A 144179-nucleotide genomic window follows, 5' to 3' on the forward strand; every position below is an offset into this window, starting at 1 on the left:
CTCGGTATGATCCGAGGTCAAACACAGGGATTGGTTTAGGTTATTGCGGTACGTTTATGATACATGCGACCAGGTTTTCAATCTTTAAAAGTGTGTTTGTACAAGTATATAAATTGCAATAAAATAAAGGAAAGCAGTAAAGATGCGCTAAAAACATAAAAAGATAGTAAACCTAAACTAGATGATACAAGATACAGACTACATGTACAAGATGCTGGGATTAAGGTTGGCTGTGAAAGTTATGTAAAGACATGGGCTGGGGTGACAAGTCTTATAAACAGAATAGAAAGAGAAAGACAAATAATATAAACAACACAAGTTCTTAATTGGATCGAAGGTACAAATACTGTTCCACTCTTCTCTTGGCGTACACCTCTCAGAGACTAACGTAATGAACGCAAGGTTGCTTCCATGTCTGGAAGTACTACTCGCTTTAGTTAACGCATTCTTCTGACCTTCTCTCGATAGATCAGAATGACACCTTCACTTCTGCTTTCACAGGTGAAGATGCTGTCTAGCATGCTTTAGCTAAACGTATTTTATATCTTTAATACATATTAAGTTCTTAGTGATTCATATTGCTCATCAGAGGATTAAGAAGATATCATGGAGAAAGTGATAGGTGGGTGAACGAAAATGGACAGAAAATGGTAAATGGAATTTATCGAAACATTTAATATTTCTACTAAGCGTTTGATACATGGTGTGTGAATGAAGAGATAAAGAAAACATGAACTACATAATGAAAGAGAGATAGAACGAATACAAATAGTGCCAATGTCTTGACATAGATTCAATGGAGATCTGCTTGCCGGACAGGATGGATTTGATGGTAGGAAGAGCTTCCCTCTCAGGCTTGCTCTACCGATAGTAGGGATCTTTGCACAGAGCTTTTGATCGGGTGTTTAGTAGGTTGGATCTGAGATTCACCTCTCGGCCTTATCTCATCTTCTTCCTGGATTTCTTCTCTTAAGCACTCAACTCAGCATTCTCTCTACAATCTAGCAGCACTTAGCCTCGTATCAAGTAGCATATTTTTCTCTGAAATCAATGAGGTATTTATAGATGCAGATCTTTGACTCCGGCCTTGTGGTCCCCACTCATGGTTATGGTAATTTCGAAGATGGAGGGATATTATTCCTTCTGTTATGAAATCTGACCGTCAATTCTGCACAACCGTTAGTTGTACACGTGTTTCAATCCTCCACTCTTGTGTTGCTCAGTTGCATCTTTCGATCATAGGTTCGCATGCGGTGTTTGTTTTTATTACTGCATGCGGTTGAAACACAGCTCTCGGATCGATTGTCGCATTACGCCGCCATTGCGGTATTCGTCTCTTCATTGTTGATTGACGGGCGCAATGTGACAGAGATGCGTTGATTAGTCTCTTGTGAGCCTTGAGTGCAAGTAGTGACTTGGTCTCCTACAAAATAGAGTAAAGTTTGGCTTATCTTCCATCTTTTTGGTGTTAGTGGGTGTAATCGCAAACATTTATAATTATTGCCATATTAGGCTAATTTTCATAAAATTAGCGCATAATTACTAACTTTTGGCCGCAATATCTAGATAAGGTGGCATAAATAACTTGTATTTTTACAAGTTATCACCTGGATATTAGATTTAGGCGCCGCTAATCATGTTTGCACTTTTCTACAAGAAATTAGTTCTTGGATAGAACTTTCTAAACAGGAAATAACTTTCAAGGTGGGAATGGGTGAAGTCATTTTAGCTCATGCAGTGGGAGATGTCAAGTTATTTTTTGGAGAGTCTTTTATCTTACTTAGGAATGTGTATTATGTACCTAAGATGAAAAGAAATTTAATCTCCATTTCCTATCTGCTAGAAAATATGTACAAAATATCTTTTGAATCTAATGAAGTGTTTGTTTTTTCAAGAGGTGTTCATATTTGTTCTGCAAGACTCGCAAATAACTTGTACATATTAAAACCAACTGAAGCAAAGGTCATTCTAAATATAGAGATGTTTAAAACGGCTGAGACTTAAAATAAAAAATGGAAAATTTCTCCTAACGCCTATCTTTGGCACCTCAAACTTGAATTAATCTCAATAGGATTGAGAGATTAAAAAAACAGTCATCTAAATCAGTTAGAAGATAGTTCTTTACCTCCATGTGAATCATGTCCTGAGGAAAAAATGACAAAAAGATTTTTTTCTGACAATGGTTTTCGTGCCAAAGAGCCTCTCAAACTCCAATGAGTGTAAAATCATGAGGAGGCTATCAATATTTTGTTAGTTTTATTGATGATTACTCGAGATATGGCTACATTTACTTAATCAGTCACAAGTTTGAAACTCTTGAAAAGTTCAAAGAATTTAAGACCGAGATAGAAATTTTTTTAAGTAAAATAATTAAAACCCTTCAATTTGATCGAGGTGGCGAGTATATGGATTTAAAGTTCCAGAACTATCTAGTAGATCATAGAATTCAATCCCAGCTCACAACACCTGAAACACCACAACAAAACAGTGTTGTAGAAAGGAGAAATCGAACCTTGTTAGACATGGTCTGATCAATGATGAGTTATGCTCACTTACCTCAATCCTTTTGGGGGTATGTATTACAGAAGAAATTTGGGCTTTAATGTTGGTTTTAAACCGACATTAAAGATAGTGTTATTAAAGCCCTTTAATGTCGGTTTTAAACTGACATTAAAGGGCCTCAATAACACAACCTTCAATGTCGGTTGCAACCGACATTAAAGACATCCAGTGAAATTTCCGACCAACATTAAAGGTCTTTAATGTCGGTTGCAACAGACATTAAAGACCTTCAGTGAAATTTCCAACCGACATTAAAGCCTCTATTTTTTTTTTTAATTATTAACCGACATTGAAGTCCGAATCTGTCTATTTTTTTTTAAAATTCCGTTGCTGAATCCATTTTTTTGGTCAAAAAGTATAACATGACACATCATCGTTGAACGTTGTGGCTATGACATAATATTCATGTATGGATTTTAAATCTATTACATTTAATCCACAAATTCTGCTATAAAATTATAATTTAAAAGGCTATACAATAATTCGGGCCTTGAAAACACAAATTACAAGTAATACAAATATTATGATTTTACAAACATTATGAGATTACTGTCTCTCTCCACTTGGTAAGTATGGATCCTTTCATAATTCTTCTCGAACCAACCCCCTAGCTTCAGCAGTGTCTAGTTATAGGCATCTTTGTCTGACCACTGTTGTTCAAAGGATCACAAACAAAAAAAGTTTAAGACAAAGGATTGAAAGTGAAAATGTGATAAGAATTCATATTCAACTAACCGTGTTTATTGGGAATGTGCATAAATGGTACATTCAAGGCAAAATTCTTGTAGTGAATGTGTTAGATCTAAAGTTCCCCAAGAAAAAGCATAAAGAGGTTGCGATACCAAATATTTACTCTTTTGTTGCATCTGCAAAACAAGAAAACTCTAAAGTTGAATAAATGAGAGAATCTTCTTTTTCAAGATCTTGAAGAAGAGAAGCTTGGCTACCTAGATATGAGATATGAAGACAGTGGAAAATTTTCGGCAGCATAACGATGGTACCACAACAAAACAAAAAATTTACCTTGAACCTGTTCAAAGAAACACACTCCCAAAAATGTTTCACAACCACTTGTTCTCAACAGAACTATTAGAATTCCCAAAAAATGAATATTCAAGAACACATACATCAATAAGCAAATTTAGCTCATAATATACTTTAAACCTCAAAAGTTGTCACAAAGACTACCATAGTGTATGAATAACCCACAAACTACCATAGTGCGACCTACAAACTCAAGCACCTTGAATAAAATCTAAATTACAAATAAATAGTACCCATGAGTCATAAACGGGTGTTACATTCTAATCCAATATGGTTCAAAGAGAAATAAGCACATTATAACTTCTCAAACATGAATTTTCATATCATTAGAGTCACTTGAAAACACTTAGAAACTGTGCTTAAAACTGCAAGCATTCAAAAATGTACTTACCAGGAACAATTTTCACCTGAATCACCTGCTATTGCAAGAGATTCATTTCCTCCCCACCCCTTCCAAACACCTAAAAAATACACAAACAAAAAAGGTTTTAGATAAAGGATTGAAATGAAAATGTTATCAGAATTCATATTCAACTAACTGTGTTTATTGGGAATGTGCATAAGGGATACTCACTTGACGCTTTTAAACAGGAGAGAGTAGCAACTTTAGATATAAAAACAAGTCCAATACTCAAGACAAGCTAAAGGATACTCACTTGACGCTTGTAAACAGGCTCAGGCTTCAAATGTCTAGCATCATTCCAGAAAACCTCAGTATCGGAACTAGATCGGTTAACAAACTGATCCCATGCTTTTTCATGAGTTAGCCATTGTTGAAGATTCTCCTGAAATGTTCAGAAGTAAATAGCAATTAGCATCATACTTCCACGACAACATAATTTGTGATTATTGAAACTTTTAGAGCAAAAGAAGAGAGGTCCACATAATAATTTATGATTCATAATCAAATAGGCAAAGGAGACAAAAGACAAGGTGTTCTCTTGTCATTATTATGTATTAAAAACCATTTCCCTCCTTCGATCCCTTCAAACCTCCTTTTCTTCCTTCCTCATCTTCTCGAACAAAGAAGTTGCAACAAAATGCTTAATAACTTACTTAACCCACCCATATAGAAACTTATAAATCTAAACATTAATTATATATACAACAAGACAGCTGCTTGCTCCTGCTTCATTACAATAAAAATTTTGGGTCTTAAATATTCCGAAACGACCTCATGGCTTCTCTTTCTTCGCCTTCTTTGTTGCTTTTTTCCCTTTTCTTTTTTGCCTTAAATGTACTATGAGACATACTTCCCTCTCCGATACATTAATGCTGCATTATCGTAAACCTAAATTTGTGGTTCGTTTCTTCTCTTTTCATTGCTTTGCTTGCAAACAGAGGAAAATATTTGGTCAACAAATTATATTGATTATGAAAGTTGGTCTCTCATTATTGCATTCAATCTGATGTAAATATTATCAAAGATGCTCAAGAATATTAAGGGAAATATAAACATTCTTTTCAAGGAGGGAAGAAAAAGAAATGTCAACAAAATTTGTTTCTATACCCTGTAAAGGAAAAAATAGAAAATCGATTTTCGACATTTACATTTCCGAGTCAGCATTCAAGAAATTATGCGACAAACAATGAAGTCAGAATTCTAATATCTTGTGACCAGAGTGCATATCACAGAGTTGGCAATTCTGTTTCTATATCTTTTTACCCCTATTCTTTTTCTTTGTTTTATTTATATTTTTTATTGGGGGCTTTGACATGGGAATAATGTGAACACATAAACCTTATCTTATCCTAACACAAGTATGGACCAATAGGTTATCTTCAAGACCCATACTAATAAGATGAGATGATATATTTACTAAAGAACCAAGAAGAAGAACCAAGGAAGAGAAAATTCAAAGAACAAGGAATCACCTGCGAGTATATGAAGGTTCCAAGAACTGCAATGGCAGCTCCAAGAGCATTGACTGGCTGCACAGGTGTGCGGAAGATGATGATGGAAGAAACTGTGACTGATATACGTTTCATGGTGTTTCCAATGCTAAACGTCAAGGGAGAAATCTCATCCAAGGACATGTAAGACACCTGATTATAGAGATGGTAGAATATACTTTGCGCTACAACCCACCTATATTTTTTCCCATATAGTTACAAAATTACGTTAACAGCAAACAATCGATACAATAAGCATTATTTTAGGCTCAAATCAGCAACACAAGATTCAATCATATGACAAACATCATGCAACTTGCTTAATTATAAATTTGAATAACAAGAAAATAATATTCCTATTTCAAGCTCATTCTACAAATCCATGTTACTACTTCAGAAGTAGCCAAAAAGATTACCAAGTTTATTATGAGATTTCGCATAATTTTTTTTTTGTCCTGAAACTAGAAGTGGTATTTGGTTTAATCTAGTTAGGTGTTTAAACAACCATTTCTAGAAATTATTGTTTGAACCGTCAGGATGCTCCCCCGCATGAAATTGATAGAAGGACGCTTTCTATTTTAGTTCACAAGTATGAAAATGAAAATCCCATAAGCAAGACATTCCCAATATTAATCAGGATGGTTTTACTTTAATAAAGTACAGTGCTCAATAATATCATGTTAATATATTGCTTTAATCAGACAGAAGAATCATCAAACGAGCAATCAAATATGGAGAAAACATGAATAAAGTGGATCAATCATTAGCTGATAACTTCCCAATCGATGCCAAGAAACGAATATGTTAATAAAATTACCAAACAAAATGATGTCCAATTTGAGAAACTGCCGTTTGCCATCCAGCAGCCCACAATTGTGGTCCTTTCACAGCAAATGCAAATGGCGTCAAATGTAACAGAGATAAAATCGATAAACATGCATAGTAGTTCATCTCGCTAACAGATTTTCCCTTCATGCCCCTCTTCGAAAATATGTTGCGGAATACAAATGCCAAGTTTGATATCATGGCACCCATGAAACCTGAAGCAATAAAACCATAGGAGAGCAATTATATTAGAATTGATATAAGAACACCGTAGAGGGACAACATTTGTTCCAACACAAGCCAATGTCAGCAAAACATAAAACAACATACAAGTATTAAAATATTCCAGTAATGTCTCAACTTGAAGTTTAGAGAGACAGAGCAGACTAAAGATAAGGAATGTAAACTACTTGTACATTAGTGAATGGTTAGCATGATACACAATAATCTTGAAAAGAACAACAATCGGCGAGGGCCAGATGCAGGATGCTGCACCGAGAGGGTCGGCTAATACTTCGGCAGCTGAGAGTGCAGCGTGCGGCGGCAGTCAATGAGATGGTGTTGAGCAGGAACGACAAGCGGCGAGGCGAGGTGCAGTGGCTGGTAATGGGAGGGAGGAAGGGGGGGGGGGGGATTGAAGTGGGAAATGAAAAAAATGGGAGGAATGGGTTTTTTTTTTAAAATAAAAAGAAAAGCGGTTCTTTAATGTCGGTTTAAAATCGACATTAAAGATCCTCTTTTTTAAAAAAAAAAATAAAAAAAAACCGACATTATACATCCGGTTTCATTTTTTCCAGCCGACATTAAAGCCCAAAATTCTTGTAGTGATTTATTCTAAACGTTGTTTCTTCAAAAAGTGTTTCAGAAACACCGTATGAATTATAGAAAGGACGAAAAACTAGTTTATGTCATTTTCATATTCGGGGTTGTCCAGCACACGTGTTGGTATAAAATCCTAAGAAACTGGAAACACGTTAGAAATTATCCCTCTTTGTAGGATACCCTAAAGAAACAAAAGAAGGGTTATTCTATGATCCCCAAGAAGACAAAGTATATGTATCGACAAACACTACATTCTTGGAAGAAAATCATATTAAAAACCATCTACCTTGCTGTAAACTAATATTGCAAGAAATGACCAAAGATGCTATAGAATCATCAACAAGAATTATTGATCAAGCTGGGCCATCAATAATTGTTGTTGTCCCGTCACGTCCATCTCAAGAGTTGAGTATGCCTCATCATAGTGGGAGGTTTATTCAACAACCTGAACACTATATGGGTTTAACAGAAACTCAAAACATCATACATGATTATGGCTTAGAGGATCCATTAACCTTTAAAAAGGCAATTGAAAATGTTGAAAGGGAATAGTGGATAAAAGCCATGGACGTTGAAATGGAGTCTATGTACTTCAACTCTGTCTGGGAACTTGTAGATCAACCACATAGGGTTAAACCTATAGGTTGCAAATGGATCTACAAGAGAAAACAAGACCAAACTGGCAAGGTGCAAACCTATAAAGCAAGACTCATGGAAAAAGGTTTTACCTAAAGAGAAAGGGTTGATTATGAAGAAACTTTTTCTTTAGTTGCCATGATAAAATAAATTAGAATACTTCTATCCATTGCCACATATTATGACTATGAAATATGGCAAACGGATGTCAAGATAGCTTTTCTGAACGACCATCTTGATGAAAGTACTTTTGTGTCTCAACCAACAGGGTTCATCAAACAAGGATAGGAACAAAAAGTCTGTAAGCTTAAACGATCCATATATGGGCTAAAACAAGCTTCGAGATCTTGAAATATAAGATTTGATACTGTAATCAAATCTTATGGCTTTGAACAGAATGTTGACGAACCTTGTGTATATAAGAAGATAGTCAACAAAAATGTAGCATTCTTAGTTCTTTATGTTAGTGATATCTTGCTCATTGGGAATGAGACAATCTTCCTTGCTGACGTAAAGAGATGGTTAGTAACACAATTACAAATGAAAGATTTGGGTGATGCTCAATATGTTATAGGAATATAGATCTTTTGGAATCGAAAGAATGGAACCCTAGCACTATCTCAGGGATTTTATATTGACAAGATGTTGTCAAGATATAATATGCAAAATTCCAAAAGAGGTATGTTATCTTTTAGACATGGAATTCATTTGTCAAAGGAACAGTGTCCTAAGACGCCTCAAGATGTTGAGGAAATGACAAGAATTTCATACGCATCTGCAGTTGGGAGTTTGATGTACGCAATGTTATGTACATGCCCTGACATATGCTTTGTAGTTAGAATCGTCAGCAGGTTCCAATCCAATCCAGGACACAGTCATTGGACTACTGTAAGAAACATCCTCAAGTATCTAAGGGGAACGGTTGGCTATATGCTTGTGTATGGACGTAAGGATTTGATCCTTACCAGATACACTGATTCTGATTTCCAGACTGACATGGATCCAAGGAAATCTACTTCAGGATCAGTTTTCACTCTCAATGGAGGAGTTATAGTTTGGAGAAGCATTAAGCAAAGTGTTATTGCTGACTCCACAATGGAAGCAGGCTACGTAGCCGCATGTGAAGCCGCTAAAGAAGCAGTATGGCTACGTAAATTCTTGGCTGACTTGCAGATAAAAGCCATGAACGTTGAAATGGAGTCTATGTACTTCAACTCTATCTGGGAACTTGTAGATCAACCACATAGGGTTAAACCTATAGGTTGCAAATGGATATACAAGAGAAAACAAGACCAAACTGGCAAGGTGCAAACCTATAAAGTCAGACTCATGACAAAAGGTTTTACCCAAAGAGAAGGGGTTGATTATGAAGAAACTTTTTCTTTAGTTGCCATGATAAAATAAATTAGAATACTTCTATCCATTGCCACATATTATGACTATGAAATATGGCAAACGGATATCAAGATAGCTTTTCTGAATGACCACTTGATGAAAGTATTTTTGTGTCTCAACCAGCAGGGTTCATCAAACAAGGATAGGAATAAAAAGTCTGTAAGCTTAAACGATCCATATATGGGTTAAAACAAGCTTCAATATATTGAAATATAAGATTTGATACTGTAATCAAATCTTATGGCTTTGAACAGAATGTTGACGAACCTTATGTATACAAGAAGATAGTCAACAAAATTGTAGCATTCTTAGTTCTTTATGTTGGTGATATCTTGCTTATTGAGAATGAGACAATCTTCCTTGCTGACGTAAAGAGATGGTTAGCAACACAATTACAAATGAAAGATTTGGGTGATGCTCAATATGTTATAGGAATATGGATCTTTCGGAATCGAAAAAATGGAACCCTAGCACTATCTCAGGCATTTTATATTGACAAGATGTTGTCAAGATATAATATGCAAAATTCCAAAAGAGGTATGTTATCTTTTAGACATGGAATTCATTCGTCAAAGGAACAGTGTCCTAAGACGCCTCAAGATGTTAGGAAATGACAAGAATTCCATACGCATCTGCAGTTGGGAGTTTGATGTACGCAATGTAATGTACATGCCCTAACATATGCTTTGCAGTTGGAATCGTCAGCAGGTTCCAATCCAATCCAGGACACAGTCATTGGACTACTGTAAAAAACATCCTCAAGTATCTAAGGGGAACGGTTGGCTATATGCTTGTGTATGGACATAAGGATTTGATCCTTACCAGATATACTGATTCTGATTTCCAGACTGACATGGATCCAAGGAAATCTACTTCAGGATCAGTTTTCACTCTCAATGGAGGAGCTATAGTTTGTAGAAGAATTAAGCAAAGTTGTATTGCTTACTCCACAATGGAAGCACAATACGTAGCCGCATGTGAAGCCGCTAAAGAAGCAGTATGGCTACGTAAATTCTTGTCTAACTTGTAGATAAAAGCCATGGACGTTGAAATGGAGTCTATATACTTCAACTCTGTCTGTGAACTTGTAGATCAACCACATAGTGTTAAACCTATAGGTTGCAAATGGATCTACAAGAGAAAACAAGACCAAATTTGAAAAGGTGCAAACCTATAAAGTCAGACTCATGGCAAAAGGTTTTACCCAAAGAGAAGGGGTTGATTATGAAGAAACTTTTTCTTTAGTTGTCATGATAAAATAAATTAGAATACTTCTATCCATTGCCACATATTATGACTATGAAATATGGCAAATGGATGTCAAGACAGCTTTTCTGAACGTCCATCTTGATGAAAGTATTTTTATGTCTCAACCAGCAGGGTTCATCAAATAAGGACAGGAACAGAAAGTCTGTAAGCTTAAACGATCCATATATGGGTTAAAACAAGCTTCAATATCTTGAAATATAAGATTTGATACTGTAATCAAATCTTATGGCTTTGAATAGAATGTTGACGAACCTTATGTATACAAGAAGATAATCAACAAAACTGTAGCATTCTTAGTTCTTTATGTTGGTGATATCTTGCTCATTGGGAATGAGACAATCTTCCTTGCTGACGTAAAGAGATGGTTAGCAACACAATTACAAATGAAAGATTTGGGTGATGCTCAATATGTTATAGGAATATAGATCTTTTGGAATCGAAAGAATGGAACCCTAGCACTATCTCAGGCATTTTATATTGACAAGATGTTGTCAAGATATAATATGCAAAATTCCAAAAGAGGTATGTTATCTTTTAGACATGGAATTCATTTGTCAAAGGAACAGTGTCCTAAGACGCCTCAAGATGTTGAGGAAATGACAAGAATTCCATACGTATCTACAGTTGGGAGTTTGATGTACGCAATGTTATGTACACGCCCTGACATATGCTTTGCAGTTGGAATCGTCAGCAGGTTCCAATCCAATCCAGGACACAGTCATTGGACTGCTGTAAAAAACATCCTCAAGTATCTAAGAAGAATGGTTGACTATATGCTTATGTATGTGCGTAAGGATTTGATCCTTACCAGATACACTGATTCTGATTTCCAGACTGACATGGATCCAAGGAAATCTACTTCAGGATCAGTTTTCACTCTCAATGGAGGAGCTATAGTTTGGAGAAGCATTAAGCAAAGTTGTATTGCTGACTCCACAATGGAAGCAGAATACGTAGCCGCATGTGAAGCCACTAAAGAAGCAGTATGGCTACATAAATTCTTGGCTGACTTGGAAGTAGTTCCAGATATACAGCTACCTATCACACTGTATTGTGACAATAGTGGTGTTGTTGCCAACTCGAAAGAACCAAGGAGTCACAAATGTGGAAAACATATTGAGAGGAGTACCATCTCATCAGAGAGATAATACACCGAGGAGATGTGATCGTCACGAAGATAGCCTTTGAAGACAACCTTGTTGATCCATTTATGAAAGCCCTTTTGGCTAAAGTGTTCGAGGGCCACCTGGTTGGACTAGGACTCCGAGCAACATAATCTAGGGCAAGTGGGAGAATATCTATGGCGTTATAGAATGGCCTAGTTTATTATATTTTCCCTTTATGTTTCTCAACATTGTTATGTATATATTTGTTCTAACTGAAGTTTTAGTCCAAGTGGGAGATTGTTGGGAATATCTTAGAACTCGTAGTTCATAAATTTTGTGTTAAACATTCTATTTATCATTAAAATATTATTGAGTGTCTTATTCAATAAACTTGTTGATTTTGCATTCTATTATGAAAATCCAATAACATATCCATGACAATAATATGAATACTTTAACTTTATGTGGTGACATAAACATGATCAAGTTAATAGTATATAGCCTAAATGGTCCATAAATATATGGATGAAATTGGGTATCTCATCTTGGTAACACTATTGGATGCAACCCATTATATAGGAAATACAAATGATGTGATCCAAAGATCATTCATGTAGAGACATGTGAGTGGGTGCATCCTATGTAGGGAGTTTGTATATAGACTAGACCACGAAATAGTCACTTTTCTCTATAACGACCATTTACTGTTAAAACTGACTATTTCATACTTAAGCAACCTAGGATATATAACTCGATCTTAATCCTAAGCTAGCTATGACCTATTGTTTATTCGGGATTATCCTTTGATCGCATGGGTTGCATGGGTGAGAGTAGTCCAACAGCACTGCTCAATAAGCCTTCCATTTTAGGGATAAGACTGGATGGATAGTTAGGGACATAGCTTTGCAAGATGGAATTCACTCCTACCCATTTTTAGGGTTAGCAGATAGGTTGTTCTCTTAAGTGCTGATTCTAGGTCCTTAACAATCAGAGCCTCGCCTTCTCATGATAGAGAAGGACATGATTCATAAGTGGTATTATGAATCGAATTGTTCATTAAAGGGTCAGTGGGAACTTAAGGAATGATATGTATTTACAGAGGTAAAACAGTAATTTTGACCCAGCTGTAATTACGAATGATCTGTGAAGGATCAACTGATTATCGTTTATATGGAAAGAAATATATCTATAGTGAGGAGAATGCAACTATCGAGCTATAGTGGTGTGTTTTGATAGTTAATGAATAGTAATTAATTCGATTAAAGAGTTTTTAACGAATGATTACATATCGTTGGAGCTCATGATATATAGGTCTATTAGGTCCCTCTACTAGCTCATTAAATGGGAATAACAAATTGAGTATTGATGAATGAAATTAGGGTCTTCGATTGATTGTATATGATACAATTATGAACGTTTAATTTTAATTGAAATTAAACGAAAATGGAAAATCAATTAATATTAAAATTATGATTTAAATATAAAATTGATTTATTGGTGATATTGATATTTTATTAATTTAATATTTAGATATTAAATTAATATTTTTTAATTAAAAATTTTAAATAAAAATCAATTAAAAATTGTTTTATCTAATTAATTATTTTTAATTAATTTTATAAAACTATTTTAAAAAATAAAAATAAAATAATAATGATTTTTTAAATCCTTTTTAGTTAGTGGATTTTTCCAATTTTTGGAAAAAAATCCACTAACCATATGTTGGGGTTGATGCCCTAAAGTCTCGTGTCCTGTAGTTTGTAAACAGTTTGTACGAACGCTTGTGCTGTTAATATAAGATATTTACTTCACATCTTGTATTTTTTGCTCAGTTACTTATTTTATTTGCTTTACCACAAACTAATAAACATAAAATTCCTGGTTATCTGTATGTGACTCAAGTATGTATGTGGTGACATACAAGTGGATCATGTCTTAAGTGATAACTAAAACGGTCTATAGTATATGGATATAGGAGGGAAACCTTATCTTGGTAACGCTATGGATGCGGCCCGCTTTGTGGAATGGTCACAAGTGTTGTGACTTGTCACAGATGGTCTGATCTTGATAATTCATATTGGGGATATGCGAGCGGGAGCGTCCTATACAAAGAGTTTATATAAGACCTGACCACGAAGTGTTAACATCTCGTTATATAACACCGTTCATGACAGAGACTTCACTTCACTAGGATGACCATAAGTAACATGACCCAACCTTGAGTGAGTTGGGAACTCCTGCCATTGAGGGCGGTTCTTTGATTTGTGTGGGTGCAAGTGGCCAGGTCGCCGATTCAAACCTACCATTTTGGGGATTTGTCTGATTTGAGAGCTGGAAACTCAGCTACACAAGATGGAATTCACTCCTTACTCGAGGCAGGGGTAAGTAGATAGATAGCTCCCTTAAGGGTTGATTCTGGGGCTTAAACGATGTGGCACCACACATCTTCTCTTGGCCGAGAGGTGTTCACACATAGTTGGACTATATTATATTGTTCATTAGAGAAATCAGTGGTACTTAAGGAGTGAGATGTAACTACAGGGGCAAAACGATAATTTGACCCAGCTGTACTTACGAGCATTTGTGAAGGGTCATCGTACTCATGATTGGTTATATCCGATGGACACAGAAATATATCTATGGTAAAAAGAGTTCAACTGTTGGTCTTTAGTGAAATGTCTGACAGTTAACGAATGGTGGATCTCGTGGCTAAAGAGTTAAGTCAGCTATTTACGGACCGTTGGAGTTCGAGCCACAGGTCCATTAGGTCCCCTGGGTAGTTGGGATAAAGTCGAGAACCAGTGTTTGGGTTAATTTGAAATGTTCAAATTGACAAGAGGAAGTTCGATTATATATGATATAATTGGGCTGGTTAATTATATATGATATAATTAGCTAAATGTATGAGATACATTGTTTTGGAGGAAATTAATATAAATATGATTTATATCAAGTAGAGGAAAAATACTATAGTAGATATTTGATATCAAACTATAGGAAAAAATATAATATGATTATATTTATTAATTAATTAGTTGATTAATTATATGATAAATAATCCAAAAATTCACGTTTGGACGTGGGTTAGTGGGAATGAGTCGGTTATTGTAACTGATGAAATAAAAATGAAATTGTTTCATTTTTTGAATGTTTTTCGTCAATTGTTCAAAAGAAATCGTGAAAGCGGGTTGGTAGTATTGTAAACAATCGCTTAAAGAATCGAGAGCCTATATGATAGTTGCCTCGCACATAAATGATCGCACACTAGTTTCTACATGATCGCATAGCTTCTCTAAACGATCGTATAGTATGCCGATTTTGCTAAACAATCGTGTACCATTTCCCAAACGATCGTTCAGTAAAATCTACACGATCGTGTAGCTTCTCCTAAACGATAAGCATTCTGCTACGCGATAGCATCTTTTTCCCTCCCACTTGCTTATCGCCTACACGTTTCGGGTTTCCTCCTTCCTGTACCAAATTCACCAAAGACCACGCTTTGGGTTCTCACTCCGAGAATACCCGGGGCTCTTTTCTGGCTGTGTCATCACCACGGAATTCGTGTTCACGGTTGTTCGTGTTGCTGCAGTAGACGCTTTCACTGGGCATTGGTAAATCGCATGGAGGTTTTCCGCTGCTTTGAGTGTTGAAGTTTGAAGAACGTCTTCAATTGGTATGACACTCTTTCCCTTGTTATTTTGTTGTTCATATCATGCTGATAATTAGTGTTTGTTTGCATAATTGTATGTTTTGAATGTATAATGTGTATTTCGGTCACAATGAGATCGAAGCGATCCGAACGTGCTCATGGAACTCTTCGGTAAGAGAACCTTCAATTGGTATTAGAGTCAGGTTCTTATACTTTAATTTCATCTGTTGCAATGAAATGACATATACATTCATGGTGGGTGCATTTCTACACTGTTTAATGGTTAAACTTGTTGTGGATGTGCATATTTATGGTTGTTTTCGGGATGATTAGCCTCAGTTTGATTTAAATCCTTTTACATTTGCGGTTGTTTGTAAAGGCCCTTACGTTTTTTGGGCATTAATAATCGTTATTGAGTCTGTATTCAAAGTTTGTTTGAAGTTTTGAGTCGTTCGTCGAAGAAGATCTGGGCAAGCGTTGCAGTTCTTCGAAGAAGAAGGCGATCTAGGGTTGATCGCATCGTGCAGAAGATGTGGTACGTGATCGCTGTTGATCGCATCCTAAATTCATGGAGTACGCGATCGCTGTTGAACGCATCGGTTAAACGATGGGGTATGCGATCAAGAGTTGGTAGCATTGGGTTGACGATCGATATGCGATCGCTGAGTATCACGTCGTGTAGATGATGAGATGCTCACGGATCGTTTAATGCATGCGCTAGAAGATTGTTTAGGTCAAAAAGCTTCATCGCTTAGTAACTAACTAAACGATCGCTTAGTAATGCACGGTAAATCGTTTACCGGTCATCGCGCTAAACCATCAGGCTTCGCAGCCTCGTCGTCATCTACGCGAACGTTTACTTATGCTCTTATCGTCTAGTGCACGCTGAACGATCGTCTACCTGCGGCGTTTGCTACACGATGAAGACCTTCTCGTGGTTCAAGACCCGGTTCACCTGTGAACCAGTTTGCTCAATGAAAAATGTAATGGATAGGTTTTTTCATTCCGGTTTTTGTAAAGGCTCATCCCGGTCTATTAATCCTTTATTTATTACATGCAGTGTATGTTTTTATATGTCATATGGTATGCACATATAGTAAATCCCACCTTAGGTTATGCAATGGTCATGCATCATCTCTTTATTGTAATTGTTATAATTTATAGAAGCATGATTTAATTATGTAAGAGCATGCTCATGCATCATATAATATAAGAGTTATATTTATGCATGCATAAAAAGCATTGACATGCATCATCTTTATATTATAATTATTATAGTATAAGGGTGAATGATAGCATATTTGCTTGGTTGTTACATGTTATATAAAAGTTATATATAGTAATGATCGGACATTGCATGAAGCATAACACATAGGTTACTTTATAAATGTTATAAATGCCTAATTGTGCGCAATGGTTTTAGTTGTTTCTTTTTAAAAGTTAAAGAGAAATTAGAACTAAAAGAAATAAGAAAGACATGCACGCTCACTTAGGTTTAATTCATGGTTTTAAAATGTTTAAAACTTGAATCACATAGACCTAAGATCACGGTTCTAATACGATTAGTAACCTTAAGGCTTTAATCTTTTAATCAGTTTAATAGGATTAAATTGGCTAATAAAAGGTTAAAGTGTAGCAAATCTATCTATAAGGGACCTTTTGTCTAAGGCGGGTTCTATCTAGGCTGGGGTATTTAAGTTGACGGAAACGTAACACCCCTACCTGGGAACTTACCTGGAAAGGTGAATTAGATAGATTTGATGCATGCATGCAAGTTAAGGATAGTCCATTAAAGTGTTTAAATGTGACTACTTGAACTTGTTCATATTTCATAGACAAACGTTGTTTATGAGTAGAGTTTAAAAAGACGACTTGGACTAAAATCAGTAGCTGGATTGTCTAGGTTAATGAATCCCTAGGTAGAACATTTAGTGGGAGGTACTTGAGGCATAGGATGCTTCACTTAAATCTTTCACGTTTCTCCTAAATAGTCCACACTGTGAGATCTACCCTCGGCCTTGCGACACCTTTGGTGTGTCCCCCTAACGGATGGTGTTTGGGTAGGTCAATATCAAGATGGATGGAGAAGGTGTTTATATTAAGTGGGAGCGGGAAGTGCGACAGCATATCCCTCGGTCTCCCTCGTTAGGTTGAATAACGTTACTGTGCATCGCCTCGAGGCACCCTGGGAGTGTCCCCCTAAAGGATGGCAGTTTTGTGTGTTTCTTTATTTGATCTCCTATAAGAGGATAAGGTAACTTAGTCTCTTGTCCTAATTTGCTTCTTCCCTATGATGGGCTCATTAGGGCGGGACTCTGGCACAGAAAGCGAGGGTTACACTTATGCAAAATAGTTAAAGGTTAACAATTCTGGACCGAAAAATGGTGGCTGTTAGGTTCAGTTCCAAGAGTTTGTTCTGCCTAATGGTTGAGAATCTCATCCCAGCAAAGGGGCAACGGATCACCCGTTCTGCCTCACTGGGGCATCATTGTAAAATAGAAGTCTATAACTTAGGGTACTTGAAACTATTTTGCAAAATTGATTGGTTTAAAAGTGGTTTAGCAAAAATCTAATAAAGTTTTGTTCGTATTTTCAACAACATTTTCAAAATGGCAACAACCTCGTTAGCATTGTTAAGCGCCGAAAAACTTACTGGCGATAATTTCACAACATGGAAACACATGATCACGACGATCCTGATCATCGAGGATCTCATGTTCACTCTCACAGAGGCTTGTCCTCCTATTCCAGCTCCGAATGCCACTTGAAATGTTCAGCATACGAGCAATGGACAAGGGCGAATGAGAAGGCTTGAGCCTAGATCTTGGCAAGTTTTTTTGAAGTCTTGGCCGAGAAATATGAGCCTATGGTCTCAGTGCATGAGACCATGGAGTCCTTGTGGGAGATGTTTGAACAATCGTCTGAATAACTTATGAATGAGGCTCTTAAATACATATTTAACTCCAAAATGGAAGAAGGCACCTTTGTTCGTGAACATGTGCTTAACATGACTATCCACTTTAATGTGGCAGAGTTGAATGGGTCTACCATCGATGAGGGCAGCCAGGTTAGCATAATCCTACATTCTTTGCTGGAGAGCTTCCTACACGTTGTTAACAATGTGATTCTTAACAAAGTGCAATATAACCTTACAACTCTCCTCAATGAGTTGCAGACATACCAATCTTTACTGAAAAGTAAGAAGAGGCAGGAGGGTGAGGTAAATGTTGCTTCATTCTCCAGGATGTTCCATAGAGGTTCGACCTCAGGAACGAAGTCTACACATTCTGCTTCTAACTCTGCAAAGGGGAAGGAGAAGAAGGGTGGTAAGGGAAAAGGGAAGGCACCTGCTAACCCACCGTCTGTCACCCCAAGGAGGCATCCACAAGTTGCTAAGGGAAAATGTTTTCACTACAACTAAGATGGACACTGGAAGAGAAACTGTCCTTGGTATCTGAAAGAGAAAAAAGCAACCAAGGTCGATAAAGGTAAATGTGATTTACTTGTGTTTGAAACTTGTTTAGTGAAGAATGATGATTCTGCCTGGATAATTGATTCGGGCACCACTAACCATGTTTGTTCTTCTTTTCAGGGGATTAGATCTTGGCGATAGCTAGAGGCTGGTGAGATGACGATGTGAGTAGGCATCTGGCATGTCGTCTCAGTTGTGGCAGTGGGAGGACTCCAGTTAGCTTTACAGAATAGATTTCTTGTATTACATGATGTATATATTGTTCCCGAACTAAAGAGGAGCCTTATTTTTGTAAAGTGTTTATTGCAATGTAAATATACTATCTCATTTAATATGGATAAAGCGTTTATTCATAAAGATGGTGTTTTTATTTGCACAACAAATCTAGAATCGAATTTATATGTGCTAAGGCCGTTAGCCATTAATTCCCTCCATAATACTAAATTGTTCAGAACTGCTGTAACTCAATCAAAACGTCGACGAATTTCTCCAAAAGAAAATGTCCAACTTTGGCATCTTCATTTAAGGCACATCAATCTCAATAGGATTGAGAGATTGGTGAATAATGGACTTCTAAGTGAATTAGAAGAAAATTATTTACCAATGTGCGAATCTTGCCTTAAGGGTAAGATGACTAAACGACCTTTTATTGGAAAAGGTTATAGAGCCAAGGAGCCTCTTGAGTTAGTACATTCTGACCTTTGTGGTCCTATGAATGTGCGAGTCCGAGGTGGCTATGAGTATTTTATCAGTTTTATGATGATTACTCAAGGTACGGGTATGTTTATCTTATGCAACAGAAGTCTAAATCTTTTGAAAAGTTCAAAGAGTTCAAGGTTAAAATTGAAAACACATTAGATAGACGGATTAAAACACTTTGATCGGATCGAGGTGGAGAGTTTTTGGACTCAGTATTCCAAGACTATTTGATAGAACATGGAATCGTTTCCTAACTCTCTGCATCAGGTACACCTTAGCAGAATGGTGTAGCGGAGAGGAGAAATAGGACCTTGTTAGACATGGTTCGCTCGATGATGAGTTACGCTTCCTTACCAGACTTGTTTTGGGGTTTTGTAGTGGAGACTGCGATATACATACTCAACTATGTTCCCTTCAAGAGTGTTACAAGAACACCTCTAGAGTTGTGGAACGGACGTAAAGCTAGTTTACGCCACTTCTGCATTTGGGGTCGAGGTTATGCCTCTTTGTAGGCTACCCCAAAGGTACACGAAGGGGTTATTTTATGATCCGACGGAAAATAGGGTGTTTGTTTCAACAAACGCTACTTTCATGGAAGAGGATCATATAAGGGAGAATAGTCCATGAAGCAAAGTCGTGTTGCGTGAGCATTTCAATGAAACTACTGAAACTTCAACAAGAGTTGTTGAAGAGCCTGCTACATCAACAAGGGTTGTTGATGGGAGTTCATCCCATAGGTTGGTTCCACCTCAAAAGTTGAGGGAACCTTGACGTAGTGGGAGGGTTGCAAACCCATCCGTTCGCTATCTGGGTTTCACATAAATCCTTGCTATGGTAACAGATGACGACATTAAGGATTCGTTGTCTTATAAGAAGGCAATGGAGGATGTTGACTGGGATGAATGGGTCAAGGCCATGGATCTCGAGATGGAGTCGATGTACTTCAACTCAGTATGGGATCTTGTAGATCAGCCTGATGGGGTTCGACCTATAGGTTGTAAATGGATCTACAAGCACAAACGGGGTGCTAATGAGAAGGTACAAACCTTCAAGGCTTGACTTGTGGCAAAGGGTTATACCCAGGTAGAGGGAGTCGACTATGAGGAGACTTTCTCGCCTGTTGCCATGTTAAAGTCGATCCGCATCCTCCTGTCCATTATAGCTTATTATAATTATGAGATCTGAAAAATGGACATCAATACGGCATTTCTGAATAGCAATCTTGAGGAGACCATTTATATGGTGCAACTCGAGGGATTCATACCCTAAGGTCAAGAGAAAAAGGTTTGCAAACTGAATCGGTCCACTTATGGACTGAAATATGCGTCTTGATCTGGGAACATACGGTTTGATATTGCGATCAAGTCATATGGCTTTGACCAAAACGTTGATGAACCTTGTGTCTATAAAAAGATCATCAAAGCTTCAGTAGTCTTCTTAGTGTTGTACGTAGACGATATCCTACTCATTGAGAATGATGTAGGTCTACTGACTACAGTTAAGAACTGGCTAGCGACCCAATTCCAAATGAAAGATTTGGGACAGACTCAGTTTGTTCTAGGTATACAGATCTTTTGGGATCGTAAGAACAAAGTGCTAGCACTATCGCATGCATCGTACATTGACAAGATGTTGCTCAAGTACTCGATGCAGGACTCTAGGAGGGGCCTACTGCTGTTCAGGCATGGAGTCACTTTGTCTAAGGACATTGTCCTAAGACACCTCAAGAGGTTGAGGAGATGAGATGGATTAGTCTAACCCAGGCCATTTTAATGTTGCTGACCCATTTACGAAGGCTCTCATGGCTATAGTCTTTTAGAGTCACCTACGGAGCATGGGTCTACAGGATCGCCCGTGGCTGGACTAGGGAAAGTGGGAGATTTTATTATACTGGGCTTTTATGCCCTAGTTTATTGTTTTGTACTATCTTTTTGTACACCCCACTTTGCTTTAGGACAAGTGGGAGATTGTTGGGGTTGATGCCCTAAAGTCTCGTGTCCTGTAGTTTGTAAATAGTTTGTACAAACGTTTGTGTTGTTAATATATGATATTTACTTCACATCTTGTATTTTTTGTTTAGTTACTTGTTTTATTTGCTTTACCACGAACCAATAAATATAAAATCCCTGGTTATCTGTATGTGACTCAAGCATGTATGTGGTGACATACAAGTGGATCATGTCTTGAGTGATAACCAAAATGGTCTATAGTATATGGATATAGGAAGGAAACCTTATATTGGTAACGTTACGGATGCGGCTCGCTTTGTGGAATGGTGACAAGTGTTGTGACTTATCAGATGGTCTGATCCTGATCATTCGTGTTGGGGACATGCGAGCGGGGCGTCCTATACAAAGAGTTTGTATAAGACCTGACCATGAAATGTTAACGTCTCATTATATAACACCATTCATGACAGAGACTTCACTTCACTAGGATGACCACAGGTAACATGACCTCAATCCTGAGTGAGTTGAGAACTCCTGCCATTGAGGGCGATCCTTTGATTTGTATAGGTGTGAATGGCCAGGTCACCGATTCAAACCTACCATTTTGGGGATTCGTCTGATTTGAGAGCTGGGAACTCAACTACACAAGATGGAATTCACTACTTCCCCGAGGCAGGGGTAAGTAGATAGATAGCTCCCTTAAGGACTGATTCTGGGGCTTGAATGATGTGGTACCACACACCTTCTCTTGGCCCGAGAGATGTTCACACATAGTTGGACTATGTTGTATTGTTCATTAGAGGAATCAGTGGTACTTAAGGAGTGAGATGTAACTACAGGGGCAAAACGGTAATTTTGCCCAGCTTTACTTACGAGCATCTGTGAAGGGTCATCATACTCATAATTGGTTATATCCGATGGACACAGAAATATATTTGTGGTAAGAGTTTAGTTGTTGGTCTTTAGTGGAATGCCTGACAGTTAACGAATGGTATCTCGTGGCTAAAGAGTTTAGTCAGCTATTCACGGACCGTTAGAGCTTCAAGCCACAGGTTCATTAGGTCCCCTGGGTAGTTGGGATAAAGTACCAGTGGGTTAATTTGAAATGTTCAAATTGACAAGAGGAAGTTCGATTATATATGATATAATTGGTATGGTTAATTATACATGATATAATTGGCTAAATGTATGAGATACATTACTTTGGAGAAAATTAAATATAAATATGATTTGTGTCAAGTAGAGGAGAAAATACTATAGTAGATATGTGATATCAAACTACAGGATAAAAATATAATATGATTATATTTATTAATTAATTAGTTGATTAATTATATGATAATTAATCCAAAAATTCACGTTTGGACATGGGTTAGTGGGAATGAGTTGGTTATTGTAACCGATGAAATAAAAATGAAATAGTTTCATTTTTTGAATGTTTTTCATCAATCGTCCAAAAGAAATCGTGAGAGCACGTTGGTAGTATTGTAAACGATCGCTTAAAGAATCGAGAGCCTATATAATAGTTTCCTCGCACCTAAACGATTGCACACTAGTTTCTACACGATCGCATAGCTTCTCTAAACGATCGTATAGTGTGCCGATTTTGCTAAACGATCATGTACCATTTCTTAAACGATCGTTCAGTGAAATCTACACGATCGTGTAGCTTTTCCTAAACGATAAGCATTCTGCTATGCGATAGCATCTTTTTCCCTCCCACTTGCTTATCGCCTACACGATTCGTGTTTCCTTCTTCCTCTACCAAATTTACCAAAGACCACGCTTTGGGTTCTCACTCCGAGAATACCCAGGGCTCTTTTCTGGTGGTGTCGTCCCCACGGCGTTCGTGTTCGTGGTTGTTCGTGTTGTTGCAGTCAACACTTCTGCTAGACGTTGGTAGATCACGTGGAGGTTTTCCGCTTCTTTGAGTGTTGAAGTTTGAAGAACTATTAAGTTTTTTATGATTCTCTTGTAGACATAAGGGTCAGCAACATTATGATTAAAGCCATTAGATTTGATTGTAGTATTAAATCTTATATTCCAAGATCGAGATGCTTGTTTCAGCCCATACATGGATCGTTTAGGCTTAGAAACCTTTTTTTCTCAACTTTGTTCAATGAATCCCTCTGGTTGAGTCATGTAGATGATCTCTTCAATATTACCATTCAAAAAGACAGTCTTGACATCCATTTTCCTTATCTCATAGTCAAAATATGTGGTTATAGACAAGAGAATTCGAAAAAACTTTAACATGACAACAGGTTAGAAAGTTTCTTCATAGTCCATTCCCTCCACTTGGGTATAACCCTTTGCCAATAGTCTAGCTTTAAAGGTCTGTACCTTTCCATCTACACCCCTTTTTCCTCTTGTAAATTCACTTACAACCTATAGATTTTACCCCATCATGTTGATCTGCAAGCTCTTAGGTAGAATTGGAGTACATAGACTTCATTTCTTGATTCATGGCTGTAATCCATTCATCATCGTCAACATCTTCCATTGCCTTATTGTAAGATAATGGATCCTTAACACGATCATCAGATATAATGTTTTAGGCTTTTGTTAAACACATGTAACGAACAAGTGGGTTCACAACCCTCCCACTACATCAAGGCAATCTTAATTTTTGAGACGGATTAGCTTGGCTGGATGAACTAACATCAACAACTTTTGTTGATGTAATCTCTTCAACAACCCTTGTTGATATACTAACCTCTTCAACAACTCTTGTTGAAGTCTCAGTATTATCATCAAAAATCATTTTTAAAATAATTTTGCTTCGTGGTTTGTGGTCCCTTATATGGTCTTCCTATAACAAAGTAGTGTTTGTCGATACAAACACTTTATTTTCTTTTGAATCAAGAAAATATCTAGAGAAACATGCGAAGGCCCTGAGCAAAAACGTGGAAATTGTCCCAATTTCAATTTTACACATAATCACACAAATTTTACAGATCATGAATCATGCAATAAACTAAATTTATAACATGCTAATAAAATTAAAGAAAAAGGAAAATTAGGGTTTAAGAAACCCTTACCTTTGAAGAACAAATTTCTTCACATATTTTATTTTCTCCAAAAATGATCATGTATTGCCACGAACTCGAAATCCTAATAGCCGCCACCAATTGGAACCTCTTGTATTCTCCATTCGGATGAGAATCACGGAGAGAGTTGTGGACTTCTTTGATTTTTTGAAGAAGGGAAAAAGAAATTGAGAGGAATAGTGAGAGTTTTTCTTGGGAATTTTTACAGGCCGATCAAAGAGATTGAATCTTCTGTAAAAAAATCTTCTGTGAAGAAGAAGAAGACCCCGAATAACTATCCACACTTCACGTTCTCTCAGATAGAATTAAGGGGAAGGAAGTTATTTTCCCCTCTTTAATATAAAATAAATTTAAATTAAAAAAATTTAATTTTAAATAAATATATATTATATATATATAATAACTAATTTATTATATATATATATATAACTATATGTTATATCATATATAACACATAACCTATAGTTTTTAAATTGTATCAAATACAATATACCCTATAGTTTTAGTTATCTCATTAATGCATGGTATTTAATATAAATTCCATTTATACTAAATTTGATTATATGAATCTAATTCACATAATTAATATTTGAATCATATTCAAATATATATTTCCTCCCAAATAAACTTTATATTATAATGTATCAAATACATCAGGATAATTATATTATATATAATTAAGTAAAATTAATTATATCACATATAATTAATTCTCTTAATTAATTTGAACAATTCAAATAAATCCAAAATTGATTATCAGAAATCCCTGTTGGGCTACAGAGGGGATCTCATGGACCTATAGCTTGAAGCTCGAGTGGTACTTGAATAATTAATTAAACTCATTAAATTATTCAACATCCATTAACTGATGAGCACTCCACTGAAGACTGATAGATGCACTCTTCACACTACATATATATTTTTGTGTCCGTTGGATATAACCAGTCAATAGTGTAATGACCTTTCACAAATTTCTTCTAAGTACAGCTAGACCAAAATTATCTTTTTGCCAATATAGTTACATCTAATTCCTCAAGTATCACCAATCCCAAACCCCTCCGGGCCAGGAGAGAGTGTGGCACCACATTGTTCAAGCCTCGAAATCAGCCCTTAAGGGAGCAATCTATCTACTTACCCCAACGTTAAGGAAGGAGTGAATTCCATCTTGTCTAGCTGTTTTCCCAGCTCCCCAATTAGACAAATTCCCAAAATAGTAGGCTTATTGAGTCAGCAATCTGGTCACTCTCACCCATACAAATCAAAGAACTGTCTTCATAGGCAAGAGTTCACAACTCACTCAAGATTCAGGTCATGTCACCTATGGTCATCCTGGTGAAATGTAAGTCTCCATTATGAACGACGTCATATAATGAAACTAGTCATTCGTGGTCCAGTCTTATATAACTTTTTTGTGTAGAATACCCTCACTCACATGTCACCACATGAACAATCAGGATCAAATCATTTGTAGCACTTTACAACAATTATAACATCTACAAAGCGGGTCGTATTCGTAGTGTCACCAGGATAAGGTATCCAGCCTTATCCATCTACTATAGACCATTTAGGTTTTCACTTAAACGTGATCTACTTGTATGTCTCTACATATATGTTTAAGCTACAGATGATAACCTTGGATGTTAGTTTATTGGTTTGTGGGTTTAATGCTACTAAATGTGTAATAAAACATCTTATATTTTATTAAATAAATAAAATATTTGTACAATACAATTACATACTACAAAACCCTATAAGAGGACATCAATCCCAACAATATCCACCTCTCGTTTCCTTGGGTTAGCCCACAAATAGGCATACTTTCGAATGAGGTTCCAACTTTTTGGGATTTTTCACAAGCACATGAGTTGAACATCCCCAAATCCTGAAGTGGCGAAAACTACCTTTATGACCTTTCTACAACTCCAAAGGTGTTTCAGAAACACTCTTGGATGGAACATTGTTCAAAATGTAAACAGTAGTCTCCATTGCAAATCCCCAAAACAAAGTCAGAAAGTTGAACATGGCTCACCATGTCCAACAGGGTTCTATTTCTCCTTTCTGATATATCATTTTCTAAGGTGTACCAGAAGTTGAGAGTTGGGACGTCATTTCTTGTTCTATCATATAATTCTAGAATCTTAAGTCCATATACTCTCCACCATGATCAGATCGTAGTGTTTTATCTTTTTACCTAACAAGTTTTCAACCTTAGTCATATATTCCTTGAACTTTTCAAGTGCTTCAGACTTGTGTTGCATTAGGTAAAGATACCCGTATCTTGAATAATCATCTACGAAAGAGATGAAATATTCATACCCTCCTCTTTCTTTTACATTCATTGGACCATAAAGATCTAAATGTATAAGCTCTAAGTTCTCTTTGGCTTTATAACCTTTTCCAGTAAAAGGTCATTTTGTCATCTTTCCTTCAAGGCATGACTCACATTAAGGTAAAAAGTTTTCTTCTAAACCATTTAAAAGTCCACTTTTCACCAATCTCTTCATCATATTGAGATTAATGTGACCTAATCTTAGTTACCAAAGGTGGGCATTTTTCTTTAGTAGAGATCGTTGGTCTCTTAACAATTGTTGACGTTATGAATATTTCAGTATTTAGGATAACTATTGTAACTAACGATCTTAGTACATATAAGTTACTTTCTTTTGAAACAAATCCTATCTCCATTCTGTTTCTAAAATAAACACTTTACTTCCAGAGAAGGAGAGAGAATAATTTTGCTCAATCAACCAAGAAACAAAGATTAAATTTCTTTTCATATTAGAAACTACATATATATCATCTAATAACATATATTGCTTCTTGTCCATGAGTAACTTAAGCCTGTCTATGGCAATAGCTGGAACGCTTTAGGGATACTGACTCGAAGAGTCATCTCTCCAGCTTCCAATTATTTTCAGGAATTAAATCCCTGGTGGGAAGAACACACGTGATTAGTAGCCCATGAATTAACTATCCGGTCAGAATCATTATTCTCTACTAAGCACGACTCCAGGACAAGTAAATCAGATGTACTGTCATTGGATCTCTTCTTATGCTGGAAAGTAGTAGGATCAGCTTGAACTCCTTTATTATGAATTTCAAGTTTTTCTTCCGAGGTCAAACTTCTTTGATAAACTTCGCTAGAGTTAGCAACTTTTGCCTCTTCTATTAGTCCCTTGACATTCAATATGGACCAAAGTTCAAATAAAGAGCTGACATTACTGGTTTCGTCTATATCAACCCCATTCTACTTGAATTGTGAGGACTTTCACTCAAACAATTCTCGCATGGCATAATCTAAAGTGCAGTGACCATTCCATGAAATCTCTCGGCCAATACATCAGACATGCTTGCCAAAATGTGAACTCGTGCCTTAAGATTGGCCTTCGTCCATTTTTTGTATGCATCACAAATACTTTGTGATGCATTAAGGGTTGGGTCTGAAGGACATTCCCCAGTCAAGACGAAATTAAGGTCGTTTACCACGAACATAGTTTGAATTTATTCTTTCCAAGTTGAGTAATTTAATTCAGTCAACATTTTAGCTTTAAGAAGGTTCATTGAAGCGCTAGACATATTTGCTGATACAAAGCCAATTATTCATTTTTAGATACTTATGAAAAAATTCATTTTAGTCCAAGCAATTTTAGCAAAACATTAATAATGAATCCAATCATTATTCCATTTTGCAATGATTCTTCAATGGTTTAGGACAAAAGCCACTGAAGAGTGGTCAGTCATACCTCCATTGGATTGAGATACTTCTCAACCAATCATCACACCAGAATAAATCTTATTTCTATGATGATTAGTCACCATTGGTTTGGTCAAGAGATTATTAACTTGCTTAACGATTTCTTATAAGTGTGACCCTTCATTTTAGACCGTAGAATTTCGTCCCAATAAGCCAACTGAAGGGAAAAACCGATAGAGCAAAAACTAAAGTGATCCTATCTAGAAATCATTTCTAGAGTTCGCCCTGATATTGATTTATTGCACAAACCATCCGAAGGGGACCACTCCCACGGTGCTACAAGGTCATGCAAGAAGGTCTCACGATGCAAAGGAAACTATAGGACATGTTGACACATATCCTTCTCCCACTTAATATAAACACACTCTCCATTCACTTTGATACTGACCCATGCAAACACCATCCGAAGGGGATACTCCCAGAGTGCCACGAGGCCAAGCATGAGTCTCACGATGTGAATTTTCAGGGAGAACGTGAGTGGAAACTTTCACATATCGTATATATCTTTTTCCTCCCACTTAGTATTTTTAAATTTTAAGGTTTCATACTTAGGTAAATTCGGTTAATTTAGTTTATCTAAGTCCTTGTTAAATTTGCTCAAGATAACACTTATATTGAATAGCTTAACAACATGCAATTTTATTCATTAAACTCTTTAATAAAATTAATCACCTATTGCATGCTTATAAAATATTTTCCCAATTCACCTTCCAGGTTGGTTTCCAGGTAGAGGTGTTATGTTTCTATCAACTTCAAAAACTCAGCCTAGACAGAATGTTCTTTAGACAAAGGTCCCTTATGGGCAATCATTTTATAAATTTAATCTTTTAAACGAAGTTTTTTTTTTTTTTTTATCCTGACGAATTAAAAGATTAACCTATTTCTAATCTCATTATAAACGCATTTAACATAAATTTAGGTGAATTAATTTCAAACATTTAAAATTAATTTGGACCTATGTTTACATGCAACTCTTGATTATAGATTTTAATTTTAATTTCATTATCCTTATGACCATTATAAAGTAATGAAAAAAAAATAAAATCTATAAATTTGTATTTTTTATATTTATGAAATATAACGCTTATATTAATCTAAGTAATGGCATTCTCAATGCAAATTCCTTTTCCATTGTAAAATATAACTTTTATATTGAACAATCATTAAGCCTCATTAACCATCATGCCATCATACATTATAACAATTATAATATTACATGATGCATGAACATGCTTAATAGACCATACATTTAAATAATATAACATTTATATTAATATGCATAAGCATGCTAATTTAATCATGTATAAAAAAAATATAACATTTATTTTTAGATATAATGCATGAACATGTTTATTTTAAGGTGAGATTTTAAATCTAAATGATATCCATTATGCACCATTCATAACTAATTTAAATCATACATCTCATGCATAATTAAATTAATCAACAATTAATTGGACCGATTTTTGGCACTCTAAAATTAATTAAATTAATATAACTAATTTATATTAATCTAATTAATTAAAAAACACAAAAAACAAAGGAAAAAAAAAACCTTAGTAAGATGTTAACCCATAACCTTAAGCTTCCAAGCAAAGGCTACAACAAACAAGCCAACCAACAACTTAATACCATTTAGAGGTGCTATTTATATATATGCTAATTGCAGCGCTTGCAGTAGTACATCGGTCTCGAGCGAATGAAGCATCGTGCCTTCCACCTCACATCGTAGTGTTGCAACTCTGCTGCGCAAAATGCCCTAGTTTTGTGCATTTTCTGCTCCGAATTTTCCCTAAACACCTTCGTTTCCTCGATCTCATCAGCAAAGCTTGCTCTTTCAATTGACACTTATTGACTCGAAGCAAGAAATTAAATGGCCAAAAACACCGGGTCCTTACATTTTAATCAAATTAAAATGCAAAATCTAAGTGCCAAAAACCATAAACATCCAATATTGCAAACTGATTCTCAAACATCAAAATGCAAAACAAAAACCCCAACTCTATGCTAGATTTTGTTTCAAAAACAAAACCAAAGAACGAAAATGAAAAAATATGGCTTTAATATTAATTGAAGGGATTGAATCCCAAGCGAAAGCGTGTGAACGCCTTGCATTTCGTTTTTCGGTATAAATGAAACAAAATCAGCACAGAAGTAGAACCAAACAGGGGATAAACATTAAGTAAACTAACATGCTATTTGAAGAGTAAAAAGAAAGAAGCATATCACATACCTTCGTCGAATCCCAGTCTCTTCACGATTTTCTCGCCAGGAATGATTCTCCAACGAACAATAGATACCACCATAAGTGAGACCTCATTATTCTCTAGGAACCAAGGAAAGAAGAGTGGTTTTTCACATCTTGGTTGAGGAAGAAGAATAGAAAATATGGCCAAGAGAAATTTTAGAAGAGATTAATTTGGAGGCTAGGGTTTCATTTCACCAAAATGAATTCACTTTCCCTAATTTGGGCATAATGATGAATTTATATGGAGACTTTCTCCATAGCTTTCCAAAAATACCCTTAGGGCTAATTTAATAAAATAACTATTATTTAATTAATTAGTCCATTAATTAAATAACTATATTAAATCAAATTTAATATATATTTAATCAATTAATAAACATTATATGTTTATTTGCCTTTACCTCTCAAAATTAATTAATTAATTCTTTAACAACCTAATTCATAAGAATTCTATATTTGAATCCTATTCAAATATTTTTCTCTTAATTATAGATCAGATCTATAATTAACCATATCATATTAATCTCATTAATATGTTATTCCATCAATTAATTTGAACAATTCAAATCATTTTTATTTTCGTTTAGTGAGCTAACAAGGGGACCTTATGGACCTACAGATTAGAAGCTCTAATAATATGAGATTAATTAATTAAACTTTTTAATTAAATTAATCAATGTTTATGAACTATCGAGCACTCCACTAAAGACTAATAGTTGCACTCTTCGCACTGTAAATATATCTTTGTGTCTATAAATATAACCAATTAACAGTGAGTCAACCCTTTACAAATCACTCGTAACTACAATTGGGTCAACTTATCGTTTTATCCCTATAGTTACATCTAACTCCTTAAGTACCATTGATCCTTTTAATGAACAAACAGTTTATAGTCCAACTATAAACTAACACCCCTCGGGCCAGTGAGAGGTTGAGGTTTTAATGTTCAAGACCCAGCTATTCAGTGAGAAATTTATCTACTTCCTTTAAAGACGGGAAGAAGTGAATTCCATCTTGTGTAGCTGTGTTACCGACTTCTCACTCAGACAACTCTCCAAAATAGTAAGTTTGTTAAGTCGACTAATTTGGCCACTTTCACCCATACAAATCAAAGGAACACCCTCATATATAAGAGTTCACAACTCACTCAAGATTGAGGTTAAGTCACATATGGTCATCCTATTGAAATGTAAGTCTCTTTTAGCAACAGTGTTATAAAGAGAGACTATTCTTTTCTTGGTCCGGTCTCATATAAACTCTTTGTACAGAATACCCCCGCTCGCATGTGTACACATGAATGACCAGGATTAGATAATTTGTAGCACTTTACAACAATTGTAACATCTATAAAGCGGGTCGTATTCATAATGTCACAAGGATAAGGTACCCAATCTTATCTATATACTACTGACCATTTAGGTTATCTTTTAAATATGATCCATCTATATGTCTCCACATACATGTATAAGTTTCATAAAATAACATTTGATCTTAGTTTATTGGATTGAATTAATGCAGTCTAAACGTTAATAAAATACTTGTTATTTTATTAGATATGTAATTTATTTTTACAAACCACAAGATACATGAGATTTAGACATAAACTCCAACATTATTTGCTACTGTTAGAGGAGATGTTGATTCTAACGTGTCTGATTTTGAGTTGAACGGAAATGAAGGTGTTGACATGAATGAAGAAAATGTTTTAAATACTGTGGTTGAGAAATATTATGTCAGCTTCTTCAATACTTGGTGTTACAGCTTCGCAAAATGTTTCTGTTAATCTGGTTTTTGTTAGTACTAAGCTTTATGAAATGGCTCAACCTATTGAGGAGAGTGTTAAGACTCTGCCTGAGGTATCTAATATGCCTGACCAAGGAATTATGGTTGAAGATCCTTTGGTTATTGTGAATGATGATAATTTGAAGAATACTGATATGTCTAATGTTGTATATGAATCTACTGATCTGAATGCTGAGAGAGCCCTCAGTTTTGTCCAAGATCTGATCCTGATAATGATATTCATCTGTCTGAACTAACTTGTAAGAAAAATGTGAATGTTAAAAGTGTTGATGCATCCTCTGTCAGAGACTGATTAGTATGAATCCGAGGATGACCCTGATTCACTATAAAACTGCAAATTTAAGTGTTTATGTGATGATGGCAAGTCTATTCCAGATCATGTTACTAGAGCCTCAGTTAAGTCCAAAGGAAAGAAAACTGGTCCTTTTAGACTTACTACCTCGAATGTTTCATCTGTTCATTAGATGATATTTCTTTTCATAATGAGACAGGGGCTAATCTTTTGAAATTTGTGGTTAAGAGGAAAATTGTGATGAAAATAAATTGTCAAATAGAACTCAAGACTGTTTCGACTTTATGAAATTGATTCTTCAAGCTCAATTTGACAGAACTGTGCTAAATTTGGGACCATTCTATCTTTAAATCGTGAGAGAATTTATTGTCAATCTTTCTAAAAAAATTTGACAATCCTAATAATCTTGATTTTCAGAAAATTTCATGTGCGAAGGCATCCATTCACCTTTACTATCGATTTCATTAATAAATATCTCAATGGAACTGTTCTTGCTGATGTTTCTGAAAAGCGACCATCACTGAGAGAGTTGGCATTTGAATTAACCGGTGGGGAAAGGTCTGATGTTGTGAATGCCTTGCATCTCGCAATTTGATTTTTACATAAACAAAGTATACTAAAATAGAATATAAATATGTAATATAGCATGCTTTAGGAAAAATAATTAGAACCATTCTTACCTCTGTAGATTCCCAAGCTTCACAGACAATCCTCTTTATATTCAAACGAACCATTCCTCCAATGATCTTGATTATGAACAATTTCTTGAATAATCTTGAACAATACCACGAGAGTAACCTCGTTATTATCTAGGATTCCAATAGTGGGATAGGTGGTATCCAACTATTGGGAGAGGGAGAGGAGAAAAAGGTTTTGGAGAGTGGAGAGGATGCTCTTTGTGGCTTAGAAAAAAATTTGTACAATAAAACTTGTGTGTTGTGTGTCCAAAAGGGGAAGTCTTTTTATATAGAGAAGGATCAAACCCTTTTTCTAATCCTTTTCCTATTTCTCTTTTCCACAATTAATGAATTAAATAAACTTATTTAATTAATTAGCCCGATTAATTAAATAACATTTATTTAATTAATTAGCACAATTAAATAACACTTATTTAATTTAATTTTCACATTAATTAAATAACTATTTATACATTAAATTAGATTTAATGTGTATATATATATATTTAATTATCATAAACATCATATGTATATGTGTAATACCTATCTATTAATTAATTCTTTATAAATCTAATTCTCTTGAATTAATTAATTGAATCTGATTCAAATATTACTTTCCAATTTAATTTGAATTATAGACCATATCCATTAATCAATTATATATTAATCATATTAATATATGGTTTCCTCAAATTAATTTGAACAATTCAAATCATCCCTCTTAAATATCCTCTAATGAGTTAACAAGGGGACCTGGTGGACCTATAGATAAAAAACTCCAACAATATGAGATTAATTGGCTAAACTGATTAACCAAGTTAATCATTATTCGTTAACTATGGATACACTCCATTAAAGATCCATAGTTGCACTCTTCTCACTACAGATATATTTCTGTTTCCACAACAGATTATATCACGCCTCTCCACGGGCTCAGGAGCATCAATAATAGTAAGTTAGTCCTTCACGAGTGTTCGTAACTTCAATTAGGTTAAATTATCGTTTTACCCTTGGGTTACCTTTGACTCCTCAAGTATCAGTACTCCTCTAAAGAACAACTTGTTTATGGTCCAACCAATAAACAGAAACCCCTCTCGGGCCAATGAGAGGGTAGGATCATTTGTTCAAGTTCCAGAGACACCACTTAAGGGAACACTCATCTACTTACCCTGAAGATGGGAAGAAGTGAATTCCATATTGTATTATTATGTTCCTAGCTCCCTACTCGGTCTTGTCCTAAAAATGGTAGGCATATTGGGTCAACGAACTAGCCACCCTCACCCATACAAATCAAAGGAAAATTCCTCGTGAAAAGGAGTTCATAATATACTTAGGATTAAGACTAAGTTGCCTAGGTCATCCTATTGAAATAGGAACCTCACTAGTTAACGGTGTTACATCTAGTGGTTACTATTTCTGAAGGAAATCACAAACAGAGATTTCCATGAGCAGCGGAAGTGGATCGTTCCAAATTCCATTCAGATTGAACACAAACAATTACAGTCTAAAACAGAAGCTAACAGATATGCATCAATAAAAATGATAGCATGCTACAATACGATTCAAGGGATAGAGTATGCATACATTTGAAGAACCATTCTTCAAGTATCCATTTGAAGTCCAATGCATCCAAAAACAGCACATAAACACAACGAACAGACTGCGACCAACAACATGAACAACTTGATGCTCCTCGAACCCAATCAAGTCCAACTCAATTCACGAACTGAGTAAGAACACCACCACAAGTGTTACCTTGGTATTCTCGATGTGAGAATCTAGAAGTTGTGGGCTCTGTATGATCTTGGCTTGAGGAAGAGATGAGGTATGCGATCGAGTAAGTGGGAGATAAGAACATGTCTATCGTATAGATGATGTACTCGGTCATTTAGTCACTGAAGCCTATCGCATAGACTATACGACTCGATTGTGTAACAACAATCAGCTGAGTAACTACTGTACTCTCAATGGCTATCGCTTAGTAAAAAAAAATATCACTTGATAGCCTATTCGGTGAGAATTATCCGAATGGATCAACTACTAATTTTTGGAAAACAATTTTCCTTTTATCTCACGATTACCATAAAACTACCAATAACTTTCCACTCAAATGGTTATTAGAGAAAAAGAAATAATTATCATATAATTAACATATTATAAATAAATATGATAACCAACTTATCATACTATATTTATAACCTATAGTTTTAATATTTCATCATATGAAACATATAAACCATAGTTCTTTTTCTATTTTATGGTACTTAATATAAATCATATTTATATTAATTCCTTCAATTAATATATCTCATACATCACCACAATTATATCACATATAATTGAATTTCCTCTTGTTAGTTTAAACATTTCAAATCAACCCAAAATCTTATTCTCAACTTGAACCCATTGAGCTACCAAGGGGACCTTATGAACATGTAGCTTGAAGCTCCAACGGTACGTGAATAATTGACTAAATTATTTAGTCACGAGATCCACCATTTGTTAACTGTCGAGCATTCCACTAAAGACCGACAACTGCATTCTCTCACCACAGATATATTTCTGTGTCCATATAACCAATCAATAGTGCGATAACCCTTAACAAATCGCTCGTAAGTACAACTAGGCCAATTTACCATTTTGCCTCTATAGTTACATCTAACTCCTTAAGTACCAATGATTCCTCTAATGAACAAATAAGTCATAGTCCTACTATGATTGAGTTCTCTCTTCCAAAGAGACGGTGTGGCCACTATGTTCAAGACCTAGAATCAACCATTAAGGGAGCAATTTATCTATTTACTCCTGCTTTGAGGAAGGAGTGAATTCCATCTTGTGTAACTAAGTTCCCAACTCCCCGATTAGACAAATCCCTAAAAAGGTAGGCTTGTTGAGTTGACAATCTGGCCACTCTCACCTATACTAATCAAACGACTGCCCTCATAGGCAGGAGTTCCCAAAACACTCAGGATTAAGGTCATGTCACTTATGGTCGTTTTAGTGAAATGTAAGTCTAAATTATCAACAACGTTATATAAAGAGACTAATCATCTTGTGGTTCGGTCTTATACAAACTCTTTGTATAGGACACCTCCGCTAGCATGTCTAATACATGAATGGTCTGGATCAGATCATTTGTAGCACTTTACAACACTTGTAAATATCTACAAAGTGGGCTGTATCTGTAGTGTCACCAAGATAAGGTATCCCTCCTTTATCCTTATACTACAGACCATTTAAGTTATTACTTAAGGCATGATCCACTTATATGTCTCATATACATGCTTATAAATAAGCCTAAGTGTCATGCTCCATGCATTGTTCATTCATTACTACTGGTATATAACACTTATATAACAAAGCAATGAACCAAGCATACATGCATTCATACACCCTTATACTATAACTCTTATAATATAAAGATGATGCATGAATATGCTTAATGTATGCATAAATATAACTCTTATATTTCCTGATGCATAAGCATGCTTTCTTGTAATTTCATCATGCCATTTACTATATTATCACACTTATAATATATGATGCATGAATAAAATGCATAACCTAAGGTGGGTTTTAAATCTATATCTCATACACTATGGCATATAAACAAACATACATCTTATGTACGTTAAGAAAAAGTTGATGAACCGGGATAATTAGCCTCAAATTCTCAAAAAACAAAGCTAACTATTACAAAGAGCAATGAGTCACCGGTTCAAAGAGGTGAATCGGGCCTTGAACCGTCGGAGCGAAGCTCGCTCTCCTTCATCATATAAAAAATCCTTGTGATTGTTTAGCAATGCTGTATAAGCATAAATGATTGTGTACCTTTTACTATGCGATGAAGCATAAAGGCAACGCGATCATGCAGCACGCAATGTGCAACGTAAGCCTTAAACGATCAAGTAAACGACAACGATGTGATGAAGCATAATCGTCTAAACGATCGCTGAGCAAGCGTAAGGTATCGTATACTGGGTGATCGTGTAGTCAGTGACTATGCGATGAAGCATGCTGAACCACGCGATCGTTTGGTACGCGTGCCTTTTATTAAACGATAAGTGTCAAAACTCTATGCAATCGTCTCAAGCGTCCACGCGATCGAACAACCAACGCTACACGATAGAGTAAACTCTTTACCTGATCGTTTAACGATCATTTAGTAAATACTACACGATCAGGCAGAAATTTTCTACATGATCGTTTAGCCAAATCTCAACAATCGTTTAGCCTAGGCTACACGATACAACCAACCTTTGGTCTTCTTCCTCGATGAGAACTGCATCTCCATGCTTCGAAAATTCATTATGAATGACTCAAACAACTTCAAAAACTTTGAATACAGACTCGATTAGTTGTTAATGATGCCCAAAAACGAAGGGGCCCTTACAAATTAACACTTTATAAACTTAAAGAAGGCTTTAAACAGAGGCAATCATCCCGTAAACATCCATCAACACATCCACAAACACATTTAACTCTTAAACGCATTGCAAAACAAACTTAAAACCCACCATAACTGTAAAAGAAATTCAATATAGCAATGAAATTTGGAATATCAAAACAAATTGGCTCTGATACCAATTGAAGAAAATCTAAAACGGGAATTTCCATGAGCAGCGGAGGTGGATCATTCCAAATTCCATTCAGATTGAACACAAACAATTACAGTCTAAAACGAAAACTAACAGATTATGCATAAATGAAAATTACATCATGTTACAATACGATTCAAGGGATAAAGTGTGCATACCTTTGAAGAACCATTCTTCAAGTATCCCTCGATCGAAGTCCAATGCATCAAAACATAGCACATGAACACAACGAAAAGACTGCGACCAACAACATGAACAACATGATGATCCTTGAACCTAATTGAGTCCAACTCGATTCATGAACTGAGAAGAACACCATCACAAGTGTTATCTTGGTATTCTCGGTGTAAGAATCCAAGAGTTGTTGGCTCTGTATGATCTTGGCTTGAGAAAGAGAGGAAGTATACGATTGAGTAGATGATCAAGTAAGTGGGAGATAAGAACACTGTCTATCGCATAGACGATTTACTTGATCATTTAGTAAATGAAGTCTATCGCGTAGACTTTGCTACTCAATCGTGTAACAACGATTAGTTGAAGCTCCAACCATACGTGAATAACTGACTAAACTCTTTAGTCACAAGATCCACCATCCGTTAACTTCCGGGCACTCCACTAAAGACCGACAACTATAATCTCTCACTACAGATATATTTCTGTGTCCATATAACCAATCAACAGTGCGATAACCCTTCACAAATCACTCATAAGTATAGCTGGGCCAAATACCATTTTGTCTCTATAGTTATATTTAACTCCTTAAGTACCACTGATTCCTCTAATGAATAATAAGTCATAGTTCTACTATGACTGAGTCCTCTCTTCCAAAGAGAGGGTGTAGCCACTATGTTCAAGACCCGGAATCAGCCCTTAAAGGAGAAATTTATCTACTTACCTCTACTTCGGGGAAGAAGTGAATTCCGTCTTGTGTAATTGAGTTCCCAGCTCCCTAATCAGACAAATCCTAAAAAGGTAGGCTTGTTGAGTTGGAAATCTGTCCACTCTAATCCATACTAATCAAAGGACTACCATCATAGACAGAAGTTCTCAAAACACTCAAGATTACGGTCATGTCACCTATAGTCATTTTAGTAAAATGTAAGTCTCAATTATCAATGGCATTATATAAAGAGACTAATCATCTTGTGGTCCGGTATTATACAAACTCTTTGCATAGGACACCCCCACTCACATGTCTCCACATGAATGGCCAGGATCAGACCATTGTAGCACTTTACAACACTTGTAAATATCTACAAAGCAGGTCGTATCTTTAGTGTCACCAGGATAAGGTATCCCTCCTTTATCCTTATACTACAGACCATTTAGGTTATTACTTAAGGCATGATACACTTATATGTCTCACATGCATGCTTAAGTTTACATGAAATAACCACGAATCATAGTTTATTGGATATGAGTAAATGCAAATAAAATAACATTTATTTTATTAATAATAATGTGTACAAATTGTTTACAAACTACGAGACTCTGAGAGAATCAGGATACCAATCCCAAAAATTTCGCGGTCTAGTCTTATGTAAGCTCATTCCATAGGATACCTTCACTCACATGTTAACTACACGAACACGTTGGATCATTGTGTTTATATCAAATACAAAGCGATCGTATCCATAGTGTTACCAGGATAAGGTACCCAGTCTTATCCCTATACTATAGACCATTCAGATTATATCTTGAACATTGATCCCTATATGTCTCCACATATAGTTTAAGACTCATAAGGCGATCGTATCCATAGTGTTACCAGGATAAGGTACCCAGTCTTATTCCTATACTATAGACCATTCAGATTATATCTTGAACATTGATCCCTATATGTCTCCACATATAGTTTAAGACTCATAAGGCAACCTTGTAAGATGAAAATAGACAAACAACACAAACAATAACATTTATTGAATTAACATCTACAACTCTTTATTGATGATGATCAATTAATAACGTTTACTATCTACGAGATTTGGAGCATAAAATCCAATAGTATTTTATTTGACATTTAATAGCATTAACCTACATAACCTATTATCTTCTATAACTTAAACATGCATGTGGAGACATATAGACGGATCATGTTTAAGAGATAACCAAAATGGTTAGTAGTAGATGGATACGGTTGGGTACCTTATCCTAGTTGAAGGAACTCTTATTCAAGAGTACCTACGAGTAGAAGCAGATATTTCCAATTCATTGTGACAGAATTACCGCATATACATTTAAACATACTTTCATAATGCTAAAGAGATCAAGAAATCATACCAGATGAAGATTTCTTCTTCACAGCGAGTCTGAAGCCCAACCATCTACCTCAAACAATCACCACTCAGACATAAGGAAACGGAGAAGACAACACCACTCAGAGCCCTCAGTATTCTTGGAGTGAGAATCTAAAGTGTGAGCTTTGTTCGGATTTGGTAGAGGGAAGGAGGAAGAGAGACCGTACACAACGATAAAAAAACTGGGAGAAGAGGTCGTCTATCGCATAGATAAGATGCTTGATCGTTTAGGTGAAGTATAGGATTGTGTAGGAAAAGTAAGCGATCGTCTAAATGATTGTGTAGGAAAAGGTAAACGATCGTGTAGGAAAAGGGTGAGCAATCGTCCGAACGATCGCGTAGGAAAAACTAAGTGATCGTCTATACGATCATTTAGTAAATACTAGGAGCTAAATCATCGCTTAGGAAAAAGGTAAACGATCGTTTAGATAATAGCGTGCGACAGTGTAATCGATATGCGATCGCTTAGCAATATCGTATATGTAAGCGATTGTGCAGTCACTATCGTATAGGCACTGATTTTAAACGATGACACTATCTTTTCACAATGCCTGCAGATTAATATCATATATTAATTATAATATCTTCCTCTACTAGATATAAATCATATTTATATCCAATTTCCTCCAAATTAATGTATTTCATACATAAAGTTAATTATATCATATTTAATTAACTCGTTCAATTATATCATATATAATCGAACTCCCTTTTGTTAATTTGAACATTTCAAAATGACCCAAAAACTGATTTTCAACTTGTATCCAAGCTACCAAGGGGACCTTATGAACTTATGGCTCAAAGCTCCAACGATGCGTGAACAACTGACTAAACTATTTAGTCACGATATCCACCATCCGTTAACTGCCATACATTCAATTAAAGACCAACAGTTGAAATCTTTTAGTCATAGATATATTTCTATGTCCATCGGATATAACCAATCATCAGTACGATGACCCTTCACAGATGCTCATAATTAAAGTAGGCCAATTTACCGTTTTGTCTCTGTAATTACATCTTCCTCCTTAAGTACCACTGATCCCTCTAATGAATAATACAACATAGTCCTACTATGTGTGAATATCTCTCAGGCCATGAGAAGGTGTGTGGCACTACATCGTTCAAGCCCGGGGATCAGCCCCTAAGAGAGCAATCTATCTACTTACCCCTACTTTGAGGAAGGAGTGAACTCCATCTTGTGAAGCTAAGTTCTCAGCTCCTAAATCAAATGAATCCCCAAAATGGTCAGTTTGAGTCGACGTTCTGGCCACTCGCACCCATGCAAAGCAAAGGACCACCCTCAATGGCAGAAGTTCCCAACTCACTCAGGATTGAGGTCATGTTACCTATTGTCATCCTAGTGAAGTGAAGTCTCAGTCATGAACGGTGATACATGACAAGACATTAACACTTCAAGGTCAAGTCTTATACAAACTCTTTGTATAGGACACCCTTGCTCACATGTCCACTACACGAATGATCAGGATCAGACCATCTGTGACAAGTCACAACATTTGTAACAATTCCACAAAGTGGGCTGCATCTGTAGTGTTACCAAGATAAGGTTTCCCTCCTATATCCATATATTACAGACTATTTTTGTTGTCACTTAAGACATGATCCACTTGTATGTCACTACATACATGCTTAAGTTACATAAAGACAACCAAGGATATTAAGTTTATTGGTTTGTGGTAAAATAAAAAAAATCTAAATGTGCAAAGTCAAGTAGTGAAGTAAATATCATTTATATTATACATCACAAATGTTCGTACAAAGTTGTTTACAAACTATAGGAAACAAGACTTTAGGACACAAACCCCAACACTAGTAACACTATGAATACAACTCGTTTTGTATTTGTTACAATTGTTGTAAAGTGCTATAAATGATCTGATCTGATCATTCATGTGGAGAAATGTGAACGGGGGTATTGTATATAAAGATTTTGTATAAGACTGAACCACGAAATGAATGGTCTCGCTATATAATAACGTTGATAGAAGAGACTTAATTTTCACTAAGATGACCATAAGTAACTTGACTTGAATCTTGAGTTGTGAACTCCTGCCTATGAAGGCGATCCTTTGATTTTTGTGGGTGAGAGTGGCTAGTATCGTCGACTCAATATGCCTTCCATTTTGGGGATTCGTCTAATTTGGGGAGCTAGAAACGCAACATCACAAGATGGAATTCGCTCAATAACTAAACTGATTCATAACTAAACTGGCTAGAAACGCAACACCATTGATTAGTTATATCCAATCGACATAGAAATATATCTGTAGTGCGAAAAGTGCAGTTGTCGATCTTTAGTGGAGTGACCGACAGTTAATGAAAGTTGTTTAATTTAATTAAAGAGTTTAGTTAATTAATCAAGTACCATTGGAGCTTCAATCTATCGGTTCATAAGGTCCCCTCAATAACTAAACTGGAATTAATGAGAATCAAATTAATTTTGGATTAATTGGAATTGTTCAAATTAATTGAGAGAGTTAATTATATATGATATAATTAATATAATGCATTTGGTTCATTATAATATAAAGTTTTATTTGAGAGGAGTAAATATTTGAATATGATTCGAATATTAATTATATGAATATGATTCATATAAATACTATAGGTTAAATTTAATATGAATTTGACTCATGTTAAATACTATAGGTTAAATGAGATAATATCATAACTGCTCCTCTACACCCCCCCCCCCCCCCCCCCCCCCCCCCTTCTCTCATTCAAAAGATGTGCAAGTGGGGTTGGTTGAGATTAGTTCAATTTTCTTCCTCCCCCTTGCTTCTCACGTAGAAGACACACAGAGATTCATCCCCTATCGTTTTCTTTGAAAAGCTTTTCCTTTCAAAATAGTTTCTTCATCTTCCTCTGCCAAAATTAACACGAAACCTACTCGTCTCGTGGATTCTCACCCTATAGAGAATACCAAGGTAATCTCATGTGGCAATGTCCGACCAATTGGATTTTTGGTAGTGCTGCATTTTGGGTGTTCATAATCTAAGGAGAGTGCGAAGATTTTGTGATTAGAGAGGAATCTAAGAAGATATGGTCTTCAAGTGTTAGTAATTTCAAACCCCTGATTTCCTCTTGGTTTTTTCTATAAAGCATACTGTCATTTAGAATGTATATTAATTGTTTCCATCCTCTGAATTTATTGCTTCTGTAAGAATAAAAAATTGGGATATGATCCACGTCCACTGTGGTGTTCACTCATCCTTCAAGGTCATCTTGGCCTAAGAAGGGTCAGTTATCCGCTGCCACTCTGAGTACTAAATATGATATGCTTCATAGGATTGGGATCTTCAATTGGCATCCTTCCTCTGACAAATAAGGTTTTTTTTTTTTTTTTTTTTTTTTTTTTTTTTTTTGTTTCTCTTGCTACATTGTTATATCAAAATGGGACTAGAACTTTTTTCAACCATGGAGATTTTGTACTTAATCAGATCAAACATCAAATCGGATATCAAACCTTGAAATTAGCTATCTGCTATCTGCGTTTAATTTGTGGAATTTTTCTTGCTTAAAAACCAGACTTGATTACTGCTAGGGAACTTATTGGTCTTGCTCTGACTCTCTTTTCAATTGATCTCAAACTTCTACAAAATTATCATGTCCCAAATCTAGTTGCTCCTTCCTTGCTACCTATGTTGATAGTTCAGTCAGGCTTTGATTGAATCTCTTTTTGGAAGTCGAGTTTTGCATCATCTTTCAAATGAATCGAAAGATATTAATACTCAGATCCAGATGCTTTAGGAGCAAAGAGCGACTGTAGACGAGATGTTATAGACGATGCATGTAACATTGGCCAAGTCTGTTAGGGCGTCTTTCTTTCAACCACAAGACTAATTTTTTTTTTTGTAGTGATGGTTTTGTGTTGGAGATCTGGTGTTGTGTTGAAGATCTGGAGGAAAGCTCTGCTTGTTTGAGCTTGTTTTGTGGTTCTTGGTTTTAGATGAATTCGGTGTCGGTTATTTGATGTTTTTGGTTCTGTATTTGGCTGGCTAAGTGACTTTGTTTCTTTTACTTCAGTTGTACAAACTTGTGTATCTTCACTTATTACTAATATTGTCCCGACTTTGTTTTTGACATTCATTATTTTGATCATTGATTGTTTCATATTCCGCCTTTAAAAAAAAAATCAGCCAAAGGGGGAGTTTATTAGAGATTTTCTTATTATCTCTAGATTTTTTCTAAGGTAGCTTCTGACGGTTTTTGCAGTTGTCACAAATGATGTCCTAAACATCTACCTCAGACATGTCTAATTACTACAATTTTTTTTTTAATTTTCCTAATATAGAATTTATATGTAGAATATTTTTATTTTCTAATTTTGAAAATCTCTACAAAAATATATTGGTCGATATTTTTCTTTTTATGGTGCATCTTATCTTTTTACAAAAAAGGGAAATATTTTCTGGACATTCTTTCCTTAGTTGACCACGATCTTTTTAAGGTGAATTTTGATCTTCTTGGAGGATTGTCGCATTTGTTAATTATCAGAAGAAGTGTAATTCTTTGTGATCAAATAGTGCATCATTGTGATTTGTCCTGGTAACCAATTTGTTCTTGACGGTCATTTTCTGCATCGTGGGTTTTGTCGATCTTTGCTCACTTTATTCTGTTGTGCGTATCCTTTTGGATAAGTCATTCAAAGAACTTGAAGATACTACTTGTCTAAGGGGGAGCCTAAGGCATCACTGAAGAGAAGGGATTCTTTGTCTTAGAGGGAGCCTAAGACTTCATACTCGAAAGGATTTCTCCATTTTAGGGAGAACCTAAGATTCATTAGTAAAGGGAGTTCATTGAGTTGCAAGGAAGATAATCATGTGAAGAGGAGTCTCAAAAGCTGTCAGAAGCTGAAGTGTTCAAAACTAATATTATCATACTTAGGGGGAGCATATGTGACTTGTGAGTTGGGCTCTATATGAGTTACTGTAGTAGTTGGAGTATTACAGATAAGTACTACATTGTAATTATTTAACTCTTTAATATTAGTGGATTATATTTCTTGGACACACTGTTTCCCAAATGTAGATGATTTATCATCGAACTGGGTTACCAATCATTGTTTGCTTTTACTTGTTTTATTGTTGTTGGTATTTTGTTGTTACAGTACTTGCCAGTATTTCCTATTTGACATTCGTATTTCAAGTGAGAAGTCATCTTATCATGTTTTTTCAATATAGGTTGAATTGTGCACTTCAAATAAAAAAGCTCACTTCGTATTGAATTTTTCTAAGTAAAACTTTGTGATTGGAATAAAAAATCAAAGATAGGTGAATTCACACAATATTCTCGTTTTTATTCTTATTTTTAAATTAATATTTAAAAACTGCATGATTAAGAGTTAACAATAATGTGAAAGTATTAGGGGATATTTGGAAGTGATTTTAATGGTTAAAATTGCTTATCATATTACAAACCATTTTATGATTCAATATTAGTATTGATAGTAGGAAAATAGTTTTAAAAGTGTAAGATCAAATATTTGATTGTTTTGAACCTAACCAAAATGAATTAAAAGCATTCATTTCTAAATATACCATACACTACAAGCTTTCAACTACACATAAGTGGAGGTTGAAAATATAGCTTATCAGACTCAAAAGTATTAACAAATATAGTACAATATAAAGGATGTATATAGATATAATAAAATTTAGATTTAGTACTTAAAGGTTATTAGTGGACTCTATTGTTGATAGGATAGAGTCTATAGTCTAACAATGATGGAGTCTATTGCCAAAAAAAGCTTAGCTCAATTGACATTAATATGTGTTGAGAATCAAGTGATCTGTGGTTCAAATTCTCCCATCTCATTTGTACTAAAAAACGATAGAGTCTATCATTATAGTTTTTATAATATTAGCAATTCATTAAAAATGCCGCTATTACACTAACCTCAAAGTGCTACCCATTACAAGGTAATATTTCCACTTATTAACGTAGGAAATTTGGGCTTTTGACCATCCAATTTGTAGCCCAATTGACCAAATCAAGCCCAATTAAACTCCAGAGTAAGTTTGGGCTTTTACCTTAGGCCCACTGTCTCACCGACGGTGCTTCCTCTTGGCCGCCTCCCGCTCCGCTGTCATACAGTTACAGTCGTTAATCGTTTGAAACAGAGAGTGGCATAATTATTATTTACATGTAAATGGAAGGGTGAATATGTCATTTAGGGTTCAAACCCTAGTCTCCGCGAGCTCTCTGACTATATACCGAAGCTTCATTTCTGCATGAAATCGCATTCCGCGAGGCACCCCACTTGGTGATCTCTCACCATTTCTGTCTCTTTCACCCTCGGCGGCCTTTACAGGTTGGAGTTTTCTTTCTTTGATTTCATGCATCATCTCACTCTCTCTCTGTACGAACTGAGAATATTCAAGTTAATTGGAAATAATTTTAGTTCATTTTTGCTCATTTACTCATTATGCGGCGATCTACGTTGTTTTTAATGGGGATCATAGCGTAATTCTACTATCATGGTTGTGTTCGTCATGCTCTGTCTCTGCGTCTACTGACAATTTGTTGGAGGCACACCGGTATTTTGTTTCTTAATGGTGATCAGTGTTATTACTAGCTTCTGGAAGATAACCATCATGGGATGGTCTAATGGTAAATAGGGACATGATCTTGATAAAGGATTAAGAGATCATATGTTCAATCTATGTTGGCCACCTACCTAGGATTAAAATCACATAGGTTTTCTTGACACCCAAATGATGTACGGTCAGGCGGATTGTTCTACGAGGTTAGTTGAGATGCATGTGAGCTGGTCCGACACTCACAAATAACATAAAAATAAAAATAAATAAAGACAAAAAAGCTTCAGGAAGATTTCTGAAAAGTGAAATTTCTGTTTTTCTTAATCTTGTAGAGAGATTGAGAATATGTTGTGTTCTTACACTTATGCTTCTTGGTATATTCCTTGCAATAATATTCTCTGCTAGTGATGTGGTTGATGCCAAGTGGGAATCTCAAAGGTCGAAACCTTAACATTGTGGTTGTAGTTATCATATTTTGAAGTCAAGGGAGAAAGATATCCACAAAAGATTCCATCTCAAGCATTAGGTTGTAGCAAAGATATTATACTGAAGGAAGCCACAGATAGTGAACTTCTTCCTTTTATCTTGGTGCAAGGGTGATCATTTGGGTGTTCACTTAATTTATAGGTGCTTTTCATCTACTATCCAGAGCTCTTATTTTGGTGTTGTATATGGTAGGTGGGCCAAATGTTATATTTGGTTAGTTAATCGATTCTCCTCTTGGAGGAGAAAGATTATTGGTGTTAGTGTGGACGATTTGGAGGGCCAGAAAGTCTTCAAGAACGGGAATTGGTATAAGTATGGTTAGCTTCCATTTGTACTCTTAGAATTTGACATATCTTAATTAACACTTTGCATTGGCACGCCACATGCTGGTATGTTGGAGAGGCCTTACATTTTAAATTTTGTATGATTTGTTTACCTTAGTTTAGCAGTCCAGTACAATGTTACTTATGTTTTAATTAATAATTATGTTTTTTTTTTCTGACAGTAAGGAACAAATGTTCTTTAGAATTCATGATTTATAATAAAATTTATGCTGCTTCTATTCAAGTCCTTTATTTATTGGTCTGCAGTTTGCACTCGGTGTATGACTGGAATATAAGGCTTTAACTAACTCAAACTGATCTTGCGTTTAGGAGATGTTTATAGATGAGGGAAAATATTCTTGGTAGATGCATGCCTTCTGCTCTTATAACAATGTTTTCAGTTGAAAGGACCATGCCGGAGTAACCTACTTTCTACTATATTAGATAAAGAATGTAATTAATGCTTATGCCAAAGTTGCCTATACCCTTAGATTTTCAGTTGAAAGGACAATGCCAAAGTCTAGGTAGTTATGCTTTCTATGCTTAAAACTTGGTTTTATCTTGCAATTATTCTTATTAAAGAAAAACTTGGCCATGTTTATCTTGCACCTGTATAGGTCCTCATCTGAGTCCCTACAATGGCAGATTCATCACACCATTCATCGGTGTTTCAGAAGATATGTGGCCATTCTCACCTTACTTCTAGGCTTTCCCCTGGCCTTCACTCCACACGTTATACTACAACAGGAGTATACGCTAATGGAGTTTTGGAGAATCCCTTAAAGACAGCTTATCATGGGACTGGCTTGGCTGGAGTTTCGCCCACTTCTCCTTTTCTTGTACAAGCTCCTTCAGAGAAAGGTGCAGCCGGCTTTGCTGTGGATTTTCTTATGGGAGGAGTATCTGCTGCTGTTTCTAAAACAGCTGCTGCTCCAATTGAGCGTGTCAAACTGCTAATCCAGAATCAGGATGAGATGCTTAAGACTGGTAGGCTGTCTGAGCCATACAAAGGAATTACTGACTGCTTTGCCCGTACAATTAAAGATGAAGGAGTCATTTCTCTATGGAGAGGAAACACTGCAAATGTTATCAGATATTTCCCCACACAAGTCTGTTTCCTTTGCTCAATATTTAAAATTTTGTTAAAAATTATTATTATTATTATTTGTTTTTGCACTTGGAATTCGCTTCTGTTTTTTCACCCCTTATTTACCATTAGAATAATCAAGCTAAATATTTAAAAATTGCTGGTGCACTAGGCTTTGAATTTTGCCTTCAAGGATCACTTCAAGAGGCTGTTCAACTTCAAGAAAGACAGAGACGGTTACTGGAAATGGTTTGCTGGGAATTTGGCCTCTGGTGGTGCTGCTGGTGCTTCGTCTCTTTTTTTTGTTTATTCCCTTGATTATGCTAGAACTCGTCTGGCCAATGATGCTAAGGCTGCTAAAAAGGGTGGTGAGAGGCAGTTTAATGGTCTTGTTGATGTTTACAAGAAAACCCTTAAATCTGATGGCATTGCTGGGCTGTATCGTGGATTTAACATCTCTTGTGTTGGAATTATTGTGTATCGTGGTCTTTACTTTGGAATGTATGATTCAATGAAGCCCGTGGTTTTGGTTGGCGATTTGCAGGTCAGTAGTTCTATTTGTTTGGTTTGATTTCATTAGTGATTTTTAAATACGTCATACTTAAATACAATTGTATACTGCCTGATTAAAACAAAGATCAAAATTTTGTTCTCTTGAGACCTGGCTTGGATAAGGGGCTACAAGATCTGGATGCATCATCCTCTATGTGTATTAACTAGAGTTTTTGTTCAATGTTTGCAGGATAGTTTCTTTGCCAGTTTCTTGCTTGGATGGTGTATCACAATAGGAGCTGGTTTGGCTTCTTACCCAATCGACACTGTCCGAAGAAGAATGATGATGACCTCAGGCGAAGCAGTCAAGTACAATAGCTCCTTGGACGCATTCAAACAGATCGTTAAGAATGAGGGTACTAAATCTCTTTTCAAGGGTGCTGGGGCAAACATTCTGCGTGCCGTTGCTGGTGCTGGTGTGTTGGCTGGGTATGATAAGCTTCAGCTTCTTGTTCTTGGCAAGAAATATGGTTCCGGTGGTGGCGGTTAAAAGAGCTTCTGAAACTGCAAGGATGAGTGAAGATTGTGTAGTTTCTCTTAAGTTGAATAATCTGTTATGAATGAATGTTTCCTTCAGCATCTGGATAGTTTGTCACTAGGAACCATAGCTGTCAAAAGCATCACTGGAGTCCTGAGTGTTTGTTGTTTGTGCTTGAGCTTGAAGATGGAATTTTGGTCTTCTGAGAATTCTTAACACAGTGATTGCCTTTTGCTAACGTCTGCCGTGTGCAGAAATGTTTGTATTCCAAGCTTTGCTCATTTGTTTCGCATATCGTGGACTCTGTTCTTAGCAGAATGTAGGTCTCGGATACTGTTTGGTATAAACTCTTATAATATCATTGACGTTTGCTTTCATTGAGCTGCCAAACCTGAAACCAAACCATTGAAGAGCTTCAATTTTAACAATGAAGCTTTGCAGTCAATCCCATTCTTAATATTGAATGTAGTTCTCTCTCATGCATTTTCGTCATGAGTCTTTGAGAATTATAGTTAGGCTTTTGAGTTTCTTATTGTAAAATGTATAATCTCTTACTATAACACACAAGTTGGGACATAGAAATTATTATTTTCTTTCAATGAAGTAAGCATCATTAGTCAACTAACTTGATACTTAAGAAACACTAACATTTTCCATTCTGACATCAATTGTTTTTGCACTTACACATAACAAGGACTTGTAAATACAGAACAATTTAATTCCAAAGATTCATTTGGATCAAACAAAGGAGAGCCTTAAACATAGTTATCCCTTAAGTTCCAAGAAACCTCTTTTAAAGAGTGTAAAGCTGTCTCTCTCGAATTCCACTTCAAACAAACTGCGAAAACAACTGTGAGGAGCAAAGTCTTTATCATGCTCAAATAATCTCTTCAATGAAAACTTCACCTCATCAAACCCAATCTTCTTTCTCTGCTATCAAATTTCAATACATTTATTCAAAGAATGTAGTTACAAGCCAATCGTAACGGTTAACCGTCGCTATAACAACATATGTCATTGTGAAAAAAAAGAAAAAAAAAACTTTCTTCTTCCATTATCATCCCATGAAGAAATTAAGTTTCTTATTGGACTTAAAAAACATGATTAAGCATTAGACTGAACATTTACCTCCATAATGTAGCTGTTATATAAACCAATAACCTAACTAATCACTCTCATAGACCCAAAACACAATGGCTCCACTTTCATTTTCATTCTTGTTCTTAGTACTTCTTCAAATATCTTTTTTGTTTAATAGTCTGATTGCCAAACACAGCGATGACCACCACCACCACCACGATGTCCGGTCACCAGGTCCGAACCCGAGACTCCATCAAGCATTCCTTGCTCTCCAAGCATGGAAAAAAGTCATTTACTCAGACCCAAAAAACCACACCACCAATTGGGTGGGGCCATCAGTTTGCAACTACTTTGGAGTGTACTGTGCTCCATCTCTTGATGATCCCAAAATCCAAGTGGTCGCCGGAATTGACTTAAACCACGGCGACATCGCCGGATTCCTCCCTAACGAATTGGGCCTTTTAACAGACCTTGCTCTGCTGCATCTCAACAGCAACCGATTCTGTGGCATTTTGCCACAATCTTTAGCCAATTTATCTCTTCTCTTTGAATTGGATTTAAGCAACAACAGATTCGTTGGCCCTTTTCCTTCTGTTGTTCTTCTCCTTCCAAAATTAACATATCTTGATCTTCGATTCAACGAATTTGAAGGCTCAATTCCCTCTGAACTCTTCAACAAAACCCTCGACGCCATTTTTATCAACAGCAATCGTTTCACTAACATTATCCCACGAAACATCGGTGGAAAATCAGCCTCTGTGATTGTCTTTGCTAATAACAATTTAAAGGGTTGTCTTCCACCCACAATTGCTAGTTTTGCAAATAGTTTAGAAGAGCTTTTGTTGATCAACACTAGTTTATCAGGCTGTTTGCCACAAGAAATTGGGTTTTTGTATAAATTGAAGGTTTTGGATGTGAGTTTTAACAAACTAATTGGTCCTTTGCCTTATAGTTTAGCAGGGCTAGCTCAATTAGAGCAATTGAATTTAGCCCACAACTTGTTTAGTGGGAATTTGTTTGAAGGTCTCTGTAGCCTTCCGAATTTGGAGAATGTGACAGTTTCTTACAATTACTTTTGTGAAGAAGAAGGGATTTGCCGGAATTTGACGACGGAAGGTATTGCTTTTGATGATCGACGGAATTGTTTGCCGGAGAAGCCATTGCAGAGGAGTAAAAAGGAGTGTAGTGCGGTGGTTGAACGTCCTGTTGACTGTTTTGAGCATCCGTGCGGCGGCGGTGGCGGCGAAGGTTATGGTTCTAGTATTGCGGCGGTTCCGGCATCGACGCCTATTTCTTCACCTTCTTCCGTTGTTGCCCCTTCCCACTTGTGATTTGGTGCTATTATAGATAGGATTGAGAAGTTGCTTTTGAGGGGTAATAAGGTCCATTTGATTGGGTTAGAAAAATGTGTGAGTTTGTGAATATGCTTTGGTGTGAGAATTTCTTGTATTAGTTGTGAAAGTTTTATTTGTTTTCTTTGTTCCAATATATCCACATGGGCCATATATGAAACTATTAGCTTGATTCAAAAGTGGGACATAGTCTTTTAGGTAGAAAAAGATCTTAAGTCATATATAGGGGGTAAGGATTTGAAATCTTTTGGATAGATTTTGAATTCATATCTTAGCAATATTTTAAGAGTAATGGTAAGCAATAACATCAAGTTTTTCATCTTTCACAAATAACACTATTTTTGGATGATTGTTTTAATGACTCATCTCAGAGTTATGTCAATCGAGATTGAAATGGAGACCAAAATAAAATTTTCAAGTGTGACATATTCAACTAGGATAAGGATGATATTATGGAAGAGAAGCTTTTGGTTTATGTATTGTATATGATACAATATTAAAGCTATAGGTTATAAATATCCATAAATTAGTTATTGTATTTATTTATAATTTATTAATTATATGATAATTAAATTTTTTTTTTCAATAACTGACTTTAGTGGGTGGTTATACAATTATTATGGCAAAGTGGAATAAAGATGAAAAAGTGGTTTTTCAAATCATTTTACGAAACGTTTCAGATAATTGACTATCGAGTGACTACATGATAGAATCAAGTTTATTATATGATAGTACTCTCTTCTAAACGACCGAGTATCGAGTCTATGCGATAGGCTTCTATTTGCTACACGACTGTGTCATCGCATACTCGATCGTCTACGAAACGTCTCAGATAATTTCTTTTTCTCAATAACTGACCTTAGTGGGTGGTTATACAGTTATTATGGCAAAGTGGAATAAAGATGAAAAAATGGTTTTTCAAATCATTCTATGAAACGTCTTAGATAATTGACTATCGAGTGACTACATGATAGGATCGAGTTTATTATACGATAGTACTCTTTTCTAAACGATCGAGTATCGAGACTATGTGATAGGCTTCCATCTGCTACACGACTATGTCATCGCATACTCGATCGTCTCCTCCTTCATTCTAACTCTTCCCTCAATCCAAAATAAGCCAAAGCCCACAACTCCTAAATTCTCACATCGAGAATACCAAGGTAATCTTGTGGCTGTGTTCGACTATTTGAGAATCAAGTTGATAATCGTTGCTGGTGTTCGAGGAAGATCGAGTTCGAGTTGATCGTTGCGTTCGAGTTTGATTGAGGGGCATACTTGAAGAAACGTTCTTCAAAGGTATTGTTTTCTTGATCCTTTGTATTTAATTCAAAGCATGATGTAATTTATGATTGAATGCATAATTTATTTAGTATGACTGTGAATGTATGAGTTCTTTCACAATGGAGTTTGGGACGATCTGCTTCTGCTCAAAGGTTCTCTATATTTAGAGTTTCTTCAATTAGTATCGGAGTCGGATTGTTATGATTTCCAAATTCCATTGTTGTATTGAACTCCATTTACAGTCTTGTACGTTTTAAGTATTCTGCAATGTGTTTAAGAGTTAAGTATATTTGTGGATGTGGTTAATGGATGTTTACGGGATAATTGCCTCTGTTTAAAGCTTTTTTTTACTTTTACAAAAGTTAATTTGTAAGGGTCCTTGCATTTTTGGGCATAATTAAATTACAATCGAGTCATTCGTTTTTTTTTTTTTTTGTTTGTTTGAATCATTTGTGATGAAGCTTTAGACGCAAGGAGTTATTGTTCAATTCGAGAATGTGTTTCTTCGCATTGTGTTTGATTTTGATTGTTTCATTTTTTATAAGAGTTATAATTAATGAAATTTGAATTAAAACCAATAACCAAAAGTTGCATGCAAACTTAGGTAAAATCATGTTTCAAAAAGGTTTAAAATTTTAATTGAGATAGACCTAAGTTCATGGTTCTAATGAGATTAGAAACCTAAGTCTAATATTTTAAATTGGTTTAATAGGATTAAATTTATTTGAATAAAAGATTAAATTTGTAATAAATCTATCTATAAGGGACTTTTTGTCTAAGACGGGTTCTGGCTAGGCTGGGGTATTTAAGCTGACGAAAACGGAACACCCCTACCTGGGAACCTATATGGAAAAGTGAATTAGATAGATTTGCTACAAGCAGGCAACAGTTGATTAGAGTTCGTTAAAGTGTTTAATGAATTATGATCAAAAGTTGTTTAACTTTCTAAAGTAAGAGTTACTTTTGGGTAAACTTAAACAGTCACTTAGTTAAAATAATTAGCCGTATTTTTTCTAAGTAGACTAAACCTTAGGTTCATAAAATACTCAGTGGGAGGAAAAGATATATATGATATGTCAATTCCACCCACGTTTCTCCCTTAATGTTCACACCGTGAGATTCATGCTTGGCCTCGTGGCACCCTGGGAGCGTCTCCTTTCAGATGGTGTTTGCATGTGTCAATATCAAGGTGAACGGAGAAAGTATTTATAGTAAGTGGGAAAAGGATGTGTGTCAATAAATCTTGCGGTCTCCTTCATTAGTTTGCACTATGAGATCTTCTTACATAGCCTCGTGGCACCCTGGGAGCATCCCCCTTTGAATGGTTTGTGCAATTGGTCAATATCAAAGCAAACTCCAGAAATAGATAGGGTCGCTTTAGTTTTTGCCCCAATCGGAGTTTTTCCCTTCGGATTGGATGCTTGGGGCGAAACTCTAGGATCTAAAATGGAGGGTCACACTTATGAAAAATTGTTAAACAAGTTAATGATTTCTTGACCAAATCAATGATGGCTAGTCGTTATAGGAACAAGAGTTGTTTTGGTGTAATGATTGGTTGGGAGTGTCTCAATTCAGAGGATGGATAAATTGACTACTCTTTGGTGGCTTTTTTCCTAAACCACTGAAGCGTCATTGCAAATCTAGATGTGTTATGGGGTTCATTTAGATTTTGCTAAACCAGATTGGATTTTGTTTTAAAAGAGTATTTATTAAAATCTAACATAGATCAATATGTTTGTTTCTTCAACAATATGTCAATGCTTGATTTTTCATTAGTTGCCTTTTCTAATTTGACCGATTTCATATGTTGTAAAGAGTCTATTGAAACATATTTTGTGAAAATCGATCTCGAGTTTGTCATGGTTGAGGAGTGTTCTCAAGTCCCAAACCCTGATGCACTACGAAATGTTCGTAATGCATATGAAGTATGGATGAAGGCTAATTCGATGGCCCGACTTCACATTTTGGCAAGCATTCCTGATGCATTGGCCAAGAGGGTTGAGAACATGGTCATTGTAAGTGAGATCATGGACTCGTTGCAAGAAATGTTTGAACATAAGTTCTCACTTTTTTAGCAAAAAGGGATTGATGACAAAGAAACAAGTCGTATCAGTTCCCAAGTTAATTTCCAATCCTTCTTGAATGTCAAGGGACTAAAAGAGAAAGCAATTGTTGCTGACTCTGATGAAATTCATCGACAAGAATTGTTCTCTGAAATGGAACTTGGAGTTTATATAGGTTCTATACTGATCCCACTACTCTCTAGAAGAGGAAGAAGTCTAAAGATGATAAATGTGATTTATTTGTCTTGGAGACGTGTTTGGTAGAGAATGATGATTCTGTCTAGATACCTGATTCAGGTGCTACTAACCACATATGTTCTTCCCATCAAGGATTTAGTTCCTGAAAAAAGTTGGAAGCTGGAGAGATGACTCTTCGAGTCAGTACTGGTGAGGTTGTTTCAGCTGTTGCTGTAGGCAGACTTAAGTTATTTTTGGACAAGAAACATTATCTGTTATTAGATAATGTTTATGTAGTTCCTCATATCAATAGAAACTTAATTTCAGTTTCTTGTCTGACTGAACAAGGTTATTCCATCTCCTTTTCTGAGAATAAAGTATTTATTTTTAAGAATGATATGGAGATTGGTTTTGGTTCAATGGAAAATAACTTGTATGTACTAAAGCTGTTAGTCATAAAAGCCTTACTTAATACTGAAATGTTCAAAACAGCAACAACTGCAAAAAGACCAAGAGTTTCTCCTAAGGAAAACACCCATCTTTGGCATCTAAGATTAGGTCACATCAATCTCAATAGGATTGAGAAGTTGGTGAAATGTGGAATTCTAAATGGTTTAGAAGAAAACTCTTTGCTAGTATGTGAATCTTGTCTTAAAGATAAAATGACCAAACGACCTTTTACTGGAAAAGGTTAGAGAGCCAAGGAAACCTTGGAGCTTATACATTCAGACATCTGTGGTCCGATGAGTATAAGAGCTCGAGGTAGATATAAATATTTCATCTCTTTCATAGACAAGATAAGGGTATCTATACCTAATGCAACATAAGTCCGACGCTTTTGAAAAGTTCAAGGAGTATAAGACTGAAGTTGAAAACTTGTTAGGTAAAAAGATAAAAATACTACGATCTGATCGTGGTGGAGAGTATATGGACTTAGAATTCCAAAACTATATGATAGAATATGGAATCAAGTCTCAACTCTCAATCCCAGGTACACCTTAGCAAAATGGTGTATCAGAAAGGAGAAACAAAACCCTGTTGGACATGGTTTGGTCTATGATGAGTTATGCTCATCTTCGAGACTCGTTTTGGGGATTTGTAGGGGAGACTACAGTTTATATTTTGAACAATATTTCCTCAAAGAGTGTTTCTGAAACACCTTTTGAGTTATGGAGAGGCCGTAAAGGTAGTTTACACCACTTCAGAATTTGAGGATGTTTAGCCCACATGCTTGTGACTAACCCTAAAAAGTTGGAACCTCGTTCGAAAGTTTGCCTATTTGTAGGCTACCCCAAAGAAATGAGGGATGGATATTTCTATGATCCAAGTGAGAACAAGGTGTTTGTATCAATAAATGCTATCTTTTTGGAAGAAGACCACATATAGATCATAAACCAAGAAGTAAGCTTGTTTTAAATGAGATTTCTAATGAGACTACTGAGAGTTCAACAAGACTTGTTGAACAAGCTGATAGATCAACAAGAGTTGTTGATGTTGGTTCATCTAGTCAACCATCTCAAGAGTTGAGACTGCCTTGACGTAGTGGGAGGGTTGTGAATCCACCTGAACACTACATGGGTTTAATTGAAGCCTAAAACATCATATCTGATGATGGAGTTGAGGATCCGTTGTCTTATAAGCAAGCAATGAAGGATGTTGACAAAGATGAGTGGATTAAAGCCATGAATCAGGAAATAGAGTTTATGTACCTCAATTTCGTCTGGGAACCAGCCTGATGGGGTAAAACCTATAGGTTGTAAGTGGATCTACAAGAGGAAAAGAGGTGTGGATGGAAAGGTACAGATCTTTAAGGCTAGACTTGTGGTAAAGGGTTATACCTAGGTCGAGGGAGTGGACTATGAGGAAACTTTCTCACCTGTTGTTATGTTAAAGTCTATCAGGATTCTCCTGTCCATAGCCACATTTTCTGATAATGAGATATGGCAAATGGATGTCAAGACTTCCTTTTTGAATGGTAATCTTGAGAAGACCATCTACGTGGCTCAACCAGAAATGTTCATTGTTCCAGATCAAGAGAAAAATGTTTGGAAGCTGAATAGGTCCATTTCTGGACTGAAACAAGCATCTAGATCTTAGAACATTCGGTTTGTTAGTGCAATCAAGTCATAGGCTTTGATCAAAATGTTGATGAGTCTTGTGTTTACAAGAAAATCATTAACAACACAATAACTTTTCTTGTGTTGTATGTGGATGATATCCTACTCATTGGGAATGATGTAGGCTTTCTGACTGACACTAAGAAATGGCTAACTGCCCAATTCCAAATGGAAGATTTGGGAGAGATGAAATTTTTTCTAGGGATTCAAATCATAAGGGATCATAAGAATAAAAGGTTGGCCTTGTCTTAGACATCGTACATTGATAAGATGTTGATCAAGTACTCGATACAGAATTCCAAGATGGGTTTATTACCTTTCAGTTATGGAATTGTTTTGTCTAAGGAACAGTGCCCTAAGAAACCTCAAGAGGTTGAAAAAATGAGACAGATTCCCTATGCATCGGCTGTTGGTAGCCTTTTGTATGCAATGTTATGTACTAGACCTGACATTTGATATGAAGTAGGGATTGTCAATTGATATCAGTCCAATCTAGGATTAGATCACTGGACAACGGTCAAAACGATCCTCGAGTATCTTCAGAGAACGAGGGACTATATGCTCGTGTATGAAGATAAGAATTTGATCCTTACAGGATACACAGACTTTGACTTTCAGACTGATAGAGATTCTTGAAAATCGACATCAGGGTCAGTGTTCACTCTGAATGTAGGAGCTATAGTTTGGTGAAGCATCAAGCAGGGATGCACCGCAGACTCCACTATGGAAGCCAAATACGTAGCGTGAAGCTGCTAAAGAGGCTGTTTGGCTTAGGAAGTTCCTTACCGATTTGGAAGTTGTTTCAAATATGTCTTTGTCAATTACATTCTACTGTGATAACAACGGGGCTGTGGAAAATTCTAAAGAATCTTGGAGTCATGGAAGAGGCAAGCACATCGAACAAAAATATCATTTGATCAGGGAGATTGTGTATAGCGGTGATGTGATTGTCATGAAGATCACGTTAGAGCACAACGTTGCTGATCCGTTTATAAAGGCTTTCATGGCTAAAGTGTTTGAGGGTCAACTGTAGAGTCTGGGTCTACGGGACATGTAGCACCTTGTCTAGGACAAGTGGGAGATGATACTGGGGTATAGAGTATGCCCTTTGTATATTGTACTATTTTTGTATTATACATTAGTCTTTCGAGGCATTGGGACAAGTGAGAGATTTTTGGGATTGATGTCCTAATTCTCCTGGTGGTCTCTAGTTTGTAAACACTTTGTAAACATATTGTTATTAATAAAATAAGTGTTATTTTATAAGCATTTAGTCAACCCAATAAACTAAGATCCGAGATTATCTTATGTAACTTAAGCATGTATGTGGAGACATAAGTAATAACTTAAATGGTCTGTAGTATAAGAATAACGTAGGGATACCTTATCTTAGTGACACTATGGATACAACCTGCTTTATAGATGTTACAAGTGTTGTAAAGTGCTACAAATGGTCTGATCCTGACTATTCATGTGGAGACATGCGAGCGGGAGTATTCTATACAAAGAGTTTGTATAAGACCGAACTATGAAATGATTAGTCTCTTTATATAACACCGTTGATAATTGAGACATACATTTACTAGGATAACCATAGGTAACATGACCCCAATCTTGAGTGAGTTGGAAACTCCTGCTCATGAAGGCGGTCTTTTGATTTGAATGAGTGAGAGTGGCCAGATTGAAAACTCAACAAGCTTACTATTTTGGAGATTCGTTTGATTGGGGAGTTGGGAACTCAGCTACACAAGACGGAATTCACTCCTTCCCCGAAGTAGGGGTTAGTAGATAAATTTCTCCCTTAAAGGTTGATTCTGAGTCTTGGACATAGTGGTCACACCCTCTCTTGGGAAAAGAGGACTTAGTCATAGTAAGACTATGACTTATTAATCATTAAAGAAATCAGTGGTACTTAAGGAGTTAGATGTAACTATAGGGGCAAAATGATAAATTGACCTAGTTGTACTTACGAGTGATTTGTGAAGAGTCATCGCACTGTTGATTGGTTATATCCAATAAACACAGAAATATATCTGTAGTGCAAAGAGTGCAACTGTCAGTCTTTAGTGAAGTGACCAACAATTAACGGATGGTGGATCTTGTGATAAAGAGTTTAGTCAGTTATTCATGTACTGTTGGAGCTTCAAGCTACAGGTTCATAAGGTCCCCTTGGTAGCTCGATGGGTTCAAGTTCAGAATATGATTTTGGTTAATTTGAAGTGTTCAAATTAACAAATGGTAATTCGATTATATATGATATGATTGGTATGGTGTATGATTGTTGGGATTAGTGTCCTAATTCTCTCGGAGTCTTGTTGAATGTAATGATACACATTGTTTGATAAATAAAATAAGTGTTATTTCATTCTGGCATTTACTCATATCCAATAAACAAAGCTTCTTGGTTATCTTATGTGAACTTAAGCATGTATATGTGATATACAAGTGGATCATGCCCTAAGTGATAACCTAAATAGATTTGTAGTATAAGAATTAAGGTGAGATATTGATCCTGGTGACACTACGGATATGTCCCACTTTGTAGAGGTTTACAAATGTTGCAAACTACTACAGATAGTAGATCCTGACCATTCATGTGGAGACGTGCGGGCGAGGGTGTCCTATACAAAGAGTTTGTATAAGACCGGACCATAAAAGATTCTGTATCTAACGTCGTTGATACTAGAGACTTACATCTCACCTAAACGACCATGGTGATACGATCTCAATCCTATGTGTTTTAAGAACTCCTGCCTTTGAGGGTAGTCCTTTAATTAGTATGAGTAAGAGTGGCCAGATTGCCAACTTAACATGCCTACCTTTTTGGGGACTTGTCTGATCTAGGAGCTAGGAACTCAATCCGCAAGATGGAATTCACTCCTTTCCCGAAGTAGGGATAAGTAGAGAGATTTCTCCCTTAAGGGCTGATTCCAGGGCTTGAACATAGTTGTTACAACTTCTCTTTGGAAGAGAGGACTAAGTCAGTGGTACTTAAGGAGTTAAATGTAACTACAGGGGTATAACCGTTATTGGCTCAGATGTACTTACGAGCGATCTGTGAAGGGTTGTCGCACTTCTGATTGGTTAAGATGGACACATAATATATCTGTGGTAAGGAAAGTTCAGCTGTCGGTCTTTAGTAGAGTGCCTGACAATTAACGGATGGTGGATCCCATGACTAAAGAGTTTAGTCAGTTATTCATGTACCGTTGGAGCTTCGAGCTACAGATCCATAAGATCCCCTTGGTAGCTCAACGGATTCAGTTAAGGATCAGTTCTTGATGTTGATTTGAAATGTTTAAATTGACAAGAGGTAATTAGATTATATATGATATGATTGGTATGGTGTATGAGATACATCTAGTAGAAGATTAATGTAAATGAGATTTACATTAAGTACCATGGAATAGAAAAGGAGATATGTTTTATATGTTTAATGATATAAAATATTAAAACTATAGGTTATAAATATAGTATGATAAGTTGGTTATCATTTATATTTATAATAATATTAATTATTGGATAATTAATTCTTTTTCTCTAGTAACCAATTGAGTGGGAGGTTATTGGTGGTTCATGGTAACCGTGAGAGAAAAGGAAAATTGTTTTCCTAATTTTAGTCATGTTGAAAATTTGATTTTGAGATTTTCTCTCTCGGAAAAGAATCTCACATAAGTTTTCAAGTAAATGGGATTTACTAAACGACAACTTGACTAAGGTAAATGATCGTGTAGTGTTTTGTAGGCGACATACACATAGCTAAGCGATGAGCCAAACGATCGCTTAGCTTTTGCTAGATGACCACTTAGTTTTTGCTAAATGATTGAGCATCGACCTATATGATAGGTTCAGTCTTCTCCCACTTGCTCAATCGTTTAAACGATTGTTGATTTCTCCGTCTTGTGCCTCAAACCAAGTTCACACAGAGACCACCCTCTGGATTTTCACACCGATAATATCAAGGTAGCCTTCTTGGTGGTGTCATACTCAACTCGATGCCGTCGAGGTTATGTGGAGGTTGTTCGTGTTGTTGGGGTGTTCGTGACTAAGACGACCGCTGAGTTCGAGTGCGTAGTGTTCGTGTTGTTCTAGCATTCGAGGTTGCTGTGTTCGAGCGCTTGTGATCAAGAAGTATGGGAATAGTCTACAAATGTGTGTAGAGTTTCTTCTTGATCATTTATAGTTTCATGCTGTAATTTTTGTATTGATTATATAACCGTATATGTCTATGTTTGACTGTAATTGTAAAGTTCATATATGATTATAATTTGGAATGATCTTTCCGCTGCTCATGGAAATCCTCGTGATTGATTTCCTTCAATGAGATACATCTAGTGGAAGATTAATGTAAATGAGATTTACATTAAGCACCATGGAATAGAAAAAGAGCTATGGTTTGTATGTTTTATGAGATGAAATATTAAAACTATAGGTTATAAATATATTATGGTAAGTTAGTTATCATTTTTATTTATAATAATATTAATTATTAGATAATTATCTTTTTTTCTCTAATAACCAATTGAGTAGGAGGTTATTGGTGATTTCATGGTATCCATGAGATAAAAGGAAAAATGTTTTCCTAATTTTAGTAAGAAAAAGATTTGCAAAATTGTTTTTTTTAGATTTCCAATCTCGAAAATTACTCACGGAGAAGTTGTCAAGCAAATGAGATTTACTAAGCGACAGCTTGGAGTTAGCTAAACGATCGTGCAATGTTCTTAGGTGATAGGCACTCAGCTAAGCGATGAGCTAAATGATCACATAGCTTTTGCTAGATGATCGCATAGCTTTTCTTAAACGATTGGGCATCGATGTATACGATAGGTTCTTCCATCTCCCACCTGCTCAATCATTTACATGATTGTGGTTTCTTCGTTTTTCTGCCTTAAACCAAGTCTACACAGAGCTCACCCTCTGGATTCTCACACTGAGAATACCAAGGTAACCTTCTTGGTGATTTCATACTCAACTCGACATTATTGAGGTTTTATAGAGGTCGTTTGTAGAGTTTGGGGTGTTCGTAACCTTGGCGATTGCTTAGTTCGAGTGTGCGGTGTTTGTGTAGTACAGTGGTCGTGTTGGATGAGCGTTCGTGTGTTGCTGTGATCGAGCGTTCGTGATTAAGGAACTTGAACATGAGTCTACAAAAGTGTGTTGCTCTTGTCCTTAATCTTTTGTATAACATGCTGTAATTTCTGTATTTCCCATAACCGTATGTTTTCGTTTGTGATTGTAATTGTAATATTCATATACGATTGAAATTTGGAAAGATCATTCCGCTGATTATGAAAATCCTCATGCCCAATTTTCTTCAGTGGAGACATGCGAGCGGGGTGTCCTATACAAAGGAGTTTGTATAAGATTGGACCATGAAGTGTTTAGTCTTGTTATATAACGCCGTTCATGACAGAGATTTCACTTCATTAGGATGACCATAGGTAACATGACCTTAATCCTGAGTGAGTTGGGAACTCCTGCTTTTGAGAGCGGTTCTTTGATTTGCATAGGTGCGAGTGGCTAGATTGCTGACTCAAACCTACCACTTTGGGGATTCGTCTGATTGGGAAGCTGGGAACTCAGCTACACAAGATGAAATTCACTCCTTCCCCGAAGCAGGGATAAGTAGATAGATTGCTCCCTTAAGGGCTGATTTCGAGGCTTGAACGATGTGGCATCATACACCTTCTCATGGCCCAAGATGTGTCCACTCATAGTAGGACTCTGAGATATTGTTCATTAGAGGGATCAGTGGTACTTAAGAAGTTAGATGTAACTACAGAGGTAAAATGGTAAATTGGCCCAGCTGTACTTTCAAGCATCTATGAAGGGCTATCGTACTGTTGGTTGGTTATATCTGATGGACACATAAATATACATGTGGTGAAAAGAGTGCAGCTGTTGATCTTTAGTGGAATGGTCGACAGTTAACGAATGATGGATCTCATGGCTAAAGAGTTTAGTCAGCTATTCACGTATCGTTGGAGCTTCAAGCTACAGGTCCATAAGGTCCCCTTGGTAGCTCAATAGATTCAAGTTGAGAATCAGTTCTTGGGTCAGTTTGAAGTGTTCAAATTGACAAGAGGGAGTTTGATTATATATGATATGATTAAACTGGTTCAGTTATATATGATATAATTGACATGATATATGAGATACATTAATTGGAGGAAAATGATATAAATATGATTTACATCAAGTAAAGGAGAAAATGACTATGGTTTAAATGTTTCATATGATGTGATATTAAAACTATAGGTTTTAAATATAATACGATAAGTTAGTTATTATATTTATTTCTAATTAAAACAATTATGGGATAATTGTTGGTGGTTTTCTCCATAACCAAGCGTGAAAGTGAGAGGTTGCATGCAACTTTCATAACTGAAAGGATAAAATGAAAAATGTTTTCATTTTACAAAAAGAATCGGATAATCGTATCTTGGTTGTACACTGCCTATCATTTAGCTCATGAGAGCCTACACGATAGTTCAAAGTGTTTCCTAAACGATCGTGTACACGCACATCTACCTAAACGATCGTATAGCTTTTATTAAACGATCACGTGCTTAAGCGAGATTCACTAAACGATCGTTTAAATGATCATACCTGATTACCTAAACGATCGTGCACCTTTTCTAAACGATTAAACATCAGTCTATATGATAGACACAAACCTCTCCACTTGGCCAAAAACTTGATGCATTATTTTATGAGTTGAAATTATTAAATGAAATGTGGTGATGGAAATGTGTTGAGCAACAAGTTTTCTCAGCAAAATCCAAATATAAATTCCACTGAGTTTCCTGGTAAGTCTAGGGTCGAACTCAGGGACTAGAGAAAACGGTATGCGGTGATAATTTTCGAGAAGACTTTGCGGTAACCAATAAATCAAATAGTTTTTTTTGGGGTGTTGTTTGCGGTATAAAAGAAATGTATGCGATGGAGTTATGAAAAGAGTTGATAATATGGAAGATGCGATGAATATGCGGGGAACGGGTTGAGAAGTTCAGCTAACACTTCCTAGGATGTATTCATGTTATGCGATCATGCAACACACATACAATAGCAAATCATCTCTCAACGCAAATGCTACGGCTTCTAGTACTAGAACGCATGTGATATATGCATGAGTCTATAGGACCTACACATAAGCTTTTATCCTTATTTATGCGATGACAACATGACACACACACAAATAAGGCGACCACATAATATCATAACCTATCTCTAGGGTGCATGCGATGCATATTGGCAAACAGAGCTTATCTCTAAATCCCTATCTCTCGCTGATGTAGATCTAATCTTGCTCTCTCAAGTCTAGATTCTAACCTAGCTCTCTCAAGTCTTAGGTTCTTTCTTTAGACTCTCTCTCAAGTAGCTCTAAAGGGGTGTTGGGCGTAGTATAAGACAAGATAATCACATGCGATGAAGATCCTAAGTCATGTTAGCTTATTTCTTCTCAACCCATTCGATAAAGTTAGCTATTCATGCATGCTTTTAAGAGAGTGAACAGATGTAGAATAACAAGTTCCACTTTATAGATATAGAGTTGAAATACAAAATAACAATGCAAGATGAGAATAAAGAGTCTGGCAGCAATCTCTTGCTTTCTAAGGCTTTTACATTGACTTTTCTACTCTGTTCAAAAGATGGTCTCACTCTCGCGAGAGTCGGCCCTCTCTCTGCTTTCCACACCTCTGGGTTCTCTTTCGAGCTGACCAGAGCGATCTTCCGGTGTCACTTCTCTTTTCTTGCTCCACCTTCTAAATAAAAAGGAAAACTATGAACAAAGTTGTTTCTTTTTTAGGAAAAATTCTCTAACTGTCTGAACTCCTTCACTAAAGGTTGCCTTCGGTATTTATATAGCTTTGGAGTGAAAGGCTGTTTCTTTCTTATGATTGCACTGATGGGATAGCATTAATTCTCTGTCTGATGCACCGAATATTTGTCACTGAAAAGTTGAGTGTACTTACTACAGTAGTTCGTTAGCGGCTTGTCAACTTTATTCGGAATTGACTGTCATCAGCTTTCTGTCCCATCGTGATTTATTATGCTTTTCACCCAGATGTACCCACCAAGTTGCGGTGACTCTTTGCAGCAATCCTTTTTTAGCAGATATTTACGAGCACAAATCACCACAAAGCCTTGTGGTAACGCTGCGCTCGACCGTTGCTTTCTTGTGATCGTATTTTACGCCTTTCATCAACGCATATTCCGCACCAAAAATACAAAAGTTAACTGTTTTTATGTGATGAATGCATGCGACCAAAATGTTATAAACTTAATGCTTTTTGGACGCAATCTTATATATTTTATCAACGCAAACCTGCATTGTTTAATAACTTAGCACTGTAATAACGTGCATTTCTGCCCGTTATCACACCCCAAATTTAAACAATGCTTGTCCTCAAGTATAAGCTAAAGATTTCCTTTAGAAAGTCGACCACAATCTTTTTTCCTAGATTTCTCAAGGATACTCTATTCAAATCCTATACACCAAAATTTCCTTAATTCTTATTCAGGTCTCGTCTTAAAATATTTCTAAGACCTAGGGACTGCAAGTTTAACCTTCAAAAAGACTTTATTAGATTCCATGACATCGCATGATTTATTTCAAAAAACTTTTTCACTAGGGTATTAAATGATTTTTATCCTTGCATATTTTTTACATTCTTATTTTTCTCTGACCTTGCGCTGATCCAAGTGCCTCGCCTTCGTTTTGGCTTGCCCCCACGTGTGTCATGCAGACATCTAACTATGAGTAAGGCGTTCTTTCTCAAACTAAACTCATAGCTACTCGGCAGCGAAGTTGCGGTCATTTATTTATGCGTTGATCATGATTCCTACCTTCGTTTCGGCTTGCCCTCACGTGTGTCATACGAACATCCAACTATGAGTAGGATCCGATTGCAAAGTTATGATGATTTTTTTTATAGAGTTAAAAAATAGCAAGGTCGAAAATAAATACCTCACCCCCAAATTTAAAATGCAGCAATGTCCTCATTGCCAAAAGATTGAAAAATGTCATGCGATGTTCTTAGGAAGTCTGGTAAAGGGTCAGTTTGAAAGAAAACTAGCAGACCACTAACTTTTAGAAATATTTCATGAAGTGACTGTCCTAAATTAAGTTGCCTCTAGTGTACATGAAAAAAATAGAAGCATGTGTTTCATCATTGAAATCATAATTGGCAAAGAGAAAGCATGCGGTGACTTACTAAATTTATCAATGTTAAATGATTGTGGTAACGAAAGAGGATGTGGTGATAAAATTTTCAAAATTAAAATACGATGCGATAGTGCAGAATTTGGAATAAAGTCAAGGAAGAATACAACCCCCAAATTTGCGTTGTCGCCCGCATTGTTTGTTGACGCATCCTGCTTTGCGGCGATCTACCTCCTTTAGACTGCAGTGATGGAATAAGGTAGTTGCATCTTCGTGTAGCGCCTCCGCAATCGTTCACCTTGATCATTGCATGAAAAACATTGAGAGAGTCAAATAATATTAAAAAAAAATAGAGTTAACAAAATGAGTTGACAAAATCTTTCACCGCAATCGTTCAGCACGATCACATTTTTTTTATAGAGTAGCAAAGAAGTAAATATGCGATAACAAATAATAACAAGGTGATGAAAGTTCATGAAGCATTGATGTAGAGAAATGATATTCAAAAGGATTACATCCCTGATGAGGTACTCAGGGACTGCTTATTTTGCGGTACAAGCTAGACTTTTTTATGTCCACGACGACTTTTTCTTCTTTTCTTTATCCTTTGGAATCTTGACTGCCTTAATCCGGAGCTTTTCCCCGTTAATGTTCATCACAATCTCCCCCTTGTATACATCAATTTGAGTGCGACTGGTCGAGAGGAATGGTCGTCCCAATATGATGGACGCATCTTCGTCCGCTTTATAATCCAAAATGATGAAGTCTGTCGGCAAGATGAATTTATCAATTGAGATTGCGACATCTTTCAAATCTCTTTCAGGATGTATTCGGGATCTGTCCACAAGTAGGAGAGTCTCCGTCGTGGGCGTGAGGTTGCCCATATTCAATCGTTTGAAGATTGATAATAGCATTACGTTTATACTTTCTCCAAGATCGCATGGTGCTTGGCCACTGTAGACCCTTCTAATGGACCATGGTATCATGAAGATTCTTGGGTCGCACATTTTTTGTAGGATCATAGCATTTTGTGTTACTGCCACTGTCGTGATCTTTTCTTAATCATTTTGTTTCCCTTTCACTCTTTGTGAAACTGGTGGTAGCTAGACTTCTTCTGCCTCATGTTCTAAAGGCTTAAGGGTGGATGCAACTTTGGGGTTCATCTTCTCGGGCTTTTTTGAATTATAAGTCAATGGGTCCTTGGTTGTTACCGCATTCAAGTTGGTCGTGATGGGTTACTCCCCTACTTCCACAGTTATTTTGTCACGTAGCAAGGAGACTGCTAAGCATTGTTTCTTCCCTGTACCCTCAGCATTGCGCGGAAGCTCAGTTGAGCTCGGCAAAGCTCATTGCGGTCTATTTTTTAGCTCGCCTGCAATTTGTCCCAACTAAATTTCGAGATTTTGGATGAACGTTGCTTGATTCTGAAGCAATGATTCATTCTTCTCAATGTACTGCTTCAACAAACTCTCTAAGGACGAAGATTGTGGTGTCTGCGAGCTGTTGGCTTGGTTATGCGTTGGATCGTTGGTTCGTGGGAAAAATCTGGGTGGCTCTTCTTTTTGCGCCACTAGTTTAAAGTTTTGTTGCTGATTTTTCCACGTAAAATTTGGGTGGTTTCTCCACCCGGGGTTGTATGTATCAGAATAGGGATTATTCTTTATGAAGCACATTGACTGCGGATTTCTTGGGCATTCTTCCATCGGATGAGTGTCTCCACAGATGACATAACTTGCGGTCGTTTGAGCAATTACATTGACCTGCCCTTTTTTCGCTCCCGTGCTATTAATTGCGATGCCTTGTATCAAACTCATCTTCATAGTCATTTGATTCTAAAGGGATGCGATGGCCTCGTTGTTCACGTCATTATCTTTAATTCTTAATCTTTGATCACTTTCTCACTAATCCTCATGATTTTTGGAAATGCGATCAAGTATATTTTTGGCCTCCTCATATGTTTTGTCAAGCAGACCACCAGCTGCTGCCACATTGGCAGCGATCTGCGAAGCAGGGTTTAGTCCTTGATAAAAAAACCTCCATCCGCAAGCAGTTTGGTAAGCCGTTATATGGACAGTCTCTTACCAGCCTCTTAAACCTCGCCCAAGCATCGCTGAGTGATTCGTCAGTTTCTTATTCAAAATTCGTTATTAATTTCCTTCTCCTGGCATTTTCAATAAATGGGAAATATTTCTTCATAAACTTCTTTAGTACTTGTTTCCAGGAAGTGATCTACCCCGGTTCTAGAGAATACGCCCATTTTCGTGCCTGATCACACAAAGAAAATGGGAACAAAGTTAGTCGAACTTCTTCGGTAAAGATAATCGGGAACACAAAAGTGTTGCAGATTTCTATAAAGCTCCGGAGGTGGGCGTGCGGATCCTCGCCACGCCTTCCTCCGAACTGTTCTGCAGTCTCGATCATCTGCAGCATCACCGGTTTCATTTCGAATCGGGATCCATGAAGAACAGGCCTCATGATTCTTGGAGAGAAATCGTAGAGGTTTGGCGATGCATAGTCCCAAATGGGCCTATTGTGATCGTTTGTCAGTAGGATTAGATTCGCTATGACATTGTTTTTGTTTGGTACTCCGTTTCCAGGCTGTTCCGCCATATCGTCTTTATTTGATTGTTATTGTTGGTGGCTATCTCTTAGTTTTCGTTGGAACGTCCTCTCAATCTCTGGATTGTAATTCGCCAGAGATTGAGAGCTGCAAAGAAATCAGAAAAATTACCGTTAGCACACTGAATTACTGAAGTCCCCGGCAACGACGCCAAAAACTTGATGCGTTATTTTATGAGGTGAAATTATGAAATGAAATGCGGTGATGGAAATGCGTTGAGCAATAAGTTTTCTTAGTAGAATCCAAGTATAAATTCCACTGAGTTTCCTGGTAAGTCCAGGTCGAACTCAAGGACTAGGGAAAACGGTATGTAGTGATAATATTTAAAAGACTTTGTAGTAACTGATGCGTTATTTTATGAAGTGAAATTATGGATGATATGCGATGGTGAAATTGCATTGAACACTCAAGTTTCCTTAGTAGAATCCAAGTGTAAATTCCACTGAGTTTCCTAGTAAGTCCAGGGTCGAACTCAGGGACTTGTGAAAACAAGTTGCGGTGGTAATTTTTATGAAATTGTGGTAACCAAATAAATCAATAGTTATTGAGGTTGTTATTTGCGGTGATGAAAAGTAAATAAATGCGGCGGATTTGAGAAAAATTCGGATTGCGTGATAGATGCACTGAGTATACGGATGAATGGGTTGAGAAGGTCTTTAGCTAGCGTTACCTGGGAATGCATCAAACTATGCGATTATGCTACAACCATGCACAACAAGTCATTTTCCAATGCAAATGCGATGCTTCTAAGTCTAGGACGCATGTGTTGAATGCAAAAGTGTCCATAGAGCTTATTCCTAAGTCTCTACTCTTGTCCTATGCGATGATGCAAGATGCATAAAGGAAAGGTGACCGCACACAATCATATCCTATCTCTAGGATACATGCGATGTGTTAATAGCAAATAGTTCTTATTCTTAAGCTCCTATCTCTTGATTATGCATTCTAATCTGACTCTCCCGAGCCTAGAATCTAACCTGGCTTTCCCAAGCATAGATCCTGTCCATAGACTACCCTCCCAAGTATCTCTAATGGACGAATGAAGCATACATAATACAAGATAATCGCATAGAATGAAGATTTCAAGTTGTGCAAGCTAAATGCTTCTCAACCAATTCAACAGATTTAGCTACTTATGCATAAATAACAGAGAGTGAATAGATATAGAGAAGGAAATTCCATTTTTTATAAATGAGTTTGAGTACAAAATAACAATGGAAGATAAAGGTAGAGAACCTGGTAGCAATTCCTTGCTGATAGAGGATTTTACACTGTCATTCTCTATTCGGTTCCAAAGATATTCCTACTTCCGTAGGCGTCGGCCTTCTCCCTGTTCTGGTAGCTTCCGAAATTCTCCCAAGCTTATAGGAACGATCCGTCGTACAACCTTCTTCTCTCGCGTCACCGTAAAATGAAAGAAAACCTAAGAACAAGGCTAAACTATGAACAGAATGGTGAACTCGTAAAGACTGCTGAATTGATTAACCCCTTTTCTGAAGGATACCTCTGGTATTTATAGAACTTCCAGGGTGAAAGACGGCTTCTCTCTCATGATTACGCAGACGGGACGACTTTAATTCCTGACTGATGTGCCGATTATTTGTCACCAAAAAGCTGAATGTACTTGTTCGTTAGCGGCTGTCAACTTAATTTAGATTCGACTATCATCAACTTTCTGTCCCATCGTGATTAATTATACCTTTCACCCAGATGTGCCCACCAAGTTGCGCTGACCAAGTTGCGGCAATCCTTCTTGGGCAAATGTTTGCGAGCACAATCACCGAAAATCCTTGCAATAATGCTGCGCTCGACTAATGATTTCCTATGATCGCAATTTTCACCTTGCGTCAATGCATATTCTGCATAAAAACACAAAAATCAACTGTTCCTATGTGATGAACGCATGTGGCGGCAATATAATAAACTTAATGGTTTTTGGACATAATCTAACACATTTTATCAATGCAAGCCAGCATTTTTAAGAGCTTAGCACTATGATAACGTGCATTTTTGCCCGTTATCAGTAACCAATAAATCAAATAGTTATTTTTGAGGTGTTGTTTGCGGTATAAAAGAAATGTATACGACGGAGTTTGATAACGGGCAGAAATGCACGTTATCATAGTGCTAAGTTCTTAAACAATATTGGCTTGCGTTGATAGAACATGTTAAATTGTGTCCATTAAGCATCAATTTCATAATATTGCGGTCGCATGCATTCATCGCATTAGAATAGTTGATTTTTGTATTTTTTGTGCAGAATATGCAATGACGCAAGGCGGAAATTGCGATCATAGGAAATCACTGATCGAGCATAGGATTACTACAAGGCTTTGCGGTGATCGTGTTCGCAAATATTCGTCCAAGAAGGATTTTCGCAACTTGGTTAGTGCAACATGGTGGGCGCATCTGTGAAAGGCTAATTAATCACGATGGGACAAATAGCTGATGACAGTCGAATCTGAATTAAGTTGACAGCCAATAACGATGACAAGTACATTCAGCTTTTCGGTGACAAATATTCGGCACATCAGTCAAGAATTAAAGCAGTCCCATCTGTGCAATCATGAGAGAGAAGCCGCCGTTCACCATAGATGTTCTATAAATACTAAGGGCATCCTTCAGAAAAAGGGTTCACCATTCCACCAGTTCAGAAGTTTGTTCATAGTCTAGCCTTGAACTTAGATTTTCTTTTATTTTAAGGCAGACGCGAGAGAGAAGGTTGTGCTGGCAGATCGTTCCGGTAAGCTTAGGAGAGCGCCGAAAGCTTCAAGGACAGAGAGAGGGTCGACATATGCGGAAGCAGGAACATCTTTGGAATCGAATAGAGATTGATAGTGTAAAAGCCTCGGTTAGCAAGGAATTACTACCAGGCTTTCTACCTTTATCTTCCATTGTTATTTTGTACTTAAACTCATTTATAAAAATGAAATTTCCTTCTCTATATCTGTTCACTCTCTTTTATTTACGCATGAGTAGCTAAATCAATTGAATGGGTTGAGAAGCATTTAGCTAGGACAACTAGGGAATCTTCATTTTATGCGATTATCTTGTATTATGTATGCTTCATTCATCTGTTAAAGATACTCGGGAGTGTAGTCTAAGGACAGGATCTAGGCTTGGGAAGGTCAGGTTAGAATCTAGGCCCGGGAGAGTCAGATTAGAATGCATAATCAAGAGATTGGAGCTTAGGAATAAGCACTATTTGTTATCAACGCATCGCATGCATCCTAGAGATAGGATATTATTGTATGCGGTCACCTTGCCTTTATGTATTTTGCATCATCGCATAGGAAAAGAGTAGAGACTTAGGGATAATCTCTATGGACACTTTTGCATTCAACATATGCGTCCTAGATTTGAGAGCATCATAATTGCATTGGGAAATGACTTGTTGTGCATGGTTGTAGCATGATCGCATAGTTTGACGTATTCCCAAGTAATGCTAGCTAAAGATCTTCTCAAATCATTCATCCGCATACTTAGTGCATCTATCACAAAACTATCTTTTCACAAATCCACCGCATTAGTTTATTTTTCATTAACGCAATCAACAACAAACCCACAATTAATTGAGTTACCAGTCACCGCAAAGTCTTCATAAAAATTACCATTGCAATCTATTTTCACAAGTCCCTGAGTTCGACCCTAGACTTACCAGGAAACTCAGTGGAGTTTACACTTGGATTCCGCTGAGGAAACTTGAGTGCACAACGTAATTTCACCATCGCATATCATCCATAATTTCACTTCATATTACCAAGCATCAGAGTTACGAAAAGAGTTGATAATACGAAAGATGCGATGAATATGCAGGGAACGGGTTGAGAAGGGATTTAGCTAACAATTCCTAGGATGTGTTCATGTTATGCGATCATGCAACACACATACAATAGCAAATCATCTCTCAACACAAATGCTACGGCTTCTAGTACTAGAACGGATGCGATATATGCGATGAGTCTATAGAACCTACACATAATCTTCGATTCTTATTTATGCGATGACAACATGACACACACACAAATAAGGCGACCACATAATTTCATAACCTATCTCTAGGGTGCATGCGATGCATATTGGCAAACAGAGCTTATCTCTAAATCCCTATCTCTCGCTTATGCAGATCTAATCTTGTTCTCTCGAGTCTAGATTCTAACCTAGCTCTCTCAAGTCTTAGGTTTTTTCTTTAGACTCTCTCTCAAGTAGCTCTAAAGGGGTGTTGGGCGTAGTATAAGACAAGATAATCATATGCGATGAAGATCCTAGGTCATGTTAGCTTAATTCTTCTCAACCCATTCGATAAAGTTAGCTACTCATGCGTGCTTTTAAGAGAGTGAATAGATGTAGAATAGCAAATTCCACTTAATAGATATAGAGTTGAAATACAAAATAACAATGCAAGATGAGAATAAAGAGCCCGGTAGCAATCTCTTGCTTCCCAAGGCTTTTACACTGTCTTTTATACTCTATTCAAAAGATAGTCTCGCTCTCGCGAGAGTCGGCCCTCTCTCTGCTTTCCACGCCTCTGGGTTCTCTCTTGAGCTGACTAGAGCGATCTTCCGGTGTCACTTCTCTTCTCTTGCTCGCCTTCTAAAGAAAATGAAAAACTATAACCAAGGCTGTTTCTTTCTAAGGAAAAATTCTCTAACTGTCTGAACTCCTTCACTGAAGGTTGCCTTCGGTATTTATAGAGCTTCAGGGTGAAAGGTTGCTTCTATCTTATGATTACACTGATGGGATGACATTAATTCTCTGTCTGATGCGCCGAATATTTGTCACCGAAAAGCTTAGTGTACTTACTACAATAGTTCATTAGCGGCTTGTCAACTTAATTCGGAATTGACCGTCATCAGCTTTCTGTCCCATCGTGATTTATTATGCTTTTCACCCAGATGCGCCCATTAAGTTGTGGTGGCTCTTTGCGGTAATCCTTCTTGAGTAGATATTTGCAAGCACAAATCACCGCAAAGCCTTGCGATAACGCTACACTCGACCGTTGCTTTCTTGTGATCGCATTTTACACTTTTCGTCAACGCATATTCTGCACCAAAAATACAAAAGTTAACTGTTTTTTTGCGATGAACGCATGTGACCGCAATGTTATAAACTTAATGCTTTTTGGACGCAATCTTATATATTTTATCAATGCAAACCTGCATTGTTTAATAACTTAGCACTGTAATAACGTGCATTTATGCTCGTTATCACTTAGTCGTTGAAGACGATCGTAGTTTCCTCCTTCCCTCTACAAATCCAAGAGAGCCCACACCTCCTAAATTCTTACTCCGAGAAAGGTGCTGGTCTAAGCGAGAATGAGAGACAAATAGAAGAAAAGTTCTTCAAAGGTGAGTCTCTTGTTCCTTTGTATTTAATTTTTGAAAGCATGCCGTAATTTATTCTGAAATGAATAATGTGTATGTATGTTTGTGAATGCTTGTATTTTTGTCACAATGAATTTGGAATGATCTTACTTCCACTTATAGGTTCTCTTTGATAAGAGTTCCTTCACACACCTCAATAGAATGGGCTTGCTGAAAGGTTAAACAGAACCATAATGGAAAGAGTAAGGTATTTGCTATCTGATGCTATCCTAGGTGAAATTTTTTGGGCAGAAACTGCAGCCTACACTGTTTACACCTTAAATAGGTGCCCACACACATCTCTAGAGTTACTTACCCCAGAGGAGAAGTGGTCTAACCATCCTCTTAGTCTTGACAACCTTAAAGTATTTGGATGTGTGGGGTTTGTACACCAAAATAAGGGAAATTTAAAGGCCATAGCTATTAACTGCATGTTTGTAGGCTTTACTGAGGCAGTCAAAGGATTTAAGATGTGCATCTAGTAGAGAAAAATTTCATAATTAGTAGAGACATTACTTTCAGAGAAGAGGAGATGTTTATGCAAAAAGAAAAAAAGGCTTGAGGATGAAGCTGAGATCTCCACCATAGGAATTAAGGTGAAGATAACCACTGAGTAACCTAAAAAACCTAATCTACCTAAGGACTTAAAAAATGTAGAGGAAAAAGCAGGGGAGCAAGAGAAAACTGCTAATATACAATCTGATTTGAGTCAGTATGCCTTAACTTGTGATAGACAGAGAAGGATCATTACTCCTCTAGCTAGATATACTAAAATGAACTATATAAATCTAGTTCTTAATGCTGTAGTAGCTCCTACTGACCAAGAACCAACAACCTTTGAAGAAGCAACAAGTTGTCCTGATCCAAGGAATTGGACAGAAGCTATGAATGAGAAAATGTACTCACTAAATGTGAATGATACTTGGTCTCTAGCCCCTCTGCCCAAAGCTTATAAACTAATAGCTTCCAAATGGGTTTTTAAATTGAAAGAAGGTGCATCATGTGATCTAAAACTTAGGTATAAGGCAAGGTTGGTTGCAAAGGGGTTTACACAAAGGAAAGGAATATTCAGAGATTTTCTCTCCAGTTGTTAAACAAACTTCTATAAGAATTCTCTTATCTTTTGTTGCTCAAAACAATTTAGAATTGTATCAACTAGATGTGAAGACAGCCTTCCTACATGGACATCTAGAAGAGACAATCTACATGATACAACCTAATAGATCTAAAATTAAAGGGAAATAGAATCTCTATTGCTTGCTCAATAAGTCAATTTATGGGCTGAAACAATCACCTAGATACTGGTATTGGAGGTTCAATGACTATATTTCTAGCATTAGATTTAAAAGAAGTTTCTATGACATATGTGTTTATGTAAACACAAGTTCCTATAAGGAAAAAGTTTACTTACACATATATGCGGATGATATGTTACTGGCAGGTACGTTCAAGGAAGACCTAACTCATGTCAAAGATCTCCTAAAGAGAGAATTTGACATAAAGGATTTGGGAGAGGCAAGTAAATTCCTAGGAATTGAGATTTCAAGGGACAGAAAATAGTTTGTTTTAGGCATCAACCAACTTAACTATTGTGAGAAGATCCTAAAACAGATGTCTACTATACCCTATAGTCAAGCAGTTGGAAGCATGATGTACTTAATGATTTCTACCAAACCTGACCTTTCATACTCAACTAGCTTTGTTAGTAGATATATGTTTAACTCAGGTAAGAGACACTAGAAGGCCACTAAATGGATCTTAAGGTACCTTATTTGGTCCAAAAACTCAAGACTAACCTATCAGAAATCTACAGAACCAAATCTAGAGTTATATGGATATGTGGATCTTGACTATGCTGGTCATTTGGATAAAAGGAGATCCTTAACAGGCCATCTGTTCCTTTATGGTCCTAATCTAATCGATTGGAAAGCTACATTACAATCTATAGTGGCCTTATCTACAACAGAGGCTGAATACATGGCATTAATAGAAGCTATTAAAGAGGCATTGTGGCTTAAAGAACTATTAAAAGACTTTGGATTGAATCAAACAGTAGTAAAACTCTACTGTGACAACCAAATTGCAATACACTTATCCAGAAACCCATAATACCACACAAGAACAAAACATATTGATATAAAGTATCATTTCATTAAAGATAAAATAGAGGCAGGGGAAATAGAAATCATAAAAGTAAATACATTAGAGAATGCATCAGACATGTTGACGAAACCATTATCAAAACTCAAATTAATCAAATGTCTCAAGCTAGTTGTTTACGATCTTCCAGACACAGGATAAACGAATTGGTCAAAATCTAGAAGATTAGAAGATTGCATGCATTAGAGTCAAGGTGGAGAATTTATAAAATGTTGACTCAAATACATAGTACACCTAGTTTAGTTTTTACATAATAAAAATTATACATCATGTAACTGACAAGAGGTATACAATATAAATTACCTATTGATCAGATCTACAACATGTACTCATCATTTTTCTATTGTAAGTACTAAACTACTGTAAAAGAAATCTTTAAGATGCAAAAGAAAAGAAAATCTTCCCGTGGACGTAAGTATTTTGGCCGAACCACGTAAACTGTGCTTTCTTCCTTTCTTTCTCTTATTCTCCTTGCAAATCTTCATTTGTTTCGTTGCAAAAGCAACATAAATATCATTTTACAATCAAAACTACAACTTTGAGTATCAAGTAGCATCTAGTTGCATCGAGTAAAGAAGAAAAGTCATCGAGTAAAGAAGAATAGTCATCAAATAATAGAGAGAACGTCGAATAAAGAAAAGAGATCATCGAGTAAGGAAGAAAGAAAATGTTTACCTGATCGAGTCTGCCTTTGAGTTCATTATCCTATTCAGCCGGTTGAGAAAATCCTGCCATAGACGTGTTCCTCGGTTCTCCAACACTCGTGACTCATTTTCAACCATAATTTCTACTAACCTCAGCTAAATTTATCTGAAATTTTGGCCTTCAGTGGAAAATCTTGGTTTTGGGCCTGCAGACGTTAGAACAACCCAACAAGTCCAAATAAAGAACTTATATTTTGTGGACAAATATGTTGACTATACCAGACTCACGGTGATGGATGGAGTAGTCGTGCGTGCACTCACAAGCAAGCTTTTGTAGGATTTTACAGTAAAAGTCCCACTAGTCCTTGGGAGCCAAATAATAGCATCTTCATCAGCCGATTCACTGTTGGGGGATCCGATGAGAGGAAATAAAAATAAGTTTTTTGAAAAAACACTTTTTTTCTTTAGTCAATCCGAATGGACCCTCCATCTTTCTGCTGTACTGAAGAAGACGATGAGGATAAAAATGTAAAGTAGGTGTATTCAGACACCAAACATCTTTAACAGTTAGATTTGTATTGGAGGAGAGTGCATGAAAAAACGAGGGAATCGCTGTTGAAGAATAACATTAATAGACCAACTATGATGCCAAAATAAAGTATTGGCACCGTTTGAAATTTTCCTGCTAATGTTTTTAAGAATCTCAGTATGATAGTTAGAGATGTTAAACCATGGAGCCTTTGCACTAACTTACATTTACTTGGAATGTTCTAGGGAGCAAAGTCTCATATTTATTGTCAGCTCTCTGTAGACTATTGTTGCTTTCATTAATATATCTCCAAATCCATTTACTTAAAAGCGCCTCATAACGGAATCGCTTGTATCATAATAACAATGTCTTTTTGATAATGATGATGAAGAATTAAACATAGCTTTAGTGGATAGCGTCTAAATGGAAACGTATATGGAAGCCTCATGTATATGGTCAAAAGCCTTTTTCATACAACAAGTGAATTTCTCTTGATCTATAAAATCTTTCTCGCTCCCAAAAGCAATCCTCAAATTTTCCATGTAGCTCATCACTGTTATCTTCAAACTCTGCAAATAACAAATGCTTAGATTCTATTTCTTTCTTTCTTCATACATTTTTAAATTTTGATTTAGATTCTCCAATTTCCTTGATTGATGCATGCATGGACAATATTTTATGAATGCATGCATGCTTCAATTCTAATCACCTATTTTATGAATGCATGGACGGTTTTTCAAATCTAATATTAATAAAGAATCTAAATTGATTCGCTTATAACAATTTAGAAAGTTTAATTATCAAAACAATTACATCTTTCACACCATATTTTTCAAACTAAATTTGAATTAAGGAGGGTGTTAACTAAGACATTTACGAAAGTTGATTGTTTAAATTGATACAATCTTTAAAATCTAGGGATGTGTATTAAAATTGTGTCGTTTATTATATTATTGTTTTAATTATTAATGCGGATAGTACCTGAGGTATACCAACTACGGTAAAGTACATTCCTTTTGCAGGGTGACCACTCAAAGCAATTTTCTCCTTTGGCCCGATCAAATTTGATATGCTTATGCTTGAGTTTTTTATAGTCTTGTACACATATTTGGCTGCTGCCTACAAATAATTTCATACGTGTACATGATAAAAAAAAATTTGTAAACCAGTACTTTAGTATGCAAGTTGATTGATTATGATAAATTTAATTTTATATCAATGCTTTAATATTCTCTTATGAGCTTAAAAATTTATAAACGAACTAGTATAAGACTCAAACAAATTGATTTTGATGTTAATAAAAGAGAAAATAACATTACAAGAATTTAAACGTAACATATTATTTACTTTGATATCATAAAACCTAGAATCCTAAGTTAGTTAATAGTGTCTTTTTAGTGGTTTAAATATATAGGTTTCAAAATCTTTACAATTTTACTCTAGAATTTTTAATTTAATTTTAATATGGTTTTTAGGGTTTCAAAATTTACACTTTTAACCTTGATTTTTTTTTTTTTTTTTTTTTTGCTAGATACTCACTTTTAATCTTTAGTGTTAATATTTATAAACTAATTTTGAAAAATTAAAAAAATTATAATTAATTAAATTTCAATATTTTCCATCACTATTAGAATTAATTTAAAATTTTACTTTAAATTAATTAATAGATATTAACAAAAATCACCGAAGTGAGCATTTAGTGAAAATTAAAAAGTTTAATGCATAAATTTTGAAACTTAAAGGACCAAATTGAAATAAAACTCAAGGTAACATTTTGAAACCTATAAGCTAAACTGAATTGAACTCAAAACTTATAATAAGAGTATAACATAATTTTAAAGCCTAATGAATTAAATAGAAACTAAACTCAAAACCTATGGATCGAAAAGATACTTTTTTTTCCTTAGAAAAATAGACCATAGGGAATAGCTTTTGACAATAATATTGACCCATATATAAAACAAACATATATTTTTTAAAAAAATTAATTTTTAGTAGGACTAAACTATAATATATAATATATGGTTTTCACAAATTTGTGTACATACCTCTGAGCCCCTGAACTTGTGTATCATCTCCATTAGCTTGTCAAGGAGGAAAACAGCAGAAGAATCTCTCTTTCTCTTGATCAATTTTTGTGCGGCTTCGACGAATTGGAGTGGGTTTGAAAGCTCATAATCAGTGAGCTTAGGAATGTCAATATGCAAGAAGGCAAATCGATTCCCCCATGGGGTATTTGAATTGGGATTCAACATATCTTCCATACACTTGTAAGTTCCAAACATTCTTGTGTTGAGTAAAACCAATGCTGTTGAGTTGGATTTGGTCGAGTCGGGACGAGTCTCTTCCATGTATAATCTAATTCCCAAAAATAGAACTCCTGCAATCACATCGTTGATCGTCTACAAAAACACGAATTAAAAGTTTATTATTTATGACATGTGTTGAGAAAAACCTCTCACTACTACTTCAACAATAAGTAAACAAAAAAAATGTTATGAAAGAAAATGTTAACAGAAAAGATTGCCATTGATTTACGTAGTTCATTAATACTGTGTTAGCTATATCCATGAAAGAGGGAGAGACCGGTTTATAATTAGAGAGAAATATATCAAATAATATAGATTGCATAGACACCAATAGAATTAGAGGATTTACATACATATTGCAAAGATCGTTGAATAATAGATTCAAGGCATTCCAATAAAAATGATAGAGAAATTAAAAAGAAAATAAACAAAAGAATTTTCATGGGGAACTCGAAGTCCAATGAGAAGAACTACATCCCAACAGAATGAAACCTATTGTGTGAAAAATTATTACAATTACCACACAGAATTCTCCCTAAGATCTCAATTACAAAAATATGACTTTTTCAAGGTTTGACTCTCAAAACTTATATCACTCACATCAATTTTCCTACTCTCAAACTAGATATTACAAAAAAGATAAAATTAACTAGAGTTAGTACACCCAACTTTAAAGCGTTTCTTATTAGCTAGGATAATTTGAAATCCAAATATATTACCTCTTAGAAATATATGTTGAGCTAGGATAATTAGCTAGGATAATTTGGTGGGATGGGCTCCTAGTTATACAAGGAGCCTATCTCCTTTGTTTTTAGATATCCCAATTAGAAAAAAAAATTTAAAGCTTATGTATGCTAATTAAATTTTCTCTTTTCATTATTTCTACTTTGAGAATAGGAAAAAGAAAAATGGTGTGAATAGACAAAGCTTCGAATAGAGTGTTTTCACATAGTAGAATTTTTTTTGGTCCGTGATTTTTACTTCGAATTGGAGTTTTTCACGTAAATTCTCGTATTTTCAGTTGTATTGCTTACTTTTAATTTCTCTGCTCATCATTTTGTCGGGTCAACTAACACCAAAATGTACTTAAATAAAATAGTGATAAAAAGTAGAGATAGTTATATAGAGATGGAGGAAAAAGAAGCATACCACTCTAAGTTTGGATTTGATTTGTTTGATTTGATGAAGAGAGAAATTCATTGTCCAAATTGAAGTTGGCTTAAACTCCACACCATCATCCCCTGATCTTATGGGTGTCAACTCATCTTCAAGAACACTACTTTTAATTAAGCTCAATCCAAAATCTAACACACTATTGATAGAAGACAACAAAACTTGAGAGACACCACTTGGAATTTGCCTTGATTGATTTGAATTAATTTTGCTTGAAGGAAAAGTTAAGGGGAGAGAAGGATTATCTGCTCTTGTCATGCTAGAAAGAAGAAGACCCATCACTGAATAGCCATCTCCAAGTGAATGATGAAACTTGAGAATTATATTAGAAGCTGCATTACTTGTTGGACAATTTAGTATATGAATTTCCCACAATGGTTTATTTTGGGGCAATTCTTGTACACTCAAATCTGTTATATATTCATTGAAATATGCATCATAGAGCTCATTTGACAAATTTGAAGGTGGAGCAGCCACAAGAATTTGCTCTTCAACTTTCACTTCCACTTTCTTCCATTTTCTCTCCCCATTTATATCATTTACCTGTTTTCAAAAAGCTTAAGTTTCAGTATGTTGTCTTTAATCTGTTTCTTACTTAAAAAACATATCTAATGAGTTTATATATTTGTAATATAATATATTATATTGAGTGTCTAACATATTCATAAACTTGAAATATATTATTTAAGCTGCCTTTAAATTTTTAAAAGCTGTATTATTATAAATTTATATTTGAGAGGGAAAAAATAGTGGGTGGTAAATAAAAGTTAATGATAGAAGAAAATAATTAGGAGAAAAATAAAAATGGAGAGAGAAGAGATAGAGAGCTGACAAAAAAAAAGTCTCCACATAAAGGCCAGAGATAGGGTGGGGAAATTAAATTTAAAGAAAGAAAGTTGGACAAAAAATTAAGAGCTCCTTTCCATTTCAAATATAGTAAATTGAACCTAAATATTTATAAATATAGTAAAATATCACTGTCGATCGTGATAGGTAGTGATAGACTACTATAATGTATCACTAATAGACATACTAATAGACGGTGATTTTTTGCTATATTTGAAAATCTTTTCAATAATATTTTTCTATTTAAAATAATTTTCCAAAAACTAAAGGAGATGAAATTTTATAGAAAAAAAAAGTCAGAGGAGATGAAAATATTTTCAAAAGAAAAGCTTTGAAGAGAGAAAAATAAAATTAGATGAAATGAGAAAAAAGTTAGCAAAATGGGTACAAAGTCATAGAAAAAAAAAAAGGTTAAGAGGAATATAAAAGTGGTGAAAAAAGGAAAAGGAAATAGTGAAGAAAAAAAATTATCTCTTCTTTTGTATATAATTTACTTGATGTATGTGTTTAGGTTATATACAAATTTTTCCATCGTCCATGAGTTTAACAGGAAAAGAGCCTTCAAGTAATAATTTGTTTGGAGTATAATTGAAACGAAAATAGAATTCAAGCAGATATTGGGTTGAGAAACATAACAGTAATTCTAACTTCCATGAGTAGTTTAGAGAGAAAAAGAATGTAATATTAGCATAATAGAAGTAATGAAATAGTGGAGTTTGAGAGAGTACCATAATAGAACTAAACAAGGGGTTGAGAGGAATAAGATCCTTAGCATAAGACATAATTTTGGCTTCATCAATGGGAATTTCAAATTCCAAAACAGCAATAACAGAAATGGACAATGCTGATGTGTTGAAGAATTGAGCAGTAGGGCTCACTGGCTCCAGCCACTCATCCTCTTGTTCCTTCTTAATCTCCATTTGCCGAAGCCCCTTCAATTCAACCCCGTTTTAAGCTAACCATCACTTCAAATATATAGATTATAGCGTAGCTACTAGATACGTCTTCGTATTTATTACTACAATAAGTTTCAATTACAGCTTGTTGGCTCAACATTCAATTCTTAACCCTTCTCCCTATGCCACAATAAGGCTCTATAACTGTCAATTGTGTATATATCATAAGTGACACCGACACTTTTTCTTTACTTTAAACTTTAATGTGGGATCCTTTTTAATACGACGTCTCTATAGATTCACGAGCAATAATGTCATATTGATAGATGTGCAATCAAAGTAGAAAATTATTCAATATGATTATAACAATTTTTCACATGGTGATTTTTTTTTTTTTTTGTGAGTTGTGAGTTTTCTATGGTTTGAAAGTTTTTCACGTAAATTCATGTGTTTCATAGTTTTTTTTGTTTTCTTTTAATTCCTCAATTATATTATTATTATTATTATTTGCTTATTCTTGCCGTAGTAATGAAAGGTTTTCCCTAATATGAGGTTCTATCTGAAAAAAATGACAATGAGAAGAATAATTTATGTATCTTATAAACATTGTAAGATCTCTTGATTTTTTTTAAATGTGGGATCCTCATCAATAAAAGTACTCATGTGTTGTGTATGAACATGCACCATGAAATTAATATATTAGCTCAACGTCAAGTCACATGGTTGCATGAGCTTTGCAATGCTTATAAATGTGAAACTTAAATTTTTAATTTTTGAAAAGTGACACAAAATGCTTGTTTCTTTGTCGTTGGGGCCTAAAATCTTCATCTTTCTTAGCCTCGATTCTCCAAAATGGAGTGTTGAGCCATCTAAGTAGACCAATAAGACGAATTATGAACCAACGTTCATAAATTGCTAAATACTCAAATATATATTATGTATGTTTTCATTTTGAATGAATTATCATATACACTCTTTGGAATGCCCAATTGTGCATCCCACCAAATTGTCCAATCATATTTCTTACCCAACAAATTTTTCTTACTTCTCTTTTAAAATATTTGAATCCATTGTTTATGTGTAATGAAAATGAGATACATAAAGATTGGTGCATCCTAAGTATTGCCGTTAAGTGTATCATCATGAACGATATACTTCATATTTTGTATAACAATAATATTATCGATATACTTCTATATCAAATATAAGTTTGATTGATATATCAAATATAAGTATATATTAAGTACATGTTGAATATATCAAATATAAGTATATATTAAGTACATGTTGATACACAAATGAGGATATATATATTACACTTTTCTCATTTCAAATTCCAAAACAATAGAAACATATCTCCATTTTCCTTCCAACTTAATCCTTCAAATATATCGTGGTTTTTAGAGTTATAAAAACCTGTTTTTGTTGTAGAATTCCCTAATCTAAAGTTGCCCAAGATATATATGCACACATTACACTCTTCTTTTCTCCCATAACTTTCCATAGCTTTTGCAACTTATAGACATATTAAATAGTGCACCTAATCTTTTGATTCACTTGACATACAAAAGTAAAATACATTAGTTCCCCAACAAAAATTTATAGTAAAGAAAACAAGCTAACACAAGCATCACATTTGATAGGTTTCTTTCTATGGGCCATCTTTCCATTGTTTTATATTTAATAGGATCCTCAAATTTTCTTAAAAAAAATGAAGAACCTTATGTATGGTAGTGGTCTTTTTTTCTTTTGACATCAAAAACAAATTCAAATACACGGATTATAATGTAGGCTAATGAGTATTTAAGGATAAATAAATCGATAGCTTAGAAGACAGATATATCAATAAAACTAGAACAATTTAATAAAAATAAGTTATAATTTTTATAAATATTAAAAATATATATGTCATTTTTATAATAATATGTCTATATATATATATATATTATTTCAACACTTGTATGGTGGAGATTTTTGACAAAACCATCAACTATTTAAATAACAATGATTGTCTTTCAAAACATTTATAACAACATGAGCTAATATTTTTCCTGTTTGGTCAATTGATGGATACATGGAAATCTTTCTAATACTAAGAGTGTATTTACCTATCCATTTTAGATTTAGAGTGCAATCGTAATTGAATTGTTTTGTAAAGGAAGTGGGCTGCAATAGTAATTAGATTACCTTTCATGGTATTTATCAACATGTAATGAGAATTAGTTGAATCGTATATCAAAAACTCGTTAATGGTGTTTACTTCTCAATATAATGGAAACAAAATTTGAATGATCAGTAGAATAGCCTTCCATTTCATATTTCTAGCTAATTTCATGTGTCTTATTCATTTGTCTTATAGTTATTCATTAATTTTTTTATTTTATTTAGTAATTAAATTTTTATATTTAACAAAATTTAATACCTAAACAAAAAAAAAGATTTAAAAAAGAAATAGTAATTATTATAAATTTCGTTCATCTAATTCAAATCTAAATAATGAATAACATATTTTTTTAAAAAAAACAATAATCTCACTCTCAATCTTGAACTAGAGCACGGAGTACTCGCTTGTTTGATTTTAACTACAAAGCAAGAGTTGGAGCAAAGCAAGAGTGAGAGTGAGATGGAGTGCAAGGGCGAGATCAAGCATGAGTTTGGATAGAGAGCAACAGAGAGAAAATTATACAAAATATTTGATTATATAAAATCTAAATGATGGATAATATATATATTGGTAATGTTCTAAAATTCACCATTCATAAATATTGGAAACATATTTTATTTATTTATCAATAAAAGTATTATTGAGTTGTTCATTCAATAAAATGCTATTGATATTGTATTTTGTTATAAAATCCAATAAACGAATCAATGACTATAGTATAAATACTTTAACTTTATGTAGAGACATAAATGTGTATCAAGTTTTAGTTTATAGCTAAAATGGTCTATAAGTATATGGATGAGATTGGGTACCTCATCTTGGGGACAATATTGGATACGACCTATTTTGTATAACTGATACAAACAATGTGATCCCAAAATCGTTCATGTAGAGACATGTGAGCGGGGACATCCTATGCAAAGGATGTTTGCATAAGATCAGACCTCGAAATAGTCATTTTTCTTTATAACGACCATTTACTGTTAAAACTGACTATTTCAAATTTAATGACCTAAGGTAACTCGATCTTAATTCTGAGCTAACTATGAACTTCTATTTATTTGGGATTATCTTTTGATCTGCATGGGTGAGAGTAGTCTAACTGCTCAATAAGCCTCCCATTTTGGTGATAAGACCAGATAGATAGCTATGGACATAATTCTGCAAGATGAAATTCACTCTTGCCCAATTTAGGATAATTTCGGATTAATAGATAGGTTGTTCTCTTACGTACTAATTCCAAGTATTGAACAACGAGACCCCACACTCTCATGATTGAGAGGGACATGGTTTATTAGTTGGGCTATAAACCAATTGTTCAATAGAGGTTCAGTGGGAGCTTAAGGAGAAAGATGTATTTACAAGCATAAAATGGCAATTTTGACCTAGTTGTAAATACGAACAACCTGTGAAAGATCGACTTACCGATTATGGTTATGGACAGAAATATATCTATAGTGAGGAGAGTGCAACTATCAAGCTATAGTGGTTTGTCTCGGTAGTTAACGAATATTGATTTATTCGGTCTAAAGAGTTTGTCCATAAGGTCCCTCTCTATTAGCTCGTAAAATTACATCTTGGATTAGTGAATTGAGCGGATTTGAAATGTTCAAATTTAAAATTTGGATTTTGAATTTGAAATGTTCAAATTCAATTTAGGATTTGATTAATTATATTAGATATAATTAAAATATTTAATTTTGTTGAAATTGAACGAAATAAGAGAGGTTAGAATATTTAAATATTGATTTAAATATGAAATTAACCTGAATAAGATTCATGTTTAAATTAGGTATTTAATGAATTTAATATTTGATATTAAATTATTTTTTAATTAATTAATTAAATTTGTTTATACTCTTGTATTTCACACTCTTAATCAATGAGAAATACACACAAAAGTGGACAGCTACATAACTCAAAACCATATACATCAAAAAGAAATTCAACCTCAGCCTTGTGAGATCAACAATACATTATACCTCAACAAGCAACTAACCGATAATTTGGACCAACAAATTTCAATGGCTACATGAAAAAAGAATTAGGAAATTGCCATTTTTCGAATGGTTACATAAAAACTAATTAGGACAAGTAAAGGAATCTACCCTCAAATCATCAATTATTTGTTGTTATTTTCAATCCTCGTGGCTTTCCATATATGAAAATTAATTGAAACTCCTCAAGTGATGCCACAATCTTAGCAAGTAACAATCCTCTCTAACTATCAATTTACCATTTTTCATTTGCAATATAGAATTTGGTACATCTATTGTGTTTTTCTATTACCTGTAGTTTGTCTAAGCACCAACTCCATTCCAATCTTCCTGGTATAATTAAGATAGAAAAAATGATAAACAAGAAAGAAGGGAGGTCTCAATAATTTTTATTATAAGAAAAAATACACTCCCACCAAAAGAAAAGATGAAAAACAAGAAGTTTTTAGTTTTTTTACCTGGATGGTTTTGGATTAAAAGAAATGACTAACCGAGCAATCACTATTATCCTTTGTTTAATACAAAAGTGAAACCATAAAAACCAACGATAATCTCAAAACCTAGGTGTTTGAAGTAATCTTTTAGAACTTAAGTTACCTCTTCTTTGGTGTTTGAAGCAATCTTTTAGAACTTTTGTTACCTCTAAGATGTAACGATAATCTTAGGTACTTCAAATTCCATTCATGGAAGAATTAAGCTTAACATAATTCTGGAAAATTTCAAACAATAAAATTGTTGGATTCAGGATGCAAGTAACGGAAGTAGAACATAGTTATTAAGTATTCTAATTCATTAATTTTGACATCAAACTAAGCATGCTTATAAACTAAGACCAGAGTTTCAACATAAGCATGCTCATAAACTAAAATCAGAGTTTCAACACTAACCTTTGAAATACTTTTGATTCACGTTCTTTAGCTGCAATCTCCTTGATTTCTACTGGTGAACCACCACAAGATCTTCCCTACTATCCTCTTGGTGCCTTGGATTGGGTTGTGAGACTCAAAATAAGCTTGAATTAAGGAAATAAGGAGAGAAGGTTTCTGGTTTTGACAATATGAAGAGCAATTCTTCAATCACTTTTTCTCAGCAAAATTGTAACGGATTGCATACCCATTTCCACTCATATTTCAAGTTTATATTTCATGATCATCATGCAAACTCATTTGTTGCATGAGATCAGCACCTACTTGCAATTTGAGGTGGATTTAGAAGTGCAAATGTGACTAAGAAACTTGCTTTTTTAGTGGAAAAATCCCACATTTTCAGTTTCCAATTTTCTTCTTTTTATATTGATTTCCAAAACCAAAATAAACATATTAATAAAAAATTGAAAATTAATTTAACAAAATTAATTAAATCAATAAATAATTTTCTAATAAAATTAATAAATAAATTTAATTAATTAATTTAATATCAAATATTAAATTAATTCATCCCCAAATCTATTACCATGAATCCCTATTTATGAATTTAATATTTAAATCATATTTAAATATTAAATGATTCTCTAATTCCGCTTAATTTTATTTTGAACGTTTCAAATCAACTTATCACGTTATTCTAAGGCTAATCACCTAATGGACCTACAAATCATGGGCTCTAACAATCCGAGATTAATTGGCTAAACTCTTTACATCGAATTAACCTCCATTCATTAACTATTGGGTCACTTCAGTAAAGGTCATAGTTGCACTTCCCCCACTGTAAATATATTGTGTCAGTAAGTTAACCCTTCACAGGTTGTTCGTAATAATGGTTGGGTCAAAAGGCTGTTTTATCCCCGAGATTACCTCTTGTTTCTTAAGTCCCACTGATCCTCTAATGAGCAATTGGTTTATGATCCGATCATTAAACCGAGTCCCTCTTGGGCCATAAGAGGATGAGACCCCTTGTTCAAGACTCAGAGTCAGTACTTAAGGGAACAACCTCTCTACTATCCTTGAAAGCAGGTAGGAGTAGATTCCATCTTGCATCCTATGTCTCTAGCTATCTACCTGATCTTACCTTGAAATGGGAGGCTTATTGAGCCGACATTGTTGAGCCAACCCTCACCTATGAAATCTAAGGATAATCCTGAATAAATATGAGTTCATAGTTAGTTCAGGATTAAGGTCAAGTTACCTAGGTCATCGTTTTGAAATAGTAAGAGTGATTAATTTCTTGGTCCGATCTTGTGCAAACTCATTGCACAGGATGCCCCCAATCCTTGTGTCATCACATGTACGAATTAGAATCATTTCGTCGGTAGCACTTTACAACTTCTTTACAACTCATTGTAACAACTATAGAGTGTGTCGCATCCAATAGTGTTACCAGAATAAGACACCTAACCTTATTCATATACTATAGACCATTTTAACTATTTATTCTAACCTGATATACTTTTATGTCTCCACAAAATTCAAGTACTCATGTAATAGTCATGGATTTTTTAGCTTATTGGATTTATTTCTAAAACAAAATAAGCAATTCATATATTCAATAACAACTTATTAATTTTTAGAATAAGTTTATTGTTTACAAACCACGAATTTTAGGACATAAAACCCAACAAAAATAACGTTAAGTTGAAAACATTAGGGCTTCAACCAACCTGTTCAAGGAAAGAAATGCAATGAAATGAGTCACATGACCAACAAGTTGGACAAGGCATTGGAATCGATGGCAAGGGCTTCACTATTCAGCTTTCTCTGGAAATTATTCTCCTAACAACGAAGAATACCATAGATAAGAAGCAAAACTAGGTTCTCTACCTTCCAAGATTTGAGTCTAAAATAGCCTGCCGAGAATTTTTGGAATCAATCATAAATGATGACCCAAATGAAGATGGAGGGTGACAAGGGTTTCAAAGGAGTTAGTTGCAAACTTAAAGTTGGAAGTGATGTGATAATCATGGATTTGGCTTGAAGAAGAGGGGAAAACTTGGTGGATCAGATCGACAACTTGTTATTGAGGGATTTTAACTCCTCTACTTCACCACTGGGTATAAACTCCATGTGGTCTTCAATGTGTTTGGAGAACAAGATAGAGACGAACTAAGAAATGAAAGACCAAGAAGTGAAGAAGAAACAGTGGTCAGCGACCTATGCGCAAAGGAAAGAGATAAATTTAGGGAGAAAAGTTCGAAAAAGAGAATAAATCAAGAGAGAGACAAAATAAGAAATGAAAGAAGCAAAGACCATGAACTCACCTATAATGATCTTAGGCACGATGTGACAGCAATTAGACAGATGCTCGAAGACGACGATGGTGGGTAACGCTACGGTGGTTGTTCGATTGTGTGGTGGTCGTTGGCCGGTGGATGGCAACTATATCGAGAGACTGTGTGAGAGATGCAAGAGAGAGATAACTAGAGAGAGGGAGCCATTTTCTGATTATTTCATTATGTGGGAAGAACGAAGCTACGGTGGGGGGTGAAGATGAAGAAAGTTAGAAGAAATAGGGCAACATGGAGGATTTGAAACTCTAAGATAGGGAAACATCTTACACAGACAGAGAGATTGTGAAACATGTGGGAAATGAAATTTTGGGAGGGAGATCTGAAATCAATTCTGAGAGAAACATATGGAAAGATATAAAATTTTGAGAGGGAGATCTGAAATCAATTTTGAAAGAGAGAGGGAATTGAAATTTTTTTGGAAAAAAGATGAAATCATGCTATTTTAGGACTCTTATTCCCTACTTATAGTGTGAACCAATTAATGCTATAGTGGGATGCAATGGTAAGTAATATTTGTTGTAGTGGTAAATGGGACCCACCTCCCTGAATTTCTTGATTACATTTACTTATCCATAAATGTGGTCTAAGTATCATATAGACTGCAATTTTTTCTTTGTTCACACCATAAATTTATCTTCATAAATGTTAGTGGAACCACGGTTTTTCATAGGTACATATAGCTTTCTTTTTAAAAATATTACACTAAAAAATTGAAATTGGAACTATAAAGTTGGGCATTCAAGTGAACCTTATCTTTTCTTTAATTAGTTACCTATCAATTAATATTGCAAATGCAAACTGACCGTGTTTTGTTAAGAAGAAATTTCAACAAATATAATCTTTTTTTTTTTTTCTTGTGTGTGTGTGATATAATAACTTTAGTTTCTTCAATGTCTTGTATTTTAATGGTATCTTCAATTATGTGAAAAATTTCAAGTCTAGATAATAATAAACAACATTATTTCCAGTCCCTTTATGGTCAACCACCTCAATGTCAAAATCTTGTAATAACCAAATTCATTGGATGATCGAGGTTTTGCATCCTTTTTAGTTATAAGATATTTGATGGCTGAATGGTCTGTGTGAATGACAACTTTGGATCCCAATAATTATGCACGACATTTTTCCACCGCAAACACCATTGCTAACAATTCCTTCTCCGTCATGGTGTAATTTTCTAGTCAAGTTCATATTTAAGTTAATGTGATTAGATGCATGTTCGAGTTAATTTTGGACAAAAGGTTAACTTTGTCCACAATCACTTATTCTCTCAAGCAATTGATTATTTCTACTTAAATTGAGTTGTTAGATGGATTCAAGCAATGGATTAAGCACACATTAAACAAAATGAACTTTTAACTTATGCAAAACTTGTTAAAATGTCGGTCATAATCTTTTCAATTCATTAGAAATTTAGTTGCTCATTATGGTGAGAAGAAAAAATACGGATAAATGAGAGATAATGGAAATCATATTTATATTAAGAAATAACAAGTTTCTCAATCTCAAAATCTTAACACAAATTGAAAATAACAAGAAAATAGAGTAAGGTTCAGAAAAGAAGATGCCAAGCCGTTGGTTGCAATGTCTGGTTCCCTTTGCCTTTGATGGTGGCTGCTTTAAAGTTGTTGCAATGGAAGTTGATGGTGCTCTCTCACTTTTGAAAGAAGAAGACTGAGCTTCCACTCAAAAATCCTCAACGAGAAGCTTGAAAGGATGAAGATATGGCGGGTCGAGACAAAAGCTTTGGCCAATTTCTTGACAAAAGTTCCAACATTGGTGGTTCCTCAAGTGGTGGTTTAGTCTTCTTCGCTTTCTGGTCATGCAAATCGAAAGATCCAAATTTTCTTTTTGTATCATTTGCCGTATAAAAATATTCTTCATCATATTTCTCTTTTCTTTGAGAACAAGTCAGATGCAATGTCCTTGCTATCACTGTAACCACCTAATTTTATCCGGCCTATTCTTAATGAATTTGAATTAACATGTGAATTTTCCTTTTATATATATATATATATATATATATTTGCATTTTGATTTGCTAATTAAACTTAATTTCATTTGTAAATTTGGGTGACTTTATTTAGTTTTATTAAAGTAATAATTTAGTTAGGTAAAATAAAAACAAAAAATGTAAAATTTTGAACTTGGATTTGGTTGTCTAAAAGTTATTCTTCTTTTTTGAGTTTAGACTATATTTGACAAAATCTCAATTTGAAATAAAAATCATTAAAAATAAAATAGGTAAATGGAGTAATGTTTTGAGTTTTATATACCATCTTTCTCACCAAAAAAAAAAAAAAAAAAAAAAAAAAAAACCGAGTCTCATTTTCCTTAACAAACGAGTGCAACTAGAGGGAGAAGAGAGTCCAAATCCCATTTTGTTTTCTCTTCCAATAGCCACTAGCCTACACATTCCCTCTTCTCAGCCTTCATTTTTTTTTAGAAATCCCTAAAAGAGTCACTAGCCTCCTCAACTAACAAATCCATTTTTAACCACCATTCGAAAAAAAAAAATTGATCTCATAATACAAAATATCTTAACTTAGTTAGAGGTTGCATCAGGTAGGGACTTTGTCCCAAGGATTCGCACCTCAAACAAGGAGTGGCTAGGTGTTTGAGATTTCTTCCTTCAACCTTCTTCTTCTCTCTTAGAGACCTTGAAAAATAGAGAGAAAAAAAATATACTAGGAACAACTATTAGTACTGTTCTTGCATTTTTTCTTCCCTTTGTTTATTTTATTTTCATTTTATCCACGTGACTGATTCTGTCATAAGATACTTTCAAATCAGAACAATATTATGACCTCCAACCTCAACCGTTCGTTTCAGTTCGAAGGAGCGGACTTTAAACGGTGGAAGCAGAAGATGTTGTTTTTCCTTACAGTCAAGAAGGTTGTCGACATTTGTACCATGAAGAAGCCAACTATCCCGAAAAAAGATTTGACTAAAGAACAAATAAAAAAAAAACTACTGATTAGGAAGAAAAAGATTTTTTATGTAAAAATTTCATATTAAATGGTTTGACTAATGATCTATATGTAGAAGAAGTACGATCCGAGGAGGTTGGATTGAAAAAGTATGTCGTCAATCGTTACCTTAAGTTCCAGATGACGGATAACAAATCGATGGAGGCCCAATCCCATGAGTTGCGGAAGATTTCCCATGAAATAATAAGTGAAGGTATGCCTTTAAACGAGCAGTTCCAAGTTGTCATTATTATTGATAAGTTGCCTCTTTTGTGGAAAGATTTCAAAAATACATTGAGACACAAGACCAAAGAAATTTCCTTAGAGAGTCTTATACCCCGACTGAGGATTGAGGAAGAAGCCTAGAAGCAGGACCAGAGGAAGGATTGAATATTGTTCCTAGAAAATTTGCCTCTATTGTGATAAAGCCTGACCAAAGGTACAAGGGAGCTAAAAGAAAAGGTTAGAACCGTGGTTCTAGCAACCAGAACAATCAGAAAAAGCATAAACCCCCCTCGAGAGAAACGATACATTTCCTTTTCTTTAACTGTAATAAATTTGGACAAATAGCTAGGAACTATAGCAACAAGCGTCGTCCTGCTGGTCAGGCGAACTTGACAGGAAGAACCATTAGTTTCCATGATCATAGAACTAAATGTGATCGGTGGTTCTAAAGGGTGGTGGATAGACACTGGTGCTATCCGCCATGTCTATCACGACCTTAGTCTCTTTAAAACTTATATTGAAACTAAGGATAAGAACATTCTATTAGGGGATCACTACTCAATGAAAGTTGCTGGAACCGATGGGGTAGAGCTGAAGTTTACATCCGGGAAGACTCTCACCATGAAAGATGTCATGTACACTCCGGAGATAAGAAAGAACTTGGTCTCGGGCTATCTTCTAAACAAGGTCGAGCTTACCCAAACAATAGAGGAAAATTTATATACCTTTACTAAGAATAATGTATTCGTAGGGAAGGGTTATGCAACTGAGGAAAAGTTCAAATTAAACCTAGACATAAATAAAATGAAATCTTCTATTTATATGTTGTGTTTATTAAATGTTTGGCATACTAGAATTTGAAATTTAGTTAGTAATATGATTAGGCTGGAAATGATACTTAAGTTATCCATGAATGAATTTAATAAATGCGAGTATTGTTGTCGGGCTAAAATAACTGCAACTCTGCATAAATATTTATTTAGGGAATCTGAGCCTCTAGATTTAATTCATTCTGACTTATGTGAATTTGATGGAATCTTGACTAGGAACAGTAAAAGATATTTTATTACTTTTATTCATGATTTAATTTATTCTGGCTTATGTGAATGTGGAAGTGGGGGTCGCTTCCTCTGGGGTTCTTAGCATACACTCTAGAGTGTTCACTAAACTGAGATATATGTATTATGCCTTAAAGCACGGGCTTTCGAACTACACCCTAATGATATTGTGTGTGAGGTTTTGATAGAGATAGAATTCAAAACCAAGAGTTACTCCAGTATATTCTGAATCATCTACACTACGTAAAGGTTCAAGTCATAAGACATATTTGCTTATGCACAGTGTTGCATAGACCAATATTGCTCGATTAAAAATGCTTTTCTTCTGTTTTTAAATTTTCAAGTGGGGAATTATTGGTGAATATTAAAGTTTATAAAGAAAAAAATGTTAGAGTAAATCAACATGCAGCAAAAGCAACAAGGATCAATAAGCACTCTAATTCATTGATTTTGGCAGTAACTAAAGCATGCTCATCAATCACAAGAGGGTTTGAAGTCATACCTTTGTAGAACTCCTTGAAATCTTGATTCTTAATTGTAATCTTCTCCAGAACTGGCTGTGAACCACCTCAAATTCTTCCCCACTATTCTCTTGGAGCTTTAGAATGAGTTGTGTGACTCAAAATCAGCTTGAATGAAAGGAAACTTGGATGAGAACTCACTGCTACAACTCACTTGAATAACAACTTCTTCATCCCCAATTTTTCAGCAAAAAATCTTTAGATGCATGCCTCAATTCCACTCCAATCTTCTTTATTTATTGCAAATCTTTCATGCAAAGAAAATGGTTGCGTGAGATGCAACTCATGTTTGGAGTTTTTGAAGCCAAAATAAGTGGGTTTGGTATGAGTTAGTTGAAGGTTTAATGGAAAAAACTATATTTTCATTTTGTGTTGTTTTTCCACTTTTTCAATTTTTACCAAATGATTTCAAAAATCAATTTGATTTTAAAAATTGAAAATATTATTAATTTTGTAAAATTAATTTCATAAATTAATTTTCTAATAAAATTAAAAAATAATTATTTAAATAATTCAATTAATTTTAATTAATTTAATATCAAATATTAAATTAATTTTACACAAATCCATCTTCATATATTTAAATCATATTTAAATATAAATTCTTCTATTACATTTAATTCTAATTTGAACGTTTCAAATTAACTTATCATGCTACTCTAAAACTAATCCATTTACAAGCTAGTAGGGGACCTCACAGACCTATAGATCATGGGCTCATACGATCCGAGATTAATTGGCTAAAATCATTACACCAAATTAACCCCCATTCGTTAACTAATGGGTCAATCCACTAAAGTCCATAGTTGAACTCCTGTCACTGTAGATATATTATGTCGATTTGATATAACAATGATCAGTAAGTCAATCCTTTACAAGGCATTCGTAATCACAGCTGGGTCAAGATCACCGTTTTACCCCTGTGAATACATCTCATTCATTAAGTTTCCACTGACCCTCTAATGAACAATTTGATTCATAATATTTATGAATCAAGTCCTTTCTCTATCATGAGAAGGCGAGGCCCCGATTGTTCAAGACTTAGAATCAGTACTTAAGAGAACAACCTATCTCCTAACCCTAAATCGAGTAGTAGTGAATTCTATCTTACAGAGCTATGTCCCCAACTATTCATCCAGTCTTATCCCCAAAATGGGGGCTTATTGAGTAGTGTTGTTGGACTACTCTCATCCATGCAGATCAAAGGATAATCCCGAACAAACAGGAATTCATAGCTAGCTCAAGATTAAGATCGAGTAATCCTAGGTTACTTAAAATGAAATAGTCAGTTTTAACAGTAGACAGTCGTGATAAAGAAAAGTAACTATTTCGTGGCCCAGTCTATATGTAAACTCATTGCATAGGATGCCCCAACTCACATGCGATTGATGGGATTTGGTATGATACTTATGAGATCGATGAGATTGATATTCCAATTTAGAGTAAAAAAAGGATTACTAGGAGAGCTAGGAGCACACCGAGAGTTAACAGCAAAAAAACGAAAAATGGGGGAACCAGAGACATGAATGATCTGTAAATTACATCATTTGTATTACCTACAAAATGGGCCGCATCCAATAGTGTTACCAGGATGAGATACCCAATTTCATTCCTATACTTATTAGACCATTTAAGCTATATACTATTAACTTGATCCTGTTTATGTCACCACATAAAGTTAAAGTATTCACACTATGGCCATGGATATGTTTATTGGATTTTCATAATAGAATGAAAAATCAACAACTTTATTGAATAAATTACTCAATAATATTTTATTGATAAATAGAATGTTTAACACGAACTGCGAGTTATAAGACATTCCCAAAAAAAAAAAATCTCACATTACTTATTTTTTAAAGATGAGACTCCTTCTTATACTCCCACCTTGGGTATGAGCTTGGGCCCCAGGGTTATGGGTTTGGGCCCATATTTTAGAAGGGATGAGAAGATAGATACATATGGGTAAGGTAGACATCTCACATGTGCGCCATCGTCCGTCTGGTCGGGTGAGCATGGCGGATATGTGTGTGATTATTTTTTATTAAAAAATTATTATTATTATATGGTCTCAAACTTTTGTTTGCGTCTTACTGCACATTCTAAAGGCACGAGCCCTTTCATCAATCTTCACTCTCATTTTCCATTCTTCACATATTTTCTCTCTCGACTTCTTCTTCCTTTCCATTTTCCATTCCTGTATTCCAAGCATCTCAATACCAAAGTGTGTCATTTTTCGGTCGAGTCCAATGCAGCTCCGATTGAGACAGTTTTGTAAATTCTAGGCTATTTTATCCTAGGGACGACGTTGCACTTCTATAGAACGACTCGCACATTTGGGCAGAGTAGCGAAACATCTTAAAGAGAGCGAGATCTGTGACTCAGCCTGTAACAAGTTCTGGTTTTGTAGGTTCCAATTTTTCCTGACAACTATCGTTCGTGATTGTTTGTTGCACACAAAGGGTAGCCGGTTCCAATAGTTTTCTCTGTAAAATCCTTAAAGCAACACTTGAACGACATTGCTTCTCCTCTTCACTTCTCTAAATCAGTTCCATTAGCATCCTAAAGTTAATTAAATTTGAAAATAATACCTTTAGTCTCTATTCATTTTTTTTTATTTAAAAAAACAATATCCATATAATTAAAATTTATTATTTGAAAACAAAACATTCACATTACGAATACCAGCTTTATCGTCTTATAAATACCATTGATCAGAAAACAAAACAGAGTTAAGTCCATCATTTTCTATCTTTCTGTAAACAAACAAGTTGTACATAATTTTTTTAGTGAAAAGAACTTGAATCTTCTCGTGGACATAGGTATCTTGGCTGAACCACGTAAACCTGTGTGTTTCTTCTTCTTGTCTTTATCTTCTTTGTTCGATCAATAGTAATTTTTCTGCAAATTGCACGCAAAACAATCTTGCTTCAAAATTATATCGAATTCTAGATTATCGAGTTGAATCATGCATCAATTTTGTCAATCGAGTAGCTTCGAGTCAGTCGTTTACACCTTCGAGTCGCACCGAGTAAAGATCAAGACTCATCTAGTAAGATCGAATATCGTTCAACATTAATCGAGTTCCATCGAGGATTGAATAGAAACTCGTCAAGGATAGAAGGAAATTTGCATCAAGCATCGAGTAGAGACATATCGAGCATCGAGTATCTAGCATCGGGGATTTGACAGTCTTTCTTTGACATTTCTTCATCTTCTCTGTGTTGATCTTGAGCAATTGGGCCTAAAGAAAATTGAATAACCTAACAATTTGTGGTATCAGAGCATTTAAAGATCATCAAGGTCAGCATTCTTGGAGCACCAAGATACTCAAGAAAGGTGGTCTCGATACTCGATTAGATCATTGATGACTGTTGCAAGATTTGAAATAGAGAAGTTAGACAATAATGGAAAGGGTTAGATGTTTGCTTTCTGATGCTATCTTAAGTGAAAATTATTGGGCAGAAGCTGCAACCTACATAGTGTATACCATGAATAGGTGCCCTTACACATCTCTAGAGTTGCTTACCCCTGAGGAGAAATAGACTAATCATCCTCCTAATCTAGATAACCTCAAGGTCTTTGGATGTGTAGGGTTTGTTCACCAAAATAAGGGAAAGTTGAAAGCATATCAGTTTAGTGCATGTTTGTAGGCTTTACAGAGGGTGTCAAAGGATATAAAATGTGACATCCAGTAGAGAGGAAGTTTATGAAGGAACTCTTATCCAAGAGAACCAATGAGCGGAAGCAAGATCTTTCCAAGCTTATTATGAAATAATTAAACGCATTTACAAACATACAGAATAGTTATGCATCTTAAACAAAATTATAGCATGCTTTCTTAATTACATACAAAAGGAATGAGAGACATACCGAAGAACACTTCTTCTACAAATCTCTCGCTCTCGTGAAGACTTAGATAACAACCTCTCGTTCAGATCGCCTAGTAATCACAAACAGTCTTCTCCTCAAACAAGCACCCTTCGACACTACCACTCGGCAACCTTGGTATTCTCGGAGTGAGAATCCAAGAGGTGTAGGCTCTATTATGAATTTGATAGAATGATTGAAGAAGGCAATGATCGATCTACATGATCATGCAAGTGGAAGAAGGTATTGTCTATAACATAGACTGAGAAGCTTGATCGTTTAGTAAATCGAAGGTACACGATCGTTTAATAAAAAAAAACTTTGGATCATTTACGGGATCGTTTAGTAAATCTCGCTTAGCATGCCATCGTTTAGTAAATAACTTTACACGATCGTTTAGTAAAAGGCGTTTTACACGATCGTTTAGGCTCTCGCTTAGAAGGCTATCGTGTAGTCTCTCATGAGCTAAATGATTAGTGAAACACTTAATGAAGCAATCTCTTTCAAAATGAAAACTATTTTCATTTTATCCTTAAGTTATTTAAAACTGAAAACAACCTTCCACTTTCACGGTTGATGGAGAAAATAACCAACTGCAATTATCTCATACTTGTTTTAATTATAAATAAATATAATAAATAACTTATAATATTATATTTATAACCAATAGTTTTAATATCACATCATATGTAATATTTAAACCATAGTTCCTTTATCCTTTATTTAATATAAATCATATTTATATCAACTCCTCCAATTAATATATCTCATACATCATATCAATTATATCACATATAATTGAACCTGTTTAATTATATCATATATAATCAAACTCCCTCTTGTTAATTTGAACACTCCAAACTAATCCAAAAACTGATTCTTAACTTGAATCCATTGAGCTACCAAGGGAACCTTATGGACCTGTAGCTTAAAGCTCCAACAGTACGTGAATAACTGACTAAACTCTTTAATCACGGAATCCACCATCCGATAACTATCGAGCACTCCACTAAAGACCGACAACTGCACTCTTCTCACTACAAATATTTATGTGTCTATTGGATATAACCAGTCAACAGTACGATAACTCTTTACAGATCATTCGTAAGTGCAGCTGGGCTAATTTACCATTTTTCTCTTGTAGTTACATCTAACTTCTTAAGTACCACTGATTCCTCTAATGAGCAATACATCATAGTCCTACTATGAGTGAACACCTCTTAAGCCATGAGAAAGTGTGTGGCGCCACATCATTCAAGCCCCAAAATCAGCCCTTAAGGGAGCAATCTACCTACTTACCCTACTTTAGGGAAGGAGTGAATTTCATCTTGTGTAGCTGAGTTCCCAACTCCCTAATCAGACGAATCCCCAAAGTGGTAGGTTTGAGTCGAAAATTTGGCCACTCATACCCATGCAAATCAAAGGACGACCCTCATAGGCAGGAATTCCTAACTCACTTAGGATTAAGGTCATGTTACCTATGGTCATCCTAGTGAAATGAAAGTCTCTATCATGAATGGCATTATATAACGAGACTAACATTTTGTGGTCCGGTCTTATACAAACTCCTTTGTATAGGATACACCCGCTCGCACGTCTCCACATGAATGATTAGGATCAGACCATCTATAGCACTTTACAACACTTGTAACATCTACAAAACAGGTCGTATCCGTAGTGTCACCAGGATAAGGTTTCCCTCCTTTATCCATATACTACAGACCATTTGGGTTATCACTTAAGGCATGACCCATTTATATGTCTCCACATACATGCTTAAGTCACAACGATAACCAATGATCTTAGTTTATTGGTTTGTGGTAAATTCAATTAAAATATCTCATATTTCATAGATAACAGTGAAGGAAATATCTCATATTATTACATCACAAACGTTTGTTCATACAAGTGCTTACAAACTACAGAACCCTACGAGATTTAGGGCATCAACCCAACAATCTCTCACTTGTCCTAAATTAAGTGGGTGTACAAGATAAAAACAAGCACAAAACAATAAACTAAAGGACTAAGGCCAAGTACAAAAGTATCCCACTTGCCCTAGTCCAGCCTCGGTCTGATAGACCCATTCTCTGAAGGTGACCCCAAAAAAACTATAGTCGTGATAGCCTTCGTAAACGGGTCAGCAACGTTGTGCTTCGAAGCGATCTTTGTGACTATCACATCCTCTCGATGCACAATCTTACGGATGAGATGATACTTCCGCTCTATATGTTTGCCGCGCTTATGACTCCTAAGCTCCCTAGAGTTTGCCACAGCACCACTATTATCACAATAGAGGGTGATGGGCCAAGAAAAGTCTGAAACAACTTCCAGATCAGTCAGAAACTTCCTGAGCCAAATGGTCTCCTTAGCAGCTTCACAAACTGCTACATACTCAGCCTCCATCGTGGAGTTAGTGATGCGCCCCTACTTAGTACTTCGCCATACTACAGCTCCTCCGTTAAGACTGAACACTGAGCCTGAAGTGGATTTCTGAGAATCCTTATTGTTAGGGTTGATGCCCTAAACTCTCGTAGGGTCTTATAGTTTGTAAACATCTGTATGAACAAATACTTGTGATGTAATAATATAGGATATTTTCTTCACTGTTGTCTATGAAATTTGAGATATTTTATTTGCATTTATCACAAACCAATAAACTATGATCCTTTGTTGTCGTTGTGACTTAAGCATGTATGTGGAGACATACAAGTAGATCATGCCTTAAGTAATAACCTAAATGGTCTATAGTATATGGATAAAGGAGGGAATGTTTACCTAATGACACTACAGATATGGCCCGCTTTGTAGATGTTACAAGTGTTGTAAAGTGTTACATATGGTCTGATTCTAATCATTCATGTAGAGGCATGCGAGCAGAAGTGTCCTATACAAAGGAGTTTATATAAGACCGGACCACGAAATGTTTAGTTTCGTTATATAATGCTGTTCATGGTAGAGACTTTCATTTCACTAGGATGACCATAGGCAACATGACCTTAATCCTGTGTGAGTTGGGAACTCCTGCCTATGAGGGCGGTCCTTGGATTTGCATGGGTGCGAGTGGCCAGATTGTCGACTCAAACCTACCACTTTAGGGATTCTTCTGATTAGGGAGATGGGAACTCAGCTACACAAGATGGAATTCACTCCTTCCCTGAAGTAGGGGTAAGTAGGTAGATTGCTCCCTTAAGGGCTAATTTTGGGGCTTGAACGATGTGGCACCACACACCTTCTCATGGCCCGAGATTTGTTCATTAGAGGGATCAATGGTACTATAGGGGCAAAAATATATCTGTAGTGAGAAGAGTGTAGTTGTCGGTCTTTATTAGAGTGTTCGACAGTTAACGGATGGTGGATTTCGTGATTAAATAATTTAGTCAGCTATTCACGTACCGTTGGAGCTTCAAGCTACAGGTTCGTAAGGTCCCCTTGGTAGTTTAATGGATTCAAGTTGAGAATCAATTTTTGGGTAAGTTTGAAGTGTTCAAATTGACAAGATGGAGTTTAATTATATATAATATATGATATAGTTGCATGATGTATGAGATACATTCATTAGAGGAATTTGATATAAATATGATTTATATTGAATAAAGGAGAAAAGGACTATGGTTTATATATTACATATGATGTGATATTAAAACTATAGGTTATAAATATAATATGGTAAGTTAGTTATTATATTCATTTATAATTAAAACAATTATATGATAATTGTGAGTGGTTTCTCCTTTAACCGTGCGTGAAAGTGGGAGGTTATATTTAGTTTTCATAACTAAAGGATAAAATTAAAAATGTTTTCATTTTTTAGTAGAATTGCTTCATTAAGTTCACGACTTATCGTTTAGCTTACGACAGACTACACAATAGCCTTCAAGTGTTTTTCTAAACAATCATGTACTAGCGCCTTTTACTAACGATCGTGTAAATGATCCTGCATGTTTTACTAAGCAATCACGTGCCAAGAGAGATTCATTAAACGATCAAGAGTGTTTAACTAAACGATCGTGTACCTAACGAGATTTACTAAATGATCAATCACACAAAGTCTACGCGATAGACAGTTCCTTCTCCCATTTGCTTGGTCGTTTGGTTTGATCGTTGTCTTCCTCCAACCCTCTACCAAATCCAATAGAGCCCACACCTCTTGGATTCTCACTTCGAGAATACCAAGGTTGTCGAGTGGTGGTGTCTAAGAGGTTGGTTTGTGGAGAAGATTGTTCATGATCTAAGTGACAACGAAAGATTTGCTGGACGATTGTAGCGACAACGAGAGGTTGTTGTTCCAAGTCTTCACGAGAGCGAGAGATTAGTAGAAGAAGAGTTTTTCAAAGGTATGTCTCTCGTTCCTTTTGTATTTAATTATGAAAGCATGCTGTAATTTGTTAGAAGATGCACCACTGTTCTGTATGTTTGTGAATTCCTTTCATTCTGTGACAATGGGCATGGAAAGATCTTGCTTCTGCTCATGGGTTCTCTTGGATAAGAGTTCCTTCAATTGGTATCAGAGCCAGGTTCTGATTTTCCAAATCCATTATTGTATAGAATTACATCCATTTTCAAAGTTAATTGTAAGGGTCCTTGTACTTTTGGGCATATTAACTTGCTATCGAGTCTGTAATTCAAAGTGTTTGAGTTATTTTGAGGCGCTCGTGATGAAGCTTCGAGGCATGGTGTTGCACATTACTTCGAGGAAGAAAAAGACCAAGCATTGGTCAGATTGTGTAAACGATGGGGTAAGCAATCGTCGAGTATGGGATACTCATTGCAAGGTTGACACGCGCTGATGCGTTGGTTTATCATGTGATGATATGTGGATGCGATGATCATATAAGTTTTCCTAACAAAGCTCAAGTATAAGCCTTCTTAAGGTCCTAGTAAGTCCAGGGTCAAACACAGAGATTACTAAATATATCTGCGACAAACTCTCTGATTCTATTGCAGTGGTGATAAAGAAGTAGATGGTGTTTTAATTAAATTTTCTAATGCGATGGAGTTAAACACGGAGCGATGAAAGGGTAGTGCTGTAACAAGCATGCGATGAAGGGGTAGTATTAACAAGTATGCGATGAAGGGGTTGAGAAGAGATTTAGCTAACATTTCTTAAGAATTTGTACAAGTCATGCGATCATGCTATACACAAATATTAAGTACTACATTTCTCAATGCATAATGCCACATTTCCTATTTTTAGGATGCATGCAATGTGTATGGAATGTAGCAGATAAAACTTATTTCTAAGCCTCTACTCTTACTTATGCGATCTAATCCGACTTTCTCAAGCCTAAATTCTATTTTTAGACTACTCTCTCAAGTACTCCAAATGATGAATGACGCATACATAAGACAAGATGATCGCATAAAGTACATAGCTTAAGTCATGCTAGCTAAGTACTTCTCAACCCATTCACAAATTTAGTTACTCATGCATGGTGTGGGGAGACTGAACATAAATCGAAATGAAGTTTCCATTTTTGCAAATAAAGTGTTGAGTACAAAACAACAAATGGAGTGGGAAATATCAAGCCAGGTAAGCAATGTCTTGCTTTCCGTGGCCTTTTACATTGCTCTTTATCACTTCAACTCTGTTCCGATTTGTAGGCTTGCTCTTGCAAGAGTGGGATGTCTCTCCATCGTACTGTTTTCCGACAGTCTCTCAACCTCTTCAAAAATTGATTTCTTTTCAAGGATTCCCTTCCCTCGGCTTCGCCTCGCCTCCTCATTCTTTCTATCTTCTCCTCTTTTGATTTGGTAGCATTGGGTATTTATAGATTTCAAGGTGAAGCAGCTCTTATTATTAATGATTGCAAAGATGGGCAGCATTAATTTCCATACTCTGTTGCGCCGTCTGAAAGTCACCAGAAATTCAATGTATTTGTAGTGGTATGGTCTTTAACGGTTGTCAACTGTATTTCGAAATTGACCGTTATCAGCTTTATGTCCCATCATGATTTATTATGATGTCGCCTTTATGTAAGGTATTTATGCAATCGCTTTTCTTCTTCTTTTAACGAACACCTATTTAGACTTTATTGGCTTTGATACCATATGAGATAAACAAAAGGTTTCATCTCACAACCAGTTGACAATGGGAGGAATAGAAGACTAGGTCTCCTTATATTTTTAATACGAGATTCTCAACATGCCAATTTCAAGATGATGCCTTTTTTAGGGTTACCATTCTAGGATTTTGTCCTTTTTATTATTGTTGTTGTTGAATATCCATTTAAACTTTACTAGCTTTAATATCATTTGAGATAAACATAAGGTTGCATCTCAGAACTAATTGACGATAGGAGGAGTAATTTATTTATCTTATAAAGATTTATGAGATACTCTTATCTTTTCAATGTGAGTTCCTTAACATGTCCCTACGACATGGTGTGAGTTTTTTTTTCTTTTCAAAGAAAGGATAAGTTGTGATATATACCTGTGGCATGCCAGGGACGGTAAAGTATATGCCTTTAACTGGATGATTGACCAAAGATATTTTCTCCACAGGTCCAATCATATTTGATATCATAATGCTTGAATTCTTTAGCTTCCTTTTGAACAACTTTGCTCCAACCTAACACATAGAAACATATTTGAATCATCATATATCCATTTAGGAAATTATATATAAAAAGATAAGGTAAAGATGGGCTAAAAATTTCACCTCAGGGCCTGTCACATTCTTGACCATTTCAAAAAACTTAGCAGCCAAAAAAACAGAGACGGGGCTTCTTTGCAACATAATTTTTTCTTTGGCTTTCTTCACAAATTCCAAAGGGGTTGACGCAAGAGTAGTAGAATCAATTAATTTTGGTATTGGCACTGGCAAAAAGGCAATTTTATTTCCCCATGGTGCATCGGTGTTTGTTTTGACCATCTCTTTGACTGATTTATAAGCCTTAGCCTTTCTAGTATTGAGTAGAATTAATGCACTTGAATTGGCCTGACTTGATTCAGGGTTATGTTCTTGCATGTACAATCGAATTCCCAAGAATATGATTCCGGTGACCACATCATTAACACTCTGTTTCATAATAAATATCACATTCAAACCAACAAACAAAATCGTTTCCATGTTTTAATTAGTAAATCCTCGTGGTTTTGCTTTTAGAATCACCCAAAAGACTTCATACCATTGAACATAGTTGTCCTCCCTTATAATAAACTCACGATCATTCTCTTATTTCATCGATTTAGGACTTTTATCGCATTCCCATCCAACACAATTGCGTGAAATCATTTACATTCTTAGTTTCAATCTAGAACTTTTTAAACTTCATTATTTTTATTATTAAAAGTAAGGTTATAAATTTCAGACAATTTTGAAATAAATAAACAAAACCTTCTATATATGTAATAAAATTTTGAAATTATTTTTTAGAGACGAATAATTTAAGGAGGATTTTCAAAAATAGAAAAATAAGGGAGTTATGTACACAAAATATTAAAATTTAATCATTTTAGACGTTTATAAGTTTTTGTCACTGATACGTATTATAGATTTCAATCAACCTCTATTAATGATAAATTTCTATTAGATTTCATCATTGATAGATGCTGATAGAAGTCTATCAATGTCTATTAGTATTTTTTTTCATTAATTCTATAAATAGTTTGACATTTAATTGAATAGAGAGAATGAAGTTGATGTGAGATAGAGAAATTTGGATGGGTGGGAAGAATGGGAGAGAGAGGGTAGAGATGTGTGGGCATAGAAGAGAGTTGCGAAGTTAGAGAGAGATGGATGAAAGAAAGAGAAATGTAGATCTTTTGTTTTTTAAATTATCAAAGCAGAAGTTGAACATTTTTCTGAATAAGAGAATAAAGAGTTGAGGGATCAGTAGATGTAACTACCGATTACACCTGAGTTATGCCACACTTTAATTGGGAATCTAGAGTTAAGAGAATGATATTCAATACCGATTACACCTGAGTTATAATCCTAGCTAGGTTGATGAAAAAAGATATCATGAATTTACAAAGAAAAGGTACAAGTAGTACATACCGCATTAAGCTTATCCTTGATTTGTTTGATTTGATCAAGAGGAAAGGTGATGGTTGATATGGCAATTGGCTTAACAAGCTGCATGGAATCTCGTTCTGGTTTGATGGGTGTAGGATCATCTTCAACAATAGTGTTCTTCATGATACTCCATCCAAAATTCAATAAAAAGTTTGAAACCGAAGAGAAAAGATGACCTGGGAAATAGCTACGACGACGGAAATTGAGTTCATTTTCAGGTTGTTTTGACCGTTGTCGAGATGGGAAAGTGAGAGGAAGAGAAGGATCGTCGGCTCTCTTTAGGCAACTTAAAAGAATGTTCATAAGACAAAAGCCATCGGCTATAGAATGATGAACCTTGAAAATTATACTACATGTTGCATGGCTTGTAGGGTAATTGAAAACATGAATTTCCCACAGAGGAATGCTTTGTGAAAAGGGCTTTGTGGCTGTTTGTGTGGCATATTCATCAAAGTATGCATCATATTCATATGGTGAGAGCTCCGGTGGGAAATTTGGTATGTAAATATGGTCTTTTGGGTTAATCTTAATTGTCTTCCATTTTCTCTCCCCGTTCGAGCTTTCTTTCACCTGCATGTTAATTGCCAAAATCCCCACACCAAGTTTAAGTTAATACGTTACAATAAACTTAATCTTTTTGTTCATATTATAACACTCTAATCTCTTAACAAACTTCATTTTAGTAGAACAATATTACATGAGGAGAATTTAAACATCGGACTTCTAAAAAATGAGATAATAGCTAGCAACACATTGTTCTCTCCTCTATGTTCTGAGCCTCCATATATTTACTATTGAACTTCGACTAAAATCCTTTTAAGACTTTTTAAGTCTTGTTTAATAATTATTTGATATATAGTTTCTAAAAACATTAAAAACAAGTCTTAAAATATAGTTTCCAAAGCATGACTTTGGAGTTATTTGAAAACACTCGTAAAAAATAGTTAACTTACAAAATCAGGAAACTCGTAAGTAAAAATAGTGTTTACAAGTTTAATTTTAAAAAGATACTAAACAAATAAAATAGTTATCGAGCAATATAACTTTTAAGAAATCTCGCTTTCACTATAGCTTTTGGTTGGTTTAAGATTAGCACAAATTAGTCCAACAAATTATCATCAACCCGTCCTAATAATATAGTAGATTAAATTATCATTCAACTTAAAAACTTAAACGGATGTGTTACAATAAATTAAACAATTCTACTTCTATTCCTAGGAAAAAAAAAAAAAGAAAAGAAGAAAGAGAGATTAGAAAAAGAACCATGACGGAAGTGAAACGTGGGTTGGATGGGATGAGAACATCAATGGCAATGGAGGATATTTCTTCCCATGCAGAAATTGGAGTTTCAAGCTCAATCACACCCAAAACAGATACACACATTTCTGAAGTGTTGAAGTATTGGCTCATTGGGCTCATGGGAGCCGTTGATTCTTCATAATTCTCCATTATTATTTGTCAAAATTAATAATGTATATATATTCTTCACTGCCTGCCAAAATGTTCAAACACCATGTTTTATACTTAGTCACTTAAATTGTCTCCTTTCATGACTATTGATTTCTTTATTTTCTTATCTATTTTTATGAGTTATTTCAAAAAAAAAAAAAAGTTGATTTAGTAAAAAAATGATGCAACACGAGGATTTTCAAAGCCTTCATCCAACTTAGTATTACTCTCGTCGAGACATACTTAACTACGGAGTTCTCTTATTGAATGCATTAAGCTCCTCTCTAACTCTTTATGTACTAAACTACTAAACTATATATCTTTTTATTGAATGCGTCGCTTTTGGAATCGAGATATGATGAAGATGTTAAAGATGTACCAACTTAGTTGAGATGTCGTGACGCATCCCTAAATTTAGGGTCCACTAATACATTGTTTGTATTTAAAATATAGTCAAATTTTAAACGAAAGATAGGCGATGTATAATTAGAAAGGATGAAAACTTATTTCAAAAATTAAAAATAAAAAATAAAATAATTATCGAGTATGATCGTATTTATTTTAAGAGAAAAGTATAGCTAATTACCGATAAGATCCCAAGCCTCGAAGATTTTGGAGTTATAAGAAACTGAAGATTTTTCCCCTTTTTATAGAGGAAAGTTCCGTACGAAAATGGATGGAAAAATTAAATGTATCTAATTTTAGTATGGCAGTTCCACGTGGGTTTCCAAGAAGCCCTCCAAAGTTAACATGTTTTTCGTGGAGAGTGTTTTAAATCCATTTAATTATTTTCTTGGCCCGCAAACATGTTTTTTCTTGCCCTATCACCTGTCTTTTTCTTCTTATTAGTATTATTTGTACATGTGTCAAATTTATATGCCTCTTAGTGTCAAATTTAGTATTGGTTGCTTTGACTGTGTTAGGTTAAATTAGAAAAAGGGTACTCCTGAAATATATTTTACCATTTCAATTTTTCTTTTTAAATAAACTATTAGAGTTAGATGAGATCAGAAGGTGCATCGGGATATCTCAATTAGATCGACACATCTATAACATTCACATCATACTGTGCATCCCGTAAATGATGCATTCAAAAAAGGAGAATAAAGGTTACCATTTTAATTATATGTTTGAACTTTGAAAAGTTTTATTCTAAATTCACATATAGAAAAGCTTATATGATTTGTGCTCCAATGCCTCCCAGTTAATATATTATTTAATAATTATATTTGCTATTTTATATTATACATTATAAGTAAATCCAAGGTTATTAATGTAATATTTAACTGTATGTGGTGATATATGAGAGAAATTTATTCAAGATAAATTACCTAAAGAGTTTATAGTATATGAATAAGATTGAGCGTCTTATTTTGGTACATTATGAATACAATTCACTTTGTAAGTGTTATAAATGTTTGATTCAAATCATTCATGTGAGATATGTGAGTGGAGGTATCTTATTCAATGGGTTTGTATAAGGTTGGACTCTAAACTTTTACCTTTGTTTGTAAATTTTTTAATTGAGAAGATTAATATTTAACAAGATTAATCATAAGTAACTAGATCTTAATCTTCACTACAAGAAATTAGGGCTATTAAGTCAGTTGAAAAAAACTAAAACATATGTACAATATCGATTTCTTTTAAAAAAAGAATCTTTAATGTCGATCTTAAACTGACATTGTAGGCATACCTATAATGTCGGTTTAAAACCGACATTAAATATATGTTTTTTTAGGAAGAAAAGAAAAACAATTATATAGGCATTATTATTATTATTATTATATATATATATATATATATATATATATATATATATATGTACACGTTTAAGAGTTAGGGTTAAAAGGGGGAAAAAAGGGTTATACTTCTTTCTCTCGTCTCCTCATCAGTTCAACCACTCTTCCAATCACCCACATTGCACGCCACTACTAGAGCACGCACGAGGTCATTGTTTGTCTACCTATATATATATACGTTTAAGAGTTAGGGTTAAAAAGGGGAAAAAGAAGTTATACTGCTCTTTCTCATCTCCTCATCAGTTCGAGCACTCTTCCGATCACCCACATTGCACGCCACTACCAGAGCATGCATGTCACACCCCGTACCAGATTACCCTCCTAACCTGGATGGAATGGTGACTGCAGCAGTTACCAACCCGTTTGCTGGCACTTACTGCCTATCTTACCTGTTAAATCTTGCTCAAACCCTGAACACATACATAATAACTCAGAACTTAACACATTTACATTACAGGGTTTCGCAACATTGTTTACATAGATAATATAACCTAGTGAGCCCCATAAAGAATACTAGTCACTAGACAGACACATGTGTACTAACTAATACAGGTCTTTAATTACACTTCCTTCAGCCTGTGTCTTGAGTGGCAGAGCAGCAGCAGAAAAGTCTTTTGGGAACTGACCGCTACCTGAAAAGGAAACGTTGGAAAACGTGAGCTAGAAGCCTAGTGAGTGACTTAATAAAACGTAAATCTCATGCTTAAACTGAAAGCTTGAAAACATAATTCTGGAACTTAAAATATACCAAGAAAACGTGTACATAAAATCATTTAAACCAATGTATCTGAAACCTGCATCTTAACTAAGAATGAACATTCACTGCTCTAATTCCCAACGTTAAGCCAAGGCTAGATGAGACCTCTACCTGTCCTGTTCACATTAAACTATGGCTAGAAGAGATCCCTACGTCGATCTCTTTAAATATACTGATGGCATCTCAAGCAACATCCTTAAAACATAAACGCTGATAATAACTCTTAAACATCAATAATCATCATTATTCCCTAGTTGAGAATGAGCATACACTGCTCTAGCTCCCAACGTCTATTATCGGCCAAGAGACCTATACCTCGGCCTCTCACTTAGACATACTTACATACACATGGAGTTTACTATGTACCGTCAACACCTTAGGTACATTTATTCAGATATCTCCCCTACCTTCAGTATCCCTATTCATTATGTTTAGAAATACCAACATATGTACTTTGGCAATCTTAGGTACTTAAAACATAGTACGTCAAGCTTCATTCAATCTTATCTTTAACCCTAACGCATGCTTCATACTTTGTGAAATAAGTTGGCTTAAAACATATTGAAATAGCTTGTCAAATCACTAGCATACGTTAGACATGGAAAACATACTTAGAAAACTCATACATTAGTAAACCTCATGCATTGATAAACATTCATAAACATTAGACATTTCAAACTATCCTTCTAGCCTAGGAGAATATATGACTGCCTTTATCCTTCGTTGAGAGTGAACTGCTAGTTCTAACCCTCAACGTCAACCTTAGTCGGGGAGAACCACTTTTTCTCAGTCTCTCGACGTTGTATTACCTACGTGCACGTGGTTTTAACTGAGTATCGTCGTACCTTATGTACCTGACTAGGATACCTTCTCATTGTCCTTCAGTATCGTTAGGTACTTTTGCTCAGATACCTTCTCAAACGTCCTTCAGTATCGAGCTGCTAAGATACATTCTTAAATGTCCTTCGGTATCAAGTTGGTCCGGTACCTTCTCGAATGTCCTTCGGTACCAAGTTGATCAGATACCTTCTAAATGTCCTTCGGTATCTGGTTGGGCGGATACCTTCTCAAATGTCCTTCGCTATCGCGTTTTAAGTAAAACTAGTCATAAACATTTAGTTGAACACTAAGGCTTAGTGCTCAAATCATCATACTAATTCATCCATCATACTAGTTCATCATAAAAATGGAGTTATGTAAATATGCTGAAGGTATTTGAACAAAATGACATATTTAAATCATATCAATTCCATGGAAAACATGCTTTACTTAGCATGAGAAACAGTTTCACAAATATGTTGCTTGGCACTTCATTTAAACACTTAGCATGAGGAATATCTTCAAGAAATCTTAGTTTCTAAATCATTAAAATAGTAAGTCATCACATAGTCACTTACAACTCATTGGCCTCTTAACGGATTGTATGCCTCTCCTAGCTCTTCTTGGCCTGAAAGGACGTAATTCCCGGTTAAACTACTTAGAATTCTTAGCAAAATACCTCAAATAGTTCATTTACTAATGAAAATTTCATCATCAAAGACAGTTTTACTAGTGAGATTCTCCTTATGACCTCATGAGCGAGATCCTCATGAGCGAGATCAAGCTTTTCCTAGCGATACTCCCTTACCAGTGATACCAACGATACTTACCTTACCAGCAATACCAGCGAGATTCAGCCCAATTTCTAGTGAGATTCCCTTCTAGAGCGAGATCCTCAACACAAAATTAGCGAGATTGCCTTCATAAGCAAGATCCTCCTTCTCTATATGAGCTGTTTGCTCGTTCTTCCCAAGCAGTTGTCTACTTATGCATAGATCCTCTGTTACAATTTCAAAAATTCATAACTCAAAATCCAGCCCTCTTTTAAAGAAACTTCCTTCTACAAACATGTTTAGAATTGAGTTAGCAACATTATGTTAAAATTTCGATTCAAAATTTCTCGTCGTTTAATCTGGAGATTCAAAAATTCATCATTGGCCCCAATTCAAGCAGCTGCCTGCTTGTTCAATAATTTCCAATTCAAAATTCAAAATTATATAACTCGATTTCCAGATCTCATCTTAAAAAGTTTCATTCTACAAGGTTGTTTATAACTGAGTTATCACTATTATCTCAAATGTTTAGCTCAAAACGCTTTGTAATTCGTCCTAGAGCTTTAATTCTTCACTGATGGCCTAGATTCACTTAAGAAATGAACCTTTCGTTTTTATTTTGCCCTTCCAACCTTATTCCGGCGAGTATTCCTTCCAGCAGTCTAGCCATAAAAAATAGACACATAGAGCTTTCGAATTCCACTGGAATTATACAAATAGCCTAAGTAGTTTGTCTAAACCAACTTAATGAATTCGACCTTCTTGCTTATATTACCGCCCAAAATCCAGCATGAACCCTCCTTGTGCCACCTGGCCCACTATTGGTGATGAAGGGCTAGGATTTAGTAAATTTCCTTTTGTTAACTTCATTCACATTATTACTTCAACCCTACCCTCATTAGATGACATGGCCTTATTCATATGCTTATTATGCATTCCATCATCAAGCATGACCTTCCTTAGCCTAGCCGGGTTTTGTCCTACTTTTACACTTAGCTACCCAAGAGCCTATTTCTTCTTGCTTCCATCTCCACCCTTCCTAAGACATGGTTTCATTTAGCTCATTAGGAAACATCTCATTACTTACTCTTACTTAACATAATTAGGATTCGGGTTTTACAACGCACGAGGTTGTTGTTTGTCTACCTATTTGTTCGGCCACTCCGATTAGCAGCACCATGAGGTTTCGTCAGTTGTAGAGCACCGATGTCACTGTGGGATTAGACGATCTACGTTCCCATTCGTTAGATCTGCCGTAGGTTTAGATCTGTTCATTCCTCGTGCGTTTCGTCACTCCAGCTCCGTCGTGTGTTCCATCGTTTGCTCCACCACTCATATCTCTTCTCAATCCCTTATTCTTCCAGCACTATCAGCTTAATTTGCACACCGCTCATCAGATCCTTCTCATCGTGTGTTCCGTCGAGCTTCATCATTCTTCCAACTTCAACCTCTGCTCAGATCTATCCAATTTTTTTTTTAATATATTCTCTCTTTTTTCCAGATTTTTTTCAATTTTACATCATAAGTGCCTGATGCAAGATTTCTTTTCCAAATTTTTGTGAACTACTCTATTTTGTTGCTAATGAGCTATATGAAATGCTATTAATGACATTGATGTTGAAGCCCAAGTTAATTTCTTCTCCTCTTATTGGAAGTAGGAAAAAAAATGAGGTTCCTGTTAGTGTTGACAATCAACAAGCAGAAGCAAACAGAATCATTAAGCACTCTAATTACATCAATTTGAGTAAACAAGCATGCAAGTTTATGGAAAAATAGAAAGTAGGGTTAAGAAACACAACTATTGAAGAACTCTTCAATTTCTTCAAATTTGGCTTGAATCTTCTATCTAAAAGCTTGCAGACGACCACTTGATCTTTCCCACTATCCCTTTTGGGCCTTACATTGGATGGTGAGATCCAAAATAAGACAAAATTGAAGGAAATTGAAGAATAATTTTATGGTTTTGAGTAAGTTAATGAGAAAGAACTTTTTCTTTCTCAAAATTCAGATCCATGACCACCATTTGATCAATCAATTGACCTGAATTTTGTCCGAAACTTTCATGCACTCAGATGGCTTGGTAACTTGACACCAAAACATGTTCAGTTTTAGTGGAAATCTGGCGTCCTAAGTGGGAAAAAGACTATGGTTTATTTTTCATATTTAAAAACTGATTTTCATAAAAACAGTCCTTTGATTAAAAATTAATTCACTTAATTTGAACAAAATCAAATTCTATTAAAGTAATTTCATATAAAATTAATTCAAATAATTAATTTTCAATAAAATTAATTTTAAATAATTAGTTAAACAATTTAATTAATTAAAATAATTTGATATAAAAATAAATTATAAAACCATCAATTCCAGAATTATGAATCTTTAATATTTAAACCATATTTAAATATTTTTCAATTCTCCAAATTCGTTTGACTATATAACTACATGTTTAATTATATCACATATAATTAAGAATTCACTTTATTCGAATTTGAACGTTTCAAATTTTCTCATCACTCTATTCTAAGGTTTAATCCGTTTGTGAGCTAGTAAAGGGGCCTAATGGATCTATAGATCATGAGCTCTAATGATTCGAGATTAATTGGCTAAACTCTTTAAACCGAATTAATCAACATTTATTAACTACCAGGTCACTCCATTAAGCCCATTAGTTACATTCCCCTCATTGTAGATATATTTTTGTCCACTCGATATCAGTAAGTCGGCCCTTCACAGGTTGGTCGTAATAACGGCTGGGCCAAAAGTTGTTTTAACCCCGAGATTAAATATTACTCCTTAAGTCCCACTAATCCTCTAATGAACAATACTAATCCTCTAATGAACAATTGCTTTGTGATCCAATCACCAAACCAAGTCCCTCTCGGACTAATGAGAAGGTAAGGCCTCGTGTTCAATACCCGAAATCAACACTTAAGGGAACAACCTCTTCACTATCCCTAAAAGTGGGTAGGAGTGGATTCCATCTTGTACCCTATGTCCTCAACTATCTACCTGATCTTACCCCTAAAATGAGGTTTTATTGAGCCGGCGCTGTTGAGCCAACCCTCACCCATGAAAATCTAAGGATAATCCTAAATAAACAAGAGTTCATAGTTAGCTCAGAATTAAGGTCAAGTTACCTAGGTCATCACTTTGAAATAGTCAGTCCTATACAGTAGATAGCGTCATAAAGTAAGAGTGACTTATTTCTTGGTTCGGTCTTATACAAACTCTTTGAACAAGATGCCCCCACTCGCATATCTTCACATGAATGATTTCAGGATCACATTGTTTGTACTAAATACAAAGTGAACCGCACCTGATAGTGTTTCCAAGCCGTATCCGTATACTATAGACCATTTTAGCTATCTACTCGAACTTTATCCACTCTTATGTCTCCACATAAAGTCCAAGTACTCATGTAATAGTTATGGATCATAGTTTATTGGATTTAGGTTCTTTCTAAAATGAATGAGCAATTCATACATCAAATAACAACTTTATTGATAAGACTCAATAACATCTTTATTGATAACAAAATAAGTTTAATTATTTACAAACCACGAGTTTTAGGATATAAATCCCAACAGTTCCATCAAGGGAGATCTCTAGTTGTATTGTGTATGGGACGAAATAATGGTTTTAATTATGTTGTTCATAGTTTAAAAGTGCATTTAATATTGTATTTTGGGTAGTAAATGTCAATTTTGTTTCACTGATTTGTGTTGGTATTTTTAGTTTTGTCAAACTCTTGCTAGCTTGTTTGCTTTTAATGTCTTTCACATTTAAAAGGAGGATTATCTGGAAAATATTTGTATATCCCTTCAAATGTTAAAGATTTGAATTGCTAAACAACTTTTGTTTATGAGATAAAATAAAATAAATAAATAAATGAAGTTTGCTAGATTTTATTATTTATATTAAGAGAAACACATAACTTTAGTTGACCATTGATGATAATATTTTATCTACTTTGGTATTCAATGTCTAGTATAATATTACTCTATTGGGTAGTTGTAACTAGTTGAATATTGTTAGTGTTGGGTTAATAGTCAGCATAATTTTACCCCAATAATTTGTTTTCTATTAAGAAACAAGTAAATGTTTGAATCAAATAAAGAGATATGATTTTATGGTTAGTTATAATTATAATTATCTTTATGAATCTAATTAATATTATGTAATATATACAAAAGTTTTCTTTGCTTTGTTTGCCAAGAACTATGATGAGTTAAAGCTTGAGTTCTTAGGGAATACTAGAGACAATTGGACGGTTCAGACCAATATTTATGAGAAGTGCACAAGCTTTATGTTAAATCTTTGTTTAGATAATCAATTAAAGAAGCAAAGAGGAATAAAAGAGAAAGAAAGAGAGAGCAAATTCTATTGTATATTTGAAGTCTCTATTAAAATTTAGCTCTTGTAATATTTAAGTTTTTTTTTTCTTCTGTTCAGGAGAGTAAGATTTTGAAGTTCTTGGAATTTATATCGAACCCACTCTCATGGATCATGGAAGCTACAATTATAATGGCTATTATTCTAGCTAATGGAAGGGTGAGTTTTTCGTCTCTTATCTAAGAAAATATCAACATTTGTTTTATATATTTATAATAAGTTTGAAAATATTTATCTTTAACTTATATTTTTTACTTCCCTTTCCGATTAATTAGTAAAGAGTTTTCTTAAAGAAATGAATATCAAATTTTACAATATATTAGTTAGTGAAAACATCATTGAATAATCTAAATATTTGGATTGATGTTTAATTTTTAACTATAATTTTCTATAAGCTAAGAAAAGACATGTTTTATTTTTCTGTCACAAGTAAACTCAAGATTAGCAAGATTTTGTTGGTATAGTGAGATTCAATTGTACAATTATTTTGGTTTTGTTCTTGTTTTTGTTGGATGTATCTATATGACCCTCCAAAATAAACAAACAACTCTCTAAATTTTTAGGCTTTTGAGTTCTATGTATATACTGGTCAATGTAACTTGTTGATAGATTACTTAGTTATACAACTTCTCATTCCTTTTGTTGTGTATCAGTTAATTTTGTATTTGCTGAAAGTTGAGTTGTATATATAATAGCAATTAACATTTTATTTTGTGCACATACAGATAAAAGAAAATTATTATTGATTTACACGAGTGTAAGTAGAAAAAAAAGTGTATATGTTTCTTTATGGGCTGTTTTTAAATATAGAAAAATAAATCAAAATATTTACAAAATATAACAAAATTTTGGAACTATCAATTATAGAGCCGATTCTATCATCAGTGTTTATCATTGATAATTAAAAAAATTTGCTATATCTTATAAATATTTTCAACAATTTTACCATTTGAAATAATTTTCCTTTTTTATTTTTTTCAATAACAAAACCACGACAAACATTTAATATCGGACAATTATTGATAAAAAGTAGGTGAAAACTGACATTAAAGATGATGTTCGATGTTGGTTGAAAACTGACATTGAAGATAATTAACATTGAAATCTTGGTGATCTAGAATGTTGGTTTTAAACTGACATTAAAGACAACCAACATTGAAGACATTTTATAACACGGTCTTTAATGTTGGTTTTCAATCGATAACCCCTATAATGTCAAGTTTAAACCGACATTAAAGCCCAGTTTTGTAATAGTGCTTGAGTGAATTATGAACTCCTGTCTACAAAGGTCTGTCCTATTTGCATCGATGAAAGTGGTCGCTCAATTCATAAACAAGGCCTACAATTTTGAGGACTTCACAAAATAGGAAGTTGGGAACATAATCTCACTAGATAAAATTCACTCCTTCCCCGATAGAGTAAGTAGACGAGTACTTATCTTAAGTGTTGATTTAGAGATTTGAACAATGGAGCCCAACTTTTTTACTGGAAAGCAAGAGTGTCTTAGTTTATGACTGAATCATAAACAAAATTGTTCACTAGAGAATTTAATAGTACCTAAGGTGCAAGAGATAATTGTGTGGGTAAATCATATATTTGATCCAATTGTAATTACAAATAACTAATGAAGAATCGAATTGTATGTAATGATTAGATTTGTATACAATTCATCCTAAATTGAATTGTACTCTTATGTATGGTAGTTCTTGTCGCGATCCACAACAATCTATAACCTCTAATATGTTATTTGGCTCAATGAAATGTATCCCAATAATCCTCTAGATTGAGCAAAAATCCAAATATAATTTTTCTTCCTCAGAATCACCTTCCCCAAATTTGGCAGGAAAAACCAATATATGGAAACCCTAGTCACCATCGAGAACATTGAACCATGAAATTACCAATTGCCCTTCACAAAATTAAACATGTGCGCCTCTCATTTTTCATTTTTCATTTTTCATCAAAAATTGTTGCATGAAGACACTATCTTCTATGGTCTTCACGCTTGGCAGCGCAACCATATAGGATATTCATACTCTTATTACATAAAAATGAGATTCTATTTGAAAATTAATTGGTAATAAGAGGGGTAGTTCATGTATTATCTCTTAAAGATTGTGGAGTCTCACCATTTTGCTAATATAAGATCTTCAACATGTTCTCTCAAGATGAAGTCTCTTCACATCCTTTGGTTATAGCAAATCTTTTTGGACTTAGTATACCATTTAGATTTCATAGGCCAATTTTAATACTATATTAAATAAACATGAGTTTGCTTCATCTCAAAACAAATTAAGAATGGAAGGACTTGTTCCATGTATCTTTTAAAAATTGTGAGACAATCTCTCTATCTTTCCAACGTGTGAACTTCAACAACTTTTTGATAGTGTTTCTGGACGTTGTTCTTTTGAGAATTTTTACTACTACGGCAGTTCATGGTCCCAAAGCTCCACAGTTATCTCTTTTAAGTTTGAGATACTCCTAATTCTCATCTAGAATGTATTTTTAGGCCTAAATTACTACATTTCTATGATATAACATTGCAACAATGTGAAAACATCAACATGAATCATAAAACAAATGGTTCTTTTAAGTCCTTGGAAATAAATTCAACTAAATTCTACCAATCACCAACAGTTTTCCCATTGATCGTTCTTAATTGAATGTCAATTGAGTTAGAGTGAAATGTTTATTATTTTATCAATTTGTGACCATTCATTTTTTTGGCTCAAAAGATTTTTGAAAAACAATATTTTGGAATTATTTAATAAACTCTTTAAATCACCGAAATTATATGTGGCTTTCGTCCACGTTTGAACTTTCAACGAACACAATAAATGAACATAACCGAGAAATCTGCGGTGGCCACCGGAAAGGATACAATCGTATTCTTATAATAATTATATATATATAATTATATTAAAATAAAATTTTTGTAAAGAAAATTAGATTTCATAAAACTTTTACAGAATTCTTAATTTAGGACTACTTATGAGTATTTTATCAAATCATAAAAACTAGATTCTAATTATTAATCATATGTAATAAATTCAAATTTTCTTCAAATCGTAGAGTTCAAATTTACAATTTAACTATGTGCGTGTGTGTTTTGTATATAATGAAAAATATTTAATGCATTTTATGCTACATCTATCATTATTCATCTCACTCAATTGTCATGTTGGAAATTTGTTGATTATCTCTATATTTTTCTAAGGCAGCTTCCAGTGGTTATTGCAATTGTCACAAATGAAGTCATAATATCTATCTCGGACAATATGATTTCCAGAAGTATTTTTTTCTTTCCTAAACTAGATTGCAGATATTTTTCTTTCCTTATCTGAAAATTCTCAACATTTGTATATTGTCCGTTATTTTTCCTTATTTAAGAATCAATTTATTTTTACCAAAGTGGAAATATTCTTTCAAAAATTCTTTCTTTAATTGGCTAGGATTTTTGAAAGAAGAATAAGGGCTCCCATTTAGGACTACTGCATTTGTTCATCGTTAGAGAGTGTCTTTATTCTTGGTGGTTGATTTATGTAACATAGTGTTTTGATCTTTGCTCACATTATTTTGTCGTGCATGTCCATTGGTTGAATTATTCAAGAAGCTGAAGATAACTTTTGTCTTAGGGGGAGCCTAAGGTATCGCTAAAGAGAAGAGATAATCAAGCGGAGAGGAGTCTTACACACTTCAGAAAACCAAAGTGTTCAACACTAATATTATCACACTTAAGGAAAGCATAAGTTCATTCGAGAGAGAGTCTCTCACATCTAGGGAGAGCCTAAGTGACTTGTGAGTTAGGCTCTACATGAGTCACTATAGTAGTTGGTGTATTATAAACAAGTACGACATTGTAATTGCTTAACTCTTTAATATTAGTGGGTTATCTTTCCTAGGCACACTACCACCCAGACATAAGTGGTTTATCGCCAAATTGGATTACCAACTTTTGTTTGCCTTTATTTGTTTTCTTGTTGTTAGTATTTTATTGTTTCAATGCTTGTCAGTACTTTCCATTTAACATTCGTATTCCGAGTGATGAGTCATCTTATCGCGTTTTCATTTGGTATTAGAGTAGGTTACCTTTATCTCAAGTCTTTGATCATTGACGGAATAAAAAAAATGGCTCCACCATTCGTCCCCTATTCTAAATGGAACAAATTATTCATACTAGAAAGGTTGAATGACCGCCTTACTGAAGTAAAAAACATGGACGGCTGTAGTTACTGGTTGGACTCATCAACCCCCAAAATTGATGATAGAAAGGAAATCTTGAAACCGGATTTATAGTGGTCTGAAGCTAAAGATGAAGCATCATTAACGAATTCTTGAATGCCATATTTAATGGTGTTGATCGCAGCATATTCATACTGATTAATATGTGTGTCTCTCTAGGGAGGCATGGGATATCTTGTTCGTTGCTCATGAAAGAACTTCAAAAGTTAAAATGTCAAGGCTGTAGTTATTGACTTCAAAGTTCGTGAGTCTCAAAAATCATGATGATGAATATATTCTGAGGGTATGAGAGAATTTTATTCTGAGAGGCTGGTTCGCAAAGGAAAGCCTGAGGGTGAATATTGAATTTCTTGAGTATAATGCATGCTTGAGGACAAACATGATTCTAAGTTTGGGGGTGTGATGACGGGCAGAAATGCACGTCATTATAGGCATTTTATTTAGAATTATGAGGGTTGTTAAATAGAATATGCGGCGATTATGTTAGGAAATCATGAGAAAACGAGTTTGGGTTCATCGACATTAAGAATCTCGGCTAACCCACTATTATGTGTTATTATGCATTCAATTGTTTGTTTTTGTAGCTAACGCAGGAATCGATCGCATGCGCGGGAGCCTGGCTATCGCAAAGACAACCACATGCGGGGAATCTCTTCATCGCAAAAGCAAACGCATATGTTCGACGCATGGATGTTGCAGCCATTAACTGCATGTGTCCATCGCATAGAAGTTGTGGCTGTCGAGCGAATGCGGTCATCGCATAGATGTTGCGGCCATCAACTGCATGCGTTCATCGCATAGAAGTTGCGGTTGTCAAGCGAATGCGGTCATCACAGAGAGATTGCGGCTATAGAGAATACCATAATAGAAGGGCGATCGCAAGGTTGGTGGAATGCAAACATGAACGCATACACTAGGACTATAAAAAAGATGATGTTGACATTTCACCTACCACGCCGTTAGCAGCAGAGATTCAGAAAAGGACCATCACATCACGAATGTCAAAATCAGAGCAGGTCCATTAATGCTGTCGACGATCAAGCTCTATAAATAGAAGCCGTCGAGCAGAACTTCAGATTATCCAAGGTTTTTCGCCTGAGGCTCCATGCCTTAGAGTGGATCCTTGTGATCAAGACCAAAGCGTGAAAAGATAGCTTGAGAGTTGTTCATCCCCTTCAATCATTCTGAGTGACTACCGGAGCCTTCGCTAGAGTTAGAGCTCGAGAGAATCTACTTCACCACTCAACCATGGCACCACCTGCAGCCTTGACACGCATCTGCTGGAAGCAAGACATTGCTTCCAGCTGGCTCTCCATTTCTCTTCTTTCTTTGCATTGTATTACATTTTGGGTGAAGGAATTAATACATTTTGTGATCAACACATTCCTATATTTCCTTTGATTCCATCTCAATCTTCATTTACTTAGCATCATTTACTTTCATTGCATCACTGAGTAAGACTATTAGAGTATCACATACTTAATCATGCGGCATAGACATATGAAGCATGTAGCAAACCACTGGGAGGTGTGCATTGCGCGAGTGTTGTGAGAAAACCTTATTTGCTTGGTGTGAAGCTATAGCAACACCTGTCTATAGGCAGACGCAATGCTTGTCTATGAGTAGAATCAGAAGCAACTCACTGCCCGGGAGGGTAAGTGGTTGGTCGCATTAAATAGCGTAAGCAAGTGTTCACTAGAGATAAGAATAATCTTACGTCAGCCATGTTGTATGCGATCACCTTTTCTTATGCATGCGTTCATCACCCCTTTAGAGCTACTCGAGAGAGAATCTAAAGAAAGAACCTAAGACTTGAGAGAGCTAGGTTAGAATCTAGAACTCGAGAAAGTCATATTAGAAACTGCATAAGCAAGAATGGGGACTTAGAAATAAGCTCCTTTTGCTATTACACATCATATTCACCCTTTAAGTAGGATATGGTGGTATGTGGTCATCTTGCTTATGTGTGAAAGCACGTGAGTGGGAATAGAGACTTAGAAATAAGGCCTCTTGACACTATCGCATATACATTGCATGCGTCTTCGTCAAGTGTGTATAGCGTGATCGCATAACATGCGTTGACTGGGGTTACCCTTGCGGTCAAGCTTAGGGTTGCGATGAATACATCCTCACCATTTTATCTATTTTTTTTATGCATTTTACTACGCGTCAACAGTTTCCGTGTCTCTATCTCTTATTCATACTTCCACCGCTTAATCTGTTAGTTAGAAGTAGGACTAGTGCTTAGCCCATAACCCTCATCATTCTTTTATTTATTCGCCGCATACACTTTACCGCATACCATTTAGCTACAAGTCCTTGGGTTCGACCTCGAATCACTTGAGAAACTTGCATTCTTGTTATACTTGGCGAGAGTGCAAGAAAACTTGTGACAGGAACACATGGTCATTGCATATGAGATCAAAGCATACATTCCATTCCAACGCATAACCACCGACGCATGAGAACCAACACATAATCTAAGACATGCATCGCATAATTGCGCTTACAAATTCTCCTCATCAGCAAACCACTAAAAAAAAGTCTTGGATTTTGGATTTTATTGGGATACTTTCTTTAGAGATGCATACTTATTTTGTAAAACTTGCGAGCATTGTAAAAAAAAACTAGAAGTTTGTCTCATAGAAATGAAATGCCTCAAGTCCCTATTTTTTTTTTTGTGAAATATTTGATGTATGGGGGATAGATTTCATGGGACCCTTTCCTTCTAGCTGTGGGTTTAAGTATATATTGTTAATTGTGGACTATATTTCCAAATGGGTGGAAGCAAAGCCCACTGTTACTAACGATGCTAAGACTGCTGCAAAATTTCTAAAGTCTAACATTTTGAGTAGATTTAGCTTTCCTAGAGCTATCATCAGTGAGGGGACTCATTTCTGTAACAGAATCATCACCTTTCTTTTAAAGCAATACGATGTACAACACTGTATCACCACTCCATATTATCCCCAGATGAACAGGCAGTCAGAAGTCTCGAACATAGAGGTGAAGACCATTCATGAGAAAGTGGTCAACCCTGAGAGGAAGGATTGAAGTCTTTGACTCAATGACACATTGTGGGCTTACTAAATGACCTTTAAGACTCCTATCGGGATGTCCCCGTATGGAATGATCTATGGAAAGGACTGCCACATTCTTGTGGAGATCCAGCACCTTGCATACGTCAGTAAAGAAATGCAATTGAAATCTCGAGGCGATGGTCAAAGCCAGACTTTACAGCTTTAGAAGCTTGAAGAGCTAAGGTTAGGGTGCTTTGAAAATTCTTTAATTTACTAATAAAGGACGAAGGAATTCCACGACAAAATAATTGCACCTAAGAAATTCCATATAGGGCAAAAACTTCTTCTATACAATTTTTGTTTAAAATTTATGCCTGGAAAATATTGGTCCATGTGGATTGGACCCTTTGGTGATTCTCACATTTATCCCTATGATGTAATGGACATTTTGAACCTTGAGATAGGAAAAAGTTTGAAGGTGAATAGGCATCGTTTGAAGGTCTTCCATGAGGGGGATTCACTAGAATGCCTTGATCCCGCCTATCGGTTGGACTCATTATTTTGTCTGAAAAACAAGCCACCATGGTTGAGCAACTAACCTTAAAAATCTGCGCTTCCTAGAGGCAGCCACATTTTAAATTTACAAGTTTTTCTAGATTAGATTTCATTTTCGCAATTTTTCCTTTATCATGAACCCAATATTTCTATCATTCTTGTTTCTGCTAGGTTAGTTGGTGGAGAGAAACTTGATTCGAGTGAGCCAAATCCTCTTTTCATCCCACTAATTAAAGGAAGTCTTGTGATCCATCGTGCTTTATTTTTAGTCACATTGGGGACAATGTGAGTATTGAAAGTTGGAGATGGGTGTTCGGATTTGGCATTTCTTTTTGTGTGAAAATTTAGTTTGGAGTCTTTGAGCGCTGAGCTCGGACAATGTTGTTTGCTTTCTTATCATTTGTTTCTTTGCTGTGTTCCTTGCTATGGCCGATCTATGATGCCTCATTCGATTTGTGTGTGCATGAGATAGGGTGAAAGAAAAGGATTTGCGATTTTTAAGGAATTTTTGAAAATTTTTCTTCATCTCTAGCATGCATCTTTAAGTTCCTTATCTATCTATCTCAACCGTTGCTCACCTTGAATCAAATTGTTAGTCCATAAGATTGTTGTCACTTCAAAAGACCTTAGGGATAGACATTAGAATTCCTAAGAGTCAATTTAGTGATGCATACTTTAAGAAGTAATCAATTGAAGTTGCACTTATCTAAAAAAAAAATGTTAGAAAGTTTGAATAAGGAGAGGTTTACTCCTCTTTCTCAAGGATGTGATTAACCTGGGACAGCTATGACACCCCTAGTTTCCCTCTGAGCTAAAGCACCCTAGAGAAATGAGTAAGCTTAGACATTTTTTAAAAAAATTTCAAATGGTCTTTGGACACTCATAATTATTGTTCATTATTTATAATAATAGCGATCAATGAAACATGAGACATTTGAAAATTAAAAGAAAAAGATTATTTTGTTATTTTACAAAAGGTTCTTTAATAACAAAAGAAAAATAAGATTTTATTCTTTTAACGAATGTTGTAGGGGTGCTAATACCTACCCAATACACAAAAGACCCTTGAACCTTTTATCTTTTCTTTGCAAATCAATTTGATATAATTTTGGTGCGCAGTCACACCCGCTAAATCAAGATTGGTGAGGGCTCTATTTTCCTCCTCTTGGAAACAAAATCGCTTGTTCCACGTCACAAACCCATAGCGATATTGTTTTCTTTGTGTGCCACAAATTCTTTTTTATTTAAGGATTATGGATATTAAAAAATGAGGTTCTACCCCCTCGACAATCTCTAAACAATTAAAAGGAAAATAAAAACAAGGATGGAGCTCCTTATATAGGGTCAATGGTACCAAAAGTTATTTAGCCGATAAATCTTAACAATTTAGCTAAAATTAAAACAAGAAGTGAGCTATATAGAAAATTAATTTAGTATTTTTTTCTAATCAAAGCGTGGTTTCAATTGACTATCGTGGAATTTGTAGTTTTTCTTTTTTTGGTGCAACAATTTTTTTATAAAAATTTGGAGTTCTATCCCTGAACAATCTCTAAGCAATTTAGTTGAAAATTAAAATAAGAAGAGAGCTCTTTTGTAAGGGCCAATGCTACCCTTTTTTTTTTTTTGAAAAAAAAAAACCAAATTGTGGCCGTTGTAAAAAAATAATAATAATAAGAATTTTTTTAAAACAAAAACTAAAAACTAGTTTCATTTTCATTAAACACCAATATCCCAACAATAAAATTGAATAACGTGGCCTTGATTGAATTTCTTTCAAAGCAGGCTGTCAATTTTGCCAACCTAGTTGAATTGTATGTTTGTACTCATTTATATTAATGAAGTTGGGATATAATGAGGATACTACGAGAGCGCTCCAGTGTATCTATACCCATTTATATCTTTTAAAAAAGAAACATAAATAATAAGGCCATTGTGATGTTTCTTGGTGCTACGATTTCTTTTTTTTTTTTTTTTTTTATATATACAGATTATAGATTTAAAATTTTGGATTTTATCCCCTAAATAATTGATAGAGCTGTGTTATTTTTCTTTTCTTAAATCGGGGTCGTTAATCCATTTTAATAAGTTTAATTGATGTTTTTATAGGTCTCAAGTGCATAAGAGGTAAAGCGGGGCATCGGTGCAAAAAGATGTCAAAATGGCCAACTTTGGAGCTAAAATACATTAAAGGTGAAAGAAGATCGAGGAAATTAACATTCTGCCTCTGGACGCAGTGTTGCAATGTTCAAAAGACGCATTGCACAACATTTGAAGATAGAAGTGATGTTTTTTTGGGCAAACCAGGGCAACGTCGGTGTTGCAATGCTTTGGATTTTAAGGGACGTCATGTACAGCGCGTCAGCGCAAGCAAGCGCTGCTTGCAGCAGTGTCAAAACGTTGTGCTACAACACTATGACAACTCCTCACCCAGCATTGTAACATTCTTGCATAGCATTGGATACTGCGACGCTGCTTTATATCATCATTTTGGTCGATTTTCAGTATCATCATGCTGTTTTTCCATTTTCTTCACTTGTAATCTCCACCTCTCCATTGTAAACATTAGATTATTCTTTTTTGGTGAAGATTGAACTTGAACAATTTGATTTTGAAGATGATTAAGAGCTAAGAGGTAAGAACTTAGCTTAGATCTTTTTGTTTATTTCATTTTTTTTAGGATTCTTGAGACTTGTGTTTGTATTTTGTTGAGATTTTCTTCTATAATAGAGATTGCATCTTGCAATTATTTTTCAATCTTTCTTTTATTGGAATATTTGACAAATTAGCCGTGTTAGTTTTATTGATTGCTTTCGATTAGCCCTAATTTGTAATTGTTAGTTTGTTAATCACCTAGAAGCAAAGATTAAGTAAGGTTGCGATGTTAATTTGGGATTCCAATTAATAAGCATTCTCTTTTTAATCTAGATGAATCTCACATTGAGTAATCGATTAGACGATGAAAATTGATTATTCAACTTAGCATGCTCTTAAGCTTAATGCTTATTATTTTATTATTTATGTGAGGATTCTTGCTTAAACATTAAAAGTGAGTTGGTTAAGTTTTAATTGGAAGCTCGCATGCTCAAATGTTTAAGTCTATAATAGAATTATAAGAAATGGGAAAAACCACACCAACTCAAGCTAGGTGTTTGTTAATTGATTAACTCACACTCAATTCACTCAACTCCCACTCCATTCATTAAATTTATTCTGCATTACTTTATTTCGTGCAATTTACATTTATTTAGCATCACCAACCACAAATCCCCCCTCGATTACTTTCTATAAGTTTTGTGGTTTAGAAATCTTGTCGGTTCCTTGTGGATCGACTCCTTACTTTCTTTTGCTATATTTAATAGAGTAAGGTACAAAATTTATTTGGTTCAGATCGTGGGGTTTTTACAACGTCCTAATGGCCACGACCAACCATCTCTAAACTATTTAGCCGAAAAATTAAAATGACAAGACAACTCTTTAGAAATAGGGTTAATGGTACCTCATTAAAACCGACGGAAAATTACAAGTGCTAACCCTTTCAACTATGAAGCATAGATACTTCATATGAGACAAAGAATCCATATCAGACAAGTATCGGATATTGATACTTCTAGATACTTTCCAGATACGTATCTGACATGCGATTTGACGTATCTATTTTTGCACGTACTTTTTTTTAAAGAAAAAAGACAAGCAACTCATCTAATCTTTCCCAATCTAAATCTAGGCAACCTATTTAAAAAACACACTACTCTAGTCCAACTAAAAGGAAAAAAAACAATAACGGACGAAACCCTAGACTAGAATCATCTAATCTCCATTTTCACATTTGAGTCCCCACAAAGTCCACCAAAATATAAACCATTTGAATATCTTCAACAATTCAATGAAGAAAATTTTCATTTATTTTCATATTTCTCCCTCTAATCTTCCTTTTCTTCTTTGCAATATGAGTCATTTTTCTATTGCATTTTATTAAATATTGTACTTCAACATCTTAGATGTTACTTTTTTTTGTATTGTATTTTAGTGTTTGTATTCTATTTTATACTATTATTATTAACTTGTATGCTAAGTTTATCTATATCTTAGATTTTTTTAATGAAAAAGAAAATGTATCTTCAATGTATCAGTATCCTCGTTTTTTAGAAATATATATATTAAAAAATATATAAAAAATGACGCATCCTTAGATGTATCCGTATACTAATTTTTTAGAAATTGATGAATCGTCGTATTCGATCGTATCCATATCGTGTAGCCGTATCTGTGTCTGTGCTTCATAGTTTTAAAAAAAATGACTAAACTGTGGCCAAAGTGAAAAGAGTTTGAAATTTATTTTTTTAGCAAAAGCAATGGTTCATTTTTATCAAAATTGAAAATGTGACATTAAACTTGGAAAACGATTACCTCGATTCGGATGTTTTTTCAGCGTGCTTTCCATTAGTCGCTGTGGGTTTCTTGTTTTTTTTTTAATGCTACAATTTTTTTTAAAAAATGGATTAAGGGTTTCAAAATTTGGGTTCTTATCCCACGAAAACTAAAGTTAATTAAATTGAAAAATAATATCTTTAGTCTATATATATATATATATAAAGAAACAATATGTTTGATCACAATTTAAATTTAGTATTTGAAAATAAAACATTCACAGTAAGAATGGCAGCCTATCTTATCTAAGTTGTGTGTGTGGCTGTTACATACAATGCCTTAGATATGAAATTAATTCCCAGTAGGTTGGATATTAATTAGTTCTACCTATTTATAAATATTAAATCAATTGAAAATTTTAAACGTGGAACAAGACGAACTCATCAAAACCACATTATTGTATATAATAAATGTTATGGTATCTTGCCTTAATAGTATTAATAGCTAACGTGAACATAGCTGATACATGGGACACACAACCTACTCTCCATTAAATTAAAGGGTTTATTATATCAAAACTAAAATTTTCTTCGATGGGATTGAAAGACATAAAATAAGTAGTTTTTAGGTTTCATAGACCTCCTAGATTGAATTATTAAAATTACAGCTTTTGTTTAACAGCTTTGATCAGTATCCTTTCGAAGGCAGCTTGAATGCATACTTTCAACTTCTGTTGATCTATGAAGCACTTCTCACCTCCAAACACAATCCTCAAGTCCCCCATGTAGCTCACAATTGTTATCATTAGACTCTACAATTAAAGAGAAAATTGTTAAACATAAATATACACGTGTAACAATAATTATATTATATAAACTATTATTAGTCTTTAAATGCATTTTGAGAGCACGTTAAAGAATGGTAGGTCTCTTTATGTTTTTAATGTGGGATATCCCTTTCATGGATTCTGTCATTGGTTATTTATGATCACCCTTTCAAGATGGTGATCTTTTTTAGATTCACGATTGTAGGATTCTATCCTTTTTTCCCTATCTTTCTCTCTCCATTTTTTTTTAATTAAATACACATTTATCTCTATTGCTCTTAATTCGAAGACTTTCCTCTAACTTCTCCTTGAATGTATTGTCTCTTTTGGTGGCTTTGAACGATGTATCTTCATTGTACTCGAAGTATGATGAGTGTCCTAAAGATGTGTCAACCTATATCTAGGTGCACCTATTGATCCGTTTCGCCTTTTGTGATTTGTTAAGGGAAAAAAAAAAAAAAAAAAAAGACAATGGGAGGAGTAGAATGTGATGTGATTTCCCATATGCCCTTAATTGGAAGGTTTTCCTCTACCCTTTCCTTGTATGTACTATTTCTTTTTAATGTAGGATTCTCAATATGCTCATTTGAAGATGGTGCCTTTTTAGGGTTCACTATTCTAGGGTTCTATCCTCTTATTATCATCATCATCATCATCATCATCGAATACTCACTTGGACTTCATTGGCTCTGATATGATTTGAGATAAACAAAAAGTTCCATCTCACAACTAATTAACAACGGAATGAAGAGTAATTTATTTATTTTAGAAAGATTTGTGAAATACTCTTTATATTTCCAATGTGGGATCCATAACATGTCCTTGTTGGATTTTGGAAACATATTAGAAGTGCAGTTTGTCCTACATTGGTTAAATTGAAGAATGGGGATGGGTTCTAATTCTATAAAATGAGCCTATGCCTCTAGTTTCAAGTCGTCTTAGTTAGAAACATTTTAAACATAGTGTGCTAACTCTAATTAAATTCCTTTTAAAACAATGCGATCATTTTCTCAAATGATTTAGAAAGAAGCTTATCAATTTTAATTATAAAATACTAAGTCTGATGGTACTCTTCCTCTCAAGCAAGTTGAAATTTAAAGTAGTAGGAAGGAAGCTAACAAGTCAAGGGCCTTAAATTTTAAAAAACAGAAGTTCTTCAAATGTAGAAAGTGTGAAAGCTATGGTCACTTTCAAGCAGAATCTTCTAATTAGTATGGTAAAAGTTATGTTTTAACTCTATCTGATTATGAGTTTAAAGACAGTAGTGACTTAGAGAAGGATGTCAAAGCACTTGTTAGTAACATCTCATCTGGCACCTCGTCTTGTGAGATTTTTAAGTATGATGTGTATGCAAAAAATGTTCATGACACTACCGAACAAGGGGTCTATCAAGCTCTTCTATCAGGCTCTCTTTATCAAATGGTAAGATTCTCTGAAAGTACTTGATGTGCACAAAGAAAGAATTGAGTCTTTGATGGCTGATAATCACAGACTTATGTCTACTATTGCAGATCTAACGTGAGAATCAACTTAGAGCTGAGAAAGACTCTATATATAAAAATATCTGAATATTGAGCATTGTTACAAGTCTCTGAAGAAAATTTTGACAAAGGGAAAGACAACAGGTGATATTCTGGGCTAGGTTTTTCTGAAGGTGAAAATCAGCATAATAAACAGTCTTAGTTCAAAGGGAAGCAAAACATTGAGTTTGTTAGAGCTCAGAATCTAGAGTCTTATGGTTTCACAGTTACATCCTCTAGCTATTCAACAAAGGAAGTCAACCGAATTTACAGACCAAGATGGATTTGTCACTATTGTGGAAGAATGGGCTATAAACAACCATTTTGCTATCAATTACTGAGTACTCTTCACAGATCCACAATCTTTAGAAAGGCTCTTCATTTCCCTCATAACATCTTTCAAAGAGAATCGAAAGTAAAACAGGTTTAGAGAGTGAAGAATGTTCAGAATAGGTAAAATGTTGTACTGACATCACTCAGATCTTCTACCAAGTGAGATTGGTATTTTGGTAGTGGAAGCTCTTGACATATGCATGGTGAAAAGAACTATTTGTCAGATCTCAAGCCCGTTAACTCTGAAAAGTTCACATTTGTTATTCTAAAAATTCAATAAGTTGTTATTGAATATATGAATTGCTTATTTCATTTTAGAAATAAATCCAATAAACTAAAACATCTATGACTATTACATGAGTACTTGAACTTTATGTAGAGACATAAAAGTGGATTGGGTTCGAGTAAATAGTCAAAATGAACTATAGTATATGAATAAGGTTAGGTGTCTTATTCTAGTAACACTATTGATGCAGCCTAGTCTATAGTTGTTACAAATAGTTGTAAAGTGCTATAGATGAAGTGATCCTGATTCTTACATGTAATGACATGAGGAGTGGGGGCGTCCTATGCAATGAGTTTGCATAAGATCAGGCCACGAAATAAGTCACTCTTACTTTATAACGTTGTTTACGTTTTAAGACTGACTATTTCAAAGCGATGACCTATGTAACTTAACCTGAACCCTGAGCTAATTATGAACTCTTGTTTATTTGGGATTATCCTTAGATTTGCATGGGTGAGGGTTGGCTCAACAACGTTGGCTCAATCAGCCTTCCATTTCAGAGGTAAGACCGAGTAGATAGTTGGGGACATAGGGTGCAAGATGAAATCCACTTCTACCCACTTTGAGGGATGGTAGAGAGGTTGTTCCCTCAACTTCTTACTCCGGATCTTGAACAAGAGGCTCGCTGTCTCATTGGCCTGAGAAGGACTCGATTTGATGATTGAATCATAAACCAATTGTTCATTAGAGAATCAATGGGACTTAAGGAACAAGTGGTAATGTTGGGGGTAAAACAGTCATTTGACCCAACTGTTATTATGCACAACCTGTGAAGGTTTAAGTTACTAATCATGGTTATATTGAATGGACACAATATATCTACAGTGAGGGAGTGCAACTCTGAGATTTAGTGGAGTGACTCAGTAGTTAACGAATGGAGGTTAATTCTGAAGGATCTCAATATGAGAGTTCCATGAGCGGATTTAGATCGCTCTGATTTCACAGTGATCGGAATATAAACGATATACATTCTATACTAACAGTTATGCATAATAAACTTATCAACAACATGCTCAGAGTACGATAAAATACAGAGAAAAGGGTTCATACCAAAAGAAGACGATCTTCTTTTATGTGAACCCACAGCAGGGGAAAACTCTACCGATCTATCGGCACTCGACGAGTCTCTCGATTGTTTTTGCATGATCCGAACGTACACGAACGAGATTCGAGGACAACACCACCACCAGGGAAACCCAGGTATCCTCGGTGTCAAAATTCCAAAGTGTGGGCTCTGGTGAGTTTAGTAGAGGACGGAGGAAAGAGTATCATGTAGACGACAAGCGCGTGCAAGAAGAACGCTGCTATCGTATAGTAAAACTACACGATCGTTTAAGAAAGTGGTATACGATCGTTTAGGGAACGCGTGAACTATAAGATCGTTTAGACGAAAGAGAATCTATCGTATAGGCTCTCGGCGATCGATCTTTCACAATTTCTTTTTAGGGTGTCGGGTCTCGAATAGTACAATTGAATTCTCTCCAAAAATGAAAACAATTTTCAAATATCAACCTGCGGTTACCTTAACCTTTGTGGCCCACGTTCCCACGTTCATACGTGAAAAAAAAAATGGTTAATAATTAAATAATTAATCAATTCATTTATTTAATAAATATAATCATATTATATTTATATCCTATAGTTTGATATCATATATCTACTATAGTATTTTTTTCTCTACTTGATATAAATTATATTTATATCTAATTTCCTCCAAAATAATGTATCTCATACATTTAGCCAATTATATCATATATAATTAACCAGTCCAATTATATCTTATATAATTGAACTTCCTCTTGTCAATTTGAACATTTCAAATTAACCCAAACATTGGTTCTCAACTTTATCCAAGCTACCCAGGTGACCTAATGGACTTGTGGCTCGAAGCTCCAACGGTACGTGAATAGCTGACTAAACTCTTTAACCACGAGATTCACCATCCGTTAACTGTCAGTGATTCCACTAAAGACCAACAGTTGAACTCTTCTTACCACAGATATAACCAATCATGAGTACGATGACCCTTCACAGATGCTCGTAAGTACAGCTGGGCCAATTTACCGTTTTGCCCCTGTAATTACATCTCACTCCTTAAGTACCACTAATTCCTTTAATTAACAATACAACATAGTCCAACTATGTGTGAACACCTCTCAAGCCAAGAGAAGGTGTGTGGCGTCACATCGTTCAAGCCCCGAAATCAGCCCTTAAGGGAGCCATCTATCTACTTACCCTTTCCTCGGGGAAGGAGTGAATTCCATCTTGTGTAGCTGAGTTTCTAGCTTCCAAATTAGACGAATCCCCAAAATGGTAGGTTTGAATCGGCGAACTGGCCACTTGCACCCATACAAATCAAAGGATTGCCCTCAATGGCAGGAGTTTCCAACTCACTTAGGATTGAAATCATGTTACCTATGGTTATCCTAGTGAAGTGAAGTCTCTGTCCTGAATGGTGTTATATAACGAGACGTTAATACTTCGTGGTCAGGTCTTATACAAACTCTTTGTATAGGACGCCACCACTCGCAGGTCCCCAAAACGAATGAAAATGGAATTAGTTTTGTAAAGTTAATAATAATATTTCATTTTTGAAAAATCAAATTTGAAAAAGAATAGAAAATGGAAACTCCTAAAAACTGAGATTTTTCCACTTTCTATTCAAGTAGCATATTCATGGTTCCACCATGATTTTCAGTCAAATAACCAAGCATGAGTTGCAATTCATGTAGTAATTTTTTTTGCATGATGAGCTTACTATATATCCTGAAGAATTTGAGTGGAATTGGGCATGCAAAAGGGTTGATTTTGGCTGAAAATCTGTCTTAAAGAAGTGTTCTTCACAAGCTTGAAAACCAGAAACCTCTCCTATCTTTTTTCCTTAATTCAAGCTTATTTTGAGTCACACAACTTAATCCAAGGCACTAAGAGGATAGTAGGGAAGACCTTGAGGTGGTTCACAAGCTGAATTGAAGAGGAACTGTAGCTAGAATTCGAGATTCAAGTGTTTCTTCAAAGGTATGACTTGAAACCCTCTTATTAGTTTATGAGCATGCTTAATTGAAAGCCAAAATTAATGAATTAGAATGCTTAATGGTCTGTTTTTCTTCCTTTACATGTTTTCTAACTCTAACAATTGGTATCAGAGCATCATTTAAGCATTTAATTTGGTTTAGATTTGGCTTGATGGGAATTTTTTCATAATATATATAAAAATGGTGCACTGATATGGATTTATGAGATTTGAGATTCAAATTCTCTTTGATTCCTTTGTTAAATTTGTAATTGGATCTTTATTGATGAGCTTATATGTGTGCTCAAGACTCTGTAATTTATTTGGAGTCATTAGAGTTGAAATTAAGATGTAATTGATGAAAGAAGTGAAGAAGATCGAGCCGCTGCAAATTCCAGTGGAGCTTTTGTCCAGGCAGCGTTACAATGCTGATCATGTTGCTACCTAGATGATGAAGAACACCTACAGCATCGCAACACTAGGGTAGAGTGTTGCAACGCTACTCACTCCACAACATCATGCACGCTTCAACCAAACCGACGGTCCAGTTGAATTGATCCAATCGGTTCGAGTCGAGAAGGTTCGATTTGATCTGATTCATTCTAGTTCAACCACTTTTGAAGGTTTGAAGGTTCGGTTCGAGCAATTCGAGTCCGGTTTGGGGCAGTTTAAGCAGTCCAAAAGTGTTTTGGAGTCTGTTCTTGTTGAATTTTGTAATAATTAGGCCATTGTTTGCTTGAAAATGCCAAAACTAAAACCATATCAGTATGTGTTTAATTATTTATACATGTGATGTATGTTATAATTAAATAAATCTTGTATGTGCACAAAATATGTCATGTAGATTTAAAATACCACCATAGGAAACATGTTACACGCATTGAAAGTATGTTATAAAGTGTTATAATATATAGTATTCATGTTTAGGGCTTCTTTTATTTAATATAAATGTTATATTAAATATTGAATTCCTTTGATGTATGTTGTGGATGTTTAGCATGTTTAAAATTTTGTAAGTTGTTATAAAATTGGGTTTGACATTTAAAATCCATAACAAAGAACAGTTGCATGCTCATATAGGTTAAACACCCGTTTTAATAGTTAAAATAGGTCAATATCTTGTAAAATATGGTTACAAACTCAACCGATATATAATCCTGTCTAAGGCTGGGGGTATTTAAGTTGACGGTCTACAGAACACCTCATACCTGGGGATTATGGCCGAATAATCGAGCATTGTTAATCGGTTTTATGAGCAAGATTTGAGTGGTGTGAGGTTTTAAAACTAGTTTATCACCTAGACATCGTAGGTTAAATCCAAATATAAATGTTATACTTGGATAAAAACATAGAATTAGGTTGCTTAATTAGCTGGAACAAGCCTAAGGAAATGTATACCCAGTTCAACGTTAGAACACTTCAATGGGAGTTTAATAACATATATAATATGCTATTAAAACACTTTAATGAGAATAAAATAATGTATATGATATGTTAGAACGCTTTGGTGGGAGATTAATAAACATATATGTGATTACTTTTAGCTCTCACGCCCCTAAGAGTTCACGATCAAAATTCATGTTTCACTTCGTGTCACCCTGGGAGTGACCTCCATTGGAAAGTGTTTTCATGAATCAAGATTTTGGTGAATAGAGAAAGTTGTTCACCATAAAATAAAATGTGACATTTTGATTTTAATTTTAACGTCCTAAGATGTTTACACTTTGAGGTTCATGCAGCAGTTCGTATTACCCTGGGAGTGACCTCCATTTAAAAAGTGTTTGCATGAATCAATATCAAGGTGAATGAGGGGAACCTGTTCAATGAAAAATCAAATATACGATATGTTGATTTCAATTCTCACGTCCCTATAAAATTCACACCGTAAGATCCATGCAACGTATCGTGTCACCCTGGGAGTGACCTCCATTCGGAAAGTGTTTATCATAAGGTCAAGATCAAAGTGAATGGGGGAAGTAGTTCATAGTAAATGGGTGAAGAATATGTGTCAATGTATCTTGCGATCTCTTCTATTTGTTTGAACCGTGAGATTCCTATGTTGCGCCTGCTTGTCATCTTTAAGTTGGCCTTGCTAGTCATTTTTACAATGGTTATCCCCTCAGAGGGTTTTAACATAGGTTCGGAATAACTCAAACTCTAAAAATGAATAGGATTTCTAAAGTCATTTTTAACTTTGACTTTCCAATTCGGGAGCATCGTTGGGGCCGACTTCTGAGGTTTGAAAACAAAGGGTTACTCTTACAGAATTACTAAAGTGTTAGTAATTTCTGACAAAAAACGGTAGCTAAATGACTATCAGAATATGAGTTATTCTAGGGATAGTATTTAGTGAAGAATGCCTTGCTGTAGTATCGTTGCAAAAATAATCTTGGGTACATTATTACTTTGCTAAAACTTGATTAGGTTTAAAAAAAATTCATTGAAACAATTTGTTTATATTTTTTCAGAATGACGAGTTCTTTAGTACAATTGTTGGCATCTGATAAATATACTGGGGATAATTATGCAATGTGGAAGTCAAACCTTAATACTATACTGGTTATAGATGATCTACAGTTCGTTTTAATAGAGGAGTGTCCTCCCGTTCCTGGCTCAAATGCAAACTGAAATGTTTAGGATGCATACGACAGATGGATCAGGGCTAATGAGAAAGCTCGTGCCTATATTCTTGCCAGCATATCTGATGTCTTGGCTAAGAAACAGAAGAGCATGGGTATTACTAGGCAGATCATGGAGTCTCTCCATGGGATGTTTGGACAACTATCCTTCTCCCTAAGGCATGATGCTATCAAATATTTTTAAAACTTCCGTATGAAAGAAGGGGCTTCTGTTAGAGAACATGTCCTGGACATGATGGTCCATTTCAATGTGGCAAAAGTAAATAGGGTTGTCGTTGACTGCAAGAGTCAAGTTGGTTTTATTCTTGAATCTCTTCCAAAGAGTTTTCAGTAGTTTTGTACGAACGACTAATGAATAAAATAGAATATAACTTGACTACACTACTCAATGAACTACAAGCTTACCAGACCATGATGAGAGTTAAGGGTCTAGAACCAGAGGTAAATGTTACCATTGCAAAGAAAAGAGGAACGTGCTCTAAAAAGCCTGATATTGCTTCTTCTTCACAGTGTAAGACTATTCCAGTCAAGAAGAACAAGGAGAAAGGGAAGAAGAAACCTAATGGTAGAATAGGCAATGCTAATGCTGCAAATAAAGGAAAATGTTTCCACTGCAACGAAGAAAGGCACTGGAAGAGAAACTGTCCTCAATACCTTGTACAGAAAATAGCAAAGAAAGCAAAATAGGGAAACTAGTTCCTGAGGATTGCTTACTGTACTTTAGTTGACTAGTGGGAGATGTTGTTATTGCTGTTGGAAGATAAACATATATTTGCTATTTATAAATTTTATCTTTTGTAAAGAACATATGTATAAACTTGTGTTGTAAATAAAATGTTCATTAACAAAAGTTATGTTTGTTCTATTGCAATGCAACTTCTATTAGAATCAACCTAGTTAAAAATTATTTGCAAATATTTAGATATTTAAAACGACTAGAAATCAATAAAGGCAAGTAGTTATTTATCCTAAGTGATAAGTTTAGAACACTTGAAAAGTTCAACGTGTATAAAACTTGTGAGGTAAAATAAAACCAAAATACTTTCATTAGATCAAAGTAATAAGTATAGAACGTTTGAGATTTCTAGGACTATTTGATAGAACATGAAATCAAGTAAAAACTTTCTACACTTAGTTGCCTTAATTGCTTTTTGAACATCATTTCAATTTTAAGATATTTCTAAAATTCTATATGAGATATGGAAGACGCATAAAAACTGTTTATGATATGTAAAAGTTGTTTACATAGTTCAAAAATCTAAAAAGATCGATATATGTGATAATATCGAACCCTTAAATATTGGAATATTGTTCGAGATTACCATGTATTATTTTTTTTCATAAAAGTTTGCATATATCAATAAAGAGTTATTGATTAAAACTGACACTGTAAACAAAAAATTATTTCAGACGGGTCAGATGCATCTTACTCAAAGAGTTTAGAGTACCTCGATGTAGTGGGAGGAATGTATGACTTCCTATCCATTATTAAGAAACAAGTGTCATGAAAATAAGATGTATTCCCTATAAAGTTTAATAAGAAGTCCATTGTATACTAACGTATTTACAACGATTCTCTTGGCTAAAGTATTTGAGAATATCCTAGTAAGACTGGGACTACGAGGTATATAATCTAGGCAAGTGGGAGAGAAACCCATGGGTATGTGATGCCCTAGTTTATTGTATTTTTTAGCAAAAACTCAAAAACTCAGTATTATATGTTACCACTGGAGTTTTAGTCCAAGTGGAAGTTTGTTGGGTTTTATGTCCTAAAACTTGTGGTTTGTAAATAATAAACTTACTCTAAAAATTCAATAAGTTGTTATTGAATATATGAATTGTTTATTTTATTTTAGAAATAAATCCAATAAACTAAAAGATCCATGACTATTACATGAATACTTGAACTTTATGTAGAGACATAAAAGTAGATCATGTTCAAGTAAATAGTCAAAATGATCTATAGTGTATGAATAAGGTTGGGTACCTTATTCTGGTAACATTATTAAATTCAGCCCACTCTGTAGTTATTACAAAGAGTTGTAAAGTGCTACATATGAAGTGATCCTGATTCGTACATGTAATGACATGAGGAGTGAGGACGTCCTATGCAATGAGTTTGCATAAGATCGGACGACGAAATAAGTCACTCTTACTTTATAACGTTGTTTACTATTTAAGACTGACTATTTCAAAGTGATGATCTAGGTAACTTAACCTGAATCCTAAGCTAACTATGTACTCCTGTTTATTCGGGATTATCCTTAGATTTTCATGGGTGAGGGTTGGCTCAACAGCGTCGACTCAATAAGCCTCCCATTTCAGGGGTAAGACCGAGTAGATAGCTGGGGACATAGGGTGCAAGATGGAATTTACTTCTACCTACTTTGAGGGATAGTAGAGAGGTTGTTCCCTTAAGTGTTGACTTCGGGTCTTGAACAAGGGGCCCCGCCCTCTCATTGACCCAAGAGGGACTCGGTTTGATGATCAGATCATAAACCAATTGTTAATTAGAGGATCAGTGGGACTTAAGAAGAAAGAGGTAATCTCGGCAGTAAAATAGTCATTTGACCCAGCTGTTATTACGAACAACTTGTGAAAGGTTAACTTACTAATCATGATTATATCGAGTGGACACAATATATCTACAGTGAGGGGAGTATAATTCTGGGCTTTAATGGATTGACCTAAGTTAATTCGGTGTAAAGAGGTTAGCCAATTAAACTCGAATTGTTGGAGCTCATGATCTGTAGGTCCATGAGGTCCCCCTACTAGCTCACAAATGGACTAGCCTTAGAGTAGTGTGATAAGCTAATTTGAAACGTTCGAATTAGAATTAAGGGAATTAGTAATTATATGTGATATAACTACACACGTTTAATTTTGGAATTAAAAGAAATTGGAGAATCGATTTATACTTAAATATGATTTAAATATTAAATTCATGAATAGGGATTCATTATAGTGGAATTAGTGATAAATTAATTTAATATTTAATATTAAATTAATTTAATATTTAATATTAAATTAATTAGAATTAATTAAATTGGTGAAATAATTATATATTATTAATTTTATTAGATAAATTAATTATTGAATTAACTTTGTAAAATTAATAATAAAATTTCATTTTTGTAAATAAAATTACTTTTGGAAATTAATTTTGAATATCAAATTTGAAAAAGAATAGAAAATGGAAAATCTCAAAAAGTGGGATTTTTCCACTTTCTATTCAAGTAGCATATTCATGGTTCCACCATGATTTTTAGTCAAATATCCAAGCATGAGTTTCAATTCATACAAAAAATTTGCTTGCATGATGAGATTGCTATATATCCTGAAGAATCTGAGTGGAATTAGACATGCAAAAGGGTTAATTTTGGTTGAAAATCTGTCTTGAAGAAGTGTTCTTCACAAACTTAAAAACCAGAAATCTCTCCTTTCTTTTTCCCTTAATTCAAGCTTATTTTGTGTCGCACGACTCAATCCAAGTCACCAAGTGGATAGTATGGAAGGCCTTGAAGTGGTTCACAAGCTGAATTGAAGAGGAATTGCAGCTGGAATTCGAGATTCAAGTGTTTCTTCAAAGGTATGACTTGAAACCCTCTTAGTAGTTTATGAGCATGCTTAATTCAAAGCCAAAATTAATGAATTAGAATGCTTAATGATCCATTTTTCTTCCGCTGCATGTTTTCTAACTCTAACAGGCTCTAAATTCAACTTGTTATATTTATAATAGAGTCGTTTTACGTCTCGGTACCTCGAGCACAATTTATAAAATATGGAGATGGAGAAAAACGAATGGTAAGTAGTTTTATATCTTTGGTAGTTCGTGTTACATCCTAGTTGATAGAGAAGCTAGATGAAAACAGGATGCCAAATCGAATGAAGGCATATTTCTTGGATATTCCACAAATAGTCGATCTTTTCTTGTTTACAATAAACAAACTCATTGTGTGATGGACTTTATTAATATTGTGATTGATGATGTTGCAGATCCATCAGGCTTCACTTCTGTGAAAGAAGAATATTCAAGTGCACTTCCACTTGTCAATACAAATATCCCTAACATCTTATTTGACATGTAATATGACATGATTTTTGAAATCCCTGTAGAGGACAACAAGTCAGCTTCTGAAGAGGCTGAAACAAGTAACAAGCATCTATCGAGCAGAATTCATATGAATCATCCCCCTAGCAACATCATTGGTAATCTTGATGAAGGGGTGACTACCATAAAGAAAGATAAAGTTGATTATCTGGAGATGATAAGTAATATTTGTTTTACCTATCCTGTTGAACCAAGAAATGTCAAAGAAGTTCTTGAAGATAAGTGTTGGGTTAATGTTATGCGAAAAGAGCATGGGCAGTTTGTGAGAAATAATGTCTAGACTCTTGCCCCTCGACTAGAGTTTGTTAATGTGATTGGCACAAAATGGATATTCAAGAACAAGTCTGATGAGAATGTCAATGCCACTAGAAATAAAACCAGATTAATGGCTCAGGGATATACTCAAATAAAAGGTATTGATTTTGATGAAACCTTTGCTCCAATTGCAAGACTAGAGCCTATCATACTTCTCTTGGAATATCTTGTCTTCTGAAATTCAAACTATATCAAATTGATGTAAAAAGTGTTGGAGTTAATATCTTAAATCGAGTGTATCTTGTAGTTTGTAAAGACAAATTATATATCTAATAAAATAAGAGGTATTTTTTTATTAATGTTTAGACTGCTTTAAATCAATCTAGTAAACTAAGATCCAAGGTTATTTTATGAAACTTAAACATGTATGTGGAGACATACAAGTGAATCACATTTAAGTGATATCCTAAACGATCTGTAGTAGATGGATAAGATTGGATATCTTACCCTGGTGACACTACGAATGTCTCCCTAAGATGAAATTTAGAGGTCCAGAACTACATAAGATGAAATTTACTCCTTTCCCAACCTTAGGGAAAGTAGATAAATTGCTCCCTTAATAGTTGATTTCGGGTCTTGAACATTGAGGCCCCAAACCTCTCACTGGTCGGAGAGGTGTTAGTTTATAGTTGTACTATAAATTGTTTGTTCATTAGAAGGATCAGTGGTATTTAAAGAGTTAGATGTAATTACATGAGTGAAATGGTATTTTGACTCAACTGTGGTTATGAGCAGTTTGTGAAGGGTCAAATCACTGTTGATTAGTTAAATCCGTGGACACAAATAAATCTACAATACAAAGAATGCAGCTATCCGTCTTTAGTGCAATGATCGATAGTTAATGAAAATTGATTAATTTAATTAAAGAGTTTAATTAATTAATCTTATATCATTGGAGCTTCTAATCTGTAGGTTCATAAGGTCCCCTTGTTATCTCACTAAAGGATATATAACATGAACGATTTGAATTTTTAAATCAATTGTATATTAATAAGATTAATATGCTATGGTTAATTATAGCGTGATCTATAATTAAAAAAGAAAAATATTTGAATAAAATTCGAATATTAAATTTATATGAATTGGATTCATAGAGAGATGTATACATATAATTATGTGATAATTACATGTTGACTGATTCTATATTAAATATGATTTAATATAGTTGTTTAATTGATGGTTAATTAATTAATATTTGATAAGTATAGATAAATAAACATGTGATGTTTATTTATTTATTAATTATATATATATTAAATTGGATTTAATATAAATAGTTATTTAATTATTGGACCAATTAATTAAAAAAAGTTATTTAATTAAATTAGAACTATAATTGGAATAGGAAAGAATAGGAGAAAGTGGTCACCACGCCTCTCTATAAATAGGTCTTCATGGCCCATATTTGTGACATAGTTGAATTGGGAATTATGAATCGTAGTCTCCTATTACTTTCAAAATCTCTCTTTTTTTCTCTATACTTCTTCTTTCTCTTCCAAATCTGGGAGACCACACATCCAATTCTTGGGCTTCTAGAGAATAACAAGGTTTCACTTATGGTGGTGACCCTTGATCATTAAAGAAACATTTCTGAAAAGACG

The 144179-nt window shown here is 35.0% G+C and overlaps 5 protein-coding genes and 1 long non-coding RNA gene across 10 annotated transcripts; 2 read left to right on the forward strand and 4 right to left on the reverse strand.

Annotated features, from left to right (window-relative positions):
- Positions 1-2932: 2932 nt before the first annotated feature.
- LOC120078411 (glucose-6-phosphate/phosphate translocator 1, chloroplastic-like) lies at positions 2933-6904 on the reverse strand. Of its 2 annotated transcripts, none has more exons than XM_039032680.2 (6): positions 6317-6904; positions 5482-5695; positions 4263-4391; positions 3998-4067; positions 3298-3428; positions 2933-3212 (listed from the first exon to the last, which is right to left on the reverse strand). In XM_039032680.2, the coding sequence occupies exons 1-4, from the start codon at positions 6532-6534 to the stop codon at positions 4026-4028; spliced, it is 603 nt and encodes a 200-aa protein (XP_038888608.1). In that variant the 5' UTR covers positions 6535-6904; the 3' UTR covers positions 2933-3212; positions 3298-3428; positions 3998-4025. The 2 variants fall into 2 exon arrangements, with proteins under 2 accessions (XP_038888608.1, XP_038888610.1); XM_039032682.2 differs by having other exon boundaries at positions 3298-3446.
- Positions 6905-46155: 39251 nt separating this feature from the next.
- On the forward strand, positions 46156-49906 carry AAC3 (ADP/ATP carrier 3). Its single transcript, XM_039032355.2, has 4 exons — positions 46156-46374; positions 48030-48521; positions 48672-49043; positions 49242-49906. Exons 2-4 carry the CDS (start codon positions 48051-48053, stop codon positions 49539-49541), a joined length of 1143 nt encoding a protein of 380 aa, XP_038888283.1. The 5' UTR covers positions 46156-46374; positions 48030-48050; the 3' UTR covers positions 49542-49906.
- Positions 49907-50466: 560 nt separating this feature from the next.
- On the forward strand, positions 50467-52294 carry LOC120078134 (Leucine-rich repeat (LRR) family protein). The gene has a single exon (XM_039032354.2). It carries the CDS (start codon positions 50723-50725, stop codon positions 51938-51940), a length of 1218 nt encoding a protein of 405 aa, XP_038888282.1. The 5' UTR covers positions 50467-50722; the 3' UTR covers positions 51941-52294.
- Positions 52295-78345: 26051 nt separating this feature from the next.
- On the reverse strand, positions 78346-83495 carry LOC120077045 (wax ester synthase/diacylglycerol acyltransferase 4-like). 2 transcript variants are annotated; one of them, XM_039030883.2, is made up of 5 exons: positions 83141-83493; positions 81543-82109; positions 80133-80486; positions 79066-79203; positions 78346-78653 (listed from the first exon to the last, which is right to left on the reverse strand). In XM_039030883.2, exons 1-5 carry the CDS (start codon positions 83330-83332, stop codon positions 78504-78506), a joined length of 1401 nt encoding a protein of 466 aa, XP_038886811.1. In that variant the 5' UTR covers positions 83333-83493; the 3' UTR covers positions 78346-78503. The 2 variants fall into 2 exon arrangements, with proteins under 2 accessions (XP_038886811.1, XP_038886812.1); XM_039030884.2 differs by lacking the exon at positions 79066-79203 and having other exon boundaries at positions 83141-83495.
- Positions 83496-87386: 3891 nt separating this feature from the next.
- Positions 87387-91128, reverse strand: LOC120077693 (uncharacterized). Of its 2 annotated transcripts, none has more exons than XR_016529619.1 (2): positions 88357-91128; positions 87387-88178 (listed from the first exon to the last, which is right to left on the reverse strand). It is a non-coding gene; the product is annotated as an uncharacterized LOC120077693 (long non-coding RNA). The 2 variants fall into 2 exon arrangements; XR_016529620.1 differs by having other exon boundaries at positions 87387-87799; positions 88357-91122.
- A 13660-nt stretch (positions 91129-104788) lies between these two features.
- Positions 104789-109413, reverse strand: LOC120077698 (wax ester synthase/diacylglycerol acyltransferase 11-like). 2 transcript variants are annotated; one of them, XM_090314093.1, is made up of 6 exons: positions 109391-109413; positions 108619-108847; positions 107338-107925; positions 105997-106356; positions 105769-105906; positions 104789-105186 (listed from the first exon to the last, which is right to left on the reverse strand). In XM_090314093.1, the coding sequence occupies exons 2-6, from the start codon at positions 108802-108804 to the stop codon at positions 105136-105138; spliced, it is 1323 nt and encodes a 440-aa protein (XP_090170219.1). In that variant the 5' UTR covers positions 108805-108847; positions 109391-109413; the 3' UTR covers positions 104789-105135. The 2 variants fall into 2 exon arrangements, with proteins under 2 accessions (XP_090170219.1, XP_090170218.1); XM_090314092.1 differs by having other exon boundaries at positions 104789-105244.
- Between the last annotated feature and the right edge of the window lie 34766 nt (positions 109414-144179).

This window comes from Benincasa hispida, chromosome 5 (genome assembly GCF_027475165.1).
Source record: "Benincasa hispida cultivar pf3 chromosome 5, pf3_genome.v1.1, whole genome shotgun sequence".
Taxonomy (NCBI): Eukaryota; Viridiplantae; Streptophyta; class Magnoliopsida; order Cucurbitales; family Cucurbitaceae; genus Benincasa; species Benincasa hispida.

Coding starts and splice junctions, on each gene's coding strand:
- LOC120078411 (XM_039032680.2), bottom strand. CDS start 6,534: ATGGGTGCCATGATATCAAACTTGGCATTTGTATTCCGCAACATATTT. Junction 5,696..6,316: donor ATTGGACATCATTTTGTTTG/GTAATTTTATTA, acceptor GAAAAAATATAG/GTGGGTTGTAGCGCAAAGTA. Junction 4,392..5,481: donor GAACCTTCATATACTCGCAG/GTGATTCCTTGT, acceptor TGAACATTTCAG/GAGAATCTTCAACAATGGCT.
- LOC120078134 (XM_039032354.2), top strand. CDS start 50,723: ATGGCTCCACTTTCATTTTCATTCTTGTTCTTAGTACTTCTTCAAATA.
- LOC120077045 (XM_039030883.2), bottom strand. CDS start 83,332: ATGGAGATTAAGAAGGAACAAGAGGATGAGTGGCTGGAGCCAGTGAGC. Junction 82,110..83,140: donor CCTTGTTTAGTTCTATTATG/GTACTCTCTCAA, acceptor TTTTGAAAACAG/GTAAATGATATAAATGGGGA. Junction 78,654..79,065: donor CCGTAGTTGGTATACCTCAG/GTACTATCCGCA, acceptor TGTTATTTGCAG/AGTTTGAAGATAACAGTGAT.
- AAC3 (XM_039032355.2), top strand. CDS start 48,051: ATGGCAGATTCATCACACCATTCATCGGTGTTTCAGAAGATATGTGGC. Junction 48,522..48,671: donor TCAGATATTTCCCCACACAA/GTCTGTTTCCTT, acceptor CTGGTGCACTAG/GCTTTGAATTTTGCCTTCAA. Junction 49,044..49,241: donor TTTTGGTTGGCGATTTGCAG/GTCAGTAGTTCT, acceptor CAATGTTTGCAG/GATAGTTTCTTTGCCAGTTT.
- LOC120077698 (XM_090314093.1), bottom strand. CDS start 108,804: ATGGAGAATTATGAAGAATCAACGGCTCCCATGAGCCCAATGAGCCAA. Junction 106,357..107,337: donor TCAAGGATAAGCTTAATGCG/GTATGTACTACT, acceptor ATTATGAAACAG/AGTGTTAATGATGTGGTCAC. Junction 105,187..105,768: donor CCGTCCCTGGCATGCCACAG/GTATATATCACA, acceptor GGTGACTTTCAG/ACGGCGCAACAGAGTATGGA.